The sequence below is a fragment of the Amphiprion ocellaris genome, chromosome 13 (genome assembly GCF_022539595.1).
Source record: "Amphiprion ocellaris isolate individual 3 ecotype Okinawa chromosome 13, ASM2253959v1, whole genome shotgun sequence".
Classification (NCBI taxonomy): Eukaryota; Metazoa; Chordata; class Actinopteri; family Pomacentridae; genus Amphiprion; species Amphiprion ocellaris.
This window is the reverse complement of record NC_072778.1, coordinates 29,792,874-29,914,769: the sequence shown is the minus strand read 5'-3', so window position 1 is coordinate 29,914,769 and position 121,896 is coordinate 29,792,874. Positions and strand designations below refer to the sequence as shown.

Sequence of the window (121,896 nt, the reverse complement as noted above, 5' to 3'; positions counted from 1 at the left end):
TCTTTGGGATGGGCAGTGTATTGAAACAGTTCTTCTACTTTCCTTTTATTTATCTCTAACCTTCATCTTCTCTGCTATTTATCTCAAGTCTCACTGTCCATGTTTTGTAAAAATACATCACATCAGCTTGCATGATTGCAGGTTTCCTCTTAATTACCAAGCAAATATGGTCTTTAATGTATTTATATTCTTAATCTGCAGTGTATTCTGCCACTTTATGTTATCTATGATAAAGTGTTTATTGCATAAATGGTGCCTATAACTGAGGTTTCTGAATTGTCATCATAAAATCTGTACCGGAGCTCATTTAAAGCAGGTAGAAATCATAGAAACAGCAAAAGCAAGCATGATTTTGAAAGCATTCCGTTTCTCTGTCCTTCAGGACTTCTTCCAGAGTCTCTCTTCCAAAACACATTAACCTGATCTGCCTGAGCACCGTTGAAGGACTAATTCATTCATTCGCCATAACCAAAGATTGCTGTAGCCTCCAGGTCCTAAGAATATAACCCACATGCCTTAAAATTGCATTATTTCTAACAGACAGCAGGGGGTGACTCCTAGAAGTCTGATTCTATTGAAGTCTATTAGAGATAATGACCCTCCTTCTCACTTGATTTGCTACCTCAGTAAGTATTTTCCTAATTAGTTCATGTATTCAATCTCTAGTTTGAAGTTTCCCTCAATACAGCATGATGTTTCTAGAGAAAATTCTGATCCCAAAAATATACGATAAAGCAGGATATGTTTTAGAGCGGGTTACTTCTTGACTTTGACAGGTCACAACCATATAACCATGTGTACATTTCTCCAGGCCCATCATTCACCACTTTTTTTACATTCTGGAAGAGATCTCATGAGCAAAATAAGCAGTTCAAGCAACAGTTGAGCATTTTCATCATGGAGCTGTACTGTATTGATAACAGTTACAAAAATAAAGACTCAGACGTCGATGGTTTCGTATGTTAAATACACTTTGAAGTACGATTCTGTCGAGTTGCCGGGAGGGATGTTCTTAAGAATTGGTTTCCAGATCAAACATGAATGGCTGAATCACTATAGCACAACTTGCCACTTTGTGTTGTAGTTTTACAGTGTTTGAGCAGATTTGTAGGTGAGCTGGTGTGCTTGAGCTGCAGGGACTTCATCAGTCTGCACCTTCTAGAGGAACACAACCTTGTAAAGTTACATCAAAGCTAATTTAAGGCACTGAAGGATTATTTTCATGGGAAAAAAAACACTTCTAAGTATTTGACTTTGCTGCACAGAGATGAGTTTTAAAGGGTTTAATCAAAGACTTCAATGATCACTAATGACTGTTCAAGTCTTTATCATGTAATTGATCTATAAGGGAAAATGCTTAATGAAGAAAGGGGACTGATGATGTATGGTGATGGTAAATAAAATGACCATCGAGGAAAGTGTATTTTGCATCTGTTTACAATTTATATTGGTTTTGCAATAAATGTATGGTTACTCGCCCTTATTAGCCACAAAGCTCTGATACGCCTAATGTTCAACAATAAATGTCAAGCAACTCTCAGAGATGATTTGTGATATTTCAGGGCTTCTGTGGGTGGTTTCTGCCTCCTTGTGGCCAAAAATCTATTCTCAAACCCTTAAAATAAAATACTTGTTTAGCCGGAAGAAAAACATTGAATTCTGGTTCGCTTGAAAAACACAATTCTGCTTTGGTGGTGGTTCATTAGAGACAGAAGACATAAATCAATAACATTGTCAAAGACAGCTCTTCTCTCAAGTCTGTGAAGTGAACAGAGACTTCTACACTCTTTTATCAGGTTATACATTACTGATGAATAAAACATTCATGAATTAATAAATCATAGCCATATAGTCACCAATTAGTGCTAAGTAATAAGCAGTGACTTCCTAATTGGATTTTCCTCATTAGAAAACATTTGACCATAAAGAGGTTGGAGGTGATCCTTGCAGTCAGTTCAGACATTAATTATGCTTTCTATTCAAATTCTGTTTGAATGTTTTTTTCTTTTATCTGGTTTTGGAGGCAGTAGCAGAACAGTTTAGCCTTGGCTCTTGGTTGTCACTGTGCTCAATGGCCCCGAAAGGAAGCAACATGTAAAAACCTTCTTACATTCAGAATATATTCATGTGGTCATTTCACTAATGGCCCAAACATGCTGATGCTTTTCACAGAGCGCTGCTTTATCTCACAGAGTTTGTAGAACATGTGTAGTACAGAAGTATGTCCTTGAAGTGACTAAGGACAACCGTAGCCCAACTGGCCCCACAGGAGCCATAAAGAATCTAAAATCATAGTTGGCTAATGGCCATGTTGGAAGCAAGGTGGTTTTCACATCACTTTTTGTTTTCCAAAAAACTCTCTGTTCCACTAAATGCTGCTTCCAAAGCACTGAACAAATGAAACATGACGGTTGACATATTAATCCTCTGAACTCCAAGCAGTTTGTGGGGATTGTTCCTGTCACATTTTTACTCACTGTGGGCTCATTTTTCACTGAATTATAAAGTTCTGCTCCTCTATAGAAACAGTACAACAGTGACTAGAAGTAAAGAGACATAGAAATGTGTCTGTGCAGTATTACAAAGCTGTTATACCTTAAATCACAGAGGAAAAGTTTAATTTCTGTGATTTTTAATTTAAAATAATTACAAATCCTGGAATCAACATGGCCAACACGTTCCAGGTGCCCACCTATGTTATTAATACTGGACAAATAATAGTAGCTCCACATACTACAGATTTTTGATTACATAGATTTTAGTTTGTGGTTTTTGTTTTTTTTTTGGCATTCTCGTGTCATCTTGGTAGCATCTCTCAGCTTCTTGTTTTGGTTTTATGTTCTGTAGTGTGACTGTCCCACTGCTATCATTAAACTTGTTTTTATTAGATGTTTGCAGTTAAAAAAAAAAATCCTGCAAACTGGATAATTACTCTACCAAGGAACGTGGCGGAGTTATGTGATGATCAGCATACGATTGTCCTACTGTCTCTCTGTTAGCAACATTACTCCAAAACGGACTAATGGATTTGGATGAAATTCTCAGGGAAGGTCAGAAACTACACAAGGACAAGCGATTAGATTTTGGCAGTGATGAAGCTTATAGTCTGGATCCATGGATTTGTTTAAGATTTCTGTATCATTGCAAGATAGCGGCACGGCATCACTGTAGCTATGGCAACAAGTGAACACTACGTGAGCTGCCTGCTGATGATTCCTGCGGACTTGTCCGTCAGAAATCATACGACTGAGCAGGCTTGGTGGAGTACTGTGCTCTCTGAGTGCTTTTCTTGTTCCATGATGCATCACCTGTCCAGCACCAAGCGGCAAAGAGACACAGATAGGGACATATTGGAGCATTTTTAATTCAATTAAAACACTTTTTATATAGTACCAATTCACAACATATGTTATCTCTTAGCACTTCACAGAGTAAGGTAAAGGTCTTACGTATTTTAAACAAAGAACAGAGAATCTACCAAGCCAAAGCTGCCTTTGGATTCCTTACGAAGTTGTAGTAGTTTCAATCCAAAGTTGCTTTTGGATTCCCTATGAGCAAACAGTCGACGACGGTGGAAAGGAACAAAAAAAAACCTTTAACATGGAGGGGAAAAAAAATCTCAGAAAGAACCAGGCTCAGGGAAGGCGACCATCTGCCTCGACCAGTTGGGATGAGAGTGGGGATGAGGTGGTAGGGGATAGCAGGATGGCAGATGGAGAACAGACAAACAGTACAAACGGAACAATGAACATTTTAGAGGTCGGTGAGGCCAGAGACTGTAGATCAGAGACATGTAGCTCCAGATCCAGACACCTGTGGAATGGACAAAAGCACAGGACCTCGAAGGAAACAGAGTTAATGATATGTAATGGTGATATATAACTCCATGGAAGAAAAAGAGAGGAGAGTAGAGGATAAGGAGCCCAGTGCATCGTGGGAGTTCCTCAGCAGTCTAAGCTTATAGCAGCATAACTAAAAGACAGCTCAGGTGATCCTGAGCAGCCCTAACTATAAGCTTTGTCAAAGAGGAAAGTATAAAGCCTAATCTTAAAAGTAGAGAGGGTGTCTGCCTCCCGAATCCAACGCTGATTCCATTCAGCAGCCAAATTTACTTCATTTCTTGTACACTGTGCTAAATGTATTCTAATCTAAAAGTGATGTTGGAGGGAAGGTAACAATTAAAGGACCAGTGTGTAGGACTTAGTGACATCTAGTGGTTAAGTTACAGATTGCAACCAGGCAAAACATCCTAACTGTCCAAGCTTGTAAGAGAAAATCAGTTCAATGAAAAAACATAAAAAGCCCTATCTCAAGCCAGTGTTTGGTTTAAAGCACTCATTCTAAGCATTTTTATTTTCTTGCACCAAAACTTACTCATGTAGACTTTATTCTATATCTAGATCCTGTAAATCCTTTTTGGGACCTTTTTGGCCAAGTGGTCACAAACATGACTCCAACTGATTGTCTGAATGTGTCTTCTTAGTGCATTAAATGGTTATTGTTTAATAAGATGTTTGAAGTGTCAACTTTGCAACTCAACATGTCAGTATCATATTTTCAGCATGTCAAATCACAAAACCTAGTGAAATATTCCTTCAATATTTTGGGAATATTACCTGTAGTACCACACAATTAAGCATTGAGAGCAGGCAGCACAATATTTACAGCTGAAAGGAAACAAAAGTTTGTGGTGCTCCAGATACTCAGTGCTCAGAGGAAGGTTTTCAGTTGACAGTGGTACAAAGTTTGACAGCAATCTACAGGGAATTTTTCTTCAATCCCTGAAAGCAACTACAAAACTATAAAGTTATCTTGTAGGACGCAGATAATGAGAAGTTTTCGAAAAAGCCTTTACTTGCCTTCATGCTTTACAAGCATTCTTCCCCTAGATTTTACATTTTCATCCTGTAAAATTATAAAAAATAAAAAAATCAGTCAGCGAACGGAGGAAGATCAACCTTTATTTATTGAAACTGCTTGCATACAAAATATATTGCACTATAACCAGACATGTCAACCCAAACATCTTAAATGCTAGTAGTATGTACAAAAGAAAACAAAAAATAAAATGCCCAAAAGTGCACACAAGGTTTTACAGCTTTTTTGACTACCCTGGTTTAAGTATCTACAGATTCTCTGCGTGTCTTCACTTTCTGGCACTCTATTGTTGAACAGCCCACAATGTGTATAGTTAGTATTCATTGATATTATATACATTCTGCAAAAAAAGGTCTGCTGATGTCTGCTGTGGACTGGTGAGTAACGACAACAAGAATTTTGGGTCATCTTTTCTCAGGCTGGTTTCCCAAGAACCATAATGCAACCCGACATAATTAAATGCTTAGTGAAACAGGGATGCAAAATGGTCGAATGGGTCTGAACTGGGACTCTCCATTTAAAATTCTTGAGCATTCTGCATTATTGTTGTACAGCATTTGCTCTTGGTTTTAGAGCATCTCTTTTGGTGTGTTTAGTCAAAAATCAAGGTTTGTGGACGAGGTTTAGTCCAGACTTCACATTTGTAAGATAACACTGTGTTGTTACTTTAAGAGCAAGAATCGGTTCAATCGGTCATCTACAGCGTCTGGTAAATGCACATTTAGTTATTTCTATGGTGATAAAACACTCTGTGCACCAGAACATTAGAGCACAACATCTTCCAAGACAAACATGATAGTTGAGTATCAATAAAAAACAGCTACCATCTCACAGTTAGCAGGAAACCACCCTCAACAGAACGTTTGTTGAGAATAAAAGCCTTCTACTGTTTTATATTCTCATGTTCATGCCATTTGACATAAAACATTGAATTATGTTGCAATCAGTCAAAAAAAAAAAAAAAAACTCTAGTCCAATCCAAATATGACTGTTCTAATGTACTGGGGAGTTGCAAAGCAGAAGCTCCATCCTAAAAACAGGAAATCTTCAAAACTTGGTACCATTTGGGATCCCCTTCAGTAATTACTAGTAGGTATCTCATATGACACCTTGCACTTCCAGGATGAATCAAAATATACAGTTTACAACATCTGGTTTGGGATCCCAAATGGTTCACAAACCTGTTTCCAAAGACATGGTTCCCAGTCTATTTCCTGCATGACTGCATTCGCAGTGTTCACAATGGCTAGATACCAGACAGAGATGCTAGAACTCCTTGTTTTTTCTGCCATGATTGTGACTGAACTCCTCTTAAGTTAGTCATTGCCATGGCAGGTCACTAGAAAACAGCAGAAGTGGATAACAATGTCACAACCAGTAAGTTATAGGAGACTCGTAAGTAAATGCTTCCTTAGCACCTTTTCTTCAGTGACCTCAACGGGTCAGCATGCAACAGTCCTTTCTTGTTTTTTTTTTTAAATGTACATTGACCCTTATAGTACAAGCCTTAGCATTACATTTGTTTGTAATGCCCCCTGAAAGTCCAACCAAAGCATGAAAAAGTCATTATTTTATCCAAACTTGTGTTTCTTTTCCAACATCTACTTTGAACCTGGTGTTAGGAGGCACAAGAAGAAACACCAACAAGCAGGTTGAAGCACAGCCTTAGATGCAAGAAATTTCATTATCTGTGGCATGACACAACAGAGCTGATGTGAAAGTTGGACCTTTGTAGACTCTTCTGGAGCAACAAAGTCTGTTAATACCTCCTGAATTCATGTACAAGGTTGTTTTTGTCAGTTCAAGGGTTCTGGCTTTTGGGAGAAAACTCTCACCTCCAGCACCTTCCTGGCTCAACCTTGTTAAAATGTTATACCAGTCAAAAAGAAAAGAAGAAGAAGAGGTTAAGGGAATCTAAATGAAACACCTATTAATCATCACTGTGGTGACTCACAAAAAAAGGCTGGGTTAAAATGATTCGGGTCTTTGTACATGGAAAGCCGACAAGTCCAGGAACCAATGTACAAGACAAGTTTAGCGGCTTAAAATTAAAGGGAAAATTCACCGTAAAATATTACTCACAAAGGTTACTTCAGTTACTGTAGGAGGCAAACTTATACCAAACTGGTACATGCGAGAAGGTAGACCAATATGTTCGTTTTTTTGTTGTGTTTTTTTTTTTTGTGCCAGGGACAGTTAGCTTAGCTTAGCAAAAAGACTGAAAGCAACAACAACAACAACAAAAAAAAAAACAGCTAGCCTAACTAACGGTCCAGTTTGATGTTGTATAAATACTTAAAAGTCACAACTACCACAACTTTTTAGTTGGTGTTTGACGTTATGAAAACAAGCTTAAGAGGTGTTGGTAGGCCTTATTGTTTTTAAACTTTAGACAGAACCAGCACCCTGCTTTCAGTTTTTAAGCTATGCTAAGCTAAGCTAACTCCCTCCTGGCTGTCACTGTTAGCACACAGACATGAGCTCTTGTGAGATTTGAGTATATTTCTCAAATCATCTGTCGTAAACTTTACCTACACACAATAATTTGGTGGGTTTTAGCTTAAAAATAATGCTACCCTCAAACTTTGACAAAAACATTTCAACTACAAGTACAGTTGCTAGCTTATTTTAGAGCTAATTTTTAGCCATTTCTTCCTCAGCATAACGTAAAAAAACAAGAGCTGCGACGTTTGAACAGATAATTGTATGCAGCAAGTAAGAAAAATGCACGAGCTGAGGAAGACCATGAGATGTAGCTGACAGCCCACGAAAAAACATGTTTCAAAGGTCACAAATTATTACGCAAAAGCATCAAATGGGCTTAAGACGACCGGGACTTTCACAGCAATAAAATGTCCACAAATATTCTCACTGTGGTCTTTATAAAACATATTCTAAAAAAACTTACAGGTGTAGTAAGTAATATATTTTGAATGGAGTATCACTGTAAGCACTGGTGCATATATTTAATGCATTTCATTGCTGTGCTAACTAGTATTCAAAATCAAAATTTAGTTTGTGACTCATTCAGTTGAGGGTGGATTTTCTCTGTCAGGTAAATAAAAAACTAACTCGCCCTCCTTGTTATTTTTCAAGTTCTGCAGCACTATGGACATCTCATTATTACTGACAGCTGTGTGTGACTCAGCCCTGCTATTGAGGATACTATTTTTCCACACATTAAGTTTATTATCAAGAGCTCTAGCATTATAACTGATATTAAACAGCAAAAAAGAAAATATCAGGATAAGTGCACATTGGAAACAATAGTACAAATCTTTTCTCAGACAAATAATGACATCATTATATACAGTATGTCACCCATCATTCTTTTTTCCTTTTTTTTTTTTTTTTTTTTTTTTACAAGACAAAGCAACTCCATACTGTTGTTGCTCTATTGACAATATAGAGGTTACTTTCACTTGTTTGTCGATGCACTGCAGAGAATGCTGACTGGGAAAATCAAAAAAGCATCGTGGCTGCAGTGTGAACGGCAAGTGAAAGCAAAGGTCCTAACAGGTCAGTGATAGAGAAATCGACACCCATAATACTTCTTTGAAAAAGAAACATTAACTTCTAAAAGAAAAAAAAAACAACCTGTTTCATGATTCCTTACTCATGTTTCCCTAGAAGGTAAAAGTTCCTCTGTGTCACTGACTCTAAGATGATGTTTGTCTCATCCACTGACACAAGATGTAACTCATCACTGGCAGAGAAATGAGACAAAATAACACTGATTTAAAAACTAAATTTATGCACATTTTCTTTAACGTGTCCAAAATCTACTGAATGTCTTCAAACTCCAAAATAAAGATGTACATGCATCGCAACACTAGAAAAGTACACTGATCTCTGGTAAAGAAAAGACCTGGCTCAACCTCTGCAACCCCTTCAGTCCCTTTCATTTCTCACAAAAATAAAGAATGAAGTTACACTGGGTCACACCACTTTGCAAGATCAAAAAGGGTGCACATGTGGAGAAATTCCTCTCCTCGAGGCCATGAACTGCACTCATCTACAAAAGTAACTGAACCCGTTTCACAGATCAGTTGAACCAGGTCAGGAGCTACAGGCTTAATGTTTGTCGACTGTACAAGGATAGAACACCTTCAGTGTTTAGAAAGGATCCGGTGGGTAAAGAGTTTCCTGATGCTGCCAAAATCGCAATAAACGCCCGACTTTAGAGGAAGCTCAGGGATGCTCAGCATTGTCAGTGACGACCCAGTTGGACTTAATGACACATCAGGAAACAGCATCTTTACTCAACTGGTCCGATATCAACATCTCATCATCATCATCCCTGATTTACAAGTCTAGGTTGTGAAACTAGCCACAATTGAAGGCACATGTCACAAAATGTGGGTAAGGTTTCCCTGAACATTCGCAGCAGGTTTGATAAGTCAGCCTAGATCATATTTAAAACTCACATGCTTTGTTATTGTATGTGTTTTGTCTGGAAGTTGCTCCAACCTACTGTAAACTTATTTTACTAACTGATGATTAAGCAGTTCCAGTCGACGTTTTGGTGAAACACACTTATTCCTTTTCTTGTCAAGAGTTATTCAAGAAACCACACTATGCTCATGTTTTAGTTGGGTTTCAATCCAAGTGTAGCACAAATTTTAACTGAATTTTCAAGACAATGAGCAACAGAAAACAGATATTGATGCCTATATCCATCCACCATGACTCGATCTCTGGTGGCTCTAATTTTCTAGTTGGGTGCTGTTAAACCACTGCAGAAGAGGATGCTACCAATTGGTGTGATTTATATTTATTTTGTTGTTTTTTTGTGCCATTTTTGCAATAAAAAAATAGACTAACAGTGGAGAGAGAGCAGCGAAATGATATGAAAGGCCTGGCCGGACTGGAATTGAACTGGGGAGTTTAAAGAGTTGCAGTCAGGGGGTGCCCGTATAGCTCAACACGTTGAGCGGGCGACCCATGTACAGGGGCTGGTCCCTGACGCAGCTGGCCCGGGTTCGATTCCCGTTCGCGGCCCTTTGCTGCATGTCTTCCCCCGACTCTTCTCCCCGTTTCCTGTCTCTCTCTCACTACGCCTATCTAATAAAAAGCTGCCAAAAAAACAACTTTAAAAAAAAAAAAAAAAGAGTTGCAGTCAAACCTCAAATGGTAAAAACCAATGTAGAAAACATTCAGAGATTTTGTTAATATTGGAAAACTACCGGGCTACCTAATCCCCTGCAGCCTCTTGCTTCATATTCATTGTTGTCTTACTGAAACTTTAGCAAGAATATGATCAAGTGTATTTCCCAAAAAATGTCCAATTATTCCTTTACAAGCACAATGAAAAGAGAAATATCTGTTTTGATTTGATTATTCCTGAAGAAAACCTACGCTACGGGGACAACAGAGTAAAGAAAAGTAGCAGTTGAGATAACAACACTGGAAGATTCCATCTAACCTGTTAGTCCAGATACAGAGGAACATCATCTGTTACAGTGAAGAGATGTAATACGGTATTTTTATGAAATAAGCCTACGAATGCACAGAGAAACCTTGAAAGAACGGTTTTAAAATTATGTTTTACAGTGACTTTCAGTTTTTCACTCTAACAAACCCTATTGTCAGTCTCCTTTTCATCACATTCATCACAAAGCCACAAATACTTTCTACACTAGGCCATCTATGTCAGTCTGAATTTAGGACAGTTCGAGACAACTGAGAATAAACACCATCTTTAAAAGCCTCCTTTCCACCTAATGTGTACTCTCTATTTTAATGACTGTAAGGATATTTCCATGCACAATATTTCACAGTGGTGTCAACCAAACACCTTGAGACGAGAGCTTGAAGTCAACACGCTGTTGTGTTGTCTGGTTTCTTTGTTCTCTAGAAGCCTGTGCTGGTTAGACAGGCTCACTTTCAGCTATTTGAAGACATAACTGTCAAATCCTCTTTTTGTTTGCGTCACAGAGACGGTCTAGCTCGAGGCAGACAAGTGTGGAGCGAGGCCAGAAAACTGGACCTGTTCTGGGAGGAAAATGCACATGCAGAACTTGTAGAAGTTGTCGTACGATGATGTGTACTCAAGGACACAGAATCAGCCATCGACACTGTGTCCTAAACTAAGGAGTAATCAGACGGTATAAAAGGTTCTGATCAAGTGGGCCTCATTCACAGAAATGGAGGAGCATAAATCCAAGGCACAATGATAGCAAGCAGTGCAACAAACCGACAGACTGCAGCTCCATGACTGTGGTTTAGACTAAACTTTTAACATAGCAGGTAGATAAAGTAGTGCAGTTAATTTGTCGTAACTGTGAGATGATTTCAGAACAACTTTTTTTTTTTACAAAATGCAACCAGCAAATGATAAAACAAAAATCATACACAAAATATTTAAACTCGGCTCGGGAATAAGTTGGAAAACCAAGAAGAATAAAACTTAGACCAAATTTTTATTTTGTCAAGGTAAGTAAACACTCCTCTACAGTTATAGTTAAAAGAGGTTTTTTCTAAAGGCAAAAAACAAAGTTAAATACAAAGATTTTCATAAATTAGAGAAGAACTCAGGTGACAGGAGTTAGCTGCTCTACATGCACGACATCCTGTTTGTCTGAAAGCAAACGTTACTGCGCCCAAATCTGCTCTGTTAGATGTAAGTAAGTGGAAGTAAACTAGTCTACAGCCCTCACCGATGTGGTTGACAAGTCTGGTGTTGGGTGCTGGTTCCTGTTGACAGCTCTTTACCAATGAGATCAATGAAGAACGGGAGTCACTGTGAAAAAACAGGAGGTCCACTGCAGTTGACGACAACCGCAGATTGCTTGGATTCAGCGTGTTAAAGGCTTGACTCAGTGTTTGTTTTGTTGATCAGAGAGGATTTTTTCCTGTGTTTCTGGTCATTGACAGGTTTCATTTAAAAAAGGACAGCAGTTCATGACATTTTGTACCCTGACAAACGCTCTTGAGAGTAGCTGATGTGTCTATATTTGTTTTTTGTTTTTTTTTTAAAAACAGCTGATTCACATCAAAGTGCCTCAGATTTATGTCTCTCCATTTGTTTTTTTTCAATTCCTGCCTCTGACAGCTGAAGAGACTGAAGGAGGATTACAATATCTAGGCAACAGGCAACAAAACACACAACTTCAATAAGAACAGATGAGAGCTTGGTTTAAGAGCTGGCGCAGACCTGCTCATGTTTCATTCTGAAATATGGATGCTTTAAATTTTCAAATAACTCTAAAAAATAAAAAAAAATCCATAAAGTGCCCTCCACAAACATCTTCTCCCAGCGCAAATACCCTTAGATATATATGCTTCCCACAAGTTATGTAGCGACATTAAAATATCTGTGGTAAAAAGATTGTGTATTTTGGATTTTTTTAACAGTTAAGTTGAAAATGCAGCCAATTCCTGAAATTCTCTGATCTACATATTGATGCTATAAATGTAATTCTGTGTTGTCGCCGACTCTCAAGTGTTGGATTTTGGAGCTTTTAACCACCAAATTCTCAACCAGCAAAAAACACTGAAGCTGCCGCCTCAAACTATGTTTTCAGATCATCTCTACAAATCCCCTTGTTTCAGTATAAATATATCTATAGCGAGCAGCTAAAGAAGAACAGGAGAAGAACGTGTCTCATCCTGCCTTCTCAAGTGGCTGTAACTCTTTGAATCCTGTCAACCAATACTATCCTTGATTTATTCGCCTCTTTTCTTTTGTTTTTCTCAAGTCCAAACGGGGCAGAAGAAAGAAAACTATTTAGCTGGGTTTTAAAAAACGGAAAAGGAGCATGTTGGGGTTTTAATGCTTCTTTGAGAGACGAGCTTTAGTCAAATCTCTCCTCTTCTTTTCCTTTAGTCCAAGAAAAAAGTAGTTTTGTTTTACTCCAGAGAAGAACAGGAGACACAACACCAGTCGAGAATAAACCAGACCAGACCAGCGGATACCAGATCACCTCTGGTCTAAGACTTCACTACGGTAAACGCTTCCATGCTGATGGAAATATGTGTATTCTTGTGTTTGACGAAAGACAGAGAAAGAAAAAAAGCCAGACTGAGACTCTACGATGGTTTATATGATGAGTTGCCTGTGTGAGTGTGTTTCTGAATGAGTGTGTGTCTAAATGGGAAGGTCCTCCAGTGGTGTATCTACGACACTCCGTTCACCAGCGCAGGAGCGTCCTGTTTGTCCTTCTTCATCCCTCGATCTCTGATGGGTCTCTGATGGTGATGGCGGGACTGGTTCTCGCCACCGGCACTGATGCCACCCTGGGATGAGGAAGGCCCTCCGCCTCCTCCTCGGCCGCCTGAGGAGTGCTGCACGCTGCGCTCGTTGTTTCCATCCACACGAATCTGTAGGGACAAGAAAAGAAATTGAGTGTGGGCCTGCAATGTACAACTACAGGTCCATTTACAATGTGTGACACTTGGAGAAACGTTCAGGTTTCAGTCTGAAACCAGGTTTCTAGATCGCATGGCTGCCTTACGTGTAAAATACTCCCACTGACACGTGTTCAAAAGTTATTCTGAGTGACTGGCTATATTGGCTACATTGACTCTTGACAGTCCTGTAAACTGTGGCGTGAATAATTACAGTCTACGTGGACCAGCTGCAGTTTATAGGACTGTTGTGACTCCAGCTACGTCACACTCAATGCACAGAAAAAGCATTTACGAGTGGGATAGACTGAAAAAAGAGACCAACTCTGGAAGTGGAGTGCACAGTGTTTGGATTCTACTTTATTCAGAATGTCCCTGCTGGGTAGCTAATGCTAGCTAGCCACCTGTCTGCAGATATCAGGCTAAAGTCTTGTCCACACAAACAGTGCAGCCGCATTAGTGGGTGGACTTTCAGTTAAAGTGATCATTAGTGGACATCTTAGTACTACCAGTGCATGCACAGCTGTACGGAGTAGCATTTATTTTTCAAATATACACAATACTCTATTTGCAAGGGTTGCAGGTGGAATATTCTTGATATTTCGTATATAGGCCAGTGAAAGACAACATTTGCAAATGCTGATCAAAAAAATCTTGCTTTAATAACATGGAAATGTATGAATAATTTAGCCAGCAATGCACACTTGAAAAGTATTGCAGGAATTCTGAGACATATTTCATGCAACTTTAATATATATCTCATCTGATTGATATTTATCTGTTTGTGAAACATCCAGAACTGGACCAAAACAAATCAAATCTGGAATCAAAAGTGAATCCGAAACTCAGTGCAGAAATCCAGCCTTGTTCATCACGCAAAGTAAAAGCCTCAAATTGATATCATGCAGTCGGACATAGATCAGAATCAAATGTGTTGCAGTGTCACATGGAATAAACTTGTAGAATTGCTCCTTATCAACCATACAAGGGCTTATCAATTCATAAGTGGTCATGCTTTTAGCAAAACTGTTCTCAGTGATCTCAGTTACAAACCTTTCATGTCTGCATCTTACCTGAACACTAGTTATTGTTGTAAAAATACACCTGTAAATGTACTCAAAACTACCTTTATGGTAGAGTAGATGCCCCCTGGACCAAATTTTGCCCGGCTGACACACACAAACACACAGACTCAACCATTAACAAAATGCCAGTGATGTTAATGTAATAAACTACTTGACCAATATGAATAAAATTAACACAAAAATTATGCCAACATTAATAGCAGTCCTGTAATATTTAGCAAAATACCATTTGTGTAGCAGATTTCTGGAAAACACTGACCAGCTTCGTGTGCAACTTAACTAGAATTACTTCTTTCACAGCATGCTTTGCAGAACAAGCTAATCTCACAAGAACAAAAAATTGCAGCCTGACAGTAGACAATGCTTAAATAAAATATCAATGTTGCTGCAAAATGTGGATGCTTCACACAAGTTCAACCCAGCAGCAAAGAAGATCTAAACAACCAGCACAGTTTAAAAGTGGCACCCAAGACTCGTTTCACCATTTCTGTATCTGACCAACAGTGAAACATTGTCACAATCTCCCCTTTTCTTCCTGAGTTATGGCGTAGATTAATGACCAGAAAAGTGCTGAATATTATGATGTCAGTGACGTTGACCTCTGACCACCAAAATCTAGCCAGTTCATCCTCGAGTCTAAGTGAATATTTGTGCCAAACTGAAAAAAAACAATCCATCAAGAGCTTCTCGAGATGTCGCGTTCACAAAAAATGGGATGGACTGATGAAATTATAATGAACTGCAGCCTAAAAATGGCAGAAAAGATAAATGTAAATACACATGAAACAGCTGATTATTTGACTCAGCCGCATAAAATAATCCAAGCTCAAAGCAGTGATGAAATCTTAATTAGAACTGCAGAAATAGTTTCATACTAGCAGAGAATTTTCAGCAGAGATGGCATGTGTGGTCCTGTTTGTCACGCAAACTCAGTCCAAAAAAATGCTTTTACAAAACTCTTTGTCATCAAGTGATCCAAAACATCTGTCCTTCTATGAACTGTTTGTGCACATTTTCCACCTCCCTTGAATCTCCTAAATACTGCCAGAGACGGGAGCCATTTACTCTGTAATGAAGGTTGATGAGAGACATTTGTTCCCAGCTCTAAAATTAGGACCAAACGTGTCACTAAGAGTTTTTTGGCAGGTTAGGGCTCGGCGCCTACTTGGAGATGCTCGATAAATAGAAACACAGATCAGATAGAGAATGTCCGTGGGTGTTTATATCACTTTCTTGATCTCCCATAATTTCATTTTAAAACAAGCAACTTGAGACGAGGAGAGTTTCCAAGATATTAAGACTTGAAACACACCAGTAACGATGATTTTAGGAATGGATGAATGTGTGTGTTACCTGTAGGGTGTCTTCCTGTGCTCTTGTCTTGGAGTCTCTGACATGACGAGGTCTTGGCTCACTCCACTGCATGTCGTCGCCTAAACCAGCACAAAACGGGTTGGCAAAGTGGAATCAAAACCTGCTGTGTCATGATCATGTTGCCAAACCCTTGAACAGCGTCTTAGGTGTGCAGTCTGTTTGGTAGGCAGCAGCTTACAAAAGGGTGTGAAATTTATATGCATCGTAATTAGCTTAATGTCAGTGGAAATTCTTTTTTCAATATAAATGTAGATCTTCTTGAAAAGGCAACACTGGTAATAAGGATTTATTTGCAAAGAGTCTGCAGAGATCTCATTATTTGATTCATTATCATTCTTCGGGCTATAATTTGATGAAAAGCATCTCAAATTGATATTTATTTTGAGTCGCTACACACTAATTTCCTTCTCTTTCTTCTTTCAGTCTTTAGTACAGCTTCAGTGAAGATAATTTCCATTCATTATCTTTAAAATTAACTTTATCTCCAGTCAAACGGTAGAAAAAAATAATAGGAAAACAGTTGGATAGCTGAAAGTTTATCAAGCTTTTCCACTGATAATATTTGACTCTAGACAATGTGTGCATCCAAAAATATCGGGTGAGCAAAGTCCTCAATGACAACAGATTCCAGAGATCAAAAACAGTCAATGATAATTACTACCTACCTTTGTATCCCCCTCTTCCTCTCCCTCCTCGTCCCCTCGGTCCTCCGCCACCTCCTCTCTTCCTCCCATCTGTCCGTCTGGGCAGAGTCCCGCCTCCTGTCATCAGCTCTTCGGTCGGGGCCAGCGACCAATCACTGAGCTCGTCTCTGTGGTCTGATTCCGTCTCTGAAGCGTTGGATGCCTCTGAGTTGGTTCCTGAGGGAACGAGCACAAACCTCATTTCAACTGCCACAGAGAGACAATGCAGACTTAACCTTTGAGTTACTGTTAAGCCTCATAATAAAGTTGTCACCTAGGGATAAAATGCTCCATTCAGTACTTACACCCTAGTACTAGCTGGTTGTCTAATCGGCTTTCTATTGAAACACCAGAAATCCTTATTACTCCGCCAAGGAACGCGGTGAAGTTATGTGACGATCAACATATGTCTGTCCATTGTTTGTCTGTCTGTTCCCAACATTACTCAAAAATGGACTAACAGATTTGGATGAGATTTTCAGGGAAGGTCAGAAATGACACAAGGACCAAGGGATTAGATTTTGGAAGTGATGCAGCTTATAGTTTGGATCCATGGATTTGTTAAAGATTTCTGTATCATTGCGAGATAGTGGCATGGCATCACTGTAACCATGACAACAAGTGAACACTACGTCAGCTGCCTGCTGACGATCACATGAATGTGGTCCTACTACAAATCCACTGCTGCGAACTTATCAGGACTTATCTGTCGGAAATGATACAATGACTGAGCAGCCTTGGCGGAGTACTGTGATCTCTGAGTGCTGTTCTTGCGTCTCCATGTCATGCGGCCACAGTGCACAAAAAGTCATCAAAAATCAAAAATGTCCTGAAAGTAACATCAATCTAAGCCAGAAAATCAGCTCTTGGGTTTTGTCTTTGTGCCTTTCACATCCAAACCAATGACAGGATCTCAACTAAATGATCTGAAGCCTTAACAGAAGCTCTCGAGCTCTGAGTTTATCTTTGATCTCTATAAGCTCAGAACAGGAACAAGAGAAGAATGTAAGTGATTTAAATGAGTGTTGATTAATTTTCTCTTTATTTTTGAGATAATTATACCTGAAGCAAAAGCTGCTCCTCCGCCTCTCCTGCCTCGTCCTCCTCTCCCTCCTCCTGCGTAAGGCTTCCCTCCTCCTCCACCACCTCCAGCTCCTCTCCCCATCCCAAGCCCCATGCCGTTGTCGAACACGTAGGTTTTGTCTTTCGGGTTTCTGGGCCCCGTCCCGCCTCCTCCACCTCCACCTCCTATCTGTCTGAGCTGCTCATCGATCTGAAGACGTTCCAGGCGCAACTGATCCACCTCCTGTTGACACAAAGGAACGACAATGTTACAGGGTGTCTAGACGCACATTAATATGGAACATATCTAGCAACTTTTCATTTCTGTGCCAAAGGAGTATTCCATATTTCACATGCGACCTGGAATAACTTGCAAAACAATCGAAAGCTTGACTTAATTTTAATCATTTTTTCTTTTTAAATTCCAAATCATTTAACTTCCAGCTGCTCTTCTTTTATTAGTTTTTTTTTTTTTTTTTTTTTAAACTAATTTAAAACTTAAATGCATTAATTAATGTTTTTTTTGACAAACTTTTAGTATTTTAATGTTATCCAAGTTTCTATTACTTGGCTACATTGTAAATGATGCTTTCATACCTCATTGTACACTGAGTCTGAATCAAGGCTGAATGGATAAATGAATGAATATCAACAACTGGATATTGTTCCATTTATCCTAGATACAGTTTATCTGTATTAGTCAAGAATTACACTACTTGGAATGAGGGATGCAACTTCAGAACTACTTTCTTAGCTTTCTTATCTTAAATAATTGGCAGTCTTTTCAACTGATAAATCAGTACCACTAAACAACATCATTCCATGTATTGATATAGCTGTTTAAAACGCAGTGAAGTCACAAACGCAACTCCAAAGTCTAATTGAATCTGACATGGGCCACTATAATGGCATTACGCTGTCATAGTACACATTGGTTTCTCTATAAAACAATAGCCCATAGGCATTAAGCAGAAGACTTTCTCATGGTGGCACTTTACTCGCTAAACTCCCACAATGCTCGCTGTTTCCCAACATGAAATTACCAGTAGTGAAAGTGACCACCTTCTCAGGTCACCACAGTGGGAGGTAGTAAAAGGCTCTACCTGGTGGTGCTATCAGGCGTTATCTTGTCTGACATGCATGTCCTTTGTCTTTAAGTATATTTTTAATTGTTTAAAAGCAAGGTGTCAAACATACGGCCCGCGGGCCAAAACCGGCCCACAGGACGGTCCAATCTGGCCCGCAGGATGACTTTGTAAAGTGTAAAAATAACAGAGAAGACTTTAACAGCAATTATTCAATAAAAGTAACTGCGATTTTAAATTTGTCCTCCATGCTGCCAAAACTTGTGTGTTTTTTTTACATCTATATTTTACACATTTCCAAGGCAGGGGAAAACTTAACCTTCTTCCTTAATGGTGTGTCAGTTCAGGTGGTCCGCATTACTACACAGATGTAGAAATGAATGGAAACTTAAAATAATTTCTAGATCTTGACAAATAATTTGGATCTAAAGTAAAATACTATGTCATTCAGTTCCAGATACTTGTGACTAAATGTTTTGTACCTTTGTAGAAACACTGTGATCTGTAAATTGTAATGCACAAATTACAAACTGAGGCATAATATATTGTTGAAATTTCACTTATTTGTCTTAAGACATTTCAGGTTGTTTTGTAAAAAGCACAGAATGTACGTTTTTTGCACTAAAACAAAGGGAAACATTTGAAGTAGTTGTTATTTACAGGTTATAAAGCTGTGATTTTACTGGTCCGGCCCACATGAGATCAAATTGGGCTGAATGTGGCCCCTGAACTAAAACGAGTTTGACACCCCTGGTTTAAAACATTAATGGCAGTTAATCGATTAACCGATAGTCATTAACATCCCTCACTGGAACACAGTGTGTTTATGGCATCCTGTGAGGAGACAAACCTTTAGGTAGTTGAGGTGATAGTCTAGCAGTACTGTAGCATTAGAGATGCTTTCCTTCGTCCCCACAAACACAAATGGCACCATCCCCTGTGACAGAGTTTCAGAACAGGAAAGAAAGGATCAGATTCTCCTGTTGAGCTTTGTTAAATTATGTACACCAGAATTACTATCAATATATTTATTGTGATGTTGTTGTAGCAAACATGACATAAAATTATTCCCCACCTCATCTGCTGCTGCCGCTGCGGCTGCAGATGGCTTTTTGTCATTCTCAGGCTCAATACGAACCCGCACCACACCCGACTTGTCAACCACTTCCTGGATGAGTTTGCCGTTCTTGCCAATTACCTTCCCTATAGAGGAAAAAACATCACCAGTCACAGTTTGCTAAGACTTTTAGTCTGGCTAATCCTCAAATAAATTCAAGTTACCGCATGAGACATTATCTTAGCTGAGTGATTTTCTCACCTACTAAGTTCCTAGGAACTTTGATGACATCTTCAGAAAACTCCAGGAAACTCCTGGCAATACGGACAGCATCTTGGTCCTTGGATGAACAACAAAACAAACATACAGGAGCTTCTGTCACTCTGTTATCTTTCCTTTATCACACACACGGGGAAATCTGTAGCAAGTTGGGCCAATGTGTACATCTACCAGTGTGTCAATTTATCTGTGCATTAGTCAAGCCATCCTACCTCTCCATATATGTGGAAGGTGCATGTCTCTTCGTCCAGGTCGATGTTAGTGACTCCAGGAACTTTACGTGCTTGCTGAATATTGGCCCCATGAGTCCCGATGGCCAAACCCATTAAATCATCCCGAACTGCAAACTGTTCGTGAAACCGTGACGCCAGCTGTCTGGAGCTCTGTAGAGACACACACAACACGAAAAGCATAAACAAAAAGCCATATATGAGACAACAGAGAGACCGGGAATTGTGTAAATGTTGATAGGAACTCCTCAAAGAGGGCTGTCAGTAAGCTGTATTCTGATCAACTGAATCTAGCTATTCTTTCTGACAAACTAAACTTTGAATCTCATACTACTAAGCTCACTAGGTCTTGTTTTTTTCAGTTGAGAAATACTGAGGAAATCGAAACTGCATTATGACCTAAAACACTGACGACCTTTTATATAGAGTAATCTTTTCTAATTTAGATACTCTCTTTCTTCCATTAATCAATCCTTTCAAGCCCATATTCAACTACTAGGCAGATAACAAAAACTAGTTGTAGGTCCAACATTACCCAAATTCTTGCTTGCCTTCATTGGTTTCCAGTAAAACACAGAATTAAATTTCAAACTACGTACAATGCCTTGTGTGTGACTGTTACACTAGCGATCAGCCTCTCTGATTATCCAATCAAGGCCTTTTAGCTGCTCTCCATTACCACTATAAAACCCAGGGGTGACCATGCTTTCGCAGTGGTAGCTCCTGAAGTTTAGAAAAGTCTTCCCCTTTTCATCAGATCTGCAGATTCTGCAGTACTAAAAACTCACTTATATAGGTTAGCCTTCTTATAAATACATTCTGGATGCCTTTAGTTTTGTTATATAGGTCATGTGTATGTATCATACAGGGCATTCACATTTATCTGTATCTGAATTTTTATTTTATCCTGTAAGTGAAGCATTTTAGAGCTGTGCGTTCCAAAAAGCATGCAATAAAAATAATGAAAAGAAATATTATTTAATGTGTGTATGTGTGTGCAGCTGCCCACCTCCAGTTGTCTGTTGGCCTCTTCATTCCTCGTAATGAGAGACAGTTTGGTGCGGAGGCTCCTGAAGTGCATGTCACTCATCATATTGGCCCGCTTTGTTGTGACCTCATTTACAGACTGTGAAAACATTTAGTCCATTTCACTCTTTAAGATATAACTCATGAAGGATATATACATGCACAAACTGATGGGATGTTATAAACCATGCATGGGTACCACAGCTGAACCATTATTGAAGTTTCGCCACATGAAGGCGACTAGAGAATATGGCTATGGCCATAAAATGTAAAACAATCTTAATAGCATCTTAAGTCATTAAAAGGGCAAAAAAAACAGTTTGACAAACCAAGATGACCAGCTGCTTCTTCTCTGAGTCGTAGGTGACACTGAACGCTCCCACAGCTTTTTTAAAGTCTTTGTGTGCCGATTCCTTGGAGCACCTGGAAGCCCAGAATAAATATATGAGTTTCATTCGTTTGTGTTAAACTGGAACTTAATGAATAATTCTTCGTCAATAATTACAGTGATCAACTCATAAAAGTGTGTTTCAGGAATATAATAGAAATATGTTTTTCTGTTCAGTCTGATCTTTACAAATGTCACAGCTTGATTTAACAAGAAAAGCACTCGGAGAGTGCAGTACTCCACCAAGGCTGCCCAGTCGTTGAATCATTTCCGAAGGCTGAAATGTTGAAAAAAGAATTGCGGCACTATAGAATGTGGCCATTTAATGTAGATGGACCCACAAACAAAATGACCTTGCACCGAGCACAGGCATCTGTTATGCATGTGTATGTTATGTACGGACACCGAATCACGTGATCCAAATATGTAGCGGGTGGCAGGAATTGATGGGACTCAGAAACACCCCCACAATTTAACCAGTTGTTCCTTGTTTCATTTCCGATGGATAAGTCCCGAGAAGTCCACAGCGGTCGATTTGTAGTAGGATCACAATCATGTGATCGTCAGCAGGCAGTTGACGTAGTGTTCACTTGTCGTCATAGTTACAGTGAAGCCATTCCACTATCTCGCGATGATACAGAAATCTTTAACAAATCTGTGGATCCAGACTATAAGCTACATGGCTGCCAAAATCTAATCACTTGGTCCTTTTGTCATTTCTGACCATCCCTGAAAATTTCATCCAAATCCGTTAGTCTGTTTCTGCGTATGTTGGTGACAGACAGACAGACAGGTAAACGCAAGCAGAACGTGACATAACTCCGCCCTGCCTTTGCAGAGTAACAAACTAACCAAAAACTTTTTGACAGGTGTTTTTGAATCCACAACTGAAGCCTGTGAGTGCATTGGCAATAATAAAAAAAGCATATGTTTTCTGAGTACAATTCTTTAACTGATTAATACAAATAACTCGAAAGGCCTGAGCATTGTTAGTTTTATATTAGTGCCATGTGTTTGTATGTGCATGTGAAACTTACATCTGCCGTAGATCCTCGGGTACATCCAGTCTGATCTTAATGAAGGTGTTTTTGGTGGCTGGTTTATTGGGGTTGACCGGCCGTAATCGCTCCAGCGTCACTATCTCGTTTAACGTAGCGTCACAGGCAGCGTACTCTATTACGTAAAACTAGAGACACAGAAAGAATGATGTTTCAATCATCCAAAAGCAAAATGTCCAACAACACAGAAGGAAAAACGTAACATCTAAGACTGGGAAATATAGCTAAAATAATGTATTAAAATAAAATGTTTCCTCTCAGGAGCTCCATTATCAAGGAACTTGTTCACACAAACAAACTTCAGGCGCTTTCATGGTAGTTTGCATCAGATGTATTTAACTGAAACAAGCACGCTTATTGCTTGCATATATTGCTGTTGTTTTAGCTCCCAAGCCTTGTAACATTTTTTAATTCTTATAACATGATGTATTTAGTAATGACATTTTCTTGGGAAGAACATGGCAGTGAGAAAAGAGAGGAAGAGCCCCAAAGGCAAAAAAAAGCAGAAAAGACAAAAAGTAAAATCAGGTCAGAACAGAAAAAAAGAGAACATTTCAGAGACATGTCTGACAGGTTAGCCTGAATTCAATCCTTCAATCACACACTAAATTAATATCTTGTTCAGGATTGCAATGGTGTGACCTTGGACTGGGGAAGCAAACTCTTCCTATCACATTTCATCAGCATCACTCAGCAGAGCAGTGATGGTACACTTAGGCTGATTATCTGCACTGAGCCTGATCTAAAGGATTTTTATGGGTATTTGACATTTTCATGGTGAGTGCGAATATGCTTGGTAGGACGTTGGCTAAATGCAGCATTAATGAAGGAAATTGGGTATCAAATTAATGCATCCTAATGGAGCAAGTGTCAAGGCTGTATTTTTGGAAAATTTAAGTCAGTATATGAAGCTTATAAACCCTAGTGTTGTTGCAGTGCTGGTGGTAATGTTGGTTTTGACCGATAACTGATAGAGAGCCCAACGCTGTTCATCAATATTTACCCAAACACTAAGCCTTACCTCTCCTTTGACCATGCGAACCTTGGCCAGCCACCACCCACATGGCTCCTTGTCATTTGCCCTGGAATACACCTGACAGACACACAAGCACACAGTAAATTTCACAAAACTCTTCACTCATTATACAAAGCTGACGTGATTCAAGGCACCTAGCACAGAGAAACTGGGTCGGGAACAAGAAAGCTCTGTTGCAAAAAATACACCGATGTGCTTATTTTTATTTAGTCTGTTTAAAAGAAGGACACATAAAAACAGTTTGAGAACTTGTCAGAGGAAAATTAGTATGCTCTGTGTTAAAAAACAGAAAATGAAAAGGTGAGATAAGGTGAGCAAATGCAATTTCTTTTTAAACAAGGACATTAATGTATGAGAATTACTTTTATACTCCTAAAAAATGAGGGGCATTTAATAAAGACAGAGTGATTATTGTTAAAAAACAAACACAACTTGAAGTACAAACAGCATCTGATTGTCTTCTATGGTGAAGAAGTTTTCATTTGACTGAAGTTTAGCTGTCCTTGCTATGCCAGGACTACGTGAACTAATAACCTACACCAAGAAACAGCAACTGTTTGATGTGAAAGGACACAAAACTCACATTAAAACCAAATTCGATCCGCACTTTCTTATTAACTGCATGTTTTGTTCACTAAAGATCACTAGGCTTGAAGGATCCCCTTGTGTCCACATGCCTGCATTTCAATTTCTTCGCCTGCACTCCAATTACACCAGCCTTGCTTTCTAAATCAACAGCAGTTGGTTTTCATTTTCTGAAACAATTCTGAAAACACTAAACCAGTCCCACCTCGACCTCATCGCTCTCATTTATCTCCTTGCAGAACCCTGTTGGAGGAGGAAAACGCACATCTTGGAACGGGATCTGACGTTCCGGCTGCCAGCTGGAACAGAGAAACAACGTATTTTTTCTATCACTCATCAAAGATGACACATTACAGCATGTTATATTGTGTAGTGCATGCGTATTACTCACTTGTTTTCAAATGCCACAGTGACTGATCCCTCGTGAACATCCTTCACAAAGGCCTGCAAGAATCACAGAATTGAAATCAGGTTTGACATGCCCTAAAAATAGGCTATTTTTAAGTCAATACGCTGACATCAAGCATGTAAAAAGGCAAACAGTTCTGCTACTCCAGCTTGACCCAATCCCAAAGCATTTTTCTGGAGTTTGAGCTTGGGTCAGGTTTGGCTCCATCTCCCTCTGGTTGTACACAGAGTCTGTGTCCATGTGTGTCAAGTATTGCAAGTAGGACATGCGATGCCTAGAAGGAAAAGAGAGCGATGGCAGCCTAGCCTATGGGCTGCATTAGCCTGGCAAGCTAACATTCAGTGATGGGTGAAATGAAGCAAAAACGAGAGCTTCTCAAAATCCCCAAAGATTCAAAGAAATCTTTTTAACTGTGCTAACAGGACTTTTTTGACCTGTGACCAAACTGAGGATTATGAACGAAATGCTGAGTTTAGCAGCCACATTCATTCTAAATGAGTAAATGCTTTAAAGGCTTAAACAGACCAGGTAAGACAGAGAGTTCAGTATGAGATACTATAGTCTCACTACTGACTCTAACTGGTGTGTTGTTGTTGCCATTATGAGAACAAGAGTGGATAATTTGCAATATATGCTGCAACTTAAAGATTGCAGTTTCACATATTTATTAAGCTTCCCTGTCAAGTTATGAGCTGTCACAGGACTTCTTCAAGTGCTTTACAGCAGAAATTAATTGACTACTATCTTATTACTCTCACTTGGCAGATGAATGCAATAATTACGCTTGATATGTACATTAAAGATGAAAGTGTTTCATAAACAGGATTGTAACTGCAGAGATGTGGGTGTCCTTTTTCCAGGATGACTAACCGTTCATCCATTGCTAAAAAAAAAATGAAAAATGACTAATTAACTACAGATCTCTGGGATGTAAAACCCTGACAACCACTGTTCACATTTGTGTACTTATTTGCGAAACTTTTCCTTTATATTTAGCACATAGTCAAGACAAAACAACATGACCAAGATGGGCATTAACATTCAGGACAAAGGCATCAGCAAATCCACTTTTTACCACATGAAAAGCTGTACAGCAGCAGTGCGGCTCAAAGAAATATCTACGTCTCCCTAAAACTATGTACACCCACACACTTAGGATCTTATGATCAACTGAAAGACTTGTTGGTAGTCACACAGCGCACATATGGTTCAAGATAAATGTCTACTAGGCTTGCAACTAATGATTGTTTTAATTTTCCATTAATCATCCAAACATTTTCTTGGTTGTTTGGTCTATAAAATGTCAGAAAATGGTGAAAAATGTTGACCAATATTTCCCAAAGCCCAATGAGACACCCTCAAATGTTGTTTCCTCCACAACCAAAAGATATCCACGTTAGACTTACAGAAGAGTAAAGACATCAGAAAGTATTTACATTAAAGAAGCAGGAAGCCAGGAATTCTGACTTTTTTTCTTATATTAATTTATTGATCAATTATCAAAACAGTCAATTAATGAAGTTGACAATTTTTTCAAATTAGGATGCAATCTAACCTCTCTCCATTTGTCTAATTGATTACTTTTGAATTATAATTTGATAATAAAACTTGCCATTTCATCTGCATGCCAAAAAAAAAACCATTTGCATCTACTAAATGATTTGTTCTTTGCCAGCTTAGAGTACATCCACTGCTGAAGTTGCGATCTTTAACTTGTTAAAAAGCCAAGAACAATCCAAAGAGGAATCTATTTTGAACCCTTAAATGCACGAGTGATCGGACCCTACACTCTTCCATAAGTGGGTCAACAATGACCCATATAAGAATCAATGTGTTTTTGTACCATTTTTGTCATTTTGGTTAAGAATAATCATTTGTATTATTATTTGTATTTTATTTTTGTCCACACAAGAATGATCTCATGTTCGAAAAGATTTGGAACATTTTAATAATTGAAAAAGAAGAATATTACACAGAACAGCAACAGAATAATGCCAACATCCATTTTGTTGACATTGTTCCACTGTATTCCTCCAGCTGTTGCTACTCTCCGTTTCCCCAGTTTTGTGTATCACCTCTTATATGATATTATCAGTGATAAAAAGCTTGGGGTAGTAATACAAATATTAGAATTTCTTTAAATGTGTAACAGGTAACTTAAAAATCTAAACGGAATGATATCAAAAGCATGTTTTTTGAGGAATAGCTTGAAAATGAAATAAAAACTTTTCATTACAAAGATATTGCGAGAAAACGACCTCACTGGGTCATTTTTGACCCACTTATGCAGCTAAGGGTTAAATTAAGACTATTAGTTACAGAAGTATTTATTTCTCTATGCTTTTAAAAACAACAATAATAATAATGCATTTTCTTTATAAACCATTTTTCATTTAATTTAATCTCAAAGTGCTTTAAAATGATTAAGCTTGCAGCTGCAGGAGTCCACTGTGTCCATGGCGACAGTGGAGCTCAACAAAGACTAATTACAACTCAGAAATGTTTACTGATGGCTGTACTGCACATTCGCTGCATTGCCATCCCTTACATTAGTTTGGCAGCTGCAAAGCTGGTGCTTCTTGTAAAATGACAATAGTTGAGAATAGGACTGAGCTATTAATAGCTTTTAATTCACAACTTTAAGGAATGCAATTAGCACACTAAAAAGGCTGCACTTCAGGATACATGTTATGCATTGCAATTGACCCCATTACATGTTTTAAATGATTACACACAATAAACCGAAGCTTGACTTTAAAAATATATATTGTAAAATCAAATTTCAATCTCAATATCTGTGATAAAAAAGATGATTAGATACATTCAACCCTATTTGAACGCAATCAGAGTTCAACCTCACTTCCACCACAGTCAAACTAGTTGAGCTACAGCTTACGATAATGTAAAAAATAAAACTAACCATGTGCAGTTTTTATTTTCATCATTCCTTCCTATTCTTGTAATTTCTCCTTCTTCATTTCCCTGACTGCTTTTAAAGCTGGGCAATTCAAAAACTGGAAATACAAGATTTTTAACCCACAGACAAACTTGTTGTGCTACTTCTACTTTGGATGCTTCACCACATGGTATTCTCAGTACTGATTTACTTTTAATTAGCCAACTTTCAAATGCAACATTTTACAGTTAATTCGGTGTTTTTCTTTTGCAGTAACTACTTTCTAATCGCCTTCCATCACCTACAAACACAGATCAAGGCATCAATTCTCTGCATACACTTTTCAATCATCCTACTTGTTGACACTTGTCTTCCACATAACCAACAGAAATCTCAAACCAAAACCACCTGCTTTCCAGGGGAAACACTCAGATAATGCAATAATACAACACCCAAGTTTGCTGCTGTTAATCTGAATTAAACTACTTTGCAATGAAAAAAACAAACCATGACCGAGTTTTGGTACCTGAGGATCTGCAGCCACCTTCTGGCCGTCACTTTACACACATTAGATTACAATCAATGTTAGCAACACTCTGATCCAGAACCGATATTATCACCGGTAGCTGATTAATCTAAGCAGCAGGTCGGAGTATGGAGCTGCAGTAGCCTTAGCTTTGTTTACAGGTTTTCTAGCTCCATGTCCCGGTGGAGGCTGGACACAAGCACTGAGGCCCGCACATTCAGACACACGTCGCTGAGCTAGCTCGGTGAGACCATTTCATGTCAGTTAGCTTTACGTTTGAGCACAGTGTGGCAACAAAGGTGCCAAACCTCCATAAAACTCTTCAACTCACCTTATAAAAGGCCCCACTTGTGCCTCGTACTTCCACGACTAGTTCCTCCATGACGCAAGTTACTACAGCTCGCTAGCTAGCTAACTACCGTTAGTGCTGTTAGTAGCTAGCTAGCTAGCTGGCTAGCCTGACGCTAGCCAAGGCAGAGTTTTCTATCGGAGGCTTCGCTAGCTAGCCAAAATATCCTGTCGGCTGGATGAAAGAAGAGGCCACGGCAACTGTGTGACCGCAATGCCGTTTTCCGTTTTGCACTCTGTGAATTTTGTTTCTTGCAGACGTGCAATTCTGAATGTGTGATAGATCAAAACGCGAAACCAGCAGCTAGTCGGGTTAGCCTGTAGTAGCTAGTTATGTTAATGTTGTGTGATTAGTGGTGGAGCAGCTACTGCTGGTTGCATCGCTCCATGTGACGTCTCCGCTTTCTTCCTCTACTGAAATCTGAAGCCGCTTACTCTCATCTGAGCCTATTGCTGCTCTCCACGGGCAATAAACGGGAATGACTTTTTGACATAGCACGGGATTTATCTGAATAAAAATGACCACGATGTTTGTCCTGCAGTGAACCTTATCCAATTTCTCAACACAAATAAAAACTATCTCAACACTGCAGCCGATCAATGTCCCAGTGGAAACAGCACCTTTATCCAGAAAGTTTCTAACTATAGCTATGGTATTCTGCCATGACCTGACTTAAAGTTTAAAATGTGCATTCACAGTAATAGAATCGTGTTATTAGAGTTATTGGTCACATTATTTTTGGGTGATCATTGGGTTCTGTTGGTGTGATATTTGGTCCTTTAATCCCACCACATGGCTGTAGAGGGAAATATGTGGCACTGAAATAATATTCTGCAGAGAGGCACACGTGATAATTTGTGATTTTGTACTTTCATCTATTTCATAGTCGTGTATAATATTTGTTGAAGTGTCGTTACATGGACGTTTTGATACATTTTCTGTTGCTGTAATTTGGATCTGTCTATCAACTGATGCTAGCTTATGAGACTTACAGTTATTATCCCCACACTGAACGTTTTTGGGCCTGTCTAATTACGGATAGAAACTTCAACTAATTAAGATGAACCCCTTCTTTTTAGTCTTTTATTTTTGTAGTTTTGTCTTGTAGATTCACTGCATCTTCTGACATCTGTATGATGCTCTGCCATTTTTTCATGGGGTCGCCGTGGTTACAGGTGGAGAAAAGGGGGATTTCATAGACTTCACATTCTAAACGAAGCTACGGCATAGAGTTACATCTGAGCCATTTTAAGGCAGGAAGGGATTATTTTAGTCTAAAAAAATCTTTAAAAATAAATATGTAACTCTAATACATGCAGAGGACTTTTTAGGTGTGTAATCAACATTTAGAGAGACTTAAAGTGAGTGGATAGTCTAATGTAATTTGTCTATTTTTACTCCGCCAAGGAACGTGGCAGAGTTATGCGACGATTGGCGTATGTTTGTCTGTCTGTCTGTCTGGTAAAGATTTCTTTATCACTGCAAGATAGCGGCATGGCGTCACTGTAACTATGACAACAAGTGAACACTACATCAGCTGCCTATTGAAAATCACATGATTTACATTCCTACTACAAATCGACCACTGCGGACTTATCGGGACTTATCCATTGGAAATGATACAACGACTGAGCAGCCGTGGCAGCGTACTGTGCTCTCTGAGTGCTTTTCTTGTTACCTTTTGTGTTCAATGTCTGTGTTTTGTTTTGACTTGCCAAACTACATCATCTATTCATCCATCCATTATCTATACATTGCTTAATCATCAGTAGGGTCACAGGGGCTGGAGTCTGTCCCAGCTGACTTAGGCTGAAGGCAGGGGACATCCTGGACAGTCACCAGTCTATCTCAGGGCTACATATAGAGACAAACAATCACACTCACATTCACACATATAGACAATTTGGAGTTACCAGTTAACCTCAGGATGTTGTTAGACTGTGGGAGGAAGCCGAAGTACCTGGAGAAAACCCATGAATGCACAGGGAGAACATGCAAACTCCATGCAGAAAGATCCCAGGAAGGTCGGAACGTGACCATTCATTGGATCAGTCATTACCTCCAACATCTCAGCCTGGTTTGGGTCCCTATCCACCATCCATTGCAATCCACTAAACAAAATCATAACAATGAGCAGTAAAATAACTGGACTGGAGTAAGAACCACTCATCAGCATCTACAACAGAAGGACAAAATTTAAAGGAACACAGATAGCCTCAGACACCACTCACACTGCACAGCCAATACAGTCTGCTCCCCTCAGGTCAGGGCACAGGTCACTCATTTCTAGGACCAAGAGAGCCATGTCAAGCTTCGTGCCCACATCCATCAGACTTATGAGTGGCTGAGCCACTGTACAGCCCTAAACCCCATCATCCACTCCAAAAATCATGTTGCCTCAAAACCCTAAAAGTTACATTTCTGACCACAGTTTCTGACATGTCATCCTATGTGTCTTAATTGTGTTTTTGGTGCTTAAAGACATCTGCAGAGGCAGTTTGTTTGTAGAATTGAAATATTTAACTTATAAACAGCAGCACAACCAAGGATAACTGTTCAGATCTTGTAGCATTTTCACCTTGCAGCTAGAAGATACCTGGTTTGCGTCCTGGCCTCCCCAGGATCTTTCTGCATGGAGTTTGCATGTTCTCCCTGGACACAAGCACTGAGGCCCGCACATTCAGACACACTCCCTGCATGTTTTCTCCTGGTTCTCCGGCTTCCTCCCACAGTCTAAAAACATGCTCAGGTTAATTGGTAAGTCTAAATTTTCCGTAAGTGTGAATGCGAGTGATGAGTGTTTTTTTGTTTTGTCTTTCGGCTGTTGCATCTGTATCAAGAATCTAGTAAGAAATTGTATGTTGTACGTCACTAAACTTCTCATTCACTCAATATTCAGCAATACTCATCTGTTGCATCCATTAATGGACGCATGATCCGCTTGAGAATCATAATTTCTAGCCAAAGACAAGGAACAACCACAAGCCACATGTTTAGAGAGACAAAGAGAAAAAAGAGAAAGACAGTGCAGACAGAGTGAAAAAGAAATTCAAAGTATTAGAGGTCACAGAAGCAGACAGTGAAATATGAGCTGGGCATAGAGGGACTAAACTAGAGTGAGATTAAGACAGAAATAGAATTAGAGGGCAGTAGAAACAGGGGTGACACTTGAAGGGTGAAATTAGATAGAGGTCAGAGAGTGAGAGAATGAATAAACAGACATGAAATCTGAAGTTCCTGTGTGTGGGAGGGAAACCAACTGTGGCACTGAATACCTTAGTCAAGAATGAAATGTATCGTATATGACCAAAACAGACCGTATTTTTAATTCTTTGGGGTACACAAAGCATCAAGAACTGATTTAAGTTGTTCCAATGTGGAATAAAGAATGCAGCTCTGAGGAAAGTGAAGCTTCTTCAGCAGTTTTATCAGAAGTTCCTTTGTGAGATTGTAACAACAACAACGTTACATAAACATACAGAAGAAGACAGTCCAAAACAATAGTAAACAGACAGGCAAGAAAACATTGTCATCTCAGATTTAATAAAATTATAATAACATCATAAAATCCACTAACGCCACTCTTAAGGCCTTTGTTAAAGGAGTGATTCGGTATTTTGACCTTTAGCCAGAAAATCTTCGAAGTGTTGACGAGCTTCCATATACTGAATGAAGGTGCAAATCCTTGTCAGCAATCATCCATCATCCTGAGGTGCCAATGAGCGAAGGCTGCTGTTTGTAGCTTCACTTGCTGTGGTGTCACATTAAGGCCAGCTGAGTGTAAACGAAAATATACCAACATGAATTACATGTTCAGTAGATTAAATGTTATCCTTTAAAACTGAGTCAAGTCACGGATGTCAGTCGTATCAGCTACATGTGGTCCACAGAGCTCCTAATGTGGATGAGAATTTAACTTCGTACACTATTCTACTTTTATTGGAATATAAAGTGTTGAAAGGATCTTGAACTCAGTGACAGTAAAGCTACAAGCTACAGGCTGACACTTTCAGATGAAAATAAGTAGCTGGCTTTCTTGCCTGCACTGCAAATAGCTGATTTATATTGAGAATGTTTCTGAGCTGGGTTAGGATAATATGTAGGTCACACATGTAACCAGTGTTCACTGAGAAAAACAGCTGATGTGGTATACTCTGCAGGATTGCAAAATAACAAAGTTTTTGGTACCACTTGCATGTAAAAAACAAAAAATAGCCAAATTTGACTCTATCTAGCAATCAAAACTATATAAATACATATACAAGGAGTCCTCAGTTTACAGAGTCCTCGACCTACGGTGTCTCGTTACTTCGGAACTGGTTACGTGGAACTAGTTGCCAAGCGGAGTGGATGAATATGTCGTCACGCGGCACTATAAGACAGGTTTGTTTGCATTCTCCGGTTGTACGCCACCTTGGATTGTGCTACATTTTCTAACTTTTTTCCCTTCATTATGGCTCCCAAGCATAAGTCAGACTCTTCTGATAGCAGTGCTTTGAAAAAAAAGGAAAGTCATCTCCATGGAAGTGAAATTACATATAATGAAACACTGACGTTCTAAAAATAGTGCAACATATTCTGTTATCGTCTTGTACAATGACTTATACATGCATGAAAGTCATTGGTATTCATGACTTTTCTGAAGAACTGATTGGTATCGTGATGCATGTAACAGTTTTGTTTACACTTTTGCTGGAGTTCCGACTTATGACGAAAATTAAGTTAATCCGTAGAAACGGAGCTCCAACATAAGTCGAGGAACACCCCTTTATTCAGTTTGCTGCAACATTCAGTGCAATATTAAAGCCAAAACTTATATTGGATAAACTGAAAGCATTTATTCTGAATGTGGAACAAATATTTTTGGTACCAACTGCATGTGAAATCACAGTTTTGCAAAGCCAAAGTTGACCTTTTCGGCAGTTTTTTGTCTAACCATCAGTCCAGAACCCAAAGATATATTCAGTTTGTCATAGCATTCAATGCAATATTAAGGTCAAAATTCATATTTGAGAAGCTAAAATATTTTTTTCTGAATGTGGAACAAATATTTTCAGTATCAATTGCATGTTAAAGATGCCAATTACAACTTTAAAAACCTGACATCAGCTTTTTCCACAAATTTCTTTTGTTCTACCAGCAACCCAAAACCTAAATATATTTAGTTTGCTGTAATATTCAATGCAATATTTCTTCACAGAATCTACTTTTTTTTTCTGACAAATGAATTAAATCTAAACAATTAAACACTAAATTACTGGCCGCTCGATTTTTGATCGTCTAATTTAGCACCCTGTCCAACTCGTCAAAAGATTGTGTCATTTTCTCATAATGATGTATTCTACACTGTATTTATTAATTCCACATACAGGCTTTTTGCAGAAAAAAAAACTATCAGACTAAATTTCAAAATGTCAAGGCATCCCTTTAAGAGCAAACACGGGTTATCAAAAAGAAACACTCCAAAATAAAAGCAAAAAATACAAACACATTGTAGGTACTGGGGAAGAAAGGGGAAGGCAAGCATACATATTATACTGTACATTTATAACTTTTAGACCTGGGTAAGAGACACATTTAACATTTATGATTTCAAATGGTTAAAAAAGAAATATGAGATAATACCTCTGTAATGTTGTTTATCTTATAAATTACACTTATAAACTGTTGAGTAAGCTCAGTGATTTATGTATGTTGAGGTGAGATATTTCAAAAACAACATAATCATACCTTCACTTTCTTTTTCAGTCATTTGAAACCAAGTCAAATGCTTCGTTATTCACATCTGGTAATTTTACGACAGAAATTCAGGCACATTTTTTTTCTGCAACGCAATTTTCTTCTACGGTCGCGACTCAATTAGCCACGTTCTGCTAAAAATAAATTAAAAGTTGTAGGATGCACCCTTCCTATCACATATTACATGATGGGATATCTTCCAGCCATCCACAGTTCTGAACAGAATAAGCGGGTTAGAAAATGGATCAGTGGATGTTATCCCAGTTTTTTTTTTGTTTTTTTTTTTTATTGAGCCGAGGCTCTGAGTTGCTTTTATGGAGGTTAAAAATCTCCTCTTCAAGTCACAGATTTGCCCGTTCAATGAGGATGAATAGAGCTCGTTGTGGTATTTTCTTTTTACAGCAATGTCATTTGATTCGCTTGTAACCGCTGCTCGATCCTGCTGTTTCTGATATAACCATGTTGATAAATAAAACTAAAGGTGATGCACCTCTGGCTCTCTGGATTTGCACAGTGTTTGACCTGCTCTGTGTGTTGAATTAATCAGGTCACCAGACTGTCAGCTTGGAGGGAACGTCGCTCTTAAATGCGCACTGGTCTGAATTCTCCACACATGGCATCCAGATATATTAATAGCATTGCTCAAAAGTAGGCTACAGTGATAAAATATGGTGAGTGTGCTGCTATATCAAACTGACACATATCACAGTCAGTATACTGGATTGATGCCTTATTACACCAAGGCTCCATAGCTTCATCACTGAGTTATGTACACAGTATTCCTCCACCCAGCTGCCCAGCTGGGAGCTAAATCAATGTATGGCCTGTCCGTGGGTAGTAAATAATGAATATGGCTTTCTACAGTGTTTCATGCAGCCTGCATCGCCGATGACTTGGAAACTCCTGGACTTACTCCGCTATACAGGTTTAAAAGTTCACTTAAACTGGATGTCTTGGTTGTGTAGCAGCACAAAAGCTTCTCCGTTATCTATACAGGGGTCACTTTCTGCAGGCAGTGATGCTGATGCGAATAGCGCATCATCTAAGGCAGCCAAAAAAGGCCTCTGCCCTGGAAAAATATTCTTCAGAGAATATGGAACTGCTGTGGACGAGGAAAACGGGATGGATGTCGCTGCGTTTGCGCACAAAGAGGCAGCCGGGCGAGCCACTGTGCCACAGGAAAAACATGGATAAGAGGATATGTTTACATCAGGAGGAGAAAGAGGAGCCTTGCCTTCTCTGCAGGAGAGTGCTTTTCTCCTGCACAGGGGTAAGAGGATCTTACAGCTTCTAAATCAATAAGTGATGTGCAGCTTGACAACCTATAAATGGCCTGTTTTCTGGAAAACTTCCTGTCGAGGTCTTTTTTGCCTCCTATTTTATCCACAATAACTTGGTCTAGGATGTGTTTATTGTATGCACTTATCTTTCTAATATTCATTAACTCACAGTGATTCTAACTGAACTGTGCTGAACATGGCCGAGACAAAAAGAGTCTCTTTTATCCTCTCAAAAAGTCCATTTAAGAGGCTGTCAGAGTGTTTGGTTGAGGTTCTATACGAAGGTCATGTCAGGTGGTTAAAATGCTTGAAACCTCTTCTACTTTTGTCACTTTTTTACATTAAAACTATGCTAGAGGCAACTTTTTAGTTTTTAAGGCAGTAGAAAACGGTTGGGAAATGCTGCTTTTATTTAGAATGAGGGTGAAATATATGATAAAAGTTCCAATACGCTGCTGTTAATAATGGCTGTGATAAACATCAAGCCAGGGCTGGTTTCAGGAAAGGCTTTGCATCGAGACTGTGGGTCCCACAGAAAGTGTATTTACTCAGATTGTGTGTTTTGCTCAAACGAGTAGAAGAATTTTTACACTAAACTGTCATCTGAAAGGCAACATAATCTTATTTCTTAATAAACACACCACTCCCCAATCCCTTTTCTTTCTTCCTTCAAATCCTTAAGGACAAGAATATCGATGACGGTTCGGTTTTAAGCCCGGCTCCCTGTCCTCCTCCTCCACTTCTTAAAACACACTGATCTCAGCTTCAAACTCCAGATCCTCCTCCTAAACCAGAAAAGTTGCACTTAATTTGAAAGACCCTTGTTTCAGCCCCGCTCCCTGGTCATCCCTCTCCTTCTCTTCCTCGACATGTTCAGTTACTCTTCCCTTCCACTGTGCCTCCCACTCCTCTTTCTCAACATGGACAATTACTCTTTGTTTCAGTCTCTTGCGTGAGCCGCACTCTGCCGTCCTCTCTCTCCACGTCCCTGTACAGCAGCGATTTCTGGGCCTTCAGTCGGCAGGCCAGCGACATGAAGATGGAGTCGACGTTCTGACTTTCCCTCGGATCCTTCGCTGACGTCTCAAACAGCAGCATGTTGTGGGAGTCGGCAAACTTCAAGGCCATGTTGGAGGGCACCTGGTAGAGGGACAGTATTTAGTTATAATCTGGATGGTGAAGAACGTGTTAAATCATGCTGCAGGCTTTGCTCGGGTACCAACCTGTATTTGGTCCACAAGGTCACACTTGTTTCCCACCAGAACTCGAGGTACTGATGCTGACACCCGGTGGCCGTTACACTCCTGAAAGAGAACAGGATAGAGATGAGGGATAAAGACCACATACATGAGTAGCAGAGTGGAAAGTAGTAACACATTGGTTTGTATTTAGAAGGAATTTCTGACAGCTAAATGACACCTATCTGCCACTACATGAAAACCTGCTGCTAAGACATCTCTGTCCCGTCAGGCACCAAGATGTTCACAGCAGATCCTTTTAGTACTGGACATTGTGAGGTGGGATCTTCATGGATGAGACTTGTATTAATGCTTGATGACACTGAGATCTGGGGAATTGAGAGGTTAAGTAAACTCTTGGCCATATTCCTTAGTCCATTACTGAACAATGTTTGCGGGCCATTGTCATCCAGGTATACTGTTGTCGTAAAGGGGTGTATGTAGTTTGCAACAATAATTAGGTAAGTGTTATGTGTCAAAGTAACATCCACATCAATACAGGACCCAAGATTTCCCATTGGAGCAGTACACTGCACCAGCTTTCCTCATGAATTAAAAGAAGACAGGATTCATCAGACCGTACCTCCTTCCATTGCTCCATGGTCCACGTCTGAAACTCATGTGTCCATTGTAGGTGTTTTCAGGGGTTTGACAGGTTTTACTCTCTGACTAGTTTGTAGCTACGTAATCCCACATCCAGCAAGCTGTGATGTACAATGTGTTCTAACATCTTTTTATCGATACTTGATTATGGTGATGTTGTGTATATGTGTGCTTCAACCAGCTGCCTACAGTCCTTGACTCAGGTCTGCCACTGTGCTCTGAGGTTTATCACTGGTTGTAGCTGCCTTACCCACCACTGTGGATTGTATGCTAAAGCTGGCAGGCCTTCCTTGAATGCCAGGCGATATACACACTGGATGACTCTGGTTTACAAGGTGCTTCTTGGCTTGGGTCCCACTTATTTGTCTCTTCTTCAGAGAACTGGAAGCTGTTCTGCCCTACGATCACATGACATTTGCATCTCTCTGCTCATCGTATTCGAACTGAAATGGGTAAAAAAGCTTTCAGTTACTCTGCCCCCTCTGCTTGGAATGCACTCATATCGGAACTGAAATTGTCAAAATGTGTTGCATTGGAAGCCTTCGGCTCGATTTTAAGATATCGACAACAGAAATCCTTCGTTCAGTGCCTGTGTTCTTAAATTATTACTGCAAAAATAACTCCTGTATTTTATGTATCTAATTGCTTGTATTTAATATTTTCATGTTTGTTGTTATTTTTATCTGTCTGTTTTTTGTTTACTTTGACGTTTGCTTCTGCCTCTCTTGGCCAGGTCACCCTTGTGAAAGAGGTCTCGCTCTCAATGGGTCTTTTATCTGGTTAAATAAAGGTTAAATAAATAAATAAAATATCATAGCCAGCTCTTTTGTGGTATCGGACCAGGCCAGCCTCTACTCTTCATGTTCCTTGGGTATCCATGACCCTGTTGCCAGTTCACCAGTTGTCCTTCACTGCACCACGTTTGGCAGGTACCAGCCAAAAAACAAAGTCTGTCAGAGCCATACACTTGTCCATTCTCCATGCTTCAAACACATCAATTTCAAGAACTGACAGCTCACTCGCTGCCTAATATAGCCCTCCATGTGACAGGTGCCATTGCAACAAGATCATCAATGTTATTCACGCCACCTGTCAGTGGTTTTAGTGTTGTGGTTGATCGATGTACGTCCTACTTGATCAAAAGAACCGTAGTGTCATTGAACTGGTGGAAGAATGTCTGTAAAGGCACCATCCCTTTCAGTTAATGTAAATGAAATCCAACATTGCTGCTAACAGAGTAGATTCAATCAGTTAAAAAAGAGAAGAGAATGTGTTTATATCTGGTTTAATTTGGTAAAACCAGATGGTATGATTGGACTTCACAGTAAGAGTAACCATCATGGAATTATGCATAAATGCTGTCAAATCTTTAAAAAACATTTCATTCTGCTGCAGTGTCATTAACAGTTTTACTACAACTACTAGCACTAGCTCTTCAAATAATATCATAAGCATACAGTATGTTACTCTGTGGACTATTATTATTTATTCAGCATTCAAACTGATTTTGTATTGATTAACATTCTGTCTGTAAGGGTTTAATCTCATGAAATTGTGAACAACCGTCCGGACTGGTACTGTAGCGGTGGGAGTTACGTGGGTGTGGATGAACTGCAGTCTCAGCTGTGTTGGTGTTCTGAGTATCATAAAATTGAGGAACTTACCAGAGATGGAAACCTTGTGAATAAAACTGAGCCCATCTGCTGCCATTTAGATGTAACTGCCAAGCATTAGTGTTACCACAACAGCAAATCTAAAGTCAGTTTTCAGCTTGTGACTCAGCGGAGGGTAACAGAATCACAGCAAATCTACAATGTGATGTTTTTTAGCCACGTTTAAATACATTTCTTTTTGAGAAAGTGACACCTAAACCCCTAATATGGACTATTGATAAGGTTACTAATTATAAAATTGCACTAATAGTGTGTCTGCTGCTTATTCTGAAAGTATTTCTGCCATTACCACTACACTACTGCCATTTAGGATGTTTTGACTCATCATAGCAGGAAGTGCTCTGGTTTAACTAACAGCATTAACAGTGACTCACTTTCACAAAAGTGTCCCATAAAGCTTTAACAGTGAGTCACATGCAAGACTAAGTAGAGGGCTGCTAGTTAAGTATTAATAAAGACATCTGTGGTTTTCCTGCTTTGGCATTTCACAAAGTCTGCTGTACAAAAGACAATGTCACTATATTTTCACTACTATTATTACAGATTTACTGCTACTGGACTAACACCACATTATTTTATAAGTGGCCCCTGCTACTAATACTACCAATTACTGCTGATAAGTTGCTATTTATTACTGGTACCTCTGCTAGTAATATGTAAAAGTTGGATTTTGAGTTATTTACAACAAGTAGTCCATACTGACAGCAGATAGCAGCTAAAACACTGAGAGTTGTTGTAGGAGTAGCTGTACTCTGTTACACTGAAATGATTTTAGTACATTTAAAAGACCACAGCAGTGATTACATTTATTACATCTGAAACCACACTTTGTGATAGAAGCATCACAACAGCATCAACCACTGCAAAATGCATTGTCTTTGGGAGGATGGTAGAAAAACTCTGCGGGTGAATAACATAGTATTTAGTTGTTTGCCAACCTCTATCCATGTCTGTAAGTTGCGGAAGGAGGCCATCTTGGTAACATCATACACAAAGACCACTGCATGGACGTTGCGGTAGTAGTGCTCCACCATGGATTTACGGAAGCGTTCCTGGCCTGCTGTGTCCCACACCTGCACCTGTAGAGATACACAGCATGCAGTACGTTGGTATTTTGATGTGACATGGGAGTGACACAAGTGAGAAACACACAACTAAGATCCTGAACTGTATTCTCTTAGTGTTTGTGGCTCTCAGAATATCCAACTGGCCGTAAAGCACAGGCTAATGTGGCTGTCAGAGAAATTATTGCACGCAGGATAACAGAATACAGACGTGCAGGTCTAATCCGCAACTATGCAATTTTTTGATTGCTAGCAAATGCTTAAGACAAACCTCCATAAATAAGAAGACAACCATAAACATGATTCTGGCTACAGTGAGTTGTCTAAGCCTATAAGGCCTTACAAAAGCCACTACATAGCACTGAACCACATCAACAGGAAACAGTGTTGGATATTCCCGGCTACAGGGTCTCAGGAGAGCACTGTTCTGCAGCATGATGGGATTTTCTGCTTAATCATTGACAGAGGCTTCAGGCACTCTATATAAGTCTATATAATATATACTAAAATAAAACTGGCACAAGTGCAGGCTTAAATCCATAATAAAGGCTGGCAAGCTGTGTTTATTGCATGGTTCATGTCATTCTCTACCCAAGTCAGCAATAGGAAGTGATAATCAGCTGTACGTGTTTCACTACCTGCCCTCTGTTTACTTCACGTTTTGAAGAACCTGTGAGTCCTGTCAGGTCACAGTGTGATTGACAAGGTTATTTAGATAATCCCAGCCAAATATATTGGTATTTTCACCCTGGAGCATTATTGTACATCTGTTTGACACAGTAATGGTTTTGAATATGATGCCAGATTTAGACTTATTCGTCAGAACACCTGTGGAGCTGCTTTACAACAGTGTGTTCCTTAAACGTAGCATGGGATGGTTTAGATTTAACCAGAACGTCAGAGAACAGGTGAACAAAATCTTCAAAGAAGTAACATATATGCACATACAATCAGCTTGCTTGCCGTTTTATCAAACGGTTTTATCTGCAGCACTTTGGATATCAACAGGACACAGGACACTGAGCCCTTGGCCACAGCTTGTAAAAGGACTAGTGAATTATCTGCTATTACCATTTGAAAGGAGTAGCCAAGCTATTCAGCATCTCAGGCTGAATGCTGCATTAATGCAGCTCATAACATCAAAGCTCAGCGTGTGTCAAACACTGGCGTGGACTATAATTTGACAGCAAGTTGAGAATTTTCATCTAATTGATAGTGAATTAATGAAGATGATTCAAAGCTGTCTATCACTGTGATTATGGCACTAACAGTTGCCATTTCTTCCTAAATGTTCATCAGCAGAAATGTCTCTTTAAAGGCATGGGTGCAGATTATATTTTTAAAAGCTAAATACTTAGAAATAAGTGAGGAGTGAAGTACATTTTTGATGAATTCCTTTTCCAAAGCTTATTGTTAATTCTCTAAGATAGCTTGGCTGTCAGTCACCCTAACTTCAGAATCACTGTCACTATTTTGACACTTTACCCTGTACATCTATACTTAGCGCTCTGCTCTGCTATTTATAGTCCTCTGCAGCTCGTAGCTCACATTTGTTGTTGCCAATCTGTGCGCTACTTTTATTCACCTGCCAGAGGACAGGAGAGGAAAAGAGTCACACAGCTAAATCCTTGTGCAGTTAATCTGACTTTTGAGTGAATTTTAATTATATGCTAAAACTTTTATCCCGTAATACATTAACTGTGAGTGAAATTTTGACTTGTGTTGACATGGAGTTGGTTCATAACCTTTTTAAAGGCCTTACTGCACTAATGGTATACCCAAGGTTTAGAGTAGAGTCCACTATAGAGGCAATGAAATCACCATCCAGATGACACAAAGAGACTTTAGCTTCATCTCTCAACTCTGGTGCCAAAGACACAAAATTGGTGGGATTGTTACTTAATAAAAAGCAAATTCCCTTCAAAACACTATGGTATGTGTCTATGGGAGTGTTTTTAGGCACAAGGGATGGCGCTGCTTCCCAGCATTGGATGCTTGGTTGGCGTAAGACTCTGCACTGTCATGACTGATGATTGACAGCTACTCTCCAACAGGAATCATCACAAGATTTACCTCCTTACAGCAGCACAAACATCGGCTGCACCTGATTGGATGACGCTTCACTCAGAGGCCGCCTAATCCTGGATTTCAAACCAAACCAAAACGAAAACTTTCTTTTGTACAGTTTAGCAAAGTAAGCTATACAGTTTCTGAATCTGTCTTCATTTTACACTAACAACGGTTAATTTAAATGTATTTTGGAAGTTTAGAAGTGAAGAGTGGGATTGTACTTATTGCTCATTTTCTGCAGAAAGTATCAGAGATCTTAACTTTATCCAAATGATGATAAAGGAAGAGGCAACATCTCTTGAAACACATTGCAATGCTGCCATAATGCATTGCAGGGCAGTTCACACAAACAATGAATGGAAAATACTGAAGTGATGGATCCTGTAGACAAATGCCATTATATTTTGTGAGGTCTGTGAGTATGCAAGGGTATTATTTACTAATCACTATGCTACAAGGGTAGCAGCATACTTAACAATAGTGCACATGCGCGAACTATGCTGATGCTGCTCTACTACAAATTAATTGAACACACCTTCCAAGCAGACCAGAAAGTAGCATAAAGCCTTGATTATTGTACCTTGCAAACATATGCAGTGACAGCTGCAGACACCCCAAATGTGTAGTTCTTTTTATACAACCTTCACTTGGATGACACAATCCATAAATATGCAGTAGGTCATCATCTATGTATTCTGCTGTACTGTACTGACAGGTATTGGCCTATACACAGATGTCTACAGATGGTCCCATGCAAACTCTTGCAGACTTGGGAGGATGACAAAACCGACATCACTCTGACCCTAGCAGACCCTTGCATACTCACTTGTGTGCAAAGTACTACACAGGCCTAATAATACTTTGGTTATACTCCCTTGTGTACATGCACTTGGGCAGCTGTGGACAATGCAGATGTGTAGCTGTTATTCTTATACAACGCACTAGTCCTTGAAAAATGCATCACATAAATGCGTAACAGTGTGTTTATGTATTCTGTGTATGCACACTACTGCCCCTATAGTGTAGTGACATATTTTAGCCTATACACAGTTGCCTGCAGACTCTTGCAGACTTGGGCAGATCACCAAATATTCATTACACAGACCCTAGCAAACCCTTGTATACTCACAAATGTGGAAAATACTGCACAGGCCTAATAATACCTTGGTTATACTGCCTTGTGGACATTCACTCACACACCAGTGGACACCATCAAAGTTGCTGTTAATGTACCACTTTCTTGTTTGCTTGGAGGATGTGTTCCATACATGCGCAGTAATTGTATCTACATATTCCACACATGGGCACTAATGCCCTCATGGTGTAGTTGCCACATGGCAGAAATTCTAGTCATGGACTTGGAGAAAGGATGAAATTGACATGACATGGACCCTAGCAGATCCCCGTGTAATTGTAGATGTAGAAAATATAACACTGGCCGGGTAAGAACAATTATAAATCCACAGTGTCTGTAGCTACTCCAAGGAACTGCAATCAAGGCTTAAAGATTAATATTGTTCTGTCTTTGTTGTGTTGTCCTGTTTCAACCTGTAATGCTGCCATCCTGGCCAGGTCTCCATTGTAGAAGAGCTTACTAACCTCAGTGGGATTTACCTGCTTTAATAAATATCCACAGCAAAATGAACGGCTAGTCGATGAGATATTTTTGGTCTTGGCCTTGGCCACACCTTAAGCCTGTCGACTAAATTCCAAAGATAAAACAGGAGTATTGAGGACGACCCTTGAACTTGGGGCAGCTACAGTATTAAAGATAAGCACTTCAACAGGCTTGTCTCTTTTTAAATGCCTCCTCTCGACATACTCTGCCAATCGAGTTTGAAGGCAGCCACAAAACTTGGTGCTTATAGTGGACTAGACAGTAGAAGAGAGACCAATAAGAGTGATATTTACACTCTCTCACCATGCTGATCATATAGTATGAGTAGAGCAGGTGCTTTGAGGTGAATTTCAATGATTCATTCACAGTGACCTCACAGATAAGGCGGACGGTGTTTGTCATTGTGTTTATGAGTCAGCATTAGGGGGCATCTGGAGGTTGCAGACGGACCGTCCGACTTAAACAGAAAACAGGGGAGGGGACGCACATTTAGACATTCTTGTATATGTTTGCCACAATGGTGCAACAGATATCAGATCAGTTCAATAGATTTCAATAAAAAGGCTGACATATTAGTCACACATCAAGAGAATGGGAATGTTATAAACCTTTCTGCTTATAAGCAACATTAAAATCCATTTTTTTAGTCATGATATTACAATTATCCTGTTATTATACTGCGGTTTGACATTGATTTTGCTACATCAGCCAATATGTACTGCTACTAATGATCTTGGAGATCATTAAATTTTAATTTCAAAATTATCAGGGTTCCATTATAGCACAATGCTCCATATTTACAATGCTGTTGGCTTCACTAGACTAGAATTTGCTGCTTAGATGAAACATTTTACACATGTAGAGATAGATAAGTGATTATTTATGACAAAATAGTTTCAAGAAAATTGAGGTTAGCTGGGATTAAGATGTTTAATGCAATTTCAAGCAGCAGTGTCAATTTTGGATGTTTTCAGAAACTATTAAAACCTCAAAACCTCAAAGAAGTATAAAATGTTTGGATTCATAGTCATATCTGTGAAAATATAGTTCCTGTCTGTGTTTAGGAGTGTATTTCAAACCATGACAAATCCACAACATGCCAGTTTAGTCCTACAAATCCAATTCACTGCATTGTTGTGTTCCTTTGTTGACTACATGAACTGAAAAGGAAATTTCTCCCAGCAAAAATACATTTTGCATCAGTAAAACACCTCTACAGATGTGCATTAAGGTTGCAAAGTGTGTTGTGTTGTTTAAGAGTGAGGAATAACTCGAATACAACAAAATAAAAGGCCCTGTGTGGTCCACTGGCTGCAGCTGAGCAACAGAAACACAACGACAAGGCAAGGGGGGTGGGATCGAGGAAACATCACTGATCAGCATCCTTTACCTTGATCGTCTCCCCTTCGATCTCCACCGCCTTCTCCCTGAAATCCACGCCGATGGTGGCCTCCGTCTTGTCGGGGAAACTCCCCCCGGTGAAGCGGAAGGTGAGGCAAGTCTTCCCCACGTTGGAGTCCCCGATGACGATGATCTTAAAGATCCGGGTCTGGATGCTCAGCTCCAGGGAGGAGGTGCTCAGCTCCACCGAGGACGTGATGCTCTGGGCGGCTTCGTTGCTGCTGCTGGCTCGGCTCCGGCTGGCTCTGTGGAAATCCATGGAGGATGTCAGGATGGTGACATTGTCGTCCGCTCGGTTCCTTCTTCCTCTTCCACCTCCTCCTCCGCCGCCGCCGCCGCCACCCGGAGCTCGGGTCTCCTCCTCCGGGGAATCGTTGGTCATTGTGCCGGAGGAGGCGATGTGCAAGTCGGTGTGTGAGAGGAGAGGAGAGGGGGAGGATGGATGGATGGATGGATGGATGGATGAGTGAAGGGAGGGGAGAGGAGGAGGAGAGGAGGAGGAGACCAGAGATGAACAATACCGACGGTGTCTGTTTCAGCAGCTGACTGTGGCCTTAAAGGGAGAAGTGTAGGAAACACAACGAAACGGTTATTAGATGGAATAAATTAGGCTTTTAATCCTGAAAACCCTGTATGAAATGAACCTGTGGGAACAAAAAGCTGAAAAAATCACAACAAAACTACACCACATCACGTTAAGTTTCATTATTATTATTGGCAGAAACATCAACAGACAATATTGACATCATAAATCCCATTAAATATAAACTCTGTCCCAAGCACATCACTCTAATTCAAGGGAACTATTTCTACCACTTCATTAAATGCACGCCAGCAAGATGTTCTGGTTTGGATAAACCTTTAGAGTTGAGGAGAGTAATTTCAACTGAAATTTCTGCATTGGTTGATTTAAAACTGAATTCAAGTTGATACAACTTAATGAAGCTGGCTTGATAATTAAACCGTTTTTTCAGCTTGACTTCAGGGTTTCAAGTCCCCTCCTCTTATTTTTATTTATTTATTTATTTGGTAATTAAAAATCCATTCTGTCATAAAGGAATTGCTAATCATTTAACTCAATGTGTGTTGTCGAAAATAATTTCACCTGAGTCGTCGTAACTCAAAAAAATTAGGCAAACTGTTGCATTTGTGTTTTTTGTTGAACCCAAATGCTATTTTTTTTATTGTAAGTACTATATTTAGTACAATTTTGTGGTATGTGTATGTCACTTTCATTTTTATACACGCTACATTATATTTCCATTCCAATATATACATTTAACAGATTTATTGGCTTCTGTACAGGTACAGACTTTGCATTAAAAATAATATATGTAACATATGATAGCCCTGTAAAATCCAATACACTGTTGTATATTACAGCCGCAGTTTTCAGTCTTGGCGGTACAGTCCCTGACAGAAAACAAAGTATCTATGGCTCCTTATTAGTGGACTAAATGAATGATCTTTTCTCCAGACTTCTGGTAATAACTTTTTTTTGGTGGCCTTTTTCACCTTTATTTGATAGATGCTATAGAGACAGTCAGGAAAGGAGAGAGAAGAGTGGGGGGGAAGACATGCAGTAAGAGGCCGTGAGTGGGAATTGAACCCAGGTCACTGTATCAGGGACCAGCCTCTGTACACAGGTTGCCCACTTAACCCGTTGAGCTACCCTGGTAAAAACTTTTTATTTGTATCTTACATGCAAAGACACTGAAATACTGTCTATGTAGATTCACAGGTGATCATAAATACCTACATAGAAGACAAGCAGGCATCTTTTTACTCTGCCGAGGACCACAGTGAAGTTATGTTACAATTGCTGTACGTTTGTCCATCTGTTAGTCTGTCTGTTTGTCTTTCTGTGCACAACATTACTCAAAAATGGACTAAGAGATTTGGATGAAATTTGCAGGGAAGGTCAGAAATGACACAAGGACCAAGTGATTAGATTTTGGCAGTGATGCAGCTTATAGTCTGGATCCACGGATTTGTTAAAGATTTCTGTGTCATTACAAGATAGCGGCACGGTGTCACTGCAACTATGACAACAAATGAACGCTATGTCAGCTGCTGCGGACTTATCCATCGGAAATGATACAACAACTGAGCAGCCTTGGCAGAGTACTGTGCTCTCTGAGTGCTTTTCTTGTTTGTTCTTGTAGACGTTTCAGCTCTTAGCCATGAGATTTCCTCAGTTCTAACTGACTGATGGTGGATTCACAGGTGTTTGTTGTCACCCCCAATTCATATGAATCAAGGCTCATTAATAAAACCTAAATGAGACAATGTTTGAACCCAAATAGTGTAGTGGACAATGGCCAGAAGAAAAACTATAATATTGTAAAACCATTTAAATGATTGTAATTAAAATCAATTAACCCCACAAATTCAGGAGGAGACAGTTTTGCACTAAAGTTGGGGACAACTGGACTTCACCACTTATAGTTCAAACTGTCCTCACCTCAAACAGCTCTAAGGTTGATGCACCTGTAACCATCTAATGTCATACATTGTAATGTGTCATTCTGTGGAACAGGAGTGTTTATATTCAACATTTTAAGAATATTTTTCACAGTACATCTACATTTTTGGTGCTACTAAAGTGCTTCTTCCACCTCTGCTGGTTACTGTTCCCTATGGGATGCTGATACTGATACAAGATGTCTACAGGATACATCCACATGTCACTATAAAGCCATTAGATTCACAGAGAAAATCACTGCATTACAGGAGTATCTGATCATTTTATGGCACAACATAGAAAATGCAGTGAGGTTAATATTGCAATAGGTCACCCCAGGTCCCACTCTCTTTTTGCATTTTGTTTCATTAACAGAACTTACTCTTCTTCATAGTAATCACTTACCTACTGGACTTCAGATAATATCCTGCATGTTCATTTACCCACATCCCCCATAATGAACACAGTGTGGTTGTAGCTTTCACTTTCTTCTCAGGGTGTGACAGAGTGAAAGTGAAACAAATTTTCTCACACTAAAAGGTCACAGATGTGATTATCACATTCCATAAAGCAACATAGCAGTAATGCAGAGGAGTGCAGAGTTCCCACATTCCAGACCTGATTATGAAGAACAAGAGCACCAGCAAGAAAAGGAATGCCTTTTCAATCAACATTAATAAAACGCTACTATGTAAATGACCTGTACTAAAACAACTTGTATGGCTCAGTAGTTTAAATCAGTAGAAATGACAGGAGGGTTTTGAGATTTTATGACATTTTTTACACACTTTCACACATGGTTGTTCTTATTGCTCATTCTCTTTTGTATGTCCTGGCTGACACTGACACTGCTGGCTTTAAGATCATAAGAACAAGGAGTTGACTAAGCAGGGATCAAGTAAGGAAGATGACTATTTCACGCATTTATTTCCGTCACTCTGGTGAGTTTTTATGCACCAATTTGTGTTTTTACTGCATAAGTTCATGGTGCAAATGTCTGCTTGGGGGAGTTACTATTCTAAATGTGCACATAGCACCTGTTCACATCAATGATAAATTCAATATTAATAATTTATATATCTCCCCTTCTGAATTCTCAGCTTCAGATTATCTCATTTATTAAAGGCTCAGTCAAGACGACAACATGATAAACTGTTAATCAACAAGACTAAAGACGTTATGGCAATCCGTCCAGTAGTCACTGAGAAATTTCAGTCAAAATTGTCGACTGAACAACATTGTCATACTTTAAGCCACATCGTGAGCTTGGAAAAAAACAACACAGCTGTTTTCTTGCTTTCGGCATTCCTCCCAGTGTCACTATTAGCATGTTTCTCCTCATTATCAGCATCTAAACTGACTGATGCAAATAGCACCACTCTGAATGGTGCAGGTTCCATCATGTTCACTTTTCAATTATGAAACCAGGCAGCTTTTTTCATCTTTTTTATAATCCATGAACACTAAAGCTTTGGAGATATTGAAAGAAACACGAGAAAGAAGCAGAATTTGTTTTACTTACCGTTTGAAATGGTGTCTGACAGGGAGCTGCAGTGTGTCTGAGCTGCTGTGCTTCCATTTTGGCTCAGCCCAGCAGAAACAACCCCAACAAGCACACACACTCCTGTTCACATGTATGAACACACACCCCGTCTGTTGCTATCAGACTGAAGCGCAGACAGAATTACCAAACACTTGTGCTGTTTTCCTTCTCTAAGTCAGTGTCTTTTCTTGCACACACACACACACACACACACACACACACACACACACACACACACACACACACACACACACACACACACACACACTGTCGTGCCACTCACTGTGTTGAACAATCCCTCACACACAGACTGAATCTCTTCCTCACAGACATGCACACTCTCTCCTTCTCAAAGAGACACACATAATCTCACAGACACACACACACACAACAAACACACACTGTCGAACAATCCCAACGCTTCTGTCTGACAAAGCTCCGTTCATCCTCAGTAAAAGGCCTGTTTGTGTGAAAGCGATGCTCAGTGGGACATTCATATTCTGGTGAACACAAACCAACTGAGAAATATAGCATTTAAATACATATACACACATTTGGAGGCACTAAACAATGAGCTGGTTTTACACTTTCATGTGCGGTTGTAATGTTACATGTGTTGTTCATCAGATCAAATGTCAGTTATAATGTTTTTACCACCATCTAAGCAATGATGTTTTCAATATCTTATTACAATACAAAGCGTGGAACCAGAACTTTGTATTTCTGCTAAATACATTTAACTACACTACTGTTCAAAAGTTTGGGGTCACCCAGGCAATGCCATGTTTTCTACGTAAACTCACATTTTTATTCATGTGCTAGCACAACTGCACAAGGGTTTTCTAATCATCACTTAGCCTTTAAACACCATTAGCTAACAACAATTGTTGTTGTTGGACTGCACAGTGGGTCAGTGGTTAGCACTGTCGTCTCGCACCTAGAAGATCCCTAGCTCGCGTCCCGGCCTGGGGAGTTTGTATGTTCTCCTTGTGCATGTGTGGGTTTTCTCCAGGTAACTCTAAATTGTCCATAAGTGTCTCTATGTGTAGTCCTGTGTTAGACTGGTGACCTGTCCAGGGTGTCCCCTGTTTTCACACTAAGTCAGCTGGGATAGATTCCAGTCTCCCTGTGGACCTAATGAGGATTAAGTGGTATATAGATAATGGATGGATTATTATTATTACTTTTAGCCTTGTCTTTCTCATTTTATTCTCTTTTTAGACTTGATATTCCATTTTTGGTGTTTTTACTAGTTTGCTTAGCTTACTTTGTATGAAAAATGAACACAAAATAAAGAAATAGCTTTCTAATGCCAAGAGTGCAGGTCACCTGTCTGTGAGAAGGCAGTGGCAATCCTTGACTCTGGGAACCCTTGTCTGAAGGAATTTCTAAGTTACTATGAGAGATTATTAACCTGCCATCATGATTTTACTTTGACAGGTGTCTCTTGACACAGTTATGAAAAGATAACTCTGCTGACAGCGTTTTATGCAGCGATACTTATGTAAAAACATAAGAATTTTGTAATACCATTTTTTCGTGATATAAAGGCTTATATAAAGAATCTGCAAGTATTATTGTATCAAATGATGGAAGATCCAGATAGCTTAGACTTTCTGAAAAATACAAGATATAACATGTATGACTGACCCTTATAATGAAAAGATAAGAGCTTGAAAGTAAAGGCGGTGAACCTACCCCCAAAAATAGTCTCAAACACATTAGCTTAATGAATGCAAATCAATAACTCTGAAAATCTAGGTTGTGTGTTGGCTGAAAACAAAACATTGACAGTGTTTAAGTTTTGGATATTTTTTCTAATAGTTCTGTTTCTGACTGGCAGCAGAAACATTTGAAGAATTTATTCCACCCAAAACTCTACTTTCTGTCCCACAATTTAGGTTTGTCACTAAGAGTTGCATGTTGAGCCAATTGTGACATCAAATTTAAATTTAAATAAAACATTCAGTATTCACATTATAATTGCCATCCATCTTTGACAAAAAATCTGTAGATTATATTACGTTCTACTCATTACTTTCTTAGTTACCCAATTCAGTAGGTGGCGCTGTTGTGAAGAATAAGAGTCCTAGAAATGTGGACCTGAAAACATATCCTACTCTGCTACAGACTGATGCTACTTGAGAACTTTTTAAAATTAATCCTGCAAATCATTCAAATTTGATGCTGCTGTTTCTCTGTGAATGTGCTTCTGCAGGTTTGTAACTGTATTTTGCATCTTGTTGATTCCACCAGGCTGTTACTGCTTTTTTTTTATTGCCTGCTGTGTTTTCTGTGCCTATCCATAGTATGATTTCTCACTACTAATCAGGAAAAATGAGACAACTGACTGATAAAAAAAAACATACCTTTATACTTTATTATTCACTTATAAATTATATACTCACATATTTTCATGTGCACTGTTAATAGCTCACAACCTTCCTGTCATGAGCTATTCCTTCCCACCATTATGAACATGAATAAATGATACTGATACATACAGTAATTCATTTGCTGGTACACAATGTACAGCAGCAAAAGGGGGTATTTGTATCCTTACACAAACACAGAGACACTGAAAGTTCATAAAGGGTCATAACATACGGCACTTTAGCACATGAGTAGAATAGTTTATGCCAGATCCACTGGTCCACTCCTCATTAGTGTCTGTTCATGATGTGAGAAGTTGTGAAATTCTGCTGAAGAATTTGTGGTAAACAATGCAGGGAAAAGTGCCTTTGGTTTTTCTATCATCAAGTCTGTGACAAGAACAACTGAATGTTTATACAGTTGGTAATCATTCTGCCAGAACATGGATAACCATATGCAGATCAGGGATACACTGAAGTCATTAATCAACAATAACACTGTCAGATCAGTATAAAATTACGTCTGTGGGTTCAGACCAAGAAGGCAAACTTCTTAACAAGTAAAAAGGCACTTGTCAAAAACTCCTGTATTTGCAACATAAAACACAAACCTGCTGTTAGAAATTGCAAATGATGAATGTTTACTGAAAAGGCCCCATTTGAAACTGCAGTGTATGGTATCACAAGCCAAGTCACCACTCGGGCAGCTTTAAATCTGCCTCCAGAAGATCCTTATCATCATTACCATACAGTATATTCAGATCCTGATGGGAAAATCTTCAACCGGTCTTGCTTCTGTTGTGACATTTTCCACATACAGATTAATTGTGACTGTCACTCAAACAACTTGTAGGTACGTCGATTTGAAATCTGTTCCAAGGGCATTTTTAGCGTTGCATTTGTAAATACCAGAGTTCATGAGGACAGGATTCTGTATGACCAGACTGCCCTCCTCCGTCATATGAATTCCGCCTTGCACTGTGTACCGATTATGTGGCACCAGTGTGGTTCGTCCGGGTAACGTCCAGGAAATATCTGGCTTAGGAATGCCAGTTGCATCACACTTTAATGTCACTGGTGATCCCCTATTAACTCTGGTGATGGACGTCAGTATGCTGGTGATTTGTGGGGGGAACACCATCACTGCAACTGGGTAGGATAATGTCGATGAGCCAAAAGTGTTGGAGGCTTTACAGATGTATGTTCCTTTGTCAAAGGTGGCAACCTGCCTGAGCTGGAGGGTCCCATTGGTGAGGAAAGATATTCGGCCAGTGGTCTGAGGTTTGTCCAAAACAACTCCATTGGGTAGAGTCCATGTGATTGATGCCTGCGGCCAGCCGTCCACAGTGCAAGGCAAGTTGAGACTGAGGCCGTACGTGATCTTCATCCCACCTGGAAAAAGAAAGTCAGAACAGTAAGTAGATTTCATGCAGAATTGACAGATATAACAAATCATACAGTACAAGGGAATCAGTATGAGTAGATTATCCACTGATGGGTGATATGATTTTAGTTTTATTCATTTGGGTCACACTGGTTTTTCACCTTTGATACAGTTCAGTAGGCAGAACACCTCTGAACGTAGAAATCGTATTCAGATGCAGACCAAAACAACTGAACTGGAACACTTTAGCCAAAGTGGTCTTGGTCCAGCTGCAGATGAATTGTAGAGTGGTTTATATGAGGCAGGAAACTTATTTGAAAAGGGTCTCATCTAATAACAAAATAAACACCAAAGGTCCAAGCTAAACAGCTACCATAGCTGGTTCTTTTTGCATATCGGGATATAAATTAGCAAAACAGTAGCTAGCAGCTAGCCAAGACAACACAACAAAGTATGTTACCTTCTTTACATTTGGGCCAATTGGACTTTCTTTTAGGCCTTCTTGCTTCAACCCCTGATATCTCTAACCAAACAGTCATTCTGACCCTTGACTTTTTGTTTTGAAAACATACTGAGAAAATTCTACAAAGTTCTAGCAATGTCTTCACTTGCAAGTTTTTTCAAGTTCCCAGAATGTTCTTAACCCTTTGATGTGCAACATGGGTCAAAAGTGACCCAGATCCAAAGGAAAATGGGCATCTCCTGACCCACCCTGTGCATTAAAAGGTTAAAGGCATGATAACATTCTCCAAAGATGTTCTAAAAGTGTTTGGCGATAGCATTGTTGGATTTTTATGTTTTCCAAGTATTGATTTGTTAAAATGAAACACTGTGGGAAAGTTTCATAGATGAATTGCAGATTAGATGTTTTGTTAATTTAGTATATCATTTTATTAAGAAATTTATCTTCATAAGATGACTTTTATTAGTCATCTGAGACCTTGAAAACATCTGGAGAACATTTGAGATAAATTGAGAACGTCACTCCTATGTTATCACGCAACATTGTGGAACTGTTTTATAGAAGAAATATATTCATCCGCAGCATCCTTATAACATTTCAGGGAAAATGTTCTACCTTTGTTACTAAACACATTACAGGAAAGTTATATTTTAAAAAAATTATCTGAGAACTCAAGAACATGTTGAGAAAGTTTTTTGAATGTTGTTTTGAGAATCCTCCAAATATCCACTGAATGTTTTGTCTTAGTTAACTTTTAACCTCATAGGAACAGTATTTAAAATGATAAATATTCTTCAAATTTTCTTTGTATATAAGATTAAAAAATAATTACAACTTCTAAATGATGTCAGCCAATGTTGTGTGAGAACATTCCCACCAGTGGGGTTTTCTTTTTTTTTTTTCTGTGAAATTACAACCAAACCAAGGGGAGATGCAAAAACCTACTAACTCATCTACTGATTCAGACCTGAGTATTGACCAAACTAAGAAGACTTCAGCTTTATTAATATGAGATGCAAAAACATACCTGTAGAACCTCTGATGATTGGTTTTCTGCCTGCCTCCAGGGCATAGCGTTTCTCTGCTTGTCCTGCCACATTTTTTGCAAGGCAGCGATACACTCCCTTATCAGTTGCAACTGGCTGAGAAATCTGTAGAGTTCCATTACTTTGATGATGGGTGAAGCGTTGTAGTCTCACACCAGGTGCTAACATCGTCCCATTGGGTAGCACCCATGAAAACTCTGGGTTTGGTTTGCCACGAGCAGGGCACTCAAGGATCAGTTCCCCACCATCTTGCTTTATTGGTAAGATTTCAATATTGGGAACAGCAAAGCTAGGTTTCTCAGCTAATGATGCCACCTCTAATTCAACCAAAAGGGAGGCTTCACCCAGATGGTTTTTAGCAAGACACATGTACCTCCCTTCATCTGTTTTCCTTACCCCCCTCAGCTCCAAGCTCCCATTTTGGTGGACTTGGAAGCGACCTCCGAGGTAGGGTGTTGTGAGCGAGTGGCCATAAGGAGTAACCCACCAGACTCTTGGTTCGGGCTTTCCTTCCACTCTGCAATGCACAAGTGCTGTTTGGTAGGAAACACCCAGAACCTTTGTAGCACTTTTTCCCTTCATGCCATTGATAAAGGGCTCCTGGGGTTCTACTTCAATTTTCGTGTTTTTGACATCATCACCAGCAGAATTTCGCGCCACACAGGCATATTTCCCTTCATCAGTCAGTGTCACTTTCTTCACAACTAATATTCCATCCTCCATAATCTGGAATTTGTTCGATGACATGGCTATCACATCCTTTCTTGGTGAGATCCATATAATCCTTGGTATAGGTTCACCTGTTGCCTGACAGCTCAATTTAGCTGATTCTCCCAGTTTTACTGTCACAAGGGATTGTGCTTTTAATCTAATTTTTGGAGCATTTGGTCCCACTTTGACGCTCACTTTTCTTTCATCTTTGCCCAGTTTGTTCTTGGCGTAGCAAGTGTAGTCTCCTTCATCCTTTTTGCCCATCTGCTGAAGCAGCAAAGTTCCATTGCCAAAGATGACATAGCGACGGTTGCGAAGGCCACTGTCATCTGACTGAAGGGCGTTGTTGATTAAAGTTCCATCTGGGAGACTCCAGGAAACTTCTGGATCAGGGAGGCCAGTTGCAACACAGTCCACCTAAGTGAGTGGAAGAGAGACAAGTGCATAAATGAATCCAGGTCTCATTTTCATGTGATGTCCAACCTTTTAGGTTACCACTATGTTAGGAACACTCATGGTCATGGTTAAAAGAAACAGGAAGCCACCAGCAGTCTTAAGTTTTGCTTGACTTATTAACCCATCTTGACAAATAACAAATGAAAAAAAGTCATAACTTGTCAATGCACATAACATATTCACTTTTTTCTTTAAAAGATTGACTCAATTAGGCAACAAATACACCAGTAAACATGGAGGACTTGGAGAATTAATACAGTTTTACCAGCATCTGTTATGTTTGGACTGGTTTGTTCTACCTCAACCCAACTTTGAGCGAATACAGAATGCAAGTTTATACCTGGAAATTTTCTCCAAAGGTGATCCTGGTTTGTGCAGTCCTCACATGTTCGATTCTGGGAGGGGTCATCAACACGTCCACCTGGTAAAGCAAATACAAAATCAATGTTATTGGAAAAAAATACACAGTTCTGCATTTTTCACCAAATCTCAGACTTAGTTTAGGATGTGGCATGAAGTCCACTGCATACTTTAATTAGGGAGGAACAATGATTTCTGCATCATTAAAAGTATCGACTGATAAAGGATTTAAAAAAGAATTCTGCCGCTTACCCAAAATTACCATTGGCAGGTAGATAATGCCTGTCAGACTTCATGTTTACAGAGTTGTTGTTTGAAAATATGACATCATATGAAGTCATTTAGTTACTTTGCTGAATAATGTGTAGGTATTTTCAAACATGCAACTGCCAGTGGTAATTCACAAAAATGACAGAAGAGCTGCTGTAGGTTTAGCCTGGTCATATAAACCAAAATTAGAATTACATTTTAAGAGTGTAAACAGACCTCTTTTCTTAAAGGAAGGTGCAAAATGTTAGAATTCATTCATGAATAGTTATTAACAAGACAGCAAATCTCAATGAACAAAAAGTGCTCTCAGATGGAAATTCAACTGAAACTACCTGAAAATAGTTGGCAGCGAAATTAACCTTCCTGAAGTCATTATGTGTTATCTGTTCATACCTGGAAGAGCTCCATGTCCTCTCCATTGGGCCGCTGAAAGACACAAAGATAATTTCCACCATCCAACTCTGTTAGCTGAAGAATCCTCAGAGTCCCATTACGGAAGACTTTAATTGGTCGCTCTAGACTGGACAGATGGAGGAGAGGCATGAGGTTGAAATTAAAGCAGTAAGTCAAGTTTAACTGCACCTTAAGATTTTTAATGTATTTATAGTTTTGTTAGTGTTGGACTGGTTTGGGGAGTCACAGAAGGGGATATTTCCGTTACCTGTATCGATGTTCCAGGATAGTCTTAGAAGGTAGTTGCCATGTGGTTCCTCTTTTGGATCCAGTAGACTCTGGACAGTGGAGGTAGACAGCAGAACCATACATGGCTGAGACAGTGTGTTGGCGGGATGGAGTAGCGTGGCGGTGGGTAGGAGGGATGGGAAGAGGAGGAGGCTGATGGGAGAAGAAGGGTGAATCTGCTCTCACCTCCAGCTGGATTGTTCTTTTGGCAATTCCCACTGCGTTTGTAGCCAAACACTCATATCTGTCAAGATTGATAGGCACTTGGTGACTTTTAAACAGCTTGAATTCTCTGAGTTAAAATATAAATCTGCATTTCTTGGAGCAGAAATGTTTACAATGTCCATATGGCAATGGGGGTTAATAGGCACTAAAATTTTAAAGATCAATTAGAATGCACATTGCAGGCTGTTAATAACTGTTCTTACTGGATCAGACATTTGTCCAGCATATAAAGACAGATAATCATGTTAAAATAGACTAAAAGAAATCCCATACCTGCCACCATCAGAGGGCACAACATTCTTCACAAACAGTGTCCCGTTGGGGAAAACAAAGAGCCTACGTCCCAGAAACTGTGATGGTTTCACGTGTACGCCGGCTGGGAGCACCCATTTCAGAGCGGGCACTGGTTCACCCTTCACAGAGCAGTGAACATACACACTCCTGCCTGGGTTAGATGGGATTATATTAGTTTAGATTGGTTGTTGTCATGTTGTGAACAGTCATGAGGGAGACTTTTGCTTCAGGGATTGTTTGTTTGTATGAGTTTATCTTTCTGCATCATACCTGGCTGAATGATCACAGTATCCGCTGCTCCTTCCCCTATGCTGGGAGGCAGAGCTGCCACGTGGAGATGATAGGTGACTGTATCTGCACCTGCTGCATTACTTGCAATGCATTTATAGTCCCCCTTGCTTGAGAAATTGGCAGAATGAATTTGCAGGGTTCCATTCTGAAGCAGAGACATTGGGGAGAGGACAGAATGAACAGTCCCGGCTTCACGAACAAACATTCTGTCCGGAAGAATCCATGATATCTGAGCTGGTGGTTTTCCAGAAGCAAGACAGTCAAGAGTTACACTTTTCCCGAGGTAGATTGCTAACTCTGTGGACTTGGGTGGTTGGATCTTGGGTGCTTCCGTCTGGACAGCTAAGGTGATGACCATTCGATCTGATCCAAACCTGTTCTGGGCTGTGCAGAGGTACTGTCCTCGATCCTGGAGCTGGATATTTTTTATAACAAATGTTCCATTTTTGAAGACTTCAAAACGGGGACCGTGCTTTGTGTTAGCTGGTATCGTAGCACCTATGGAGAGAGCAAAGAGGACAAAAGATATAAATAATGAGAGATGTACTGGAATCCCTCAGTAGTAATTAGAAAGAAACACATTTTAGTTAACTGATTCCGATCTGGGGTCAGTGACATGAATGAGGTGTAATTACCAACATACTTCTTATACACACAATTCTCTTCCCCACTTCTCTGTCTTTCTTTTCATCTCTGTGTCTTACCTGTGGAGACTTTGGTCCATGCAATGTTGGGTTCAGGATTCCCCATTGCCTTGCATGGGAGGAGCACATTGCTCTCTGCCAGCACTGACACGCTCGCTGCAGTAACTGTGGTGATTCGAGGTTTCGCTCCACTACCTTCAGCTCCCAACAGCCATGGGAAAGGAGGTGCAGCTGTGGGTCGCCGGGAGCTGATTCGTCCTGCTGCAAATAATTGTATCATGATTCATTTATAAACTACACTTTCTATGTACCAGCATGCATAAGCCTATATCATTATAACATACCTCCAACAGGCCACCGACTTCCATAAAGAACCCCCGAGGTGGTGGGGCGGTAAGGGAGAGGGGTCGGGAAGAAACCAGAGAATGATGACGAATAAGGTTTTGCCTGGTTCGGGGGTTGCAGCGTGTGAGTGTAAGAAGCAGTGGGTGCTGGTAGTTTAAAGGTGTAAGGTCTATATATGGATGGAGGGTTGGGTTTAGGTGTGATGGGCGGTGGAGGCTTATAGTAGTTTGAGCGAGGTTTTGGGGTCACCATCCTCCCTAGCTGAGCAATGCGATCGAGCTGCGCCTGGAAAGACCCAAATCAAACAAATGTATATGGATGAAATAACATTTAAAAGAGAGGAGAAAGCAACATTTTTTCACATAGGTTACCAGCTACAGCTATAAATCTATATTTGAAATTTCCTTTAACTACTAGCTAACATTGCCAATGTGTGACAGCTGTTGTTGGACATGTAATGTACAGTCAGTTTATTGGAGATATATTGGAACATTGTAGAAATTAGGATAAATACAATCGAAAGAATGAACTATATGCTAAATGTAAGGTCCATTCTTGTGGTCTCAAAAACCAAAACCGTGAATTCAAAATGGCACAAAACTCCGTGAGCTATGGAGCTGAGCAATAAAAATGTGTGGAGTTTGTCACAGAGCAACCCTTTTCACATTACAAAGCCATTCTGCATCTATTGTTAATCTGAAAAACATAGAAACATAATATTGAAAATAGGATTTGAATCCAGCCTTTGTAATAAACAATACAAAGCAACCCAATGATATAAGGAATAAACTATAGGCAAATTTTGATAACACGAAATAAGTATAGTTATATTATTTTGGGAATTGTTGCTTTTTAACATATAATGCCGAGGGCCTAACTTTGAATTTAAACAGCTGCATCAACAGTTTGGCAGCATAAACAGCTGAACTAAATGGCCATTACTGACACCAACCCCTGTTATTGCACCTATTCAATGTTCACGGTTCCTAATTCCCTCCCTTTCACTGGTACATTAGTTTATAAAGTTTAAAAATATAGCTACACATATTTGTTCCTTTAGAAAAGTACTGTATTATTGTACACAATTAAATAATAGGGATCATGTAACTATTCATGCACACCCTGAAACCTATATTATACCTGTCTGTATCTGTTCCTCAGCCTAATTAAAAAGAGCTGATCTCTAGTTTGAGTCCTGCTATCCACATGATGATTTTGATGATGATGTTGTGACGGATGACTGTTGGAGACGGTAAATCTTGAGTTCCCTGCCCCAGAAACAGTCGGTGTTGGTTTGACTGTTTCAGCTGTGATCTCTGGTCTATTGGTGGCAAATGAGCCGTGAGCCCACGGGTGGGGGAGAGGCCAGGGTCGATGGGTGGCTGCTGGGTGTGATCCAGGACCTGGGAAGAGAACGCAAGTCTTTAATCATATTTTAATGCATATCTGTGCAAAGTAACATATCTGAACATGGCATCAACACAGTATTAGCTAGTAAGTTAATAAAATAGTTCCTTAGTGAGGAAATCATTACATATCAGCTTTATTTACCTTGCCTTGGATGAGGAAATGTCTTTTGACCTGGCCAGGAAGGGTAGATGGGGTAGTAGTGATGAGGATTATAGTGTGAAGACCAGCGGGAGGTTGGAGGGACAATAGGAGGATGTGAATGTCTACCTGGATTCACCTCAACCTGTCGTCCTGTGTTTCTGTCCTGGTTTGTGCTTTCAATCCTGGAGGCAGTAGTTTGTCCTCTTCCCTGGTTGGTCTGATGGAGCCAGGGGTGAAGAGGCTCCATTATGGGGAAACTGTGAATGTCAGGTTTTGCAGTTGCCTTGTTCAACACACGGTCTTTGATCTGGGTGACTTCCTCTCTTGTTCTGCCACTTGTTGAATGTGACGTAAAAACATTGGAGGAGGAAGTTCTTGTCCGTGTTGGTGTATTGTGATCTGGTGATGGTCGAGTGTTAGGTCTTGGCCTATTTTGTGTTGTTAACAGGATGCTAACTCTCGCACTGTAGCGCTGTGTAACCGACTCAATGTTTGATTGATCATTGTCTCTTTCACTCTCTCCTGCAAGCTTTGTATTGCTGCTGCCATTTTCTTCAGTTTTTTTCACCTCTACCCTGTTTATCTCAGGTTTCTCTGGGTTTACAGTATCTTTATTCTTTTCTTCAGCAGTCTTTAAAGTTGGATTATCTAGCTTCGGTGTCATAATTGTCTTTGGATTTGGTAGATTATGTCTACCTGCAGAGATGTTGACACTGGAATCCTTAACTGATGGCAAGAGGGTTTTGCTACTGTCACGATCATGAGTGTTATGAAGGGTTTCACTGTTTAAATCTTTATTTGCTTCCAAACTGTCATCATTCTTGTCATTATATTCTTCATAGTAATCACCTTCATCTTCCTCTGTCTGATACTCAGCAGATAAAGTTTCATGATTCACCACTGTGGTTGGAACCGGTGTTGTAGTAGTAGTAGTAGCAGTAGTAGTAGTAGCAGTAGTAGTAGTAGCAGTAGTAGTAGTAGTAGTGGTGGTTGTTGGTGGTGTGGTGGTTGTTGGTGGTGTGGTGGTTGTTGGTGGGGGAACAGTTGTTTGGGGCTTGTTTGACTGACGGGAGAAGGGGTTTAGATGTGGATGGATTCTTCTTAGTAGGGGTTTTCTACGTCTGTAAGGGGGCCTTCTCCTGTTTGGTTGACCAGGAACGAAATTGGAGCTTCTTCTTCCTTCTCCAGTGTGCTTATTTTCAGACTGTTCAACTGTCTGAGGGGACTCTGTGATGGTTTCTGCTTTTTCTCTAATCCCACCATCATGCTCTTGGGATGGTGGTGTACTTCTGGGAGTTACATGTAAGTTGTTAGCAGTAGTAGTGATTGCTGTGGCAATTATAGTGGTCGGTTTGGATGTACTTGCTTGGACAGTGACAGTGCTGGGCTCTTCTAGCGACTGCTCTGTGGGAGGAGCAACACTTGGTTTAGCATTAGCTTTAGCCAGAATCTCTGCCCAACGATGTGGATCTAATTCCTTAACAGATTTATTGGGTTTTCTCTTCGAATCTTTTATTCGTATCCTTTTCGAAAACCCATTTGGATTCCTTTGCTGTGTCCCTACCTTCTCTGGGAGCTGCGTAGCAAAAGGACGTATAATTTCCTGATAATCTCCCCCTGAACCTTCACCTTCTTCCACACTAACTGGCAACACTGGCTGTTGTCTGTCAGTCTGTGCTTTGGATTTATCAGAAGATTTTTCTCCTGTAACTTCCACCATGTGAGACAGCATGTCAACTCCATATAGATTGGAGGCCAAGCAGCTGTATTCCCCTACATCATCAGGTGTGAGTTTCCTTACCACCAAAGTCCCATTTTCCATTACTTCTGCTCTTCTCGTCTGTTGTGTGGGGAGAAGGACTTGGTTTTTGGGAAGGTACCACATAATTTGACTGGGCTGAACTGAGCTCACTTCACAAGGGAGAGCGAAAGAGCCGCCCTTCTGAACTGTAATTTTCTGACCATTAAAAGCCGTGGGACTGAGCGAGCGTTCTTTGACAGTGAGTCTCAAAGGCATCAAGTCCACACCGGCTTTGGTTTTGATGATACAGTGGTAGAGACCCGAGTCAGACAGTGTGGCATTTAAAATCACAAGCTGCCCAGTTTCAGAAATTTCTATTTTATTGGTTGCTTCCTCTACAATGGATAGATCAGGAAGTATCCAGTCAACTTTCACCTCTGCGTCAGAAGTGATCACACTGCACTCCAAATTAACTTTTGAACCCTCCAGAGCAGTCTGGACCCGCCCAGCTTGCCCTCTGCGAATTAGTGCCCAAGAAGAAGCAAAGTCATTGTCATCTTCCTCCCCCCTGTGGCTGTTGATTTCCTTTGTGATTAAAGTAGTAAAATCCATCACCAGTTTCTTTGTTGTTGTCTGCTGCCTATTGAGCCTCAAAGTGACTCTGGGTTGAAGCAGCCATGAAGGTTCTGCTACCAAATGCCCCTTTAATTCAGTGAAATATGGTGAGTTTTCATTTACAGCTTGGACATACTGATAAGTTACTCTGCTATCATTTCCTCTCTGTTGACCTCTTTCCAAAATTGCAGGACTTTCATAGTAATATGCGACCAGTTGCCACAGATTTTGCAGCGTCTCTCGATCAATTTCACACTCAAGGTTGGTTACCAGTGATACATTGACAGATAACTCTCCAGGCGAATGTGGATTTACTGTCCATGTCATTGGTGAGTTGTCTTCAGGATTGCGCACATTACATGCAACATGAGCATGGTTCCCATGGCTGTCCGAGAGAACGAAAGTCAGATGGCCTAAAGGTTTTTCAAAGTCCCGGGTGTATGGGAGGTCAGGCTCTGCTTCTGATTCAGCCCACACTGGACTGTCCCACTGTTTGAGGGGTGAGCGAAGAGCTGGTCGTTCGCAGGTAAGCTTGTCTCGAGTTAAGCCGAGCACAAGGGAACCATTCAGGCGCTGAGGAGAAGAGCACTGGGGGCATATCTCACTGGAGCCACGTTCCTTTTTACACTTTATTACTCCTGCAAGAAAGTGGAAGAGAGATGAAGAGATTGGAGGTGATTTTAGTAAAAACAAAGGAGAAGAGGCAACAATGAAAATCAAGGAAGAAATCTGCATGTCAGACAGAGGGGGCAATGTGAGGGCAGTAAGGAAAATGTAAAGAATGAGACAAGGCAAAAATCAAAACATTATGGGGTTGCAGATAACATTTTAACTCATGGTGAATTAGGTTCAGTAAACATTTATGAAACCAGTACAGTTCAGGCAGTCACAAACCCTCTGATGAAGCAGGCTATAAACATAATGATGTATTATCAACTAAGCTGTTGATACAAACAGCTCACATATGGGGCTTGTTAAAGATGACAAAGAAAAGACAAAAGAGGGTAAAAAAAAAACAAAACTAAACATCTCATCATTATGGTCATTATGTATGAAGCCCCTGAAGTCTAACTATATTTCCAAGATACAGTCTCAAGGTGAAAATGCTCTGCCATGGACCTGGCTGCTTATCTCTTTGAGATGTGTCTTGTGGCAGATTTAAAAAAAAATAAATAAATTAAAAAAAATTCATATTGACATGTTAACTAAATCGATTTTTAATTGGTGGTCTTTAGCTCATTTTGTCGTGGTTTTAAAGTCCAGATCTTTACTGTTTTAGTTCACACCACCTTTTAATGCAGCTCCAGCAGACAGCTGCTATCAGCAATCATGTTCTGACAAACCTACTGTAGGCTACTTGTGAATTTGGTGAACATAATGAACCATTTAACAGCTAAAGACCCAGATGTTTTCCTCAACATCGGACACAGTTTTCATCCATTCAGCAGAGATCAAAGCCAAATTACAATGAATGCTAATATTCATTTGTGTAGGGAGGCACTGTTCTTTTAAGGAATTTCTGCTCATTCTATTATTACTTTAACTAGCATCAACATTTACACTAACATTTAGTCATTTGTTGTCTGGTTTTCATCAGACATTTGAGATGTGAAATGCTGCAAACTTGCATAAAATTTTATTATGAAGAACATAAGAAAGGAGTTTTCATTCAGTCATCCTTACCATCATGTTTTGAATTCCATTCCACCAACCAGTGGAGCTGACAGTCACAGGTCCAGGGATTTCCATGCAGAGAGAGGAGTTCGAGCCTGGGAGCTATCTTCAGTGCTGCAGCTGGGAGCTGCTCCAGCAGATTGTCTGATAAATGTAAGTGTCTGAGACAAAAACATGATATTTATGTCTTTAAGAGGTCTGCAAGGCGACAAAGATGAGGCATATCCTTGAGAGTATTGTGAATAAATCACAGAAACAAATACACCATAGCATCTGTAAAGCAGGTATTACCAGGGTTACAGGTGACAGTTATAGGTTTACACTGTAGGTATAATGAGCAATGTAGAGAGTCTATGTGTGAACTCTTCTCAGAAGTATACACATTCCATTTATTCAATGCTGATCACATTTCTGTAAGCAAGAACCAACATTTCAAATCTCAGTTTGATATTCTTGTCAGGATACATTTACTTCCCATTAATCACGAAAATAGATCCTTTAATAGTCCATATTCTGTAATAGAAGTTTCGCTTCAATTATAAGATAAATATTCACAGTATTCTGTTTTCTTACTTGAGTCCAGATGTCCAAAAGTTTCCAAGTACTGACACTGTGATGAAGGTATGGGGGTGGATCTCTTTGAGAAGGTTTCCCTCCAGCTGCAGGAGTTTTAGGGAGGTCAGACCAGAAAAGGAGTACGGCTCTATAAAGTCTATAAGGTTGTGGTCCAGATGGAGACGGATCAGACCAACAAGACCCTCAAACAGACCAGGATTCACTGATGTTAACTTGTTGTAACTCATCTTCAGGATCTGTCAGAAGAAAGTTAGTATTAGTTACGCTCACATTTACAGAACATACAATATTAGCCAATGATTAAACAGGATGGAAAGAAACAGGACAGAGAAGGTCTCATATGCTGTATATACAAGTGGATTGTACAGTGGTTATGGCATAATTGAAACAAGCAAAGTAATATGAAGTCTAAAGTGTCTTGTTTTTAATTCTGATATTTTGGCAAGGCGCTTTGGTCTATTTAACATTCTAATTTAGTTTTTGATTGGGCCCATCTGGACCCAACAGGACTTTTTTAGTTAAACAATCAAAGTGAAGCTAATTACTGGCTTGAATGTGGTTTATGTAGAGCGAGACTGGATTTGGCTCTGTACATACACTGCATGCATTGTGGTTCGTTACTTTTAGAAATGCTGTTACACTTGTCAGTTTCTTTGTGGACTGAGTCTCCAGAAGAAAATGACATTCACACTTCGAGAAGGAAACATCATCTGACCTACAGTATAATGAAGCATGGAATTGGCAGTGAAATTTCATGTCCACTTCTGGTCTAATCAAGTTTCACACAGTTTCACAAACACTTCCAGAATTATGTCCAGTATTTAGGGGGCTCAGCTAAGTCTGAAGTCAGTTTCAGGTCAGTAAGATCAATTTTGGTGGAAGTCCACAGTTCAGTTATGTGCTAAATGCAACAAACAGCTCAGTTAGGAGAAAGCTGAAGCCAGAAGTTATATATGAAATCCCACAATGTTTACACACACAAACTTTTTTAAAAAAGTACACACTTACTAGAGTGTGTCTTCAAAACATAGTAGAGTATTTACTTGGAGTAAATAGATATTATTGCTTTAGTTATGATACCAAGACACACACATAGAAACTCTACCTGTAGTGATCTCAGTCTGTAAAATGATCCGGGTTGGACTGTGCTAATGTCGTTGCCATGCAACATGAGCATTTCCAGTTGCCGTAACGACCTGAATTCTGACCCTTCCACCTCCGTCAGGCTGTTGTAACTGTTAGAAAGAGAAAATAAACAGAACTGATTAATGTGATGAAAGAGTAACAGAAGGTCATTAGTGGGTCCGAAAGATAGGAAGCTAAAATTAGAAGTCAGTGCTTGCAAGTGTGTGAGGCCAATGTGGCCTTTCAAGTAAAAGGAAAATGCCTGAAGGAATGACAGATGGAAAGAAAAAAGAGGGCTGACAGAGAGGCCTCAGGCAACCTTTGACCCACAATGATTGTCTCCTCCTTAAAGCTCTGCTTTGTGGAAAATAGAGGAAACAGAGATCCAAGGATGAACATAATTCATCTTTATAACCATCTAAGATCGTAACAATGTACAGCAGGGACTGGCCCTGCTTGTGTTGCTTCCATATATTCATTTCACCCTCTTGTCAAAGCATCAATCTATGGATTTAAAGCAGCAGTGTTCTGTGTGAATATGGCTGCAAAACATAATTATACCAACAGCCAAAATACAAAGACTCTTCTTAGCATCCTCAGGTCATTATACTCTATACTATATTATATGAGAGTCAAACTAGAAGTATAATATAGAACAGTAGATGACAGAGCCAAAGATTATTCATGAAAAATTAAAAAGTGTGTAGCAAATCACAGTCTGTTGGCACGAGCTGAGACTTCTTGATAGACTGAATGTGTTCGATGTTCACCAACAGGAATAGGTGCAGTATTGTCTATTCATCCTGTAGTGAGTTCATAAGCTCTAAAAACACAACAGGATTGTGTGTTATCCCTCCTCAGCTGAAGACATATGGGAGATATGAGCATTTTTCCAATACCATCAATAAAACAGCCAACTCTCAGTATATCATCTAGTGGGCGTTTTCATCCAGAGCCTCTTTCAGTACCATGAATGCACACTTTTTTAGTGTAAGTTTTCCCATTGGGAACTGAACTTCAAGCCCTGGCAGTGTTCGTGATTTGCCCTTGTACCATAACGAAAGCTGTTGCATTCCTCCTGTATACTGGAGCTCCAACCATTCATAGAGGAAACACAAAGACAAACTGAAAGTAGGCATAACTCGGAGCTCCCTCCAGATGTCCGAGCTTCTTACTCTCTCATCTTCTCATCTCAAAGGCCGAGTCCACCCACCATACCAAGGAAAACAATTTTGGCCACTTACATTTCATTCTTTCAGCGAGGTTTGCAACATACATTGACTGGTAAAACGAGTGCTTTGTTTTCTGGCTGAGCTGAGCAAACAAAATACTAAGAATTCTTGAAAAGTGTCTCCTACAAACTTCAAGTTTCAGCAAATTACTGCAGGAAGTCTTTCAAGAATCAAGCCAGTACAAGTACAATATATCACAATATATGCTTTCTTTGAAGCATATGTTGGGTAAATATACAAAGTATACCAAAACAGCCGCACCAAAACCGGCCATCACAGGCCTCTGCGTGAATCCCACCCACTCCCTGATTTTACTGTCCATTAACCTTGTGTGGAGGATTGTACTGCTACCCTATAAAGACTGTCTTTCCAACATGGCGCTCTTGATGCTGTCATTGGTTGCACACACAAAAAGGGATCAATGAAAAAAGCATTCAGCTGCTTTCTGAGCTGTGCTCATCTGGTCAGTTGCTGCACAACCTGCCTTTTTTCTAATAAAACATACATTAGATGCACCATCATCAAGGTGTGTCAGAAGGATCATTTTTTCAAAAGCAATACGATGATTTGTCAGGAGCTTAGTTTGAAGCAAACCATGGCTCTGAGTTTAAAACTTGATTTTAATGTTCTTAGTCCAATTTCCTTTGGTGCAATTTTCCGTGTAAATTGCCAGGTTCCTCAGTGCCCAGTTACAAGTGAACTAGACCTTGCAAATGAATATTACACACATTCCGAGTGTGATGGTTCTAATAACTTGGGCTCCCTTGTGATTAAAAGTCATTTGATTTTAATTGTAATCATTGCATACTTGCATGTGCTGTTTTCAATAATTTGTCATTAAGGGCTGAATCTAATAAGCCCCACTGTCACTCTGCCAGGCTTTTTAAGCATGATGAACTCCTTGCTGTTGGATGCCAACATTTATCTCCTCACAAGCATAAATCCATGTGTGTCATGGTTGTTTCCTGTATATCCTCCGCCCCACTCGCAGAACAAGTCCTCTGAGAGATGATGGAAATCTGCATTTATTAGAGCATTTCTCAGAACCTAAAGGAAAACAGGCCCCAGAGTGTAAATAAAGCACCCAAGCATGTCTGGTGTGACCAAAAGCTTTGCATTAAACTAAATCCTTCTGGTCTGCACCCCAGTGTTCCGGGTGGTCTCGTGTTTAGAAAATTAAAGACTGTTTGCTCCTTCAAGGCTTGGTCCTCTTCCAGAATGTCTTCTCTGGTGAAGGGTCCTTGAGAACTATCCTTTGTTCCCATTAGGATAGACACTGCCTCGGCTGCACACAAAGACACAGCCATACGGATTTAATAGGAAATAAAAAAATGTGTACCATACTGCAACATCAAACGGTCCTCTCCAGTGGAATCCAAAGGAGTAAGTAGTGAACTGACAGCAGAGTGGTGACAAAAATAAAACACTTTTTGAAACTTTTGCAACAATGTGACCTTTGTTTTAGACAGACAAAAGCATCTTTCTTATTTCTAGATAAGCTTTCAACCGACTTACAGAGCTAATGTTCATGTTTTCATTGAACCCCCATTTTAATCCTGAAGCTGAAGGTCCCTGTAGCAGAATCACTGCAAACCAGTTTTATAGTGCTAATGTCAGGTCACTTCAGATAGCAACATCTTCACCTTAAAACATTGTATTCTAGAGAAAAACCCAATAAGCGCTTATCTATTATAAAAATGCATCTAGTACCATTTTCCAAGGTTTCTGGATGTGGCATGTTCACTGGAGAGACTCCTTAAACTACTAGGGTGAAAATGATAGATGTAGAATTGTTCTGCTTGAATTCTGCCTCACCAAATTTGGTGAAGCTGCATTTGAGGATTTTTAGAACAGGATCAACGTCCGCACTGTCAGTGACTCATTACAGAAAGTTACTCACTTGCTATTTTACAGTTTTGAGAAGGTATAAGTACCGGTTCTTTGAATTTCTCATCAGTTGGCCAATGGCAACAAACCTACAGACTGACTGTTTTTTTTAAATTCTCTCATGTTTCTCCTTTTCATAGAGCCCAAGGTTGTTCTTTGTGTCCTCACAGTTCTGCAGCTGTTACTGACTGAATTTGAGGATGTTTTGTCAGGTGGAAATTGTAAAGGCCCTGTCTGGTTAAAATCAAATCTTTTACTTAGTTCACGTGCCCATATGTCTTTTTTGTATGCTGGAAGACATATCATGAGTGAAAAAAACAGTGAAGACCATGACTGACTATTTCTACCTTCTATCAGGAGGCTCAAAAATACAGATTCAGACATTCGGGGCTTCATACCTAACAAAGTGAAGTAACCAATTCTGTTAACTTGTGGGGCTTTCTGTATCATTACGCTTATTCATAGTCATTTTCTGGGTCAAACTTGTATGGCAGAGGCTGCACAGTTGGTTAGCACTGTCACCTTGCAGCTAGAAGATCTCCGGTTCGCGTCCTGGCCTGGGCCTGGCATCTTTCTGCATGGCGTTTGCATGTTCTCCCCTCCTCCCACAGTCCAAAAACATGCTGAGGTTAATCGGTGATTCTAAATTGTCCGTAGGTGTGAATGTGAGAGTGCTTGTTTGACTGTATATGTAGCCCTGTGATAGACTGGTGATCCCTAGGTCAGCTGGAACAGACTCCAGTCAACCCACAACCCTAATGAGCGGTGTATAGATAATGGATGGATGGAAACATGTATGGCAGAATTATTCTATATTGCAACTTGCCTTTGTGTAGTGGAGAGCAGTTTTACGTTTGCGGCAGGTGAGCTGATCTTCTAAACATGCAGCTCTGATACACAGAGATCAGAGAGGGAGTTTTAAAAATAGCCTTTGGTCTCCGGTGGTTAAAAAAAGGAAACCTGGAAAGGTGTTTGATGGCTACATACATGATGTGATATTGTCCCAATCAAACCACCTTCAGTAGTTTAAGATAAAGACAATGAAGGAACAGCATTGCTCTTGTATTGCAGTGTTACAATAGTCAACATCAGGGTAAATGTAACTTCTAAATCGGACAGGCAAAGGACACCATCCTCCATTATCTTCAGATACAGATCAACATTCTTATTATAGCCTCTTGAAGTGTACCTTAACATGTGGAGAAACCCAAGTCTTGCCTGGCCTGCTGCTGACTGAACAACACAGAGAAGCATATAAATAGTTCACATCACAAATCAGTCTCTCACTGTTTGTTGTTGCAATGTAAAAATCAAACAGTGTCAATTTTTCAAACTTTTTCTCATCCATCCACAGGGATTTATTATATTGGACATGCCTGTTTGTGTGTTTTCCACCCTGCGGTATGCCTTTATAACAGACAGATGATATTATAACACTAAAGCTAGGATGCTCTGTAGTCACTCATTGGTGTCTCTTACTTTCACTTCAACCTGGCCTGAAGAGGGTGGTGGAATTGAATATTAATATACCATTTCTCTCAGGCCAAACCTTTCCCAATATGCTCCTGGTGGTGTAATGCTGGCTATATAAAACAACATATGCGTTTTGTTTTGGTCTACCTGCAGTGCAGATAACTGTTACTCAACCAGCACATATGGAGACAGTTTGCCTCCTGTGGACAGCAGCTTGGCACTGCAACGTAGCTTTTGTGACCAAATACCTCCTGAAATGCATTATCCCATCATACATTATATGCAGTGGTGAATAGCTGCAGAGCTGATCTGACTACAGATGCATTGCATCACACCTGAAATGCAGTAATAGTCGTTCCCACACATGCCAATAAAAAACCTTCCCGTGAACAGAAACAGTGCAGCTCTGTTAGCTGCTTGCCAAACTGTTTCCCGTGAATATGCATTGTTTGGAGTCAATTATTAGACAGGGCTATTTGTTACATTCAAAACAGTGGCTGGGAGTATTTCTCTGCTGTGTTGGAAAGCAGTGAACACTCCATCCACAATGCAAAGACCCACATGGAGGCAATTAGGAGATTTATTGTAGTACCATGTGCTGGTGTTAAGCTCTTATCTTATAGGTTTAAAACAGAAGTTTACAGCCTCTTCTTAACTACCCTAGTGATGAAAGTGTAAAATGGACAGGCATCTTATCATGAACCCACTTCCTGTGACAACAGAGTAAACTCCCTGCATAAAAAATGAGCTAAAAAAACAGTCGCCAACAGGCAGCGTCGTTCATTTGTTAGCTAAAGAAAACATTTCTCTGACAAATCACCTCCACTACATTCCTCACTGCTTCCTCCTCAGTGTTTAGTTTTCTTCCCCTCGGAGGGCATTGGTTTCAGTGTCTCAGTGCTTCTGTGCACAGCGGTTGCAGACTCACCCCAGGTTGAGCCTCTCTGTGTCTTTAGGAAAAGTTTTCGGTATGGAGCTGAGGTGTCTAAAGGTACAGTGGACCTCTTTAACGCCCGGACAGCTGCAGCTCCGTGGGCAGGACGGGACGCCGTCGACGGGAGCGATCTGCAAGACAGGAGGTGTGATAGAGCAGGAAAAGGTGGAAGTAAGTCAAAGAAGGAGGTCAGGATTATAAGAGAGAGAAGTGAGGCGGTATAAGGAAGCAGAGAGCATGGGAAATTCAAAAATACAGATAAGAGGGACAGCAAAAAGATGAATTCAGACCCGCAGGAACTGACAGTCTGGGAATAAATCAATGCTAAGTGAAATAAAGAGACACGGGGCTTATATAAAATGGTGTATTACAATTGTGCCCAATACCATGAAGCTTTTTTGGAGGGTTAGAGTTTCTTGAATTTACATCTTATCCATAAAAACCTCTTTACTGCGATATCTATCTAAACTGTAGCTTTTGACTGAAAATTGAGTGGCTTTCCAATCAATCAGCATCCACGGCTCAGATGATTTAAAGAACCAACCACTGGCTCCTATAAAAAGTTGAACGTTTCCACAGTAGAGATTTACCGTTTGCCAGAGCAGAGATGAGAAGAGCAGAGGAAACCAGGCTGCAGTCGGCCTGCAGGTGATCCTGGCCAACCACCACAGCGCCATGACTGGATGGTCGACTGGCCGCTCACGCCATGAACACACCTGCAGGAAGAGGTGAATTGATTTAGATGAGGTGACAAAAAGATCTAATGCAGACTTCTACGAATCTACCTAATGAATAGTAGAATTACGTTTGGTTGAGTTTGCTACTGATCCACATACATGACAGCGGTGAAGGTAAAAATGAAATCACCCACTAGTGACCTGAGCAAAATGCCATACCCCTTGCAAACTGTTTAAAAAGCCTTTAGATGTATGGAGCATTAAGAAGAATTAGGTTTCTGTATTGGTAAATGACTATCTTGAGGACCACCTTTTGTCCATGGCAATCCTTCGTTAGACACAGGCAACCCTGTCACCAAAAAACCTAAAATACATTCTCAATTATGTTTAAAAAGAGACATTTTTGGCCCTGTAAGGTACCAGTATGACATAGTAGAAATCATTTCCAGTTTCTAAGGGCCGCAAAGTCCAAATTAGGAGTCCGGAGAGGTGGTGGAGTCACAAGTTTATCACAATATTTTCACACAGGATACTAAGGTTTGCATCCAATGTGCAATTAGATGTTAGTTTTTACTCAATGTTTTGTTCTTTTGTGTTAAATTCTGACCCTTTCACAACCTGTTTGAAGCTTCTCCTCCATTCTTGTGTTACATCCCAAACAAACGCAATCTAGGAGAAAATATGTTTCCCACAAAATGTGACTGAGAATACAGTTTAGCTGTATTGAACCTTACATTAGGATACATTATAGTAAACTGAAACTGATAGATTTTGAAGCTTTCTTTGATAGGCATATTAGCACCTTACTGTGACCGGCTGATTAGCCATCATGCCATAGAGCTGTGGGGGAACTAATGACTGGTTTGGCCGTTGCAGCAGGGGGTTCAATTTGATTGACGGACGTAGCTCCAGTATACTCCTGAACACTCCTGGACAGGTACGCGCTGTGCAGCACGCGAAACACTGGTAAGCTTTCGATTTTGTATTAATATTGTTTCTTCTTTTAAGACCAGTGTTCTGTGGCTGCAGTGTAGAGTCTGCTGATGGTGTCTCTGCTTATCGGCGGCTTCATGCGTGTGTAGGGTCGGACAGCCGAGGTAACCACAATGTTTGTTTATGCTTGTTGTTATCGTTCTGTTGCTTGATTGTTTTTAAACATTTCTTTGTTATATTATAGTTTTGCCTCTGTTGCCTTGTCTTTTTGCTTGTTTATTTTGTTGTTTCTTTCTTTTAGTTTGTAGTTGTTTTGCCTAGTTCTGTATTAGTTTGCTTGGTTCGAGTTTCGTTTCGTTTCTCCCCGTGTGTGTTTATCTTTAGGTTGTGGCTGTGTTCTCTGGCTCAGTAATCAGGTTTCTCCCCTCCATAGCTGCGTAGGGCCTGTGTGACTGTCAGTTTTAATAACTGCATTTATAGTAACATTAGTGTGTGTGTGCTGAACATATTTTTGTACCAGAATAGAAATTGTATTTATATTTTTCTATACACGCCTCTGTATTCATTTGTGCACGTACCTGTGTTTAGTAGGGGAAACCCTCTGTTGAGAGGCAGGATTGTTAACATCTTAGGGTGAAAGTCCCTAGGTGGCGTTGTCTGTTCCGTGTTAAAAGAAACCAGAAGACCCTCACCAGTTACATTATACAGTTTCTATGGTGGAACTTGTTAGCAAACGCTTTCTTACAAATTCAGCTGATACAGATCAATGTTAGCATTCAGAATTCAGCATTGGAAGTCATGTTTGTGTCTACTTTTCACTCTCCTTTAATCTGGCCTCCTGAAGTTCCTGAGAAAAATCTGCTAAATGCTTCACTATGTTGATTCTAGTGCAAAGTTTGTCTGCTCTGATGTCCTGTAAGTGCTATAGTATAGCACTGACATCCTGGTGATAATCAGATTTTTAGAGCATCCTGGTTATGTGTTGCCCATGTAAACAACTGAACCTGGTTTTGACAAACCTAGAAAACTCCAGTTGAAACCTAATCCAGGTTTTTGGTCATTTTCTGTTAGCAAAGAACACAGCAGCACTTCTGTTGAAAAATCAGTATATTACTATAACTAGAAAAGGACTCAGAGAGCACAGTACTCGGCTAACGCTGTTCAGCCATTGTATCATTTCCAACGGCTGAAATCTTTTTTTTAAAAAATTGTGGATCCAGACTATAAGCTGCATCGCTGCCAATATCTAATCAGCTGATCCTTTCTGAGCTTCCCTGGAAATTTCATCCAAATCCGTTAGTCCGTTTTTGAGTAATGTTGCTAACAGACAGACAGACAGACGCCGATCATCACGTAACTCCGCCAAGGCTCTGCCTCTTGACAGAGTAATAAAACAGATGATCAGAAACTCCGATATTGCAAATGGTCATATACCCAAGGACCTGAATAACCAGATTTCTCAGATTTCATGGAAACACTATATCCTGAATATGACAAAACCTGAATAGAATTAAAAGTTAAGAGTTGAAGGAATCTTAAAAATGCCTTAGTAGAACTAAAAACTACTGCAGAGTTTGCTGAAAATTCTCCGTCTCTTCAAACATTCCTTATGTATGTATATATATATATATATATATATATATATATATATATATATATATATATATATATATATATATATATATATATATATATATATATATGTGTGTGTGTGTGTATATATGTGTATATATTTATATATTACAATCCTGTATGTAAAATATTGACAAATATAGAAGTGCAGCACTGAGATGGTTATTTTTAAAAAAGACACAGATAAAAACTGAATAAATATTTCCAAGAAATATATTCATATTAACTGGCTGAACAAGGGCATCTTTACCTGTTCCATGACAATAATAAAATACCCTATATTTCATGATATTACCCCAGCACATATGCAGATGACTTTTTATCTTTTGACTTTGGATACCTGAGAAGCTTTTGGAAAAGGACCAAACTATTTCTCATTTTAGAATCCATTTTAGCTTTGACTGGACATGATGAAAACGAAAAAAATTATCATAATATCTTGCAAAATGCATCTCATTAGAAACCATTTTAAACAAGCCCAAGCTGGTACACCCACAGATGTTACTTTAAATTGGCAGAGAAAGAAAAAAAATAGTGTTTGATAGGCGTTTGCAAGACTGAGAAATAAAGAGAGAACTATGAGGAAATTTTCAACGAGTCAGTAAGTTACCAGCAGCTGTTAATTCCAAACTATTCACACTGAAGGTTGATAAAACACGTCAGAACATTTGTTTAAGCCCAGCCTGTCTTCAGTACACCTTTCTTTGGGGAACTTAGCTGAATCTGTCATGATCGCGTTTGAAACCATGTATATTTGTAGCCACACAATAGACGCATCACCCGTCTGTAGCCGGGATTAATCTCACTTTGAAATAGAGTGGCATAGAACTCACCACAACACATACAATAGACTGTAGAGTGGAAAATAACTACTGAACACTGGCAGCTCATCAGTTGTGGTTTGCTGCAGCGCCAGGTGGTTTGGCAGCAATTATGTTGGTTTAAATGTTAAACATGCTCCTTTGAGGGCATTACATACCAATTACATACAACCACATCTAATGTAAAACACACTCACACACACTGGATTCTATTAGATAACAAAATGGAAAAGAGATGGTGGGTGAAGGAAGAGAAAAAGACGAATTCAGGTGGAATCAAACAACACGGACATATTTGAAGTCATTAGAGGCTAGTTAGGGGTTTCTGGTTTCCACTTCTGTTTGTGTTCTGTCCTCACGGGGAGGCTAATTCACAAAACAGCTGTGTGTGTGTGTGTGCGTGTGTGTGTGTGTGTGTGCGTGTGCGTGTGCGTGTATTTGCGTGTGTGACCTATGTGACAGGAAGGCTTAAAACTTGACCTGGATTGAGGTTTGTTATTATCATTCCAACTGTAGATTGATAATCGGGCTTTCAGGAATTTTTAAAGTGAAAAGATACACACACACACACACACACACACACACACACACACACACACACACACACACACACACACACACACACACACACACACACACACACACGGACATAGTTTGGACTTCCTGATCTGACAAACACATTAACCTACATGGAGGTCAGTGCTGAATCACTGATAGTTTCAGCAGCAACAGCTTCAAACAAATGAATTGAGAACTGAAAGATTATGCTCACATTGTAATGAATGACAACTGATGAGAAAAACGACAAATTATTTTGTGGAACTTGGACCTAAATAGTAGACATTTGGAACATAATGGCTTTACATAATAGTACTTCAAACACTGTGATGAATTTCAAAGTCTCATAGTCACAGACGTTAAATGACAGAAGCTCACCATGAATAGAAACATCCCACCGACTGCGTTGTTGCACTGACTCAAGCATAGTGTGGTTAAACTGTACACATGCGTAGTAGAAGTGCTGTTTTATCAGACTGTCCTAGTGACCATTGAAGTTTACACTTACGGCTCTCTCTCCATTTATTTAGACAGGAGTCTGGTCTTTTAAGTCCAAAATAACATTACCAAGATAGCGGTTGAACGGCTAGACTTTCCTGTAGTGACTGATGGGTTAGTCTAGGTTGTCGCTGTATCAGGACTAATAGTTTACAACCATGCTAGCTGCTTTGTGCTGCTAAACATGAGCTGAATGTTGCTAATGTCTAACAGTTATGGTACTTATTGTGTTAGCTACTTATTGGATTGCTAATGGGATGATGATTGACTGGTACATTGCTTACCATGTTAGCCATCTTTGCTTAGCATTTAGGATGCTGAGATTTGCTACTAAGCATGAAGTAACTGAGACAGATGAGAGTGTCATTAGTTTTACAGAGATTTCTTCAAAGTATTAATTGAAATTTTGAGCTGATTCTAGTCAATATCCTGAGAAACTACACATTGAAGATGGTGAAATGCTGTGTAGTTCTGTTCACACCTTTGCAAACACGTGGTTATCCTCACAACTGTGTTTCTCTTGGATTATTGAACTACACTGCAGAATGAAGACTACTGCACAAGAAAGTGTTTTTTTAATTCTACTGACAGAAGGTTTCTTTGCACTCACCCAAAATTTTATGTAAAGGGTTTACTTCAGCCCTCGTTATATTTCCTTGCAGACGCAGACAAGGACTGCTGTGGACACCATGGACATGTAGTTGTTGTTTTACTACCCTCTAGTCTGCTCTGAGGACTCCACACACCCGCAGTACGTTGGTATCCACATATTCCATGCATGAACACTACTGCAGTCCATGTGGACGACTACCACTGTGGTGTAGTTGCTGTATAACACAAAGGCTAGGTTGCATGCAGACTCTCATGTACGTGGGGAGATGATGATATCGACGTGGACTCACGAATACTCAAGCAAAGTATAACACTGGACAGACAAGCATAACTGTCACAAATTAGTTTGAAAGCTAGTGCTGGTTCATGAGTCATTTAACACCAGGACATATAATGAACTTTAGGAGATGTAGGGGATACCTTACAATGTTTGCACATTCATTGATGGATTGATGGGACAAGTTGTAGTCATGTGTTGGAGAAGTTCTAACTTGTTAACTGAACTTTTAATCTGACATAAACTATTATTCACAACAAATAACATTTACACATATTCAAATACTACTGGAGTGGAGGAGGATCTTTAAATATATTGATTAATTGAGCGTTAAACTTAAATTATTTCATCAATTTTGGTCAAATACTGTTCATGCAGTATGACTGTGCATCAACAAACACTATGAAAACAGGAAAAGCACTCAGAAAGCCAGGGACCAGTTTGTGGCACAGCAGCTTGAAGCCCAGCTCTCTAATGACTTTGCCACCTTGAGGCGAAGCTCATGTGCTCAGCATTGCCTAAAGGCCAGTTTCAGTCGCTGGGTTTAGGAGATACTATAAATATACGGCTCACAATGAATGTCCCATATTGTTAGATTAGTCATTCATTCTATGTTTGAAATGACATGTTGAAAGAACACTTGGTGCAGTTTATTAGGTGTTACACACAGCTGTGCAGCAACCCTGAATCATAATAACACCTGAGAGCCAGGTAGGTACGATATAAACCTGAGTTTATAGTGCAATAAAGGTGTCTTTTCAGTGTCGGCCTCTGCTATCAAGAGGTGTTGTTATCACAGGTGAAAGCTAACTCTCTGCCCCTGAACTCTCTTTCTCTAATGGCTTTACCGGTTCTCTGTATCAGTACATTGGAAGCAGAGAGGAAAGGCAAAGAAATGAAGAGGGTAAAAACACACAGGAGGGTGGCGATAAGAGGATGTAAGGAAAGGATATATAAAAGAGGAGGTCAGCAAAGACAGAGACAAGAGAAAACAGATGAGGAGAAGCAGGAAGATGAGAAAAGGGTTTCCCTGAACTATGAAATCTCACAGCACTCGTCCCAGGCTTTCACCTGACAAAGACAGACTGCTTTACTCCCAGTAAAAGAGCCAGAGCACAAAACTGTCCGACCTCCTGCTTATCAAAATCATATGTTCCTTGGCATATAGTGGAGTTTTTTTTCTCTGACAATACATCCTTTATCCCTTTATTTCTTTCTATATGGTCCTGCTTTTTTCCATCTTACAATCCTCCACTTCTTATGTGATGTCCTCTTAAAGACACTCAGTGAATGCAAGCATGAGACTAATGTGTTTGCATAAAAAGACCTGTATTTATTTTAGAATTTGAATCATTACAGCTGATGTGTCTGGCAGTTCTCAGCAGCAGCTACCAATGTAATCACAATTAGAGCATCATCCAAATAAAAACCATAGAAACAAATGGAAAGCAGATGTTTTACACGTTTAATTTGATGATTTATTTATTTTTTGTCCTCACCATCCCTTAGATTTGACCCCTTCCTGGTACAGTTTAGATAAATGGCCCTTAAGCGCTTAAGGATATTTTTACCTTAAAAAAACTCTTGGCGGTCATATATTTATAGCAAATAGTTCTCATTAAGATTTATTGAGTTTTGAGAGTTTAGGCTCAGCATGAGATGGCCTGGAAAATGTAGCTGGTTTTCTAAGTAGTATGCTTTGCTAAGTTGTGGTTATATTATTCAAAGCTACAGCAGAGAGAACTGGTTAACCCCTAAACATTCACCAGCACAAACACAGACTGAGTCAAACTTCTGATGGTGTGTTTTTGATGGCAGTGGCCCCAATTATACATCAGTTAAAAGCAGTAAAACAGTATAAATGATTTTAGGATGCCAATACCACAACTACCATAGTAGGAGCAGCAGCAGTTGCTTACTTTGTAATAACGGTGAATATAAATTAAGGTTTCTTACGTGTCATGTTTAGGTGTTTACTATTTTCACTGTAAGAATGTAATAAATAAAAGGCTTACAAGCTTCTAGTCCTTTTTTAGTAGTGTGAAAAGGTTAGGAAATGCCAGTTTTCCTTTAATAGCTATTGGCTAATCCTACTCTTATTTACATGTTAGCATGTGATATCATCTAGTAACTTCACCTGAGCTTGTGAAGAATCAAAAGCTGTTTCTCCTGGAGGACCTACTGGTACATACAATGCCTTTTATATTACTGCTATCTGAAAGGCCTCCAAGCTGTTTCTTGGAGCGCTACTGCTACTACGTGTCAATTTTTCTACTAAAACTACACTGAAAATCAATGGCTAGGCTGTAAGCTAGCAAAAGATTTGCTAAAACTTGGATTTTTTTTTTTGCCATATTTAACAATGACTGCATTTACATGAACTTTTGCATCCTCGTTGTGATCAGTTTTTGAAGCATCCATTTTCTGAGTTGTGTGTGTAAACATCATATCCTGATTTAATAATCCAGAATAAGCCCTTATCCTGGTTTTGAGAAACACAAATATGCTAGCTGGAGCTTTCAGAAAGAAACCACTGTACTGTTGCATGTATACATCTTATCCTGGTTTCTCATCCATCCATCCATTATCTATACACCGCTTAATCCTCACTAGGGTCATGGGGGGGCTGGAGCCTATCCCAGCTGACTCAGGTGAAGGCAGGGGACACCCTAGACAGGTCGCCAGTCTGTCGCAGGGCCACATACAGAGACAAACAAGCACTCTCACATTCACACCTACGGGCAATTTAGAATAAACAATTAACCTCAGCATATTTTTGGACTGTGGGAGGAAGCTGGAGTACCTGGAGAAAACCCACGCATGCACAGGGAGAACATGCAAACTCCATGCAGAAAGATCCCGGGAAAGCCGGGACGCGAACCAGGGACCTTCTTGCTGCAAGGCGAAAGTGCTAACCACTACACCACTGTGCAGCCCGCATTCTGTATGTTAACTGGTTAAAAATGCTAGTGTTCCTTTAATAGTTACTGGCTATTGCCTACTTTTATATGCACACTAGCACATGGTATCATCTAGTAACTTCACCTAAGTTTACCTACTGCTACAGGTAGTGTCTGCAAGTTCTGAGCATATGGAGCGTACTGTTACTGTGTTTTTCTACTAAAACTGACACTGGACATAAATGACTAGGCCGTATGTTAGCAAAAGACTAGACAAAGACTGCATTTACGTGGACTTAAACATCCCGATTATGACTGGTTTTTGAAGCATCACTTTTTTGTGTATGCACATGTAAGCATCATGTCCTCATTTAATAATCCTGAATAAGGCCTTATCCTGTTTTTGAAAAACTCCATTATGCTACTTAGAGAAAAACAAACCACTTTACTATTCTTTGTACACATCATATACTGGTCGTATACCTCTCCAATGTCCATGATGTGTTGAAGGTGACAGAGGATATCCTGTCATGTCTACTGCCGATTACTGGTCGTAAGGCAGATGAGGGTTAGGACAAGCAGTAACCTTGCAATAAGCCATATAGCCTCACCCCAGACACCTGAACAAACAGCATGTAGTAATTTGTAACCAGAACACTAGTATTTTTAATGAATATGTGCTTGAGAATAGCCACATTTCTGAGTACTCCATCAGCAATATTCTGAACGCATTTAAAACCAGGATAAGACTTATGACCGTGATACTGCTATGCATGTAAACATAATCATAGCAGTACTGGGGGCAGGTCCAATGTTAAACTAACCAGCAAGACCCAGGGTAATAAAATGCCAGAATTTCTTTTGATAGGTAATATTAAATAAATGTTGTCTCTTGCTCTCTTTTTCCAAGTAGCTTTAGATTTTAAGAAAGCAAAAGCGCATTTTTCGCCTTGACTTTAATGCAGTTAAAGTGTTGCTCACACTTGCCAAATTATCCACCAAGAGCACAATTTATGATGTTGAAGGAGCTTTCTGAGTGTCTAAAACCGAAAATGCGCTAGTCTGCAATGTTACCGCTTTTTCATTTGTGTCTAACAGACTTTGGCCTAAAAGACATCAGTGCTCATCTTAGCAGGAGCAGCACAGGGCTAACTAATACCATAATTGATAATTCTCTGTGTCCCAGTCACCATTTAAGGTATTAATTATCCCTGCAGGTTTACCGCTGTGGTCTATAAAAATGCATGAACCACTACTGTTTGACACTTCAAGCTGCTGACTGAGATGACAACACTCCGTATATTTAAATTCATACTTTGCGAGTGGAAAAAAAAGACACAAAGCTCAAGAAAACTGATCTGTCCATTAGAGGTATTGTTGCATCTACGAGTAACTTTATAGCAATTTTACAAAATGAAAGTTTTCTGCTGCTTTCATGTTTCTATTGGAGTGTCCTAAATATTGAAACCACACAATGTTAATGTTTAACAAGCAGCAGAGTGGAAAACAATGCTCACTTCTGACTTTTAATTCTGCATATTGGGAAATTCTGACAATAACTATATCTCCCACTTGGTGAAAAGAGGTGCAGACCGGCCAACAAACTGCTGGTTGGCAGAATGGCTGCAGATGCTGGCAGTTATATCATAAGACAAATCCAATATTAACACTAGTACAATGATATCAGTTCATTTTATAGGAGCTTTTACTGTTTGCGTTTGTTTCTCTTGGCAACAAAGCTGCTGCAAACACAGAAAACAGCAAAAAAAAAAGGCCAGATATGATAGTTTGGTGTGAGTAACCCCAAAGACGTTGTAGTGTTCGTCCTGTTGTGCCCCTTGTGACTAAATTGCAGAAATGCAACCAAAATCAAAGCAAACAAACCACGAAAAGGAACACGTGTTAATTCTTCAATGCGATATTGAGATATTTGATCTAACAGACTGACAACCTACATAGCTTTGCGTATGTTCTCCATTTTTCACTCTAGCATAGTGTCCTAACACCAGTAAGATGTACTATATCTCACAGCCTGAAACGTATCAGAATCAGAAACTGTTTTATAGTGAAGTAAGTTTTCATATGAAAGGAATCTGACTTGGTGTTTTCCTGTAAAACGGTAAACTAACATATAGATTTAAAAAATGCTGCAAGTCACTGTACAGTGAGTGTTAGAAGTCAAATAAGAAGCAATCAAGATACTATAGGTCACAATAAGCAATGGAAATACTTCCAGCGTGCAGGAAAGTGCAATATGCAAATGAATAACAATAATCCTGTTTAAAAGCTGTGCATTAATATGACACATAGAGTCAGTATTAGTTGATAATACATTATATTGCATCTTGTTTTCAAGATGTCCAGTCAGATTATCCCAAAGTATCACTAATGTACTGCCAATGTAGCGCCATCTGCCCATAATCTTCCAATGTGCCTTGGTGAATTTTAGTGTCCCTTAAATTGATCATCATTCTCCTTAAAAGCTGGTGTATTCCTTTAAGAATGTCGGCGTGACGCCAATACGTCTTTATGTCAAAAGCATTATGCTGACTGCCAGCCAAGTCACAGCTGCTCTGTTCAAGATAACACATGTCAAGAGGAGACTACAATATGATTCCCACATGTTTGTCTGTAATATTGAGCTGTACATATATCCTCATTCAGAAATCTCTTTCAACGCGATGTGTTGATTGTTGCCATTGGATACCAACCCTATCTGCAACAGGTTTGTCTAGCAAGTTACATCTTCTGATTGACGCATTTGGAGATTTTAGAAAATTTTGGTCCACTTACGATGCAACTCAGTCATCACAAAATTACATTCCATTACAATTACACTGCATTCTCAATTACAGCTTGAACAGAGGTCATAGTAACCTGGCAAGTTATGACAAGTTACGAGCTACAAAGTCCATATTAGTTGGTTTTAGGAGTAAAGGTGGCAGAAATTTAACACAGGACATTCAGCCAGGAGACTGAAGTTCATGTCTGGTCAAGTCAAGTCACTGTGACCCACAGAGCTTTCCAATTCAGATACAAGATGAAAAATTGCAAATTTTCTGGACTAATTTAAATGTTAATGTGAAGACTTTGCAACAACTTGCTTTCCATTTGTTGTTTACTTTAGTTTTCACTCGCCAGTTGGTTCATTTTAGGAAAATATCACAGTTTGAGTTAAAAATACGACTCTTTTACTACACTTTTGAAGCTTCTCCTCCATTTTCTGGGTTGCCATGGTGACAAGTCCATCTAATGTAAGACTGATGGAAATTAAAGATAATAAAAAGCAATGATATGTAAATTAGAAACCTTTCCATGTTTAGTAACAAACAAACAAAAAACCTTCAAACAAACCCTCAAAACCCAATTTAATGCCCTTCAGTTGTTAAGGAATCTGACTTTTAGGAGACACGGCTCCATGATGATTATTTAAGGCGACTCAGCACAAAGGAAACATCTGGACTTTGGTAATTTGATGACTTCTGAGGGTAAACAGAGTACATTTAGGTTTTAAAAGTCTTTTTCCATTATAGAGGTTATAAAATTTGCAAATTTTGCACTTACATTCAGTACAAGGGGGTGAGAAAAAAAAACAAAAAAACATATGGTAATTAAATCCTTCAACTACTATAATGGGCAGATTCCTTTCAGATTTTCCTTCCAAGGGTTGGCTGTAAATCTCTCAGAGTTTCAGCAAGGCTCGCTGGAGTTGAAGAGAAGCTCTGCTGGCTTTCAATCTAATCTAAAAGCTTTTTTAGAGTCCAGAAAGATTTCTTTTGGATCCCCTTTGCATATTATTTCTGAAAGCTGCTCCTCTTTGCTCATTAGAAACAAAGCAGTGTGTCTAATAAATACTAAGGATGGTATTTATGTCTGTTGTGCCTGAAGTGCTCATCGGTACTAAATATGACTGAAATGCACTTTGCCAAAGGAGCTGGTTATAGTAAATAAACGTTCCCAGCAGCCGGCTGGGTTTCATACGAGCTTGCGTTTTGCTAACAATATATAGAGCGTAAATATTTGCAACTTCAGATGCTCTTTGAACACAATCATGTGGAAATAGTTCTAATAGTTGTGGGCTAAAAAAAAAAAAAGAAGCTCAACCACAAATCACTTAACAAATGAAGTGCAGTGATAGAGATCACATGCCACTACTAGAAATCACATTTCAAAGTAAGACGTCATTCTTTGATGTTGCAAAGTCGAATATTTCTCTAAAAAAAACTAAAACTGTCACTTGTGCAGCCTCATGACTCATTAAAACACTCTTGCTTATCAAAGCTATAACTTGTACTTCTTAACTGCTCAACTCATGCAAACTAGACAAGAAACAAGCTCACTTTTAATAGTATGACTGTTCTGCAGCGAAAACAATCCTGAAAACTAGCTCAAACATCTGCATCTGGGAGCATTTAACAAGTTTCTCATTACAAAAACCACAAGAGACTCACCTGGAAAATCCTCCAGAAGACGGAGAGCATAAACAGGTTTAGCACAAAAACACCAAGTCCTTCTAGTTGTGACTGCGGGATGGAAAGTTTTACAAGACAGCCAGGCGTAAAAAAGTATCCAGTTGATGCTGTGGTCCTATTGGTGTTTGCTGACTTGTAAAGAGGTCTGCTGGTGAAAGAGAGGATGCAGCGCTCTGAATGTGTGGATTAGTTTGACCCTCCGTTGGTCCCTGAAGGCATCTGGATTTCAGATTAACTCCCTCTTCCTCGTCCTGCTCTGAAACTGTGCAGTCAGGAATGCTGCTTCTCCATCCCCTTCTACACCTACGCTCCTTCCTTCGCCTCCTCCATTCATCTCCTCTCCCTCACACACTCAATCCTGCTGGAAACATTATCGCTTTATTTCCTTTTTTTTTGCTGATTCTTTCCTCTGCGGCTTTTTTTTTTTTTTACTCCTCTCTCTCTGCCTCTTTCTCTTTCCCCTCTCTGCCTGTTTTTCTCTTTACATGCTTTCACCTTTCCAGCCCTCCTCCTCCTCCTTCCTCCTGTTTTCACTCCCTCCTGAGGTACGTTACAGTGTGTGAATACAGATTAGCCAATTATAATAATCCATCCACAGATACTGAGTCTGCGCCGGCGGCTACACACACTCACACGCACTTTGCAAAACTTGGCAGCCGCTCAGTATTATTCATTTGATCTGTCTGGATAAAATTTACAGTGAATCAAACAGGACGGGGCAGTATTAACAGTTAAATTGCCCCTTAAGCCCTGATACTGTACATAATACCTGCAGTGTTGAAACAAGTGTTGACTCTCAGGACTGAAGGCAGGTTTTTGCTTTGTGGAAATGTAAAGTCTGGGCTTTTCAACATGACTCTTAGACATATTGTGCATGTTGACTGTATTAGATTTGGTCTTGTTGCTACCATTTGGAAACACTTACTGACCTCCAAACTCCAAACAAGTCTTTATGAATAGACTTTTTGTTATGCTGTTCTTTAGTTAACAACCTCTCATTTTGCTTTTATTCAGTTTACTTCACCTAGAATAGACGTGAGGCCATTAATGTGCGGTTTACAAGTGCGAGCTTAAGCTTGTAAAACATTAAGCAAAGAGCCTGTCATATTTTCTCTTCTTTTTGTTGCCATTTTCACCTCTGCAGCGGAAGGAAAATACATTCTTACAAACCTTTAGTTGTTGTTTCAAAAAGTTCTCTTGTCCTTGTCTGGCTCCTCTAATCCTAAAGCTTAATTAAAATGAAATGCGTCATTAATAGTGAAGAAGCGCGACTCACCAAAGTCATTCCAAGCATATTATTTCAATTGATTCCATTATATGCATATTGGCAGCATGTGTCTTATGCATGTTGTTGGTTTGTGTAATTAATGTTTCAGCTGTAAAAGATTCCAGTTGTGAGTTTTTCTCCTAGTTGAAAATGCACATTTTCCCAAGGAGGACAGTCATGATCACTGCTATAAGGTTCACACATGTTACTCCTCCTGTAATTACACTCTGCAATCACAACTGTTGCCTTCATCTTACACTATTTTTTTATTGTAGTCAAAAAATTGGGCTAAAGGTTGATCCCAAAATACAGAACAGTGACAAACAAGAAAAGCACTCAGAGAGCGCAGTACTCTGCCATGGCTGCTCAGTCGTTGTATGATTTCCGACGGATGAAATCTTTTAAAAATTTGTGGTCCGCAGTGGTCGATTTGTAGTAGGATCGTAATCATGGCTCATCAGCAGGCATCTGATGTAGTGTTCACTTGTTGTCATAGTTACAGTGACGCCATGCTGCTATCTCCCAGTGATACAGAAATCCTTAACAAATCCATGGATCCAGACTATAAGTTGCATCACTGCCAAGATTTAATCAGGTGGACCTTGTGTCATGTCTGACCTTCCCTGAAAATTTCATCTAAATCCGTTGCGAATGAACAAACAAACCAATGCCGATTGTCACATAACTCCACCATGTTCCTTGGCAGAGTAATTCTAGAAAAAACAACCTTGGTAAGCTGTTGAGCTACTATACGCTTTAATACTTCTCGGCCGTCTAACACACTGATCCAAAAACTCACAGATGCTCAAGTACATTGAGATCTAGGGATTGTGAGACTGTGCCCAAGCATCTGATTCATATCACTTTCAGCAAACCATTCCTTCATACCTGATGGATCAGGGCTTTGTCACCCTGGAAAAGACCACTCATATCTGGATAGTAATGTTTCATCGAAGAATGAAGGTCGAACCGGGCAATATAGCTGAAAACTTATTTCCTATGTAATTTCAGTTGATATCGATCTTCAGTGATCATTTTTAAATTACCTGTTATTGATAAAGACTGTGACAAAACGGTTTATGATCCCATATGGCTAAAGATGACATAAAGAGTTTGCATTGACAAATTCTTTTACACGCTGACAAATCTCACTTGGGACACAGATTGAAATACAAACAGACAAAGCTCCATACGTATTGACAACTAGTTTTGCTATAATATTGCTCCCATACAAATAATGTTAGTGCCTAAACTTAACCAAGCTTCTAACATGTTAAAGTGTCAAACCAAGAGTGATCTTTCCCTAAAACTGACCAGGTAGTTTTGGTGCCTAAACTAAACTAGAAAGCAACTGAAAACTAAAAGTGACCAGCGAGAGAAAATGAAACTTAATTGTGAGGCTGATGGTCTTTCGTCCATCACTGGACACAAACTTTGGTCTTATGGTTCTCCAAACTTGGACTCTGTCGGTCTTTGTCATGAACCTGGATATTTCATTGCAGGCTGTGTTGTTGTTGTAAAGCGTAAAACCCAGCAAAGTCCAAAATGTGTTGGACTAATCCAAGCAGAGCCCTGTGGTCAGACTCTTTCAGATGAGACAAGTAGTTTGTGCTTTGAGCTGTTTATCTTTGATGGTTTCGTATCTCTAACTGGTCTGTAACCTTGTTACAACACAGCTGTATAGAGAAGTCGAAGAGTAATTAAAACACAGAACAAACACTGATTTCCAGAAGGTATTTACCAGGCAGGGATTTACTTGAAAGTCAAGCACACAGTAATACAAAATGGGAGAGGGTTAAAGGCAAATGGGTGCGACTGAAATAAAAGAAATAAATATAACCAAAAGCGGACTTCCTTCTGAACCTGGTGTGTGTGCTACCAAACCAGAAAGAAAGTAAAAGATGACCAATCAAAAAAAAAAACAAAAAACAACAAAACTCTTACTGCTCATCTCCAAAACCCAAGTACAACTGCAGTAGCACCATTAAACTAAAACTAACAATGAGTTTACTGTTCTTTAGCATTCAACAATTCTAAAGTCCCTTGATATCCTTTACCCTTCATGTACACCAACCACTGACACAAGTTTAACAAAGTACAGCTCAGCTTCTCCTGCTGCCGAATTCTGGATGAATGAGTCTTTAGAAAGGCAACCCCTCACGTTTTCCTTTGCTTTGTCAGCCCTCTGTATGCGGGTTAATGACTCTTTTTCATGATTAACTGCCCACCTGAATTTTTACAGCACTTCACATAGGTGTGATTTACATCTATATCCCTGTGTGGATTAATTACCAAGGCAGTAGGGCTTTTTTAGACTTACGGAGCTTTTAGATTAATTAGTCATTTTCTCGCTCTAGAGCCTCAAAAATAGCGACCAAAAGTTGCCACAAAAAAGAACAAGCATTGATGAGATACATGTAGCTGCACATGTTGTTGACTTTTGAACAAAAAATAAGTTACTCAGTGAGTTTGATCAGTAATGAATAGCAGTTCACTCTGGCTCTCAGGATATTATCTGCACAAACAAACAGATGTGAGATTGACAGACTTTACATGTAAAAGGTGGTTCACTATATTTATCCAATAAAAATCTGATGCCTTATATAGAACTGCTTTTGAATATAGAGGTTCCTCCAACAACCTTTTCTTCAAATAAACCAAGCTTGAGTATTCCCAGAGTTCCTTGAGGCGCTAATAGTTCTGAGAAAGTAACAGTGCATTTTCATTAAATGACACGTTTCATTAGATGTGCAGCAGATTGATACAGGAATTCATTCATTCATTCTCTGCTAATCCTTAAGTGTCTCAAACAGGAGACAAGTGTAATTTTACATCACTCAGCACTTTGTCTGCACTTTTCTTGTATCCATTGTTCATGTACATGTGCGCAGACATGCAAACACACATTTCATTCATCAGCTTATCATCCTGATTATGGTTTCTGGTGCCAGATCTGCAAGCCAAGTCTCACTGGAATTCCTGTGCCACCTTCATTTTCTAAGACACAAATGTACAAATGGGTCATTGTGAGTGATAATAAACTTTACATCCTGTTTTGACAGGATGCTTCTCCCCTTTCTTGTGATATTTAATGATGTGTGTGAGCATGTACACTAGTGCAAAAGTCTTTTTAAGGCTAATCTTCATTCATTAAAAATCCACTTCAGATAGGCGTGTGTCTAACCACGTCTTAATGTGATCTTTCTCAAACCTTCAGCATAAATCAGGGACTCGTTCTTGGTGATTTCATCTGCCTTAATGTAGGCTTTTACTCTCTCTGTTTATTGGGTCTCTCAGCTCAAAGTTCAGGGTACAGTTATATTTTTCCATCTTAACCTTTGTGTGATGCTCTTGTGATCTCCTCCTCTGCAGGGCAGTAATCTCACAGGCTCCGACGTTCTTTTTTAACGCACTCTTTCTTTGTGCTCCATCTGTTCACCTCCATATTTCTATAATCCGCATTCTCCCGCTCTTTGTTTCTTTACCCTATGTTAGAATCCTGTAGGCTGAGAAACAGATTTCAAAGCAGATCCCCTTTGAAAAGAAATCTCCAGTTTATTTGTAGCGGCTCTGGTGGAGTCGAGGCTCCGTTGTAAATATTAGCAGTTGGATTAAATACTTGTTGACTGTGGCTCAGTCCACAGCTTGATTCAGCTGGAGGAACCTAAACATGTATTGCTCATTAACTCTGCTGGATCGCTCATGAAAGGCTGTACTATTGTAAAAATACACATAAGAATAACGTTGCGTGCCAGCACTTACACATTTAATCTGGTTATATAATGGTATAGCTAGTGGGACATTCAAGATGTAAGTAGAGTGGAGTCATCAGCTAAAATGGATCAGATAAAGTTGGAGTGTCACTGAACATTCAAATTTAACATGTCATCTAAGAAAACATAAGATGCAATAATACTATTACTCCCAAAGGAAACTGTTAAGCTAGGTATTACTCAGAAAACCACATTACATGAGAAATGCAGTGCCTTGTAGAAAAAGTGCTAAAATATACGCGACCGTTCAAAATTCAAAATTTTTGAAAGAAAAACAGTTTTCTTCAAAGAAGATAACATTAAATTAATCATAAGTACAGTCTAGACATTGCTAATGTGGTAAATGACTATTCTAGCTGGGAACGGCTGATTTTTAATGGAATATCTCCATAGGGGTACAGAGGAACATTTCCAGCAACCATCACTCCTGTGTTCTAATGCTACATTGTGTTAGCTAATTGTGTTGAAAGGTTCATTGATGATTAGAAAACCCTTCTGCAATTATGTTGGCACATGAATAAAAGTGTGTGTTTTCATGGAAAACATGATATTGTCTGGGTGACCCCAAACTTTTCAACACTAGTGTAAGTATGATACATCACTGAAAATGAAAATAATTAAGCTAAAACTAGAATAGAACAAGTAATAAGCGTTACACAAAGTAAAGTGAAACTGATGTGAAGTTACTAAGTTGAGTTGAGCAATTCTTTGTATAGACTCTGGTGGAAAAAAACTATGTGAAATACCACTTTCTATAAGAAGGCTAATGTGCTCTTAAAAACTGAAGGAACCAATGAAAATAAAGTCTTACTAATACTACACTGATGCCCCATGTTTGAAAAACATTATTATAGCTTCATAATTAAAAAAAAAACCCTTTAGTTGGTGGCCCATTGTAGCTGAATGCGGTACATAAAATGAGCCACCAAGAAGGGGACCCCTCCAAATAAACATCTCTAGAACATAAAATGAGAACTTTTTGTGAGATTTTATTTGGTACTCATTTGAATTTTTTTAGGATTTTTTAAACAGTTTGACCTGATGCAGTTTAGCTGCAGAGGATTATGAATGAGTGCACCTAATTTAATGTGAATCTGTCTGACAGTTACTTAAAAGATTAACCAAAAACTACAAATGTTGTTCTCATGGTGATACTAAGGGAAAAATCAGGGGGTCAGTGAAGTCAGAAGGATCCCTATAGTGGGAACCATGATGCCCATGGAATATTTAACAGCAAAGCACTGAGAAGATGATTTGACATTTCAGTCTGGAATCAACATGCTAACAGGCATTGCCATCCATACAGTCATGGCTCAAAAGCCTAAATCAACTATCTTTTCAAATGCCGTGCACAAAATCTGGCATATATAGTTTTAGGTTTTTCTAAGAATTCCTGAAAAAGCTGCAACCTTGCAATGCCTCATCTCCAATCCACCACTGAGCATGTGTCAGTCCACAGATTACTGAGTGATACATGGCTGTGCGTTTGTGTTCTCATGGGTTTCCTGCTCATCTTTCTCTTCGTGACTCTTCTTTACGGCACTTCTTACGCCCACTTCCTTCCCGGTACTTTCACTGCACATTATCCATCCAGCTGAGTTGATTTATCAGCATCAACAGAAGGAACCAAAGCACCTGTATGTCTCTCATCTACTTCTCTGCAGCTCTTGTCACGCACCTTCAATCTTCTTTCTTTACTTCTCTTCTTCACAGAGCCAAGATTCCATCATCTGATGGACCATAAAACATTAATGCGCACCATTTGCAGTGTGTTGCGCTATTTTATGTTTTCACCAGCTCATGTTTCTGCTTTTAGGAGAAAATAAGGATGAATGTTGTAAAGCAGCATCTTCTGCAAGGCCAGAGATAAAATGCAACTTAAGGCCAACCTGCAGTGAGGAAGATGAACCCAATGTGTTGAAGTGTGCCAGTTTATTCTCCCTGTAGGTGACACCCATTAGACAAAAACTTCCTTTTTACTCCTCATTTCTTCACTGTGGGGTAGAAATCTGCCAAAACCTCATAGTTTAATGTTATCTTCACATTTGATACTGAAAACACATGTTACTGAAATCAGACCAACATAAATGTTTTGCAGTCATTTTGCAACTTCAAAGAGTAACTTGGTTACCAGGCTGTTTTGCTGCCCTCTGTAGTTGAAAGCTTTAAGCCTTTTGCACCAAAAGTCACACCCAGTAGAGATGCCACAGTGTAGACTATTACATTACTGCAGCAAACCTACAAGTAAAAAAGCTGGAAATGAACCGAAACTGCCATTTGTGGAGCTATTGTACTGCTAAATTGTACCATCACCATTTTATTCTGTTTTAACTCAGTGACAGGGAACAATCCAAGAAGTTGTAGGACTACACCTATAAAAAGCAAAAATTGTACCACATATAAATTTCACAGCCATTCCCTTCAAAGTAGTCTCCTTGTGCAGCGATACACTGCTCCCAGTGCTCCTGTCACACCTGGAACACTATGTGGAAGTACCATTCTGTAGGAACAACAGTACCTGCACTGGGAAATTACATAACTCAGATACAATATTAATCTACCAATATGACTAAAGCCATCTTTATAACTGGATCCATCACTGATCTGAAGCAGTTCAAAGTCTTGTCTGCAAAAAGAAATTCTAAGAAACAAAAACATGAAAATAGATTCCAGTAAATTAAGGTAATCGACCAACAATCTACAGTGAGCCACCACAGTCTGAGGTCCATCATTAGAAGGTAATAAAACAAAGCATCTTGTCATTTACATTCCATAAAAGATCTTATACCGACACACAAAAAGTTTGTTCGGAAGCTGTTAATTACTGAATCCCTGTCTCCTAGAAATTACATTCATATATAAATAAATAGTTCACAGGCAACATCTTTTTGCATGAATAATGTTTATGAACTGAAGTGTAGTGTCTTGGAGGAGGTTGAGGTGGATGATGGGTGTACAAAACGCACGATTATGATAACAGAAGAGTTCACTTTTGAACTCCTATCTGGGGGGATATTCTGTATTTTATCAGACCGTAATCTTTCTGAAACCTCTGCTAAGAGCTACCAGTGTTTCAATTAGACCATAAAAACACAGAAATATGCTTACTAAATGTGTAATGTGGGAGAAAACAAATATGATGTATGGGAACATTTTTGTGACTTTTAACATTTCCTAAATAAACTACCGGTCAAAAATTCGGATGCATCTTCTCATTCAGTGCTTTTTATTTATTTGCATTATTTTATACATTGTAGATGATTGAAGACTGACACTTTTTTTGTTTACAACATAATTCCATATGCATTCTTTTATAGTTTTAATGTCTTCAGTATTAATCGACAATGTATAAAATAATTAAATGAAAACCATTGAGTGAGAAGGTGTGTCCAAACTTTTAACTGGTAGTGTATATCAATATAAAGCATAATTTTGTTGCGAACCAACATAATTTCCAGGTGACACAGTTACATAAAACATGTGCATAATTGCATCTATTACTGTTGTACCAGGAAGGAAAGGTCGATCATAAATTTATTTCATACAAATCTCCTGGGGGAAATTACAGCGATGGTGCAAACTGAACACTTGCAAATTACATTGAGCCCTGCCTGCTACAACAGGTTTCTCTCTGTTTCATGAAGCTTCGCGTTACTCATGCTTGGGTATTCCCAAAACTATTATCAGTTCAGGAAACTCTATAAAAGCCTACTTTAGGGATCAGAGTCCACAATTTGTACATGATCGTGTTGAAGTCTGATGTTTGCTGTCTACTGAGTAATGCCACTTTTTCTTCTCTCATCATATTTTTGGTATATTTGGGAAATCTACAGCCTCAAGGGTTACAACACGCCTCTCACTTTCATGATTTCACTTGATGAGGTGTATTTCTTGCATAGCAAACCTTTAATTTAAGGGTAATCTATCATATTTTATAGTTCTTGGCTTCTGCACTGCTACAGGCAATGCAGCCTGACAGGCCAAACATTAAAAATCCATAAGCAGGGATCAATAAAACATTTGCATATCTGCAAAAGACAGACGAAAACCTCACCCTTAGAGAAAAAAAATTAGCATCAATTGATTAGCATATTGATTTCAGTTCTAATTTTGTCCAAAAACCTCCCTAAGGACATTTTAAAATCTCATGTTTCACATCACTGAGAGAACTAAAAGTCCTCATTTAGCAGAAAATTTCTAAAGTGTGAACAGAACAGTTTATCAGAGTCTCCCACCACTCTACTCCTCCAACACTTCACTTTATTAAACAGCTCTAAATCATGTCTGTCTTGTCCGACATCTCAAATGAAGCCAGATTACTTCATGCACAGCCACACAGATGTAAAACATCTTGTACACATCTGCAACGGGAGAGTTTTGGTGTTTGTTTGCATGGCAACTGTTGTCAGGATTTCATAGCTCACTTATCAGTCAGTAAATGCATGAATCTGTGTAGTACTGACTGTTACAGTTGTATCCACTGAGTGATTTACTATCACTGGGATGCCTGACAGTGTTTCTTTTGTGGTTGATAATGGTTTTGGGTTCTTGCATTTTCCTCCAAGCAAGCAAATTATAAACTATTATATAATAGGAAGGAAAATCTAGATGTCACAACCTAATTCATTTCTTTGCTTTTTAGGTCACATCTTTGGCTGACAGTGTTCTTTAATACAAGGTAATATGTCTTAATGCACATCTGTTTGTGTTGACAAATCTTATTCATCCCATGCTTTGATTTCTTTCTGTTAATTTCAAATAAACCAGACACCTACATATTTCTCATTTTCAGGAGAGTACTACCAGATACTGGGTGTGTAGAACAGAAAGTCTAAAGTGACAAAAAGCTGCTCAGTGAGGCTGTACTTAGACACAACTATGCTTTGCCCCGAATGCTACTATTGGCATGCTAATGTGCTAATAATGGCAATGTCAACATGGTAGAGTTCAGCAGGCGCAACGTTTACCACCATGACCATCTTAGCTGAGGGTGTTAGCATGCTAACATATGCTAACTAACACTAAACACAAAGTGCAGCTACAACTGATGGGAGGTATTGGAGAAGTGAATTAATTCTGTCATGACTGCATTTGATTAAAAGTTGACCAAAATTGATTAGCTGATCAATTAGGGATAAATTGGCTGGAGGTATGAGTCTGTGTTGGCACTGTGGTGAACTAATGATTTTCTCCTCATTGCTGACGTCAGCTGAGATAGACTCCAGTCCACTGCGACCCTCTACAGGATAAAGACAGGGTAGTTATTGGATAGTAAATGGATGGTGGCACTAGAGCCATAGTCAGGGTATCATCATAACTGAGACTGTATGTAGAAGATGTTTGTAACCACTGCTCATTGCTCATTGGTTTGTGGACTACCACTTGTGATAGCAATGATGTTTATCGTCTATTTTCCTCTAAATGGGTCCAAATTTACAAATTGAACATTTAACAGTATTTAAGACATAAAACTAGCAATTGAAACCATAAACTCAACAGGAATACATTTGGAGATTTAACAAATCAAGTGAGAAGTAGGGTCATTTTATCATAGATACAGTATGACTTCTTTCTGCAACCAGAGGAGTCGCCTCTACTGGATGTTACAAAGGTTGTAGTCAATCTGCATGGACTTCACCTTTTAGGATACATCCATCTTTTATGTACTGTCTAGGATGAAAATTCATCATGCTCCATCTTTGCAAGCATCATGCCAATCTATTACAAAAACTGTTGCAATTTTGTCTTAACTGGTGTAGTGGGCAGATACTTCTGACATTGTTATCCTTAGAGCCATGTGACTGCCTTGGATAAAAATTTCAGTGCAACATTTTACATCCTCTACAATCTTTGTACATGGTACCTAGAAAAATGTGTACAAGTACATCAAATACAAAAATAATTTGGTTTGAGAGTATAAAAGGGAAATTGGAGCACACTGCTTAACTCACAAAATTTTATTGTGCAGTTTTCATTGTCCAACTGCCACAAGCCCAACACCATGTTAGAAACACAAGAAAATAACCTCCCATAAAATAAAGGTAGAAAAGAATACAACCAAGAAAAGCACTCAGAGAGCCCAGTACTCTGCTAAGATTGCTCAGTCGTAGTATCATTTCCAACGGCTGAAATCTTGAAAAAAGTCATGGCAGAAATCACGCCATAGGCACTATAGAATGTGGCCATTTAATATAGATGTACCCACAAACAAAATGACCTTGCGCTGAGCACAGGCATGTGTTATGCATTGTCTACATTATGTAAGGATACCGAATCGCATGACCTAAATATGTAGCGGTGGTGGAAATTGATGGGACTCGGAAACACCCCACAATTTAATCAATTGTTTCTTGTATCATTTCAGATGGATAAGTCCTGATAAGTCCACAGCAGTGGATTTGTAGTAGGATCGCAATCATGTGATCATCAGCAGGCAGCTGATGTAGTGTTCACTTGTTGTCATAGTTACAGTGATGCCATGCCGCTATCTCGCAATGATACAGAAATCTTTAACAAATCCATGGATCCAGACTATAAGCTGCATCACTTCCAAAATCTAATCACTTGATCCTTGTGTCATTTCTGACCTTTCCTGAAAATTTCATCCAAATCTGTTTATCCATTTTTGAGTAATGTTGCGAACAGACAGACAGACAGACAAACCAACGTTACATAACTCCACCAAAAAATATAGAAATATGTCACAACATCCATCAAGGTGATAAACCAGAGAAAAGATGACAAATCAGTTCCTTTAAAAGCAGTACCCTGATTCTAATAACTTGATTTGCTTTGTAGGCAATCCTAGAACTTTCCTGAGTGTATATTTTGATATAAATACAGTAAATAGTGTACACGTACACTAAAACTGCAAAAACCACATTTCCATGTTAGCAAATTGCAGTTGGTAATCATTGAAGTGAGTAAGTACAACAAGGGAACAATACAGGAATAGCAATAGTACATTCTAAGAGGATCTTGGCGCGTTGACAGGACGGCCTTGTGGAAGTGGTTAGCATTCATAGTGGACTCTGTGAGCTTTAAGAAGAGAAAAAACAACAAAAGATGATCTACAGCTCATATGAGTGTCATGAATCATATTTCTCATTGTAAATTTCAATGGTGTGGAGGATGACCTTCTTTCTGCTGTGTTTTCCTGCAGTTTGCAGAATTGCATGACACTGTTGTGCAACATATATTAGTATTTGTGTTTATCTTCTATGTGATCCTCCATCTAATATACAACACTGCAAAGTGGTTGAAGAAGCAATTTATGATTGACAGTGATTGAGGATTTTTTGTTGCCAGAACTTGTTATTGACCCTGAAAGTATTATGCATCTCTATGCAAATTTGATGATCAGCCTGTTGAAGATATTAACATATTTGTGATAACACACACCTGTTCTTCCATGCAGTATATGTTACTGTGGCCTAATGCAATGGAATAATAACAGGTGAATTTACAGCAGTGGAGATGCTGATAAACATAGTTGTATCTCTTTTTTTCATCATCAAGACCCACTATGAAGATACATATACAGTTATCTACATCTCAGTGACTCAGTCTTTAGGACAACAGCAGCACTGAACAGAAGGCCAAAGCTGCCTTAGAGGAACTGAATAACTGCTCTGGTGCAGGTGATGAGTGTCATACAAGGATTAAAGAAACAAACACACCTAATGCACAAACAAGCTTTTCATTGGGTGCTGCTCTTTGTTTCTTTTCACCCTTGTGTTATTTTATACAGTTAGGATGGTAGCTACACCTTCACACTCCTTTTCTAAACCTCTGTCATACTGTATCCTCGGGTTTAATCTTAAAGGCTTTGGAGATTGATCTTTTCTTTTTGTCATCTGCAGTGTTTCCACATCTGTCACACAGAAACTGAGCTTATGGATCAAGTGGACGTCAGGGAGGAGACTTGAGAGCCAAAAGAAGTCAGAGGAACATCCTGGACAGCGCTGCAAGGACTGCTGGGAGTTCAGTACCTGCATATCTTCATGTGGAGTACTGTGAGATTGCATCCTTTAATATGTAGATTATACACTACCGTTCAGAAGTTTGGGGTCACTTAGAAATGTCCTGATTTTTGAGAGAAAAACATTTTTTTTTTGTCAATGAAGATAACATTAAATTAATCATAAATCCAGTGTAGACATTGTTAATGTGGTAAATGACTATTCTAGTTGGAAACAGCTGATTTTTAATGGAATATCTCCATAGGGGTACAGAGGAACATTTCCAGCAACCATCACTCCTGTGTTCTAATGCTACATTGTGTTAGCTAATGGTGTTGAAAGGCTAATTGATGAATAGAAAACCCTTGTACAGTTATGTTAGCACATGAATAAAAATGTGAGTTTTCATGGAAAACATGAAATTGTCTGGGTGACCCCAAACTTCTGAACAGTAATGTAAATTCTGTTTTAGCTTTAAAAACAGGTTTATTGCTATTTGACTTGATTATAGAATCACTCCGACCAGGTTGGAGGAGTTGACAACGCGACTTCAACAAGCAAACAAATTTGAAGCCATTCAACTCTCTGACACTTAAAGCTTGTAATTCAAATGAAAAACAGAAGTGTGAGGTGCACCCAATTTGTCCAGGAAATGTACGTATTTTAAACTTGTAACATCTTGACTGTGCTGACAGCTACAGGACACACATCAGCTTTGGCAACCTTGAGCTACTCTGGATTCTGAAATTCGTCTTGTTGACATCTTTCATTGTGTTCCCCTTGTGGCAGAAAATCAAAAGAATGAGAAAAAGATTTTATACAGATCGGAACTACATCTATATTGTCTTGGCAGCAGTTTTAATGCAGGTATTCTGATCTTCATTCAAGACAAAACAACATCCAGAACTTATTTTTGTGGACATGAAGCCTGTAACCTGTTTACTAGTCAATAAAGTAGATGTTCAAGTTTTATTGTTGACTTTCTCCTGATAGATTTTCTTCACTGGCCTCATGCTGGGAGTTATTTTAGAAATGCAATAAATTGATAATCACAACGTTGACAGAGACAAACACTGCATAGAGGGTATTTAACTGTTTCTTTTGTTTAACAATACTATTATTTTATATGTAACAGCTGAAAGCTAAACAGTAATATTTGCAGTGTGTCTATTTCAATATGTATCTGCTTTACTATATGTGCACGTGCAGTTTGTGTTCAGATAACAGACATCAGCATACACTTTAAAAAGTGTGTTTATGGGTGCCTAGAAAGCTCAACTGGTTGAGCGAGCAACGCTATGCAGTGGCCTGGGTTCAATTCCAGCTCATGGTCCTTTACTGCATGTCTTCCCCTCATTCTTCTCCCTGCTTTCTTGACTGTGCCTATCAAACAAAGCCAACAAAAGGCCAAAAAAAGAACCCTTAAAAATAAAAGTTTGTATTATGTCACTGATGACACCTCTGTGTGTTGTATTTATCGCCATGGCAATGACATACAGGAATGAGAGGGCACTTGTCCTTGTGTGTGTGTCTTAAAGGCAGCCAGTGTGTTTTAACAAACGGGCAGAGACAGATGCTTGACAGAACAGATTTGGACCCTGAGGCCAAAACAAGCCAGCTACGGATGAAGCACGCACACACACACACACACACACACACACACACACACACACACACACACACACACACACACACACTGCTTTTATAGCTATGCAAATGAAAATCTTTGCAGGCCTCTAACAGCGCTGCTCTTCAACAACTATGCTTCAGTTATTAAAGTTTAAAAGAAGCAGGATTACGTTTCTGAATGTCTGCAGGGTCAACATGGGGCTATAATTTTGCTTTGTTTATATACAGTATCCAAGTAACAGAAAAGAATAGACTAAACTGAATTGCTAGTGATTGCATGTCTGCACCCTGTGACAGACTGGTGACCTGTCCAGGTGTCCCCTGCCTTCACCCCAAATCAGCTGGGATAGACTCCAGCCCCCCCCGCAATCCTAATGAGGATTAAGCAGTGTATAGATAATGGATTAATGGATGGATTTTGCTTATTTTATAAAGTTATTTTTGGCATTTTCTGTAACACAGTGGAGATAAAGCCCCCCCACGACCCTAATGAGGATTAAGCAGTGTATAGATGATGGATGGATGGATGGATGGATGGATGGATGGATGGATGCATGTCTGTATAAGATTGAACACAGATATTCTTCATATAAATAAGACAAAGCTTATTGGTTGCAGTGAATCAACGTGCTTGCAGCAAATTAAAGTAAAAATAACAGTCAAAAAAAAATCCAGGGTTTTATTTGTGTTTAATTTCACTAATAAATTAATGGAATGTGTGTGTGTGTGTGTGTGTCTGTCTGTCTGTCTGTCTGTCTGTCTGTCTGTCTGTCTGTCTGTCTGTCTGTCTGTCTGTCTGTCTGTCTGTCTGTCTGTCTGTCTGTCTGTCTGTCTGTCTGTCTGTTCATCACATATCTTGATAAATGTACATCCAATCTACTTCAAATTTGGTGGATGTGTTGCTTGAGTTTTAAGGAAGTGCTGTTTTGCGTTTGAAGTAAATCTGATGAATGTTGGCCGTTTTCAGCAGACTTTTGGCTGACTGGCGAAGCCTGCGACATCCTAGTTGCTAGGCAAAATTAACTATGGCAAATGTAAATGTTTAGCTGTACTTATACATAAAAATGGATGAAAATACAATTTTCAAAACTGAATATAATGTTTTTATTAGTAAAATTGTGTGACACAAGTGTTAAATTGTGGGGGAAATTAATTTAAAGTTATCTGCTCTATTTAAAATGACATCCATCCATTCATCATCTGTACACCGCTTAATCCTCATTGGGTCGCAGCAGGGCTTTACAACTACCAGTTAACCTCAGCATGTTATTCTGGACGGTGGGAGGAAGACGGAGTACCTGGAGAAAACCCACACATGCACAGGGAGAACATGCAAACTTCATACAGAATGATCCCTTGAAGGGGGGGATGTGAACCGGGAATCTTCTAGGTGCAAGGCGAAAGTGCTAACCAGCAAGCCACTGCAGCCCTTAAAATGGAATCTGGATGCTAAAATAACTATTAAATACATACAATGAGCCTTAAGTGGGAGTTAAAAGTTCATTGCTAATGTGCAGTAGTGGAATGCAAAATACACTGACACATAATCCAGATGCTCACCTGTGTTGAATCTACTGTAATCTGTAACTTCAGGGACATATGATGCATACAGCGTTGACTCCAGAGAAGCCCTGATATTTAGCTGCAGGCAGAGAAACTTGGACAGACAGGGTGAGACAGAAAGGAAGCAAAACACCAGCAGAGTGAAATCAAACGTACATCCAGACATTCCAACGCAAAACAGCCGACAAGCCAACACACATTCTGTAGAAGTGAAGGCCTGATTCATGCCAGTTTCTCAATCACACTCTGCAGAAGAAATGACTCTCCTCACACACAGACGTTCACACTGATCTGTATCTGCAGATTTACCACAAACTCTTCTCTTTTTGTGATTTTTCTTGTGCTTTTAATTAAGTACAACTATTTTTTAGTTTAGTTAAGTTCAAGTTGGAGCCTCACATAAGCAGAATCAGGTAATTAGCCAACTTATCTAGTCAGCTCATAATGGTGGACACAACCTTTTTTCATTTATATCAAATGGTTTCAGATAAGTATACAAATCCTAGAGAATAAAAAGGTTCATTAGCATCACTACATGACTGCATCATCTGATGGTGCCATTAAATAACCGTCTAATTCTTTCTAATTGAATCACAGTGACAGTGTGGGCAGCATCAAGTTTAAAAATCCTGCAGCTCATATGAACACGACTAACAGTAAAACAGTAAATTGCAGATTGAGATAAAATTTTTTTAACTCCCTTCTGCAGCAGCTATTTTGGTTTAGCATGATATTTTCACCTGATTTTAAAATTGCTCTATGTAAAGCTTTAAGAATGCTAATATAAATGTCACAGTGCCATTATATGCTGGAACTGTAGGGTGATTGTTTTGGAAGAAAATAAGCTGGAAAGCTTTTTTTTTTTTTTTTTTTTTTTTTAACATTTTACTGACCTAAACAAGTTGTTGCTATGCTGCTAAATCATATTTTGATGGTGATAGAAGTTGTTAAATGCCTTTAAATGGCTTTTAATGTACAAATGGCGCACTCAGTTTCTATAATTATGGACAATACTAGGGGTAGACATGTACGGTGAAGAATATTTCAAGACAACAGTAGTAGAATTTGTCTTCTAATTTTATATATTTGTTGATTAGGTTGATCGACAACTTGTTTCTCACATGGGTAAGTGGATTTACTCTCTTGGATTTGCAAGCTGACTAGCACCAATGACCGTAATGAGATGCTGTGGCTGACTGGAGTCTGCGTGTTCCTGCTCTGTTAGTATGTCAGTGTTTAGCTCATCAACTTCAGCTGCTCATAAGCAACAGCTTGAAGTATCCAGCAGCATCTCTTTTGCAGGGTGCCACTTTGCTGTGTGACTGCAGACAGGTAAAGGCTGGTTGGAGGTGATCTGAGGTCTTGGGAAGTGTATCAGCAGCAGGTGGTGAAACCAAACAGCTGCAGTAAAGTCTGCAGCCTTCAGTCTGTGCAGGAAGCTACAGAAACACCCACATCCTGTGAGATCTGATTCTAATTTAATAAAATGTCATCAGGCCCAAATCTTAGTTTATATGCAGTCTCTAGTAGTTTTAATTATGATAGAGCTGGCTATTAAAATTCTATATAGGCAATACTATACAGACATTTCTCATGCAATGACCTGAATGGAGCAGATCTGTGTCTCAAACTGAATGAATGAATTCAAAACATTAATAAATAGCAAAATACAAAAGTAAAAAGATGCAATAGAATAGCTTTTATTTTGAAATGTTTTCTTGAGGTCTGCAGAATGTAAACATTTGGGGAAAAATACACTTCAGGTGTTCCACAAAAACATTCCCCAGACCTACAGTCTTGATGTTTGCAGAACAATTGTGGTGCCCTGACCCTTGATGTTCATGGAACTTAACATTAAGACTAGCTGTTCTTGGGGCATGTGTTGAGCATTGACCAAACCTACAGTCCTGAAGTTGTGGTTTCCTCATTCCATGTTGCTCCACCTGACCATCTGACAGCTATTACAGCCATCAAATAGTGTATAAAACTCTGAATATTTAAAGCAGGGGTGTCAAACTCATTTTCGTTCAGGGGCCACATTCAGCCCAGTTTGATGTCAAGTGGGCCGGACCAGTTAAATCATAACATAAACTCCAAATCTTTCCCTTTGTTTTAGTGCAAAAAAAGTGCATTCTGACAATTTAATGAACTATCATTTTACAAAACATCATGAACAACCTGAAATTTCTTAAGCAAAATAAATGATGTTTCAACAATATTAAGCCTCAGTTTATCATTGTGTATTAAAACTTACAGATCACAGTGTCAACAAAGGCACAAAATATTTAGTCACAGGTATCTGGAAGTGAACAATATAGTATCTTTCAATTTGTCAAGACCTAGAAATTATTTTAAATTTCCACATCTGGGTAGTAATCTTAAAAAGCAATGTATCCCGACTTTTTTGGGAAAACCTGTTCTCATCCTTGCAGTTATAAAACCCGCTTTTTTAAAATAATGCTTATAAGTTTATATGGCGTGGACACACCACACCATATGAACTAAAGTGGGAACTATTAAGGAAGAAGGTTAAGTTATCCCTATGCCTTGTAAATGTAGAAAATTTATACATAAAAAAATGCATAAAAGATGTGGCAGTACATCAACAATAGGGTCCAGTCAAACCAAACTCAGTCAGTCATAGCTGCTGACTAACATATTGCACAATGTTCAATGTCTTTAAATACTTTCCCAGGAAGTATTCATTTTCACCTCTGTAATTTTTGCAAAGTGCAAATGTTGCACTAATATTAACCATTAGGTTAGAAATACTGATTATAACTAAATGTTCCCAGTGTGGTATATAGTAGCTACCCAGAAAAACAACCACCACCCTGAGACTGTAGTTCCAGGAGACATTACCCACACTGAATTTTTTACCCAAAACCAAACATTTCATGGGTGTCAAGAGAAAATGACAGTCAAGGAAGAGTTCTTTAGGGATATGCAGTGAACATTTGCAGAATGTTCCCCAAACATTTCATTACCGAGCAGATGAAAACGGCTCATACATTCATTTCTCGTCTTCATTCACCTGCTGTCTAACAGGGTAGAGCTTCACATCTGGACAGAGGCTATTAAATAAAATTTTTAAAAAAATTAAATAAAAAAGAAAACATCCCACTTGCTAGAAATTTTAGTGTTCTTATATATTTTAGAATTACATCAGTCTCTTGGAAATACACAACAGACAAGAATCTTAATATGCTGTCTGCATTTATGATGTGGATGTGACTGTTAAATGATTCCATCACACACAACACGTATCTGTTAACAGAATAAACCTTTAAAATCAGACAAAAAAAAAAATCAAAATCTGTCCAGCTGAAGAAAACTGACAGCTTTCTATAAAGTGTTACATTGCTGAGCCAATATTTAAACCAATCCTCTTTTAGATCAGGTGAATTCCTGGCGTTTCCGTCATGCTTTCAGGCTGTGCAGCAGTGGAGAGCAGCTGAAATCCATCTTAATATCTCCTGAGGTTACCATCACATATGTTTGCATGACGTTAGAGCGACGTCTGGATCATCTCAAATGAGCCCAGTGGCCCAGTTTAAAAAACAAAACAAAACAAAACTCCATATATTATGATGATATGTCACAGCAGGAAAAGTAAGATGGCTCAGTTCAAGCTAATGTGCCAGTAAAACATGACAGGGGACCAGCAGGCACAAGAACAGGGACCTGGATCACCCACATGGATGCAGTCATTTTTACTCTTATTAATTACACCTGTGCTTCTCCAGCAGTGACCATAAAGTGTCTGACTGGCAAATTAATCAGTCAGCAATGAAAATAATATTTAGTTACAGTTCTCGTGAAAAAAATAATAAACATTTGACTCACTCTCATCATCAACCAAATCAATCATTGGTCCTGCTGTTATTGTTTCATGTGTTACTGAGTTTGAAATCGAGAGTTACTGTTTAGAGTGACTTCACCCCACACACACACGCACACGCACACGCACACGCACACGCACACACACACACACACACACACACACACACACACACACACACACACACACACACACACACACACACACACACACACACACACACACACACACAGGTTGTTGTGCAGGTGAAGCTCTCAGGCACATCTGTTTCTATCATCTCACACAGATTTTTATTCTCCACTGTGAAAACACAGAAGGAGGGAGGAGTGAAGAGGAACTCAGAGACAGACGGGTGTAAAAAGGTGAAGGAATAACAACGAAATTTTAGTCAGAGCATCTTTGAAAAACATCTGAGCCTTTTCAGTACATGGTAACGTTTACTGGTGTTTACTGATTGTGTGTTGAATCCAGTGGATGAGTAGCTCCTCTGTGTTGTTCCTCCTTTACCTTTCTTTCTCTGCCACATGTGGACAATCTGTTTGTCATCATTTTATGATCTGGAAAAACTCCACCAAGTTCTTGTTCACTGTTTCTTTTTAACCATCAGGTGTTCAAAAATAAATACAGTGCCACTGTTAGTTCTTTGGTGCGGCTGTGAATGCCAGGTACTTCTCACCAAACCTGCAGAAACATGCTGTTAGCCTGTTATGAGTAGATGCTGCCAAAATAACCCGAATAGCACAATAATCCTCTGAATAGCTCAAAGGTAGAAGTGATCTATGATTGGACGCAGCCAGCACACTTCAGATTCACACCTCAACTGTATTTTAGTTCAGTTTAGTCACAGATAAACAAAAAAATGGTTTCAAAAACATGGATTTCAATGAAAAGATTATGTTATGTTGAAAGGTAAATCTGTCTTTGGGTATTTTGCTTATCAGTAGGTTTGGATCACCTCTGTGTGTCCAGTATTAACATATATTCTCAGCTAGTTAAAACAGTTTTAGCATAGAGTATATATGTATAGTAACTAAGTGCATTTACTAAAATGCTGTAATTAATGTTAGGTCCTTGTGCTCAACTTGAGTATTTTAATGTTCTGTCACTTTATTCTTCCACTCCTTCTACTTCACTGCATTTATCTAACAGCTTTAGATGATTTTAACCTTTAAAAATACATCACATTGTTAAAGATGAAACAAGTGGCTTCTGAACTTTTTGGCTTTTTAGCCTGTTGTTAGGGTCATTTTTTATATGTCTGTGAACTGAAAATGAATGTTTCCCTCTCAACTTCTCATATTGTTTCATTTAATTTCATTGAATGTTCAAATGAGTCAATACCTCACCAAGAAAGAGTGCAAAAATGCAAAACAAATTTGTGAATCAAATTGTTTGCATTTGTTTCTCTCCCAGTAATTATCTTTTAAGCCCTCAGATTTATCTGCTGTCCTTGTATGTTAAACTGGATATGAAATAGTTTAAACCTGTAGCAGCTACAATAGTAACCTGCTGCTGACAAACTGATGCTTCACTATAATAATAATAATAATAATAATAATAATAATAATAATAATAATAATAATAATAATAATAATAATAATAATAATAATAATAATAATTATTATTATTATTATTATTATTATTATTATTATTATTATTATTTTTTTTTGTATAGCACCTTTAAGAAGAACATTCACATTGTGATTTGACAGGTAGAACATTAAAAAATGACAAAAAATGAACAGAAAGATAGCTAATTAAAAGCTGGTGAAAAGGACGACATCATATAAGGGGGTAAGAGAAAAGCTGAAGAGAAATAAAAAGATAGAAATAGATTAAGATCAAGAGGTTAGAAAGAGTGACTATAAGCACCAAAAATTTAAACAGGATAAAAAGGCAGAGAGTGATAAAAGAGAAATAAAAGAGAACTTTAATTGAAAGCAAATCTGTAAAAGTGGGTTTTAAGAAGTGATTTAAAAGAAGCTACTGATTCGGCGAGCCTTATCTCCTCAGGCAGGTAGTTCCAAAGCCGAGGGGTCCTGATGGAGAAGACCTGCTCATCACTGGATTTAAGCCTCAGTTTCAGAACGATCAGGAGACCCAACCGAGGATCTAAGGCTGCGCGTGAGGACGTACGGGGTTAAAATGTCTAAAATGTAGCCAGGTGCAAGGCCCTGGCGAGCTTCAAAAGTGATCAATTCTAAAACAGACAGGGAGCCAATGAAGAGAAGCCAGAATAGGTGCGATGTGATGTCATATTAATATACTAATTATGTCATATGCAATAATCTATCAGCCAGAGGGACCAAACCAGTGCTTTAATACCTCAACCACATTCAACAAATATTAATAATATATAATAATAATAACATACTCATCAACAGTCCAATAACTACGATCAACTTTAACTTCCAGATACATCTGGCAGCTGACTTTGGTCTAAAAAGCCAAAATAAAAAGGTTAAATGCAGCTTTTTTAAAGCAGGTTACTGTACTTTATTGTACTGTTTTACATGGTGCTGATTATTGTGATGTAGCAGTGTGTCATGATATTTTATTTTGCAATAACTGATGTTCTTAAAAGAGGCTCGTGATGATTTTCAGTCACATTTTGCTGCTAATACCTATGCACTTTGACTTAAGTTGGGTTTTTCATGCAGGTCTTTTACTTATACTGATAGATTTTTACAGAGTTGCATTTGTACTTTTACACAAATAAAGGACCTAAATATGTCCTTCAGCACTGTTTGAAATATTTTTAAAAAATAAGTTAAACTGTACTTGGTGGATATTTTCCAGGATTTAATTAAATTACTGACGTTGTTGTAGGAAGTTTTACTATGTCAATAAAAATATGAAAGAGTTGGATTTATTAATATGATTTACATTTTTATGAAAGTAAAAAAATTAGTTTAAAGTTCAGTTAAAAGTGAATTTATGTGTTCTCCCAACTATCGATATTTTTTTTAATTTATTTTTTTTAATTTTTTTAAAAGAAATCTTTATTTAAAGAAGCAATGCAGTACAGTGCAACACAATACAATATAAAGACAATCACCAGGGGGCTACAAACATTCAGGGGCAGCACCTCAGAACATTACACTACATAAATATATTGAAAAGAGCACACAGATCGAGAGTCTTAATGGCTTTCATATTAGTAAAATGTCTAAAAGTTTTAATATATTGCTTGACTTCATTATCAAAGACAGAAAGAAGTGGTTTCTGATTAGTGTATCGACATTTGTGGATATGCCATTTGCCTAGATATATAATAAGATTAATGATATAAAAATGTTTTTGTTTTTTTTTTTGGCAGATGGATAGTCAGTGAAGCCAAACAATATATGTTCAAAGCACAAGGAAAAATGTGGTTCAATACAAGTAGAAATCAATTTGCAAATATCTTCCCATAATTTGGTGGAGAAGGAGCAAGACCAAAATAAATGAAATACATCTTCAGGGTGTCCTTCACAGAAAGAGCAATTTATATCTATGTCTCTTTTGAATCGTTGCAAAAAGACTTTTGATGGGTAAAATCTTTGAATTATTTTAAAAGATACTTCTTTTACTTTATTATTTATCATATATCTAGCTGGCAGGTTCCACGTCTTTTTCCAGTTAAGGTTAGTAATAAAGGTGTTCCAATAAGCTACCACATATGGGACTGATATGACATCTTCCTGAAATAATGAGCATATATGACGAATGCTATTGCTTGCTGAGAAGAAAAAAATTTGACCAGTTTCAAGTTTGGTCGGATCAATGGGTAATAAAGTTGGATTCTGTCCTGCTGTACTTTTAAATAACATAATTACTCATTTAGGGATTGCATTTATAACAATATTGAATTCATAATTGGGGATTCTAATACTATATTTTAAAATAATTTCTTGATATGTCATTAGTGACCCTTCTGGGTTAAACAACCGATGAACCAAGAGTATGCTGTGAGTAAACCAAAGGGGTAAAATAAGGATTTGTTTCTGTATATGATGTCTTTATTGTTCCATATGTAGCATCTATGTGGGGAAAAATTATGTTTGTAGATTAATGACCAAGAGAGAAGAATCTGTTTATGAAAGTTGCATAGTTTTTAGGGGAACTATAAATATTTTATCTTACTGATGCTTCGACAGTCCTCCTCCTCTCCCCCCGCCCCTCTCCGTCCCTGCTGTCCCCGCTTGATGACGTGTCCCCGGTGTTTACTATGGCGGCTGTCTGCTAATTGAAAGAAAAATGCGAGATTTATAACCGCAAGTACGAGAACAGCTTTTCCCCAAAAAAGTCAAGATACATTGCTTTTTAAGAATGAACAACAGGACATCGTATTTCTATGACCCAGACGTGGGCAACTTCCATTACGGTGAGTTTGGTTGTCGTGGAGAACAGGCCTACAAAGGGAGCTAATGGAAGCTAGCTACATGCTAAAAACTGAAAGGATGCGTTTTACTTTTACATGTAGTTTGACGCATCTTACGCCTTGCAGGTGCATTTGGAGACCTGTTGTGATCATTTGGACTGACATACTTTCATATTTAATGCAGCTTGACAGTGTATTCAAAGCATCTGCCTGTGCTGACTGACTAGCTTGGTGCTGTAACGTTAACAGTTTAACATTTATGACAGTTATGTTCGATATTTGCCTGTTTTGGCAAATTAAGAAAATGCCTAAGTAGTTCGAACACCCTTCTTCTGTGGGTTAACTTTATATTTTGTGCATATGTAGACAATAAAGTAAAAATAATGTCACACCTTGACATTTTCTGACTGTGCACCGTGCAAACCTAACGTTCAACGATTCTCTAATAAATATTTGAAGCCCCAGAGTTAAAGATGGTTCAGAATATTGAACCAACATGTACACACTTAATTCGCTTATCACTGCATATTTACATGGATTATTGTTTTTACTGCAGCTTTCTCCTAGATGCTCACTCTATTTTTTGTCTTTTAGTGCACTTTTATTATCTTACTGTCTACTTATATTTTAGTTCTATGATTTTAATATTATGTTGTCCTTTAAATAATTTTTTTCTGGATGTATTTCTTTGCCATTGTAAAATACCTTGTGTATGAATTATGCTATAGAAATAAACTTGACTTGCCTAAGGGGAGATTTCTGGGTTCACGTCATGTTAAAATTCTTAGTCTACGTGACATATACTGGATATTTTAGTTTGTATAATCATTTTGTCATAGCTGTAACAACTTGGGGCTGAACAGTTAATAGATTTCAAGTTGAAATGACAATTTTAAACAATGCAATTATTAAATGGTAAACTCTGCAATTTAGAATATACATGGTGAGGCTGATAAGTAATGAAACCAATGCTGTACTTCTGTTTTATTTCTTCCAAGTGGATTGAAACTTTCAGGGGTTGTTCATGCTGCCCAATGAAGAGAGTTTACTGTATGGTTCAGACACAGTGGGATCCAACTCATTTTTGCCCAGTCTTATTAGACAGTTTTACATTTTGCAGCACAACTGAGTCAGAGTTTATACTGTTGTCAGTTGTTTTGCAAATTCATGTCAGACTTGTGTGATACTTACTTTTAATTTTATCGTATGTGCTAATGCTGTATTACATGTTTTAAAAATTATTACACAGACGAATTCGATAGCTTCTTTAAATCATTCAACAAATCCAGCATTGTTACTCATACGTTAGTCCTCTGTATAATGTTGTGCTTAGTTTGGCTGCTCAGTGCAGTTATGAAATACAGATTATGTGTTTTGATGCTGGTCATCGCTGAAGTCACTGATGCTAGTTAAATATCTACACTATAATATGAAACCTGTGTGTCTCCTGCAGGTGCTGGCCATCCAATGAAACCTCACCGACTGTCTCTCACTCACAGTCTGGTGCTGCACTATGGACTCTACAAGAAAATGATGGTGAGCAGCACTGAGAGATGAACTTTCAGATCATATTGATGCTTCTCACATTTGATTCCTCTTTTAATTAAACAAAAAACACAAAATCTGGGGTTTAAAGTAATAAAAATTTCACGCTCTAACTGAAATATTGTTTTTTAAATTAGGTTTTCAAGCCTTACAAAGCCTCTCAGCACGACATGTGTCGGTTCCACTCTGAAGACTACATAGACTTCCTGCAGAAGGTCAGCCCCAATAACATGCAGGGCTTCACAAAGAGCCTCAACACATTTAACGTGGGAGACGACTGGTGAGTGTCACTGTTCTTCATTAATATTCTATGTACAGGGGATTTTCCAGCATAGAAGATTTTTTTCATGACTGTACACGGGTTTTTAGCTAGTTTCAGACTAGTAAGTAATGACAACTGATAAAAAGAATCAATTTTTTAAACCAATTTTGTTAGTTGGGACTTGATTTACTCAAGCATATCAGGAATTTTTACTTCGCCAAGGAACATGGTGGAGTTATGTGACGATCATTATTGGTTTGTCCATCTGTCTGTCTGTCTGTTAGCAACATTACTCAAAAACAGGCTAACAGATTTGGATGAAATTTTCAGGGAAGGTCAGAAATGACACAAGGACCCAAGTGATTAGATTTTGACAATGATGCGGCTTATAGTCTGGATCCACAGATTTGTTAAAGATTTCTGTATCGTTGTGAGATGGCAGCACGGCGTCACTGTAACTATGACAACAAGTGAACACTCCGTCAGCTGCCTGCTGATGATCACATGATGCTACTACAAAACCACCGCTGTGGACTTGTTGGGACTTATCTGCAGGAAATGATACAAGGCACAACTGATTAAACTGTGGGGGTGTTTCCCAGGCCCATCAATTCCCATTGCCCGCTACATATTTAGGTCATGTGATTCAGTATGTGCACATAACGTACACATGCATGACACACGCCTGTGCTCAGCACAACGTCGTTTTGTTTGTGAGTACATCTATATTAAATGGCCACATTCTATGTTGCCGTGATTTCTGATCATCAATAACTAATAAACAAATGGTGCATTTCTAAAAACAAGAAAAGCGCTCAGAAAACGCAGTACTCTGCCAAGGCTGCTCAGTCGTTGTATCATTTCTGATGGCTGAAATCTTGAAAAAATTTGTGGCAGAAATCACAGCAACATAGAATGTGGCCATTTAATATAGATTTAATATACTGCCAAATCTAATCACTTGGTCCTTGTGTCATTTCTGACCTTCCCTGAAAATTTCATCCAAAGCCATTTGTCCATTTTTGAGTAATGTTGATAACAGACAGACAGACAGACAGAAGGACAAACGTACTCCGAGCGTCACATAACTCCATTGTTACTTGGCGGAGTAAAAATGCTTCATTTCTGACAATGCCATATGGGGGAATGAATGTCCTTGGCAGAGTACTGCGCTCTCTGAGTATTTTTCGTGTTGTTTATGTAATGGTCAGAAATTAGATGGAAATGCACAGATTTCTGTCAAATAAGGAAACACACTCATTGCCTTTACTGTATGTGGACCGATTGTGCTGAATGTCATGTGTAGTTGCCCCTCAAAGGCCCATTCTGAGCAATAAGAACCTGACTTTATTAGAGAGGAAAGCCTAAAATGTTTCATTTGGTCATTTGAAAATCTTTCAAGAAATTTGAAGCTGTTGATTTGCTTACTTACACCTGTGAAACATTAATCTGTCAGTAGTGTAAATGTACCACATAATAGCCAGATTGATTGTTGCAGTTGGTAGACACCTGACAAAGCCGTGACCTACATATTTTGTGTCTTTGTATTTTAGTCCTGTATTTCCAGGTCTTTTTGAGTTCTGCTCAAGATACACAGGAGCATCTTTACAAGGAGCAACACAGCTAAACCACAAGGTAACGCCCACGCACACACACACACTGCAAACACACAAACCTAGCTGACATTTTTAGTGCGAGTGTGAAGTGATATGTGGTCTGTCCTGTTGAGGCAGTTCACCATCAAAGGCATCTTAAGCACTGATTTAGTAGTTTTGGTGTTGTTTCAGTTGCCGCCATGTTAACTTCCTGTCTTCTTAGTGTTTGCTACAAAGAAGCTTCTGCTTAAAGAGACATGTTTGCAGCAGATGATACCTAAACCACTTGTAGCTCATCCTTAGCCAGTGTTAACAATCTAATCTATTTGTTGAAACTGCAGCAATGTGGCTGCTACCTTAATGTCCGCAAGTTCTGACCAGTGTGCACTGTAAAACTGAGGGGGAAAAATGAAAAAGTTTGGCCATTCACTGCCAGTTGAATGAGAATGGTCCATTCATGTCATAGCTACATCCTGGACTCATATTTGAAATGTACTGCACCGCTTAGCTTATTCTGCCACTGCTAACATGACTTTATGCTGTTTGTTCAGTGCTTTGTCTTTATCTTGGAAAGAGAATGTTTACAGCTGGCTGTATTACATGATGACAGTCATTTCCATTATTATTTAATGTACAGATAACTGTCGGATTAGTTGATAAATACTAGTGTAAATATCCGGTTGTGATGGTGGTATGCGAATATTTATTTTGAGATCTGAATATTCGGATTGACTCGTCAATTTGTCTGTCCCCCCGTATCCCTGATCTGAAGCGATCTGAATACTTGGCTTATTCCTCTGCCCCTCCACCACCCCACCCCAGACGTTGCGATCCGAACCGAATATTCGGATATTCGTCATTAATCGGGGCCGAATATCTGGAGCCCAGAAATTGATATTTGGGCCAGCCCTAAAAAGCATCCATTGCATGTTCCTCTGATGCATGGATTTTAACTATTTTTAACAGTTTTTAGTGGAAAATCAATTAAAGTCATCACTCAACTATCAAAATAGATGGAGATTATTTTTGTGTTGTTCAAGGCAAGTTATGTTAATCCTTCTGTTTCTTCACGTTGATCTTGTGAACTTTAATACTGGAATGCACAATGGTATTGGCATCATTACACCTGTCAAGCTAAGTTTAGTTCAGCTTAGTTTTGTAGTCTAAGTTAGTTTGACTTAAAAACGTTGTGTAAAAATAAATATGGTGCATGCTTAAAATGTAAGTCCAAATAAATCTGCCCAGTGAATGTGGACATATGAAAAGCATATTATTACTCCGCCAAGGAACACGCCGGAGTTATGTGACAATCGGCGTATCTTTCTGTGAATCCGTTTGTCTGTCAGCAGCATTACTCAAAAATGGACTAACAGATTTGGATGAAATTTTCAGGGAAGGTCAGAAATGACACAAGGACCAAGTGATTAGATTTTGACTGTGATGCAGCTTATAGTCTGGATCCACGGATTTGTTAAAGATTTCTGTATCATTGTGAGATCGCATCACGGTGTTACTGTAACTACGACAACAAGTGAACACTACATCAGCTGCCTGCTGATGATCAGAATTGTGATTCTACTACAAATCCACCGCTGGGGACTTATCAGGACTTATCCATCGGAAATGATACAAGGAATGAGCAGCCTTGGCGGAGTACTGCGCTCTCTGAGTGCTTTTCTTGTTTTATGTCTGCATCTATCAGTGTGCCATAATTATGTAGTTGGCACAATAATATATTAATTCCACTACAGGAGCAACTTGATCTTCTCTTCTTTGAAAATATTGGCAAATCCAGTATCAAGCATCCCTGCTTCAGCTGGTGTTGATTCTTCTTTGTTTTCCAGATCTGTGACATCGCCATCAACTGGGCCGGAGGTTTGCATCACGCTAAAAAATTTGAGGTCAGAACAGAGTTGTGCATGTCGATGTCTTTTATTTCTGCAGAGGTCTTTAAATGTTGGTGCTCTTTGCAGAGTTAGGAGTTGAGTTGTTTCTCCTGTTTGCAGGCTTCTGGGTTTTGCTATGTCAATGACATCGTCATCAGTATACTGGAGCTCCTCAAGTAAGACCATGCTGCTGTGAGTCACATTCATCTCATATTTACTGTGTGTCTCTTTACAACTGTCCCTCTCTGTCTGTGTTCCAGATATCATCCTCGGGTTCTGTACATCGATATAGACATTCACCATGGTGACGGCGTCCAGGAAGCCTTTTACCTGACGGACCGAGTCATGACCGTGTCCTTTCACAAATATGGGAACTACTTTTTCCCAGGAACGGGTCAGTGCTGCTTTAAATATCTAACAAATGATTTGTTGTTCAAATAGTGTTGTTGGCGGTACACCCTGGGCATTTATACACTGCTTCTAAAAATATTCATCTGGATGGCATTTTTGTTTCTCTCTGAGCTGCACAAACAGACAAATAATAGATTTCTTTGTTATTTGACCTGTTGCTGCCATTTCCAATCATTTTTAGAAAAAGTAGGACACATAGGGCTTAGCAGAGGTTGGATTTACTGAGCCACAGTGAATCTTAAAAATAATAGTGAGTTTTGATTCATCAAGTCAGTGTTTTATTGTTTTCTGGTTGTTTCATATCATGCAACATTTTATTGTTATTTTACAGATTTCCACTGTTTTGTGAAACCATTTAGAAAAACTCTTTTCATGTTTACTATAAAAGAAAAGTACAGACCAAAACTGCAAATAACATTGAAATCACATTGATATGTGTGACTGTAACCTCATTTAATATAAATTAAGTCTGCTGAAGATATTATTTTAAAGATATTTACCATTATTGTCACAGTGTTTTGCAATTTTTGAATGTTACATCATATTCCAACATTTTTAACGTATTTATCTTGCATCTTTGCTACCAGATTTTCACAGTTTTAAAAAAAAAAGTACCACTAATACATTATTAAGCAGTTGTTTCTGTACATGTGTGTTAAAAGATGATACTGGTGTTTCTTGTAGGTGACATGTATGAGGTCGGAGCAGAAAGCGGCCGGTATTACTGCCTCAACGTTCCCCTCAGAGACGGCATCGATGACCAGAGTGAGTGCAAAAATCTGATCAGCGACACGTAATATGTGAAGTTTAAAATAACATCTGACACCGTCTCCACTGTGTGTTTCAGGCTACAGGCAGCTGTTCCAGCCAGTCATCAAACAGGTGGTGGACTTCTACCAGCCGACCTGCATCGTCCTGCAGGTCAGTCTGAATGTTAGTAGCAGCTGTCATCATTTCCAGTTTGTGTGTGACAGATAACAGTGTTTGTGTGTTTGCAGTGTGGAGCAGATTCTCTGGGCTGTGACCGGCTGGGCTGCTTCAACCTCAGTATACGAGGACACGGGTGAGACGAGCTTAGATTAACCCTTTAAGACCTGCCATTGTGCAAGTCTGCCAGGACATATTCTTACATTTTTACATGCTGTAGAGTATTTCTATTTGCTTTACATCAGTATAACCTTTATATGCTAAGTTTTAATAATATTTATTGACTTATGTCTTAACTACTACAATAAATTGCTTAAAAGTGCAAAAAGCTTAAAAAAAAGAAATCGTTTGTTTTTTCACATATATTTCAAAATACATAAATTGCATAGCTGCATCCCTCATATTTGTAAATGTAAAAAAAAAGTTGCACACTATCCCCTGGTTTTTACAAACCCATCTCTGCAATGAAAAAACACTGACACATGGCGAACGTGTGAAATGTTAGTGTAACTCCCTAGATTTTATATGCAAAAAGAATGATTAATCCTTCTTACAATGGGTTACCTTTAGCTGGTGGCCCATTGTAGCTGAATGCGGTACATAAACTGAGCCACCAAGGAGGGGACACGTGTGGTTAAACATCTCTGGAATGTAAAATGAGAACTTTTTGAGAGGTTTTAATTGGTGAGCATTTGAAATTTTTAGGATTATTTAAACAGCGGGTGAACCACAAACCTTTGAACGGTAGTGTACCTGGATCAAGCTTATCCTGGTACGTCAGCAGATGCTCATCTGGGGAGTGTAGAACCTGGGTGAACACTTTAGCTCTGTCGTGTTCTCCGGGCCACTCCTGAGCACTTTTTGTGATGTGTGTTGGGGTGCATTGTCCTGCTGAGGGTGGAAACTGGCATGAAGGACTGCTGTTGCCATGGGGACTACGGGGTTGCTTGTCCTGCAGTGTTTAGGTGGTGGTACATGTCAAACATCCACATCAATGTCAGAACTGAAGGTTTCTCAGCAGAACGTTGCATTATAACAAGATGATTGATGTTACTCCCTTCACCTGTCAGTGGTCAGAATGTTGTGGCTGATTGGTGTGTGTAAAGTAAAGATGATAAAGGTGACAAGTTATTTCAGTCTTGTTAATTAACTTGTGTGTTTATCCTGCTGTGTTCTCCAGCGAGTGTGTGGAGTTTGTGAAGAGTTTTAAGATTCCTCTGCTGGTCCTGGGAGGAGGAGGATACACTGTGAGGAATGTGGCTCGCTGCTGGTCAGTCTGAGACACAACAAAGACATTTTCTGGTGGCATTAAGTTTGTTTTTAAAACCCAGCTGCTGCTTTGTTGATGAGAACAACCTCTGTTGTGTTCCAGGACTTTTGAGACGTCGCTGTTGGTGGATGAATCCATCAGTGATGAGCTGCCTTATAGCGGTGAGTTTTCTTACTACTACTAAATATCAGCAGCCTTCAGCATGATGTAATGTTTTCTCAAGTGTTTTCTTGTTGCCCAAAGTGGCTAAATGGGACATAACAATGTCTCCTGTGTCAGTGGGTCACAGAGAAAATGCATTAATCTAGTTGAGATGGCTGCTGAGCATTTCTAGCCTTTAGTGCCATCTGTTGGAAGTTCAGAGGAGGATTTCTAAAGCTGTAGTTAGAAATGACATCACATTTCATGAATGAACTTCCTCACTGTCTCTACAATGATTGGTTAACCCTTCTGTCAGTAAATCAACTGAATGTACAGAAGCTGAAGTGTTCTAGCAGCGCTTTGCCAGTGCAGCTAACCAGTCATAGTTGAACACATTTGCAGTTTCACATATGTTGCTTGAAGTTTTAATAGTTTAATAACACCATCGCTGAAGCCAGTTGTATTTATTTAGTATATATGTAATTTGTTTTTTTGCCCATTTAATGTACCGTCAGGTGTGTGAAACTGAGCAAGTCATCATATCCAGTGTTATTAGACTGTTGTCAGTGAGTTGATTTAATGTTTATGAATTCTCAAGAATAAAGATAAAATAAAATATTGCTAATAGATAAACATTGCTGTATCTTTCTCTCACATACAGAGTCTAGTATTAGAGCTAAAATGTTTTGGGAATTAGACTCAGAAAAACAAGTTAGAAGTTCTAAACTTAGTCACATTTTTAGAAATTTTCATTATTAAGCTATTTAGGAGCTACTTTTAACCTTTTGTGAATATAGACTGCTGTTCAAAAGTTTGGGGTCACTTAGAAATGAAAATAAGAAAATAGAAAATAAGGACAACATTAAAATTTGAAACTGAAGTTAGTATTTGCTGTAAGATTCCTCACAGGGGCTTTTTGTGGAAGGTGTCCCTTTTTAAGATTTTACATTTAGCTTTATAATAATAAAGCTGTAGTGCATTGTGAGCTATTTACACTCCAACCATACTTCTGATGTACATATTATCTATCCCTCTATTATTTATCCACCGCTTAATTCTCATTAGGGTCGCGGGGTGCTGGAGTCTATCCCAGCTGACTTAGGGTGAAGGCAGGGGACACATGGACAGGTCACCAGTCTATCACAGGGCTACATATACAGACAAACAATCACACTCACATTCACACCTACGGACAATTTAGAATCACCAGTTAACCTCAGCATGTTTTTGGAATGGAGGAAGTAGCCAGAGTTGGACATACACTGCCATTCAAAAGTTTGGGGTCACTTATTTTTGATAGAAAAGCAGTTTTTTTTTCAATGAAGATAACATTAAATGAATCAGAAATCCAGTCTAGATATTGTTAATGTGGTAAATGACTATTCTAGCTGGAAATGGCTGATTTTTAATGGAATATCTACACAGGGGTACAGAGGAACATTTCCTTTGTACCCCTGTGAGAAAGAGTCCCCCACCACCTCCAGGCAGTCCCCTGCTAATGTCCACACCAGCATTAACAGTTCCATCTTGGACCTGCCATCCACCATCCAGCCTAAAGGTCGACAGATCTACGCGAGGGCCCAGTTTGAGTACAACCAATCCAAAGACGAGCTTATCCCCTGCAAGGAGGCCGGCATTCGCTTCTGTGTGGGCGACATCATCCAGATGACCACCACTGGTGGCAGGGCAAACTGGAAAACACTAAAAACGACACGGCAGGCCTCATCCCATCGCCTGAGCTGCAGGAGTGGCCTGTATAGCCATGGAAAAGACCAAGCAGGAGCAGCAGGCCAGCTGCACCTGGTTTGGCAAGAAGAAGAAGCAGTACAAGGACAAGTATTTGGCAAAGCACAACGCAGTGTTTGACCAAGTAGACCTCGTCACGTATGAGGAGGTTGTGAAGCTGCCTGCTTTCAAGAGGAAAACACTAGTTTTGTTAGACGCTCATGGAGTCGGCAGACGGCACATGAAGAACACACTCATAACCAAACACCCCGACAGATTCGCCCACCCCATCCCACACACGACCAGACCTCCGAAGAAGAACGAGGAGAACGGCAAGAAATGCTACGTTGTGTTAGCTAATGGTGTTGAAAGGCTTATTGATGATTAGAAAACCCTTGTTCAGTTATGTTAGCACATGGAGAAAAGTGTGAGTTTTCATGGAAAACATCACATTGTCTGGATGACCCCAAATATTTTGAACAGTAGTGTAGTTGCTGACCTTTTACATCTGAGTACATTATTTTTGATTAGGTGAAATTAAGTATTTTTTTACATCCTGTGTGCCTCATAGCTTCTACTTATTTTCTCTTTTCTTCTGCAGAGTATTTTGAGTACTTTGCTCCAGACTTCACGCTGCATCCTGATGTTAGCACCCGGATAGAAAACCAGAACTCCAGACAGGTAAAAGCATCATCCCACTATAATCTCCTTTCATACTTACACTAATTTCTGTTACCATGATGACATCTGAATGTGTTGGATTCATGTCTAAAAGAGCATGCCTCCTGGTTTTCTGTTAAAGTCGTGTTATCAGTTATACTAGGTTAGAACCAGTAACATTTCTGTCACATTCAACATGACACAAATCTGACCTGCATGAAGTTGCATTGATGGATAAGCGTGCACAAGATTACTTTATTGTGTGAGTTTTCATGGAAAGCATGACATTGCCTGGGTGACCCCAAACTTTTGAACAGTAGTGTAAAGAATACAAATACATAATATAAATACAGTGCAAATAGTTGATGATGTGATACACCATTCCATCTCACACATGGAAAATATTGCACTGTGGCTCTTCAACCCTGTGGTGAGTGTATCTGAAAGAAGCTGTTAGGAACATCAATGAAAAGTTAACTGCCGCTTTAATAGACCGATGGAGCTGCAGTCATGTATTCCATCTAAAAAGGGCTTAGAGTATTTGTATTACTATTTGTAGTATTCCAGGTGTTAATATTCTCATTGTTTCTCATCTTCCTCACAGTACTTGGAGCAGATCCGTCAGACGGTGTTTGAGAACTTGAAGATGCTGAACCATGCGCCCAGCGTCCAGATCCACGACGTCCCGTCCGACATGCTGAGCTACGAACGCAACGACGAGCCCGACCCTGACGAGAGAGGAGCCGAAGAAAACTACACCAGGTCAGCTGAAGAGTCAGCAGACACGATACAATACGATAGGATAAAGTGGGAGAATTTGCATTGTTACAGCAACAAAAGGAATAGAGCAAACATTCTGACAACAGAACAAGGGAATACAGTTGGGAACAAGAAAAACTCAGAGAGTGCAGTACTCCATCAAGGCTGATTAGTCGTATCACTTTCCGACGGATGAAATCTTTAAAAGATTTTTGTTCCACAGCAGTCGATTTGTAGTAGGATCACAATCATGTAATGCTCCAGTGTAAAAAAGATCTGGAAATACAGGACTAAAATACAAAGACACAAAATATATAGGTTAGAAGTTTGTCGGGTCTCTATTAACTGTAATAATCAGTCTATTATGTGGTGCATGAGGTGTAAGTAAGCAATTGAATAGCTTAGAAATTCTTGAAAGATATTCAGATGCCCAAATTAAACATTTTAGGCTTTACTCTCAGAATGGGCCTTTGAGGGACAACTACACATGACATTCAGCACCATCGGTCCACATACAGTAAAGGCAATGAGTTTGTGTTTCCTTATTGGACAGAAATCTGTGCACTTCTGTCTAATTTCTGACCATTAAATAAACAAGAAAAGCTCTCAGAGAGCGCACTACTCCGCCAAGGCTGTTCATCCCCCGTATGGCATTGTCATAAATGCAGCATTTTTTTTTTTTTTTTTTCAGAAATTTGTTATTTTATTAGTTATTGATGATCAGAAGTCACGGCACTATAGAATGTGGCCATTTAATATAGATGTACCCACAAACAAAATGACGTTGCGCTGAGCACAGGCGTGTGTAATGCATGTGTACTTTATGTACAGATATCGAATAGCGTGACCTAAATATGTAGCGGGCAGCAGGTATTGATGGGACTCAGAAACACCCCCACAATTTAATCAGTTGTTCCTTGTATCATTTGCGATGGATAAGTTCTGATAAGTCCACAGTGATGGATCTGTAGTAGGATCACAATGATGTGATCATCAGCAGGCAGCTGATGTAGTGTTCACTTGTTGTCATGGTCACAGTGACGCTGTGCCGCTACCTGGCAATGATACAGAAATCTTTAACAAATCCGTGGATCCAGACTATAAGCTGCATCACTGCTAAAATCTAAACAGTTGGTCCTTGTGTCATTTCTGACCTTCCCTGAAAATTTTATCCAAATCCATTAGTCCATTTTTGAGTAATGTTGCAGCCAGACAGACAGGCAGACAGACAGACAGACAGACAGACAGACGCCAATCATCACATAACTCCGCCACGTTCCTTGGTGGAGTAATAAAAGTTTTCAAATTTAGTTGAACTGCACCAGTTCTGTCAGATGGAGGGTCAAAGATACAACCAGAAGCTTGTGGATGGAAACCAAAGTGCTTAGTTGAGCTGAAGATGGCTGTTTAACCAAATACTAACATGACCATATGTATGTTTTTGACCCATCAGATTTATTCATATTTCCAAAAGACTTTTAAGAAATCTGTGAAAGAACCAAAATGCATGATTGTTTTTGGTGTTCCAGTGATTCCGTCA

The 121,896-nt window shown here is 39.2% G+C and overlaps 4 protein-coding genes and 1 long non-coding RNA gene across 9 annotated transcripts in view; 2 read left to right on the top strand and 3 right to left on the bottom strand.

The window, feature by feature from the left end:
• Positions 1–4,941: 4,941 nt before the first annotated feature.
• On the bottom strand, positions 4,942–28,764 carry fmr1 (fragile X messenger ribonucleoprotein 1). The gene is made up of 15 exons (XM_023279500.3): positions 28,338–28,764; positions 24,567–24,619; positions 24,381–24,474; positions 23,576–23,647; positions 22,534–22,682; positions 21,438–21,531; positions 21,092–21,208; positions 20,065–20,235; positions 19,835–19,913; positions 19,592–19,719; positions 19,367–19,453; positions 17,432–17,675; positions 16,352–16,546; positions 15,666–15,745; positions 4,942–13,200 (listed from the first exon to the last, which is right to left on the bottom strand). The coding sequence occupies exons 1-15, from the start codon at positions 28,386–28,388 to the stop codon at positions 12,997–12,999; spliced, it is 1,818 nt and encodes a 605-aa protein (XP_023135268.2). The 5' UTR covers positions 28,389–28,764; the 3' UTR covers positions 4,942–12,996.
• A 2,997-nt stretch (positions 28,765–31,761) lies between these two features.
• Positions 31,762–49,166, bottom strand: rab33a (RAB33A, member RAS oncogene family). Of its 2 annotated transcripts, none has more exons than XM_055016848.1 (5): positions 49,028–49,166; positions 45,031–45,594; positions 39,827–39,967; positions 36,598–36,678; positions 31,762–36,514 (listed from the first exon to the last, which is right to left on the bottom strand). In XM_055016848.1, exons 2-5 carry the CDS (start codon positions 45,421–45,423, stop codon positions 36,290–36,292), a joined length of 840 nt encoding a protein of 279 aa, XP_054872823.1. In that variant the 5' UTR covers positions 45,424–45,594; positions 49,028–49,166; the 3' UTR covers positions 31,762–36,289. The 2 variants fall into 2 exon arrangements, with proteins under 2 accessions (XP_054872823.1, XP_054872822.1); XM_055016847.1 differs by lacking the exon at positions 49,028–49,166 and having other exon boundaries at positions 31,762–32,129; positions 36,307–36,514; positions 45,031–45,568.
• Positions 49,167–51,404: 2,238 nt separating this feature from the next.
• si:ch211-159i8.4 (matrix-remodeling-associated protein 5) lies at positions 51,405–85,226 on the bottom strand. 2 transcript variants are annotated; one of them, XM_035952506.2, is made up of 17 exons: positions 84,758–85,226; positions 71,989–72,114; positions 71,393–71,529; positions 65,853–65,982; positions 64,745–64,983; positions 64,181–64,332; positions 60,142–63,135; positions 59,731–59,993; positions 58,590–58,875; positions 58,306–58,506; positions 57,581–58,099; positions 57,290–57,461; positions 56,772–57,035; positions 56,504–56,630; positions 55,821–55,901; positions 54,295–55,441; positions 51,405–52,812 (listed from the first exon to the last, which is right to left on the bottom strand). In XM_035952506.2, the coding sequence occupies exons 1-17, from the start codon at positions 84,785–84,787 to the stop codon at positions 52,259–52,261; spliced, it is 7,422 nt and encodes a 2,473-aa protein (XP_035808399.2). In that variant the 5' UTR covers positions 84,788–85,226; the 3' UTR covers positions 51,405–52,258. The 2 variants fall into 2 exon arrangements, with proteins under 2 accessions (XP_035808399.2, XP_035808400.2); XM_035952507.2 differs by having other exon boundaries at positions 58,306–58,503.
• On the top strand, positions 72,848–99,235 carry LOC111574749 (uncharacterized). 3 transcript variants are annotated; one of them, XR_008603736.1, is made up of 5 exons: positions 72,936–73,012; positions 73,084–73,172; positions 77,180–77,268; positions 94,461–94,496; positions 97,681–99,235. It is a non-coding gene; the product is annotated as an uncharacterized LOC111574749 (long non-coding RNA). The 3 variants fall into 3 exon arrangements; XR_008603735.1 differs by lacking the exon at positions 73,084–73,172 and having other exon boundaries at positions 72,848–73,041; positions 77,180–77,272; XR_002746658.3 differs by lacking the exon at positions 73,084–73,172 and having other exon boundaries at positions 72,874–73,041.
• A 9,759-nt stretch (positions 99,236–108,994) lies between these two features.
• hdac3 (histone deacetylase 3) overlaps positions 108,995–121,896 on the top strand; it is a 14,117-nt gene continuing 1,215 nt past the window's right edge. The window contains exons 1-14 of the mRNA XM_023279496.3: positions 108,995–109,178; positions 110,629–110,711; positions 110,858–111,000; positions 112,536–112,617; positions 114,422–114,478; positions 114,584–114,639; positions 114,724–114,857; positions 115,559–115,639; positions 115,722–115,795; positions 115,873–115,937; positions 116,982–117,071; positions 117,174–117,232; positions 119,539–119,618; positions 120,202–120,359. Coding sequence (XP_023135264.1) covers positions 109,124–109,178; positions 110,629–110,711; positions 110,858–111,000; positions 112,536–112,617; positions 114,422–114,478; positions 114,584–114,639; positions 114,724–114,857; positions 115,559–115,639; positions 115,722–115,795; positions 115,873–115,937; positions 116,982–117,071; positions 117,174–117,232; positions 119,539–119,618; positions 120,202–120,359 — 1,217 coding nt within the window. The 5' untranslated portion in view covers positions 108,995–109,123. The remainder of the gene's footprint in view (positions 109,179–110,628; positions 110,712–110,857; positions 111,001–112,535; positions 112,618–114,421; positions 114,479–114,583; positions 114,640–114,723; positions 114,858–115,558; positions 115,640–115,721; positions 115,796–115,872; positions 115,938–116,981; positions 117,072–117,173; positions 117,233–119,538; positions 119,619–120,201; positions 120,360–121,896) is intronic.

Excerpts from the sequence above, each read along its gene's own strand:
- fmr1 (XM_023279500.3), bottom strand. The coding sequence starts at position 28,388 with ATGGAGGAACTAGTCGTGGAAGTACGAGGCACAAGTGGGGCCTTTTAT. Across the intron at positions 23,648-24,380 it reads ATGAGAGCGATGAGGTCGAG|GTGTATTCCAGGGCAAATGA; the intron begins GTGGGACTGGTT and ends TGTGTCTGTCAG. Across the intron at positions 20,236-21,091 it reads AGGCCAACAGACAACTGGAG|AGCTCCAGACAGCTGGCGTC; the intron begins GTGGGCAGCTGC and ends GTGTCTCTACAG.
- rab33a (XM_055016847.1), bottom strand. The coding sequence starts at position 45,423 with ATGACCAACGATTCCCCGGAGGAGGAGACCCGAGCTCCGGGTGGCGGC. Across the intron at positions 39,968-45,030 it reads TCGAAGGGGAGACGATCAAG|GTGCAGGTGTGGGACACAGC; the intron begins GTAAAGGATGCT and ends GTATCTCTACAG. Across the intron at positions 32,130-36,306 it reads GCAAGAGACTGAAACAAAGA|CTGGCCTTAATGTGACACCA; the intron begins GTAATTGTCCAT and ends GTTTACACTCAG.
- si:ch211-159i8.4 (XM_035952506.2), bottom strand. The coding sequence starts at position 84,787 with ATGCTCTCCGTCTTCTGGAGGATTTTCCAG. Across the intron at positions 71,530-71,988 it reads CATCTCTGCTCTGGCAAACG|ATCGCTCCCGTCGACGGCGT; the intron begins GTAAATCTCTAC and ends CCTGTCTTGCAG. Across the intron at positions 56,631-56,771 it reads ATCCTGGAACATCGATACAG|TCTAGAGCGACCAATTAAAG; the intron begins GTAACGGAAATA and ends CCATCTGTCCAG.